The sequence below is a fragment of the Xiphophorus hellerii genome, chromosome 24 (genome assembly GCF_003331165.1).
Source record: "Xiphophorus hellerii strain 12219 chromosome 24, Xiphophorus_hellerii-4.1, whole genome shotgun sequence".
NCBI lineage: Eukaryota > Metazoa > Chordata > Actinopteri > Cyprinodontiformes > Poeciliidae > Xiphophorus > Xiphophorus hellerii.
This window is the reverse complement of record NC_045695.1, coordinates 4,082,099-4,220,114: the sequence shown is the minus strand read 5'-3', so window position 1 is coordinate 4,220,114 and position 138,016 is coordinate 4,082,099. Positions and strand designations below refer to the sequence as shown.

At 41.4% G+C, this 138,016-nt stretch overlaps 11 protein-coding genes and 2 long non-coding RNA genes across 28 annotated transcripts in view; 8 read left to right on the top strand and 5 right to left on the bottom strand.

Annotated features, from left to right (window-relative positions):
* Positions 1 to 7,491, top strand: part of LOC116716227 (SLAIN motif-containing protein 1-like) — a 10,617-nt gene extending 3,126 nt beyond the window's left edge. Inside the window, exons 3-9 of one of the 3 annotated variants that reach the window (XM_032557138.1) lie at positions 665 to 781; positions 1,295 to 1,417; positions 3,209 to 3,352; positions 4,025 to 4,396; positions 4,911 to 5,069; positions 5,146 to 5,416; positions 6,567 to 6,773. In XM_032557138.1, coding sequence (XP_032413029.1) covers positions 665 to 781; positions 1,295 to 1,417; positions 3,209 to 3,352; positions 4,025 to 4,396; positions 4,911 to 5,069; positions 5,146 to 5,416; positions 6,567 to 6,642 — 1,262 coding nt within the window. In that variant the 3' untranslated portion in view covers positions 6,643 to 6,773. Of the gene's footprint in view, positions 1 to 664; positions 782 to 1,294; positions 1,418 to 3,208; positions 3,353 to 4,024; positions 4,397 to 4,910; positions 5,417 to 6,566 lie in introns of all 3 variants that reach the window. The other 2 variants (XM_032557136.1, XM_032557137.1) reach the window with 2 other exon arrangements.
* A 1,242-nt stretch (positions 7,492 to 8,733) lies between these two features.
* fam171b (family with sequence similarity 171 member B) lies at positions 8,734 to 16,056 on the top strand. Of its 3 annotated transcripts, none has more exons than XM_032557135.1 (8): positions 8,734 to 9,218; positions 9,571 to 9,804; positions 10,374 to 10,466; positions 10,549 to 10,695; positions 10,768 to 10,938; positions 11,017 to 11,133; positions 11,395 to 11,518; positions 11,619 to 16,056. In XM_032557135.1, exons 1-8 carry the CDS (start codon positions 9,041 to 9,043, stop codon positions 12,913 to 12,915), a joined length of 2,361 nt encoding a protein of 786 aa, XP_032413026.1. In that variant the 5' UTR covers positions 8,734 to 9,040; the 3' UTR covers positions 12,916 to 16,056. The 3 variants fall into 3 exon arrangements, with proteins under 3 accessions (XP_032413026.1, XP_032413025.1, XP_032413024.1); XM_032557134.1 differs by having other exon boundaries at positions 8,735 to 9,218; positions 9,574 to 9,804; positions 11,616 to 16,056; XM_032557133.1 differs by having other exon boundaries at positions 8,738 to 9,218; positions 11,616 to 16,056.
* A 7-nt stretch (positions 16,057 to 16,063) lies between these two features.
* zswim2 (zinc finger, SWIM-type containing 2) lies at positions 16,064 to 31,095 on the bottom strand. 3 transcript variants are annotated; one of them, XM_032557139.1, is made up of 9 exons: positions 30,982 to 31,095; positions 19,652 to 19,808; positions 19,494 to 19,570; positions 18,867 to 18,907; positions 18,572 to 18,782; positions 18,226 to 18,477; positions 17,252 to 17,336; positions 16,883 to 17,179; positions 16,064 to 16,537 (listed from the first exon to the last, which is right to left on the bottom strand). In XM_032557139.1, the coding sequence occupies exons 2-9, from the start codon at positions 19,799 to 19,801 to the stop codon at positions 16,133 to 16,135; spliced, it is 1,518 nt and encodes a 505-aa protein (XP_032413030.1). In that variant the 5' UTR covers positions 19,802 to 19,808; positions 30,982 to 31,095; the 3' UTR covers positions 16,064 to 16,132. The 3 variants fall into 3 exon arrangements, with proteins under 3 accessions (XP_032413030.1, XP_032413031.1, XP_032413033.1); XM_032557140.1 differs by lacking the exon at positions 30,982 to 31,095 and adding an exon at positions 23,524 to 23,635; XM_032557142.1 differs by lacking the exon at positions 30,982 to 31,095 and adding an exon at positions 20,584 to 20,849.
* LOC116716233 (uncharacterized) lies at positions 18,420 to 20,230 on the top strand. Its single transcript, XR_004338417.1, has 2 exons — positions 18,420 to 18,528; positions 18,604 to 20,230. It is a non-coding gene; the product is annotated as an uncharacterized LOC116716233 (long non-coding RNA).
* Positions 23,659 to 36,249, top strand: LOC116716230 (calcitonin gene-related peptide type 1 receptor-like). 4 transcript variants are annotated; one of them, XM_032557146.1, is made up of 13 exons: positions 23,659 to 23,772; positions 26,181 to 26,246; positions 27,539 to 27,683; positions 27,833 to 27,949; positions 28,576 to 28,685; positions 28,767 to 28,861; positions 28,943 to 29,057; positions 29,151 to 29,304; positions 29,384 to 29,444; positions 29,518 to 29,584; positions 30,203 to 30,421; positions 30,527 to 30,568; positions 34,971 to 36,249. In XM_032557146.1, exons 2-13 carry the CDS (start codon positions 26,196 to 26,198, stop codon positions 35,175 to 35,177), a joined length of 1,383 nt encoding a protein of 460 aa, XP_032413037.1. In that variant the 5' UTR covers positions 23,659 to 23,772; positions 26,181 to 26,195; the 3' UTR covers positions 35,178 to 36,249. The 4 variants fall into 4 exon arrangements, with proteins under 4 accessions (XP_032413037.1, XP_032413036.1, XP_032413035.1 ...); XM_032557145.1 differs by having other exon boundaries at positions 26,181 to 26,249; XM_032557144.1 differs by having other exon boundaries at positions 28,943 to 29,304.
* LOC116716232 (uncharacterized) lies at positions 31,334 to 34,644 on the bottom strand. Its single transcript, XR_004338416.1, has 3 exons — positions 34,237 to 34,644; positions 32,075 to 32,123; positions 31,334 to 31,620 (listed from the first exon to the last, which is right to left on the bottom strand). It is a non-coding gene; the product is annotated as an uncharacterized LOC116716232 (long non-coding RNA).
* Positions 36,250 to 43,690: 7,441 nt separating the features above from the next.
* col5a2b (collagen, type V, alpha 2b) lies at positions 43,691 to 68,803 on the bottom strand. Of its 4 annotated transcripts, XM_032556974.1 has the most exons (58): positions 68,494 to 68,802; positions 61,911 to 62,123; positions 60,713 to 60,928; positions 59,252 to 59,461; positions 58,284 to 58,502; positions 57,652 to 57,876; positions 57,538 to 57,554; positions 57,418 to 57,450; positions 57,300 to 57,332; positions 56,511 to 56,564; positions 55,792 to 55,884; positions 55,632 to 55,703; positions 55,506 to 55,550; positions 55,352 to 55,405; positions 55,216 to 55,269; positions 55,077 to 55,130; positions 54,931 to 54,984; positions 54,801 to 54,854; positions 54,393 to 54,437; positions 54,207 to 54,260; positions 54,082 to 54,126; positions 53,850 to 53,903; positions 53,538 to 53,636; positions 53,396 to 53,440; positions 53,202 to 53,300; positions 53,075 to 53,128; positions 52,323 to 52,430; positions 52,194 to 52,247; positions 52,010 to 52,108; positions 51,315 to 51,368; positions 51,100 to 51,198; positions 50,978 to 51,031; positions 50,812 to 50,865; positions 50,683 to 50,736; positions 50,378 to 50,431; positions 50,242 to 50,286; positions 50,052 to 50,150; positions 49,578 to 49,685; positions 49,429 to 49,482; positions 49,295 to 49,348; positions 49,044 to 49,097; positions 48,905 to 48,958; positions 48,703 to 48,810; positions 48,563 to 48,616; positions 48,403 to 48,456; positions 48,164 to 48,325; positions 47,982 to 48,089; positions 47,763 to 47,870; positions 46,969 to 47,022; positions 46,772 to 46,879; positions 46,634 to 46,687; positions 46,414 to 46,521; positions 45,735 to 45,788; positions 45,546 to 45,653; positions 45,088 to 45,433; positions 44,804 to 44,994; positions 44,484 to 44,726; positions 43,691 to 44,394 (listed from the first exon to the last, which is right to left on the bottom strand). In XM_032556974.1, the coding sequence occupies exons 1-58, from the start codon at positions 68,585 to 68,587 to the stop codon at positions 44,248 to 44,250; spliced, it is 5,394 nt and encodes a 1,797-aa protein (XP_032412865.1). In that variant the 5' UTR covers positions 68,588 to 68,802; the 3' UTR covers positions 43,691 to 44,247. The 4 variants fall into 4 exon arrangements, with proteins under 4 accessions (XP_032412865.1, XP_032412866.1, XP_032412867.1 ...); XM_032556975.1 differs by lacking the exon at positions 54,082 to 54,126 and having other exon boundaries at positions 68,494 to 68,803; XM_032556976.1 differs by lacking the exons at positions 60,713 to 60,928; positions 61,911 to 62,123 and having other exon boundaries at positions 68,494 to 68,801.
* Positions 68,804 to 71,391: 2,588 nt separating this feature from the next.
* On the top strand, positions 71,392 to 76,157 carry pjvk (pejvakin). The gene is made up of 6 exons (XM_032556462.1): positions 71,392 to 72,140; positions 73,134 to 73,329; positions 73,637 to 73,778; positions 73,873 to 73,990; positions 74,795 to 74,938; positions 75,016 to 76,157. The coding sequence occupies exons 1-6, from the start codon at positions 71,930 to 71,932 to the stop codon at positions 75,315 to 75,317; spliced, it is 1,113 nt and encodes a 370-aa protein (XP_032412353.1). The 5' UTR covers positions 71,392 to 71,929; the 3' UTR covers positions 75,318 to 76,157.
* Positions 76,158 to 76,294: 137 nt separating this feature from the next.
* Positions 76,295 to 83,500, top strand: pwp2h (PWP2 small subunit processome component). The gene is made up of 20 exons (XM_032557092.1): positions 76,295 to 76,456; positions 76,756 to 76,868; positions 77,244 to 77,338; positions 78,165 to 78,264; positions 78,348 to 78,491; positions 78,567 to 78,702; positions 78,782 to 79,017; positions 79,372 to 79,515; positions 79,598 to 79,668; positions 79,743 to 79,879; positions 79,970 to 80,118; positions 80,201 to 80,348; positions 80,429 to 80,579; positions 81,456 to 81,636; positions 81,725 to 81,872; positions 81,950 to 82,058; positions 82,524 to 82,808; positions 82,885 to 83,035; positions 83,117 to 83,191; positions 83,270 to 83,500. Exons 1-20 carry the CDS (start codon positions 76,439 to 76,441, stop codon positions 83,421 to 83,423), a joined length of 2,745 nt encoding a protein of 914 aa, XP_032412983.1. The 5' UTR covers positions 76,295 to 76,438; the 3' UTR covers positions 83,424 to 83,500.
* Positions 83,501 to 84,055: 555 nt separating this feature from the next.
* On the top strand, positions 84,056 to 89,281 carry eed (embryonic ectoderm development). The gene is made up of 12 exons (XM_032557084.1): positions 84,056 to 84,207; positions 84,979 to 85,131; positions 85,224 to 85,316; positions 86,077 to 86,142; positions 86,332 to 86,457; positions 86,558 to 86,639; positions 87,524 to 87,615; positions 87,896 to 88,029; positions 88,106 to 88,211; positions 88,295 to 88,453; positions 88,553 to 88,626; positions 88,753 to 89,281. The coding sequence occupies exons 1-12, from the start codon at positions 84,088 to 84,090 to the stop codon at positions 88,877 to 88,879; spliced, it is 1,332 nt and encodes a 443-aa protein (XP_032412975.1). The 5' UTR covers positions 84,056 to 84,087; the 3' UTR covers positions 88,880 to 89,281.
* A 505-nt stretch (positions 89,282 to 89,786) lies between these two features.
* Positions 89,787 to 104,895, top strand: atp7b (ATPase copper transporting beta). The gene is made up of 20 exons (XM_032557083.1): positions 89,787 to 90,095; positions 95,703 to 96,468; positions 97,675 to 97,887; positions 97,959 to 98,284; positions 98,371 to 98,444; positions 98,856 to 99,039; positions 99,146 to 99,379; positions 100,257 to 100,348; positions 100,426 to 100,553; positions 100,623 to 100,777; positions 100,869 to 101,003; positions 101,083 to 101,277; positions 101,684 to 101,866; positions 101,946 to 102,126; positions 103,225 to 103,365; positions 103,435 to 103,577; positions 103,686 to 103,889; positions 103,964 to 104,081; positions 104,164 to 104,266; positions 104,529 to 104,895. The coding sequence occupies exons 1-20, from the start codon at positions 89,802 to 89,804 to the stop codon at positions 104,662 to 104,664; spliced, it is 4,005 nt and encodes a 1,334-aa protein (XP_032412974.1). The 5' UTR covers positions 89,787 to 89,801; the 3' UTR covers positions 104,665 to 104,895.
* Positions 104,896 to 111,282: 6,387 nt separating this feature from the next.
* On the bottom strand, positions 111,283 to 113,852 carry LOC116715777 (leucine-rich repeat-containing protein 3-like). Its single transcript, XM_032556409.1, has one exon. The coding sequence runs from the start codon at positions 113,679 to 113,681 to the stop codon at positions 112,893 to 112,895; it is 789 nt and encodes a 262-aa protein (XP_032412300.1). The 5' UTR covers positions 113,682 to 113,852; the 3' UTR covers positions 111,283 to 112,892.
* Positions 113,853 to 121,319: 7,467 nt separating this feature from the next.
* The window catches only part of LOC116715510 (poly(rC)-binding protein 3-like), a 20,960-nt gene continuing 4,263 nt past the window's right edge, over positions 121,320 to 138,016 (bottom strand). Inside the window, exons 2-13 of one of the 4 annotated variants that reach the window (XM_032555919.1) lie at positions 133,318 to 133,471; positions 133,201 to 133,224; positions 133,082 to 133,114; positions 132,878 to 132,994; positions 132,032 to 132,163; positions 131,673 to 131,801; positions 130,022 to 130,165; positions 128,591 to 128,632; positions 127,211 to 127,289; positions 126,644 to 126,702; positions 125,269 to 125,438; positions 121,320 to 125,175 (exon numbers count right to left, since the gene is read on the bottom strand). In XM_032555919.1, the coding sequence (XP_032411810.1) occupies positions 125,121 to 125,175; positions 125,269 to 125,438; positions 126,644 to 126,702; positions 127,211 to 127,289; positions 128,591 to 128,632; positions 130,022 to 130,165; positions 131,673 to 131,801; positions 132,032 to 132,163; positions 132,878 to 132,994; positions 133,082 to 133,114; positions 133,201 to 133,224; positions 133,318 to 133,392 (1,059 nt within the window). In that variant the 5' untranslated portion in view covers positions 133,393 to 133,471 and the 3' untranslated portion in view covers positions 121,320 to 125,120. Of the gene's footprint in view, positions 125,176 to 125,268; positions 125,439 to 126,643; positions 126,703 to 127,210; positions 127,290 to 128,590; positions 128,633 to 130,021; positions 130,166 to 131,672; positions 131,802 to 132,031; positions 132,164 to 132,877; positions 132,995 to 133,081; positions 133,115 to 133,200; positions 133,225 to 133,317; positions 133,472 to 138,016 lie in introns of those variants that run through there. The other 3 variants (XM_032555922.1, XM_032555920.1, XM_032555923.1) reach the window with 3 other exon arrangements.

The window sequence follows — 138,016 nt, the reverse complement described above, 5'->3', positions numbered from 1 at the left end:
GTGCCGTTAATCTGTCCACGCGTTGAACGGATCAGACCTCGGGTCACCTGACGCCGCGTCTGCTTACGTAACCCTCCGCCGACAGCAGGAGAAGGAAACGGGTTGGAGGAAGTCAAGCGGGAACCGTAAAGAACCGTCGATCTTGTACTAGTACAAGCGTCTCTGGTTTCTGCTGGTTTGGCTTGTAAACGGGCTGAAAAGACTCGGCGACGACACGTTCTCGGTGTGATCGTTTCGAATGCAAAGAGTTCACTAATGACAGATTCCTGGGAAATATGGTTTTTGATGACTACTGACTATTTTACCAAAAAAAAAGCCCAGTGTCAGTCTCCTCTGACCAAAGAAGGAACACCCTTCCTCTTTCCATTGTAGTGATGTTTTTTTTAAAAAATTTTTATGAATGTTTGCATGCTGGTTCACGTATAGACGTCGTCCCTGCGCGAGTGCGGGTTTCTCCAGAGGCAGCCAGCTCCGCTGAAAGCAGCTTTGTCCGTCCTCTGATGGGCGCTGAGCTGCTCAATAGAGCCGAGGGTGACAGACGCTGCTGGTGAGGTAACGGCAGCATGGTGGGGTGGGCGGGCGGGGAGAGACACAATAAGAGCCTGTTGTACTATGTTGAACAATGCAATCCACATCTTGATGTTTGTTTACCTTCCTCCCTCAGTCTCCAGGTGGCGTAGCTCCCTGTCGTCCCCTGGAACCCCACCGACCCGAGCCGCAGCGGCGTCTCCCCGCCCAGCCAAACCCTGCTCCACCCCACCGCCACCGACTGAAAGACACGGTAGCCAAACTGCTAGCTGCACCTCCACGAAATGAGCACTTCCTCTGGGATTTTATGTGATGGAACAACAGTTTGTCTTGTAGAACCTAGAAATTCCTTTAATAGAATCTGCCTGACAACAGGAAGTTGGCCACTACACACCGACACCGGGTCTGAAGGTTGTGACATCCATCGGAAAGGTTACGAGAAGCTTCTAGAACGAGTGTCAAACTCCAAGACCCACCATAGCTTCTTGTGTGGCTCTCAAGAATCCAGACGCCAAATTAAATCAATCAGTCGGTCCCCAAGATTTTAAAATCAATCAGCAGATTCCCACATTTTTTCCATAAACTGTCAACAACATTGGGTTTACCTGCCCAACGTTGGCAAAGTACAGATGGCAACATACTGCTTCTTCTACCAAAATACTTTGGTTCGTCACATAGAATTAATGTCGGTTACAGTCTGAGGTTGACATCCTTTGCAGTAGCAGCGTAATAAGCTCCTCTGTCATGTTTCTTTCCGTCCCTGCAGCCTCTCCTCTCCTCTCCTCCCCGCTGCACCCCGTCCTCCATCGCACCCTGAGCCCCTTGGGGAGGGAGCTGTCCCCTGTAGCTGAACGGACGCCCACCTTCCTCCCTCACCCTCCCAAACGAAGTAAGACTGCCCCCGACGGAACCGAAATGTGCAGGAAACCGGATCACACTCGGCTTTTTGCACCTTGCCAGACATAGAATGTTTGTTTGTTTTTATCGACACTGTGATTTATATGAACGCTGCCGGAGAGGAAGGAGAGGCGCATTAGTTATGGTGAAAGCCGGTGCTGGTGTCAGCAGAGTGGGCCCCACAGGGGTGTCAGGGTGCCGGCGCTTCCTACTGGGATAGCTCGGTTTTCGAGTCCTTCCCATATCGGCTCAACAGGGCCAAAAGGCCCTGACCCTGACGACTCTGATGGCTCAAATTAGCATCCCTTCTTCAATTGTAAATGTGGTCGTTGACCGTCAGGCCAGAAGGTAGGAGTGTGAATAGTCCATGTTGGGGGTGGGTTCGATCTATGATGGTATCTATGATACCTACAGGAGATCAGATCTCCTGTAGGTAATGCTCTTCAGTCTAGTTTTGAAGCATACATGAAGTGTTTTTGGAGAGATGTGACCTTTTGCAGCTGATCCATGATGTTGTGCTGCATTATCCAGGTCATTTTGCCAAATGTACATAGAGTTTGCAAAACATAGAATCTGTTTCAAAAAATATGCAAAGGTTTTTCTAAAAGAAATTAGCAATGTTTTTCTTTTAAATAAAGCTAAGAGGGTTTAAAATGACAGTTTAGAAATAAACTAACCAAATTAATTGTGTTGATCCACCTCAAAAAAATCATGCAAAAAGTGTAAGCAAAAGAAATCTGGGAGACTTTGCACATGCAAATTTGCATGCAGCCTTTTGTGCTGTGGAGGATAAATAGGTGACTGCTTCACCTATTTAGTTCACAAGAACTAATGGCATTTATTTCAGTCATAATCTTGCGGGGGGTGACCAAGGTTCCATCACTATGTGACAGCTGGTCAGCAAACCTGGCAAACATGATTGACATGGCAGCACTGAATGCACATGTGCTGTATCAGGCATGCATTGGGGTGCAGGAGAGACGGGCGGACTTCCTGGTTGAGCTTGCAAAAGAGTTCGGTAACTCTCATGTGAGTGAGAAGAAGGCACACAAGGAAAAACTGCTTCGGCAACAACCTTCCACACCCAGCTCAGGCAAAAGGGCGAAGTGTCAGGTCAACCATCGATGCAGGATGCGTGTCCTGAGGCTGAAACATCATCAGTGACCCCTCACACCCCCACCATGGACTGTTCTCCCTGCTGCCCTCTGGAAAGAGGTTCTGCAGCATCCGGTGCAGGCCCACCTGGTTCCGAAACAGCTTTTTCCTACTTGCCATCAGACTGCTGAACTCCTAGAGGCAGTTTTCCACCACTGCAACCAGCAGACCTGACCAGACCAGTTCGGTTCAGTCTGGTCGGTCATGGCCTCCATATTGGGTCTACAGCCGTATGGGCGATTGCAGCCCTGGGTGGATATTAACAAACCAGCAGCCATTGGAGCAGAATGAATTCTGCAGTCATGTGTTGTCAATGCTGGTCTCAATAATAATAGTACATCAAACCATCTAGAACCTCTAGAGTTCTGCCCTCTAGAATATTCCATCCTCTAGGTTTTAACAGACTTTGCCATCCTACCTCTCTTCAGGAGAATCGGGGGGGAGGGTTCTCGTCAGGTCTTTGTCCTCTTCAGGAGTTTTTCTCTCTCAAAGCTGTTTCTAAATGCAACTGTTTGAGAATTAAGGGTAAACCAAACTGTGCCGCGGCGCAGAGTTGGAGTCCAAGCTTCATATTTTCGTCTCGCAAAGTCACAGTCATTACGGGTCGACCTGTTGTGTTTGTGTGAAGGCCGCAGTCTTCGGCGCTCCACCCTGAGCCCCGAGTCGTCGGTGGACAGCGACCTGGGGACGTCGGAGGACGACTCCATCAGCCTCGGATACAAACTGCAAGATCTCACGGACGTCCAGGTCATGGCCCGGCTGCAAGAGGAAAGTAAGTATGAAAACAGTCAGGTGTTGGTTCAATCCAACAAGCATTGACCTGTGACCCCCATCAGGTGACAGGTCGGGCTCGTTTAATTTTTTTGTTTTTAAATGAAGCTATAGTGTACGGAGCACATATAAATTATAATATATGCCTTTAATAATGGATCATCATGTTTGCACATTTTGAATTGTCGAAGGTGAATATCAAAGTTTATTTCTGGTAAATAAACACATTTAGAAATGTCAGGTTTCTGGAAGAAATGTGTCAACAACTTGACACATTAAGTGAGCCCACACTGAGAGCTCAGACTTCCTGTCCAACATCAGCGTCTGACCTCAGAAATGAACTCTGGAAGGACAATGTTCTGATATGAAGTCTTCTGAACCCAGAAAGTCAAGTGACCCAAATCTTTCCCTAAACGTCAACAGTGTTTTGTTTTGGAGCCTTTAGCTTCACTTTGAAGAGAAAGTAGAAATGAGTTAAATGTTTGCTCATTTGTCCTGGTTCTGTCCTCCCCTCCTCTCCCGATCTAATAACATAACATCTAGATCTCAGAGCCCATCGCTACTTCAGCTTTATTAACCCCAGGAGGTGATAACTTTGTGTTTTCCGATTCCTTTTTAGTTTTTTTTCCCAGCCGTTTTCTTTGCGTGCTGCCCCTCATGTCGCCACCTGCAGGTCTACGGCAGGACTACGCCAGCACGTCGTCGTCCGCCCTGGCCGGCCGCCGCAGCCAGAGCTTCACCTTCCAGCTCAGCCAGCTCAGCGCCGGCCCCGACCTGGAGGAGGAAGACGAGGAGGACGACGAAGACTACGCCCTCCTGCCGCCGCCGCAGCCGCGCCTCACCCGCCTCTCGCACTCCCACACCTTCTGCAGCGTCCGCGACTGGCGAAGAAGCACCAGCTCCCTGTGCACCCCTCCTTCCACCCCCCCCACGCCGTCGCGCCCTTCCGCTGGCTCCGCCTACCTGGCGTCGCCGCCGGCGCTGCCACCACTGGGGCCGGGAGACCCGTATGGCATCGAGGCGCCGGGCTTCAACCCAGGATCAGGTGACCTCACTACTCCTACCCATCATCCTTCAGTCCTTTGATTTTGTCCCTCCAGTCTTCCTTGATTTTTCCTTATCTTCTTTGGTTTCCTCTTTTCTGTCTTCCAGCCTCTTCCTTTATTCAGTCAGTCTTTCCTTCCTCCCCTGTCTAACCCAGAATCAGTAAATTCATGCAGAACTTCAGTTTTTTTCCCTCATCTGTAGTAAAAGCAGGCCCTCTGTTTGGTATCTGATCCGTTTCCTGTTCCGTTCTGCCTCCTCGCCGTTCGGCTCAATAAAAGTCGTCTAAGCCTCTTGCGCGGCCCTCTAAGCCCTCGGCGCCGTGTGTCTCTGAAGGTTTGGTGGGATTAGCGTTGGGTGCCTCGTCTCCTCAGAGACACAGAAGATCAACAGATCCATGTTTTCTGTTTTCTGTCCCTCAACCATTTTGTGCTTCAGGCCACTTAGTAGTTTATTTATAGATGAAATCTGCTGCAGGTCACCTTTTAAAGGTTATTTCTGTTTGTCTTTATCAGATAAGCTGCGGAGGAGCATGCCTAACCTGGTCAGAGCTCCCAGCATGCCCAGTGTGCCCATTCCCACCTCTTCCAGTGCTGCTGCTGCTTCTTCTTCTTTGCTTCGTAACAGCCAGAGTTTTGATTCCTCCGGCAGCTTGGCTCGCCTCCAGTCCTCCAGTAAGACTCCAGTGCCGCCGATTCTCTGTCGTTCTGTGACAAACGGGTCAGTGTTCCGTTTCCTCCTCCGCCTCAGTCCCCTCTCCAGGCCAGCTTCAGAACCGGGTCCAGAGCCTCGGGAGCTTCTCCTCGCTGTCACGGCAACCACTGAAAGCCACCGCCTACGTCAGCCCGACGGTCAAGGGCCCGACGTCCGCCAGCCTCACGTCTCTGAACAGCAGCGGCATCCCTCTGCTCAGCAAACCAGCAGGCGGAGGCTCCGCCCGCGGCGGTCTGCCACGCCCCGCCTCCATCCTGGGCCCCACAAGCTCCAGCCCCCGCGGCAAGGTGGCTTTATCATCACGAAGGTAATGGAACCAGAACGTTGGTGTAGCTAAAAACATGGGCAAATGCACAGATATGACAGGCAATTTGAGCACAAAATGATAGAAAGTGAATATTATCACTCCGTCATAATAACAATAATAACAATCACTGATTATTGCCATCTCAAACGTACTCGACCTCCTGAATAGAATTTTTGCACAGACGAAAGCAGAGCAATGCTTCAAGAGACGCAGCTGAGAGCCAATTCCCCAGCCTACAGTTAAAGGGGCCACATTTTCATTGTAACTGAACCGAAACGCAATAAGCTGCCAAGCACAGGCAATTAGATGTTAAGGTTGTCAATGTCGAGCTGGCATAACTCGCCTACTTCCCACTTTTTCAATATTTTTTAAAAAAATTAAAACTTGTTCCTCACCTTTAAAATGTGAATTTCTTGGACTTAGTTATGTAGCTGTGATAGATGTGACAATTAATAGCAAAACATTGCGTCCCTTTTTCAGACTCTTTGTCATTTTGTCGACCAGCGGTTCTCCGGACTCAGTGCAAAGCAATATGGCGCCAGTGTGGCGTCCAGTCCAGTAATGTATATCGGTGCAACAGTTCACTGCTGTTTTTAAAATCCTGCTTTTTTCCCCTTTTGTTAGCAGCTAGTTGTGCTATCATGTTAGCTTGTTCAACAGGGACAGTTGAAGATTCAGTTTTAGGCTCCAAGGTTGCAGTTTTTTGTTTTTTTTCTTTAAAGTGATGGTGCTATAGCTAAAACGTATTTTGTAAGCTTCTGAAATGATACATCTTTTATGCTTCTTTGTAGCTTCCTTTTTCAGCTAGCTTTGCTGTAGTGCTAATGTTAACACCACAGTTAAAACATTAATTAGCATCTCTAGTTCTAAGAAATGCTAGTGGTTACTTTTCTAACTTTTGGAAACGGCTAGCTGTGCTCCAGCGCTTATGCTAGCTTGTACAGAACCATTAATGACACATGGATATTCAGTTTTATGTGATTTTAATTTCTTTTTTTTAAATTGCAGTCCTCCTCTAATATAGCGCAGGTTATTTTTATTATTTGTTTGCACTGCGATGACTAGAGTTCATAGGAATGCTAAGTTTCCCTGCTTGTCGAGAATCTTCACGCCCAGCTGGTTTAATATGATGGATATTTTTCCTCTTCAGTTTACTGACGCCTCCAAAGAGCTTGTCCACCTTCAGTGCCCTTCGCGACAGCGCCTGGAGAGACGGCTGCTACTGACGGCTGAGCACCCCGCAGGCCGGGGGCCGCGCCGTGGGCAGCGAGGCTTCGGACCTGAGATTCTGCGTCGGAACAGTCGGATTCTGTCTTCAATCGTATGCAGGATTTCTTCGGAGGACTCGGGTAACCTTTCTGGATCTGTGTGCGACGTACGCCGGTGAGTTTGGTGGTTTGGTGCCAAAAGCGAGCCGTTCTCCGCTGTGCAATAAGCCGCCGGCCGCTGGGTAACGCTGACGCTAACCAGCAAAGAGGGCTGCCAGTTTTTACTATATGAACCTCTCATACTGTTTTTATTAAAATATTTATTTTCAATAAAACCGATTTGACTAATCTGGTGTAGTTGCCAGTAATGCTGCTAAAGTGTAATAAATCCCTGTAGATTTGGGCACATTTGGTCTAATTTTTAGAGTATTATGTATTGGTGTAACACCTAACTGACTGCATATATCTGTTTGACTGATTGCAATTTTTAAAGTGTAAATCGCCCAAAATGAAAATATGGGGAATGTCTCACTGTGGTGTCACCAGACTTTATGCATATTCCCACTGATCTTGTTGCACTTTGCCAGAAATCTCACAAATGTATTTGTTTACTAATGTTTGCACTCTGAGACTCAATCTGGTGGATTTAGATAAAAAAACTAAAAAAACACACTGATCAAGATGTTTTTTTGTTCAAGATCTAACAATTGTACACTTTTTTTTTTTTTTTTTTTAAATGTAGCACTTCCAGTTTGTGTAACTTGGTCCTTAATCGACGTTTTAAAGGGCACATCTTTCACAATTTACACTGTTTTTTGTTACTGTGAATTTTACTAAAACTTAATAAACTCAATATATTTGGCAACAGTTCTGAATGTCTTTTTAAAAAATCACAAAATATGAAATTGTCAGTGGATTTGACAAATGAGAACTCATGATCAAGGTGTTGAAATGGTGTCAGATGCCACCTAGTGGTGGCTTTCTTACATCACTTCCATCCTGATCAGCTTTATGATGGAATAATCGGACAGGGTTTTGTTCCATCACTTTGAAATATTTTGTACATATAATGCTTACTGTTTCCCTTTAATAATCTTAAGATGCTTTTAAAGAAAATACATTCATGTCGCTGATTTGGACATTGAAGAATTTTCTAACTCCCTCAGTTGACGCACTTATTAGAACTTGTGCAAATAAGCTTTATTTATTTATTTATTTATTATTATTATTATTTTGTATTTATATGACCGGGTCCAGATCACAGCGAGTTGCATCAAACACTCTCGTGGGCGGAACACTGCCCCCGTGTGGACAGGAAGTCAAAATGCTCCTCATAAAGCTGTTGCAGAATGTTTATGAGAGATGAAAACCTGTAATATGGTGTTGGATATTTTTTGTTATTTTAGTTTAGAATTACAACTAAAAGTTCAAACAGGTTTATTTCTTTATTTTTGTCTTCAGCTATATTTGGTAAACAAAGGGTGAAGAATCCGGGTCGATTCTGTTGCATAAAACCCTTCAGAATAAGAGTCAAAGATCCATTGCTTGATTTAGCATTTCTAAATCATATAATGAATCAGTTGACAGAACAATTATTAGCCATTTACTTTATTGCAGTAATATTTCATTTTAAAGAGGAAACTTAACTATAAGAGGGAAAAACACATCAATGATGAGGTAAGAGCTTCTATCTTATCAAAGATCTTGTTTAGTCAAAGACGCCTCACTATAAATGTTTTTTTCACATAACTCTCCTCATGGAGATCCACTAAGTCTTACCACAGTATTTTCTGGTGATAATTGACACAAGTTAAAATCTGTCAGCCTTATGAAAAACATGCAGCTTATAGAATATAAAGTAGGCTGCTTCTGTTGCGTATGTTAGTCCTACGTGACTGTTTCCAGTGAATGATGTTTTGAAACATAACTGGGGAGTCAAATACGAGACTGAACAAAAAAACAAATCACAAAAAAATAACCGGAAAAAACAAAATAAAAGGAGACAAACGATAAGAACAATAATGATTAAATCAACTGTGGAGAAAAATAAAAACAGAAAAAGAATGAGGAGGGAAGGGGAAAAAAAGTAATATAGTTTTGGAAAATAAAATGTAATGTCATTGTTGCAGGTCTCCAAGTTAGAAAAATTACACATTGTATACGAAACATTTTGTACATGTAGGTTAGCTTTATTTCAGTCGGCTAGTGAGGCATCTGTTCATGTCAGACGATCTTCGAACACACGCCCAGCCTCAGCATCAGCGCATCTTTTTTTTTTTGTTTTTTTTTTTCACGCGCCTCTCCCCTCCACCCTCGGCCCCGCGTGACGCGCACAAACACAGCCGGACCTCCCGATCCTCGCGCTCTCCGCTCGCGCCTGCCTCGTTATGCCTTTGATCCCCGCCGGCCTGCCGCCATGTCCGCTGCCGATCGCTCCCTGCCGCCGCTGCTGATCCTCTTGCTGCCGTCTTCGCTGCTGATCTGCCTGGATGGACCGCTGAGAGCGGCGGCGGAGGGCGGAGGCCTGTCCTCACCCTCATCTCCGCTCGGGGACAATGGCGTCCCAGCCGCCGTGGGAGACACCTCAGCTACAGGTAAACATGAGCAGATGATGCCAGGGCAAACCCAGAGAAGCAGTGTTTTTGTCGGGAGACAGAATAACGCTCCACAGCAGTTCCCTCATTATTAACCCAGAGCTGCTGACCTGGAGCCTCGGTGTAAACGAGGCCCCGGTGGATTGGAGGTGAAGCTCCTGGATCTTGTGTGTGTCGGTGTAATTTTCCATCGTCTCAGTGAACGATGGAACACAGAGTACAGCTTTTAGACAACTTGGTGACTGAATATTTTTACCGTCAGATCTTGCCATACTCTCACCTCATCACTTTTTCATGGACCTTGCATCTCATCACACATGCAGCTCTGATCTCCTCCTTGCTTTCTCCCCAGAAGCCCAGTTTTCCCTGAAGGTTCTGGTGAGAGACCTGGTGACCCGCCGGCCCCTGGCCGGGGCCTCCGTGGACGTCTACCTGAACCACACCTCGAAGAGTTCAGCCCGGACGGGGGAGGACGGGGAGGTCCTGCTCCGGGTGCCCTACAATCCGGGTGTTTGTTTGACTCTGCTGGGCAGTAAGGAGGGGTATGTACCCACCCCCCTGCCCTGGAGCACCACCAAGAGACCAAGTGAGTTTCTCACAGAGACGGTACATTTAGGAGCACCTTCCATGTTATTTACAGTAAAGTCAGCAGAACCCTCAGCCTCCCTCACATCTGCATTATTCATGAGCATTACCGTGACAACACACAAGATGCGCTCCGCTTATTTTATTGACTCCATCGATGTGTCATCGGACCATCTTTGTTCTGCTCAGAAACAGGGAGGCCGGGGGCTCCTGATGGGACAAAGGGCCCCTCTCTATTGTTCGTCTATGGGTTTGGCAATGACACAGCAGGAAGGTGGCGGCCTAGATGGAGGATGGAGCAGGTGTTTTATGGTTCTTGTTTTTCAGAGACACCTCCCCTTTGTGCTTGTGATCCAAACTGGGGAGTCCTAGGAAGACAATGAGGACGCCATCTAGTGTCTAATGTACACAATTACATTTTTGTTTGTCATTTTTTTCCAGGCCTATCCAGCACCCTGCTAATGTAGTGTTTTTGTTCCTATTACATGTGCTGCGAGGTACATACGCCTTAAATGTAAAATTTTCTCTCAAACGTGTTGTTGATCATAAGCATTTTTGGTTTTATTACAGTTTTCTCCGCTGTGACGCTGCTGCTGCTCCCTCACAGTCAGGGAAACATCTGGCTGTTTGAAGACTCAGTACTCATCACCAGGAACTTACCTGGTAGGTTCACCTTCATCTCAGTGAGAAAATGTACATAAAAACACATATTCAAAAATATTTTTTACTCGTCATCTTTTCACAGACAGCTCATCGCAACCCAAGGCCAAGTTCCCCAAGAACCTCCTCACCGTCTCTGACAAAAGCAACATCTCTTCACTGATGGCGTACCTGACTGTGCCACAGCACAGCACAAAGGACTGCACCCCAGGGATCATCAGCAGTAAATCCGGTAAGTATTTAATTTTACTCTCCAAGTCTCGTCCGAACCTAGAGATTTGAAATTCTCAAGAAATCTTTCCAGTGCTCAGAAGCGTCGAGCTGAAGGCGGTAGCGGCCGTCAGCATTCAGTTGCACTCCGGCAGCGATGAGCTTGAGGTCCGAGGACCCATCCAAATCAGCCTGCCGCTGGAACACAACACTCACTTGAGATCCTCAAACACAGTACCAGCCTGGGCCTTCAACCTGAAAACAGGTAGGAGTAACACTCTTTGAGAATATCAGAATGCACGAGTGACATAAACTTGACTACGTGAACCGACGCTCTGTGAAGGTGCCTGGGAGAATCACGGTCTGGGAATAGTTAAAGCAGTTGGTGACGAACTGGTTTGGACATACACCGCATCCCATCTGGGCTACTGGATCGCTGCCCCCCACCCTTCGGCAAAAGGTACCTGAGCTGTGATCTCTACGTCACATAAAAACATGTTTTACACTCCTTCACCACCGTTTAATATTTTAGCCATTTTCTAGCCATTACTGATTTCTTGTCTCGTTAGACAGAAAGAGGTTTTGAATCTTTGCTCAGTTCCATTGATTGCTCATGAATCTGAATTTAAAAAATGTGATTAAATAAGGCGGTAAACACCTTTTCACACCTCTGTAAACACAGTATCTGATACCAGGACAAACCTGTCATTTCACTTGGTAGATTATTTGGGATACGTAAGTTCTATGGACTTCATCTCTTACCACACCTATCTTTTGGTGGGAATACTGGGAGGAACTCTTGCCATAGTGATTGGATTCCTGTCCTTGCTTCTCTGTCATTGTGGGTAAGTAAGAAAAACACTCAGTTCTAGTAGATACAAATAAAGGTTGCTCAGTGTCCAGATAACCAACCCGATTGAGTTTTGCCGTTTCCACATCCAGCAGTTCCCGTCGAGAAGCCACGAGGAGGAGAAGGGCCCGCTTTTCCAAACTCACTGTAGTAAAAAAAGACCAGACGACCTCCACCCACACGGAGGAGGGTTTGCTTCTCCGATCTGGCGACAACAGCCTTACCTCCTGCAGCGTTCGGTGCGAACCTTCATCTACACCCAGACACAAAGCCAACTACAACATCTACGTGGAGGATCCAGGGAGTCTGACCGCAGCTCCTCCTTACGACAATATCGCTTCAGATCGGATGAAGGGGACTCGGCCTCCGCTGCACTACATCAACAACCAGGACGTGGCTCGGATATGTGAGAAAGCAGAGCAAAATCGGGCCAATGTGAACTCTGACGACTTCTTTCGAGACAAACCGGTTCACATCTACAACCAGCCGGTGGCGATTATTCAAGCTCCAGAGCTGTTTGGCACTCAGGAGCAGCAGCTACCAGGCTGCAAGGCTGCCACTTTCCCCAGGAACGGAGCCGAGTACGACCCTCATTCTGAGCCTGCAAGCAAAGACGACTACACCCAGACACTACCCAAAGTCCACTCTCAAGGTGGGAGCAGTCCACGGCGGGGAAATCCGGATGAGCCTCATTCTCTGGAGACACCCCCACCAGGACAAGGTCCTACTGCTGGTGTCTGGGGGCGCTACAGTAACCTCCTGGAGTCCTCCGTATCTGTGCCAGGGACTCTCAACGAAGCGGCCGGTATGGAGGCCTTCAGCAGCGGCCACAGCGGCGAGCTCCAGGGGATTTCTGAGCGCACCTTACTGGAACTGACTCGCGGCAAGTTGTCATCGGCTCACCCCAGGGCTTGGTTCGTGTCTCTGGATGGAAAACCAGTCGCCCAGGTTCGCCATTCCATCATCGAGCTCCAGAGTCGCCACCGGCCACCGAGCAGCAACGACACCAGCCTGGATTCCGGCGTGGACATGAACGAGCCCCTGCAGAACACCCGCGACAGGCCGTCGACGAGGGGCTCCTCACTGCCGCATCACGGCAGAGGCGGCCGTTACGGCGAGGAGCAAGACCTGAGCAGCAGCGAGAGCGGCACCACGGCCACTTGTACGCCAGAGGACCCTTCCCTAAGGAACATTCTCGACGGGAGCAGCGGAGCTATTCCCAATATTCCCGAAGAGCGGGATGGGATGGATACATCCAGCGCTCAAGAGGACAGCGAGTCGAAAGGTACGCCGCCACCTCGACGACTTCGGAAGGCGAGAGAAAGAGGGAAGGCAGAGAAGAGAAGCACCAAGCACGTCCGGGAGGGAAGACCTTTGACCAAAAGAAGTTAGAGCTCGTGATTGGAATCACGTCCTCAAATTTGTGTTTACTTGGGCATCGTTGTCGTCGAGTCCCGCGATTGTACAACTTTGCCAAAGAAAGCATAAGCCGACTGAAGAAGCGCGGCACATCTACGATGTTTCACATGGAATCCTGACGCAGGTGTCGTTTAACCCTCTCGTTATGTTGCGGGTCAAATTGACGCATTTTAAAGGTTAAAAATCTAAAGAAAACTGTTAAAAGTAGTTGTTTTTTTTACCTGTTTGGAACTTCTTCTGCTTGACTTAATAAGCATAAAGAGCATACAAAATGAAGATGAGTTATTTTATGTAGTTTTAACCCCCCACACAGACTGACACAGAGCAGTCAAATGTAGGTTCCCAAAGGGTCCAAAGTGATACTATTTGTTTGTATGCTACTCTGAAACTAATTTCATCTGATACACAGACACAAATATTGCACACCCTTTCCTTTTTCTCTTTACCTCACTGTGAGAAAGCAGGAGCTGAGAAGCCTGTTCTGTTGTCATGAGCAAATTTGATCCATGTTGAGCGGACACAGAGGAGTGGGCAAACATACAAATATTCTCTTTAAGGGAAACCTTAAACATTGCCACACGATGTAGTCGTTTTCACATTTTCAGAATCCTTAAAGGTGAGGGGCTAACATACCGCCCTCCCCCTCAACATGTTGTGCTCATGAACAATTTGCACAAAAGTGTTGAAATGAGCACTTGAAAGGACCAGGAAGAAAGAAAGACCCTTTACTACTATGCTACCAAAGGAGGAGTAGACAACTTGGACAAGATTACTAGGTCACAGGAAGTGAAAAAGGAAAAAAAAACAAAAACATTTTCATGTATAACCATTGATTTTTCTTTGTAGGTTTTCCTAGTGGATATTAGAAAAACAAAGAAGTAAATATTATCTATCTATCATCAAATTTTGATTGAAATTGTTAGCAATAATCAGATGTAAAATTGTTTTGGGGAAAACATTTGAACATAACGGAAGGGTTAAAAGGTTTCTGCACCTCATTCTCTCATTTCTTGAAATCTGAAGATCACCAGCGAGATTCTTGAAGGCGTAACCATTCCCAGTGTTTGCATTACAGACGGTGCCTTTCTTACTGCCCGTAGTCACAAAATGTAATTTGTTTCCTTGTATTTATTGAAAATCTGAATCTGCAGGATGGACAGTTGCACCTATCCTCACCACAAATGCCTGCTTTAAATTTAACAAGCTTCCCTAATTCTCGGTATTCTCACTCGATTGTTGAACACACTGCCTCAAGAGGACTGCAACGACTAATATACACAAGCACAGAGCTGCCACATTACGTTCACACGTGATATACGATATTTTAGGTCTACAGTTGCTTTTCTTTGCATGAAAATGAATGTTTCCTCTAGCGAGTGAACACAGAGTATAGCTTTTAGACAACTCGGTGACTGAATGTTTTTACTGTCAGATCTTGCCATACAGGGCATACTGTAATTCCAACTCTGGGATTTTTACTCAACAGTTGGAGAGGAGCGAAAGAGCCAATATTAGTTTATTTCCAAGTTTAGAAATGTATTCAGGGGATCTACCTTAATGGGTCTATATGCTTTAACGTAAAACAGGTTTCACTTTCATCGCCCACCGATCCAGCCAGGATACTTTTAGGCCAGGATCTCGATACGTTTTTCACGTCTTTGTGCACGATTGGCCATCAAACGGAGGGTTGAAGTCGACTAAATGTTTTGATGCTTTTCAAGGGAGTTAGTCACACACCTTTGTTTGCGAGTCGTTGAAAGCGAAAGCCGACGTCTTTCCCGTCCGTCACTGCCGCGCAAATTCATGCAAACGCACATCTTTGCGGTAGTTGTTGCGATAAACTGGGGGAGTCGTAGGTTTGCTGAAAAGACCCAGTCTGATCTGACTTGTTAGCCAGGTGGTCAAAAACAGCAAAGGGAAAAGGCGTCAAGCCTCTACTTGGGGAAAACTGCTGGCTCTGAGGTTGGTACCAGAGTTTGAAAAAAAAAAGAAGGTGTCAGACGTGTAATTTATGGACTGGTAGCCACCGCTATTACGCCTTTGGTCAAAAATACTGAACAAAACTAAAGTTCCAGGAATCGCTGCAATAAGACTATACGCTTGTTCATCCTGTCATTTTCATGTACACTTATAGGGCAGGCCAAAAGTCTGGAAGTACAAAACAACATATTGATATACTTTGCGATAAGATAGCATAAAGAGACTTTTTAATTAGAATGTGTTTTGCTATATTTATCAGGTGTTTGGATCGAGCTGTGGTTTTCTCGAAAATAATTTTGGAAGAAAAGCATTAAACAGAGTTGTTTCCAAACTTTTGGCGTGTCTGTATATTCAGATAAATACATAAAGGACCAATAGCATCAATTTAAGATGGAATCCTTAAAAGAATTAAGATTCCAAACATGTAGCTACCGTAACACTGTCATCAGTCCTGGGAACAACTGGCCTCGGTCCATAAAGTGACGAAGCCTTTATGGACTTCGTCCATATGTTTTGAAATCGAACAGAATAATTCTCACCACAAACAAATATTTCTTGCAATTCAACTTCACCTTTATAGTCTTCCATTATAGCTCTACAGCTACTTACTTTTAATCACGATCGATGCTCGATTCCGTGTATTAAGTGTTGGCTTTTATACGTAGATACCATTTTCCGTGAGCAGTAGTTTAACGACGTTATCTTGTTTGTTTTGGTTTTTTTTGGTTTCTATTTGAAAGAAGGCGGAACGATCCACTCACGTTGTGTCGCCGTGACTTATTTTAAGGTCGTCTCAGTGGACGGAGCCTTCTAAGACACGTAGCTCAATCACGAATATCATCAGCTCGAAAACGCAACGTCTCCTTGCTTTTTCGGCGAGACGAGAAGGAGTTTTCAACACTTTGTGCAAATATTGTCATCGAGTACAACAAACCTGTCGTCGCTCTGGTTTTTGTAGCGATCCAGATGAATGTAATCTGTACTAAATATGCCGTACAGATCCATCCATCGTCACGCCCTTTGGTTTCTTCCGAACGGGCCACCGCTTGTGTTTTTACCTTTGTAGTGCTGTTAGTGTTGTTGTAGTTGCATCTTTTGAGAACTTGCTTAATAAACTTACTTCATACCAAAATACTCTAAATGATTTTGACTGATTTAATAATTAGATTAGAACACATCGAGTGAAAAGTGCAGACATCCTCGTCTGCTATTATTGTTTGTTTATGGAAAATCCGGTCATTCTCAGCTCCAAGCCGTCTCCCGTCGCGTCTCTAACGGTCTCCTCGTCCGCATCTTTCGGATGCACTTTGGCTTTCCTGGCGGCCATGCCGCCTCGGGTCTTTTTGAGGGTATTCGGCGCTAGACAACTAAAAGACGAGCCGTCCATCGGCACCTCCGAGTTAGGAGCTCCACACGCAGGAGAGGGTTTGGTATTTTGAGCGAGCAGCGCTATCCCAGGGACAAACAGGTCTTTCAGGCGGTCTTCCTGCTGCGGGACGGAGGCGACCTCGGGAGAGCTCTTCCTGTCCGTCGGTCTCTGACAGTAGATGACATATCCGTCTAGGGGACAGGAGCGTGACCTCAGGAGGATCTGGTCCACACAGTCCACGTGAAACTGAGGGAACAGACGACAAAAGAGTATTAGAACGTCTTAAACTTCTTCACGTTTTGACATATTACGACCCAAACGTCAGTTCAAGTCACCGGGATTCTCTGTTTGTATCGTGATTTGCCACAAAGATCATTCTTATGACGATGATAAATATTTCTACAAGTTTAGTTTGTAGAGTTGAAGCTTCTGAAATGGATATTAAAACATTACACCTTTACTGTAGCTTGTTTCTCATCTGACTTGTACTCAACCATAGATGGTGGAGTCTAGAAAGGGACGCCAGGGAAAACATATCCCAGTTTTAAAGTTTGAAAACACCGGCAGGGAAAGCAGGAAGAGCGCGCGTACCTTGTGTTGACAGGGAAGAGTTCGGAGCCTCTGACCCAGACCGAATCCCCGCAGGCAGATCCGACACTGCATCCCCTCATCCAGCAGCCGAGAGCCGCGCCTCACCACGGCCGCGGGGACACGCTTCAACACGACGTCCGCAGGAGGCTCCGCCGGAGCACTGAGGAGAAGACGGCAACACTTGGCAACCACGTGAGCACTGCAGGAACTAAATCCTTCCTGAACGCACCTTCCATCCTGTGGCTCTGGATCCAAGGAGGAGCCCGCAGACGCAGGAGTCCACTCTTCTTTTCTGGTCTGTTTCAAGCGGAAAAGGTGGTTTCGTTCAGAAGCCGTTTAGGTCGCAGCAGTGCGACTGGCTGAGGTTACCTTTCTCGTAGCAAGAGGATGCTGCGAGTGGCTGCCTTGCGTTGCGCAGGTCTCACAGAGATACAGAGAGCTGCAGAGGCAGCATCTGCAAAAGACACAATGAACTTTTTTGATCTGCTTTCTGTCATAAGATAAATGCTATTTTCTGTCAGAGCATCAAAACGAGAAAACCGGTCCGGTTTCCTTTTACTTTAAATTCCCTCAGTGGAATCAGAATTGATGCCGGTGCCAGTTCAGGATGGAGAAATTGAGAAGAACCAACCAGGACTCTGAACTCTAAATGAGGCTCACCAGAAGAGTCTGGCCTCTTCTCCTCCTGCTCTGGAGCTTGTTTTGGTGAGTAAAAGTTTGAGGCGGGGATCAGAAGACCAGGTACGTTTGGGGTTCCCTCTACATATTTCTGGTTTACCAGGTAGGTAGGTCGGTGAGACTTTCTGTTAACTAAGGATAGCAGAGGTTTTTTTCTTTTTTTCCTGATGACAGTCAGGCCCCGTTTAGTTTCTCTGATTTGCTTCAACCCAACTCTCTCCCTTTCTCTCCGACAGTTGGACTTTATTGGCAAAGCAACCGTCTTTCCCTGAGACTGTTGTTTTATTGTGGTTGTCGTGTTTCACAGGCGTTCACACTACTGACACACCAACCTGATTACATTTCCTGACGACGGTGAGCTCAGATCGGTCGCGACGGTAAAACACGTTCAGTCGGCACTAACATGGTTTGACTGCCGGTTACTAGCGCGAAGGCTCCATATTGAAACCCGATGCTGCGGCTAAGATGGAGTTTCCTCAGACGTGTGGTTCTTTGGTACCGGTGAGTCTGCGTTACCTCTGGTTCCAGTCGGCTTTTGTACCGTAACAAACACCACCATAGCAGCTAGGTGGTGTTTGCTTCCCCATCCTGTGCCGAGTAAATTGGATGAGTCTCTTCTAAGGTGGGCAGCCTGGCTGCAGGAGCGTCGCTTCGGTCCAACCCACCTGTAGCAGGTCCCGGTGACCGGGCCCACTCTGCAGCTGCAGCAGACCACTCCCAGGTGTCTCTCTGCTCGCTCCCTCTCAGCAGCCGTGAAGAGCCGGGCCACGTTCTTTGCCTGCTCCTGGAGCAGCTGCAGGGAGCTGAAGCACTCCCTGCACAGGGGGCACCGCAGCATCTCCCGGCCGTCCGACAGGCCCTGGTGGTCGGCCCACACCTTCATGCAGGAGATGTGGACGCTGTTACCGCAGCCGTACCTTACGGGGACAGACGGAGGGGCGTCAGTACGTCGCATCCCAGAAACCGAGGTAGACGTTCCGGTTGTCAGAAACCGCCGTGACCCAAACCCACCTGCAGTAACACACGGGCTGTTTTTTCTGCAGCAGCCCCTCCAGACAGATGGGACACACGTCCCGGTTCTGAATCTCTTTCCGGCAGATGACTCCGGTCTCTTGTCCTGGAAGGCTCTGATGGGGGGTCTCAGCAGCAGAGGCTATAGCCTGGTGTGAACCCTGGAGAACCTCCAGCAGCTGGCGCTCCGACAGCCCCGCCTGAAATGCATCTGAAGCGGAAAAACACGTCAACGGCCACCGGATGTCGACCCGTCATCAAAACTAGAAAAGGTATTCAAGGCAGCAACGCTTACACTGGTGCTCTCTGGGTAGCCGGAATTTCCTCAGTAAAAGCCTGGAATCACAGACATCTTTAAATCAATGTAAGAGTTAAAAATATTTGTATCTTTTTGTAAGCAAATATAATTTAGTTTTTAAGTAATTGCAGACCGCCAACTTCTGCTAACTAGTAGGTTTGCATGAAAATATCTCTTTACCTGGTGTGAACCAACAGAATATGAATAATTTCTGCGATTTCAGGAAAAGAAGAAAAATCAAAATATTGGTAGGACTTTACTTGGAAGTCCTACCAAAATAAAGTCCATGTTTTACGACAAGGATGTGTCTTAAAAATGACACATCAGGAACACGAAGGGAATCTTTATGAATGTTTATGATTGTTTTCATGAAGTTGCATTACATTACATTAAAAGTGTTAGTTTTTACCAAACGGCATTTCATGACAACAGTCATAAATGTTCAGGAAGACTGCATCATGTTAGTTACCTTCCTTTTGTTTACGAAAGTGTCATGTCAGTCTTAAGCACACCCCTTCACAGTAAAGTGTTACCAAAATATGAAATGCTAGTTTGAAAGTCGCTGGCTCAAAACCTGGACAACATTTGAATGAAATTGCGGCGCAAACTGTGTGACGGTGATACCAGCAGATGTGTTTGCACGGCTGCTGCTCCCTGGCGAACGTCGGACAGGTGCACGTATGCCGCTCGCCCAAGCACACCTGGACAACAAGAGGACACGATGGATCCTATGTGTCCCCGAAGTCTCTTGAGAGGACCCCGACTGTCCCGAGGCGACCGACCTTAAAGGTGGCCGTCTCTCCGTCCTCCCTGAGCAGGAAGGCGGTCGGGCCGAAGGACCGCAGAAGGAACACGGTGGAGCCGAGGGCTTGGTCCTGATGGGAGCTCACCGTGTCGCTGGGAACGTTCCTCCAGCCGGTTCGCCTGGACATCCTGACGCTGATGGATGTACACCAGAACATTATGGGAAACGGTTAGAACCAAACTGTTTACAAGGAGCGATAATGTGTTGCAACAGTTATGTATCATTATAGGATGGACTACAGAGACCAGTGTCACTCTTTATCATAGATGGACTAAAGAACCTATCTGTTTGGTTCTTTTGTTCAGATTTCTTTGATCTTTATGAAAAGTAAGAATTACAGAGAGACACATATATGTCAACCTGTAAAACTACCATCACTCCCCCCAAAAAAGAAAAGAAGAATACTTTTGAATTACAAATGTATTAATTTTATTGTAGGGACACATCTCATTCACTTCACCTGTTAATGCTGTAATATTTTTGTTTTATTAACTATTCCTGCAGATGATTGATATTTTTCTTGTAGCTTTCATTAAATGACCTACTTTGATCTCTATTTGGTTTTTCATTTGGTTATGAAAACTCTAAAACAGCGCCCCTCATGGTGGCAGCGCCTTACAGCAGCTCTGCCGGTTCTGATTCTTTTCTTTCCCTAGACTTTAGTTCATTTTCTATCTGAATCGTTTCTTTTTGGACCATTCCTCACTCTGAAAGCTACAAACTAAGAGCATGAATCATTCCAGCGGATAAGCGTCCAGAATCAGACAGTTGTGACGCATCGAAATGCCCGAAGCGACGTTGTTAATTTACACCCCGGTTCAAAGCAACAGATACAGCGAACCGTTTGGATATGAACTGCTTAAATGAATACAGAAAGAAAGTACTTCAATTTAAAGCGGATAACCTAACCTGTTTGGGCACGAACGTCTCAGAAAGTAAGCTGAGATGTCCTGTTTTGCGCCACAACGATGAGACTACAGAACTTTACAGTCGAACCGACTCGGAGATCCTGTAGGCATGGTAACGGTAGATTTGTGCGTTTGACCGGCAGAGGGCGACATTGTCCAGAAATGGAAGACGCCCTTCCAGTTTGATCCATTTTCTGCTGCTTGGAGATGAAACAGCAGTAAAAAAAAAAAAAACAACACAAACTTTCTCGTTATTTGAATATTTGAAAGAAAATTAAAAATATAAAAACAAAGCAGGTCATTCAGTTCAAATGAAATTCAAAATTGCTTTATTGACCCTCAAGGGAACTGAATTGATATTCTTTGCATGTACCATGCATGTTATTTATTTGTTCAATGATTGACTGAGGAAACGGCAATCTAGAAGAGCAGAGCTGCGATCCGGTTTGTGTGAATCGACTTATTTTATTTGGGCTCTCATCATAATTGAAACAAACCAAGCAAACAGAACAACAAAAGGTAAAGATGGACGGCGGAGATGGAGATGGTGAGCCTGCGGCGGGGGCAGAACTGGGCAAAGGTTTATTTTTCTTTCCAGTGCAAACAACCTGATGGTAACAGAACAAACAACTTTTAATTTGGGTGTTTCCTGATTGTTGAAATTGATAAATTGAAAAAAGAACAGATTCTCAAAGATGAATCACATTCCTATTCTACTTCACATCTAAACACAGGAACTGAAAGACAAATCAAATGACTTCTAAAGTCTCTGTAAACTAAAACTTATCATCCACTTTTTGATTGAAATAGAAAGGATTAATTGTGCCAATGGAAATGACTGAATCACATGAATTTATTGAGAGAGGTTTCAAAGTATTTCTAAATAAAGTACCAAGAAATTCTTTGCTTTTCACTGCTTTACAACTTTTCTTGCAAGTGAACTTCCTGATGTGTTTCACAAAAACATCTACCAAATGTGATTGGATTTCCATCCACTCAAATGAGTCATTAGGAAAAATGACTCATTTCTTCCTGCAGACATATAATACTATCACACTAATACTATCATCTTCCACTAAATCCAACCGCATGACTGCAGAGGCCGATGAATTCCAGACGGGTCGTCGGCACGTTCCAGCTTTGGGACGGACTGGGTCGGACACAAAACACCGCTTGGCCTGCTGGCTTTTAACAAAGCTGTATTGTTGTAAAGGTGCCAAAAGTAAATATGACCACCAGCCTGAAGTGTTCCTACGAAACAACATGGATCCCTGCTCACATCGATTGTGTCGTACTTTTACACCGATATCCAAATGTTGAACCTTTATACTACTATGGCACAGATACGTCTGGTTTGCAACTGCTTCAGGTTCTTAGTAGAGATGAAAATTATGTTCATTAATTTGCACTGTTACATTTGTCTTAATCGGTGAGCAGAAATGAACCTTTACTGCCTGAATTGATTTGAAAGTCCATTTATATCCATTAATTAGCACAAGCTAGTGCACCAAAAAGAGACATTTTCTCTGAAAACATGCTAATTTTACGATCAGCTGTAACGGCTGTTACAGTGGTTCTAATTCTCGGTATCTGTAAAATATGCTTTAAGGGGATATAAAAGCCACTCAAGCTGCTTAAATCCTGAAGGAACAGATTTTTACGTTTTGACCAACCTGCTGATGCATTTAACAAATACATTAGATTTTTTTTAATCCTGTTTATACAGTTGAACATTAAGTTCATCCGAGGAACGCTCACAATGGTCTCTGAGATCTTTTCGATGGCCAGAGCAACAAACAGCGTGACGGTGAGCTTAATGGCCGCGGTGAAAAACGTGCTGCTGGCAGTGATGGCGTTCCCCAGCAGAGTGTAGGCGGCGAGCGTCGCCAAAACCGTCATCTCGCTACTGGCGAAGGAGGAAACCGTGTTGAGTCCTCGCAGGTGGGAGCTCTTCAAAACCTGCCACGTTTCTTTCCTGGAAATATTGGACACAACGCCAGGAGTGAAGGCTCGAAAACTCAGCTGGTAGATATTACGAGTTAAAGCGAAATCGACTGAATCAATAACAGTCTGACAGGCTTTCATGAAGCCTGTAGTGATTCTACAGGCTTCGGGTTTCAGAACATCAGGATCAATTTCTGCACATTTCCAAATAAAATCGCTGCTTTAAAGCACTGATCCAAGCAGAGATTTAGTCTCCTTCCCCACAGCTTTCAAGAAAACCGAGCCTCCCGTCTAAAACAGATCAGATCAGGTCAGTAGAGAGAGCACTTTTAATGATATAAAACTTACTGACTTAGGACTTTATTATGAGGGAATGTTTTGGTTGGTTGTCATCATATTTGTAGTCTGACCAAACATCTACCAGAGATTTTATTTCCCCTCATTTGCTCAGGAGAAAGACTAATTCTAGTTCCCTGAAAAAAAGTCCACTTCTAATCTGATAAGTTATCACTTCAATAAGTTTTAATATCCTAAAAGAACAAAATATATTTCTTTTCAAGTTTTCTCAAACCATCAAACCTGGTTGAGATTCCTGATCATAAAAGGAAACTCAATTCTCAGGAGTAAAGTCAACACATCAACTCATTAACATGGAAGAGTGAAATACTAGCTCCACTTGAGTTCACTGAATTAAATGGTACCATTAACTAAACTTTTTTAAAACTACATGTTTAGGATCATATTACCTTGCTTCAAGCCTGCAGTTGCAAAACCTGCTACAAACATTTTCTCTATTTCAGTTCAATTAGAAAGCGTTGTAGTGTAGGTCATTCCTGCTTTTCCTATTTCGTTCAAGCTGAAGAAAATACAAAGTATAAAAATAAACACTTGAGGAAAATAGTTTTTACTTCCAAACTGCTGTCTTTATTTCCTGGGCCGTTTGTTTTGGGGTGAGAAATTACAACGTGTTGATTTGGAACATACAAATGCTACCCACCAAACCTGAACTGGAGGAGGTGGAGAGAATGAATGTTCTGCCTCCTAGGACGGCCCTCTGATGTCACACGCGGCTTCGGTAGGTTGTGAGGGGCTCGGCTCGGTTCAGTGAACCTCTGCTGCGCCGCGCACACGCTGGACCGCCGAGGCCGAGTAAAAAAACAATAATAATTACATTAAAAGGTATTTCTCTCCAAACTAAGGAATACTCTTTGCTCTGGCAAGACTTTTTCCTTTCTCTTCTGCCAAGGTAAGAAGATCCTTTAAACAAACAGCTAGTTCATTCTGTTTTCTAAGCTGAACTGATACATGTGAAAAGGAGGGAGATGAAAGTTTTACTGTTCCAGCTGTTTTCTGGTAACCCGTGCTTCTTTTTTTTTTTTGGTCACACTTAACAAGCAAAACATGAGTTATTGTTGAAGAGACCGGCTTCGACATTTCGCTGAGGGTCATTTTGTGTCTACAACAAAACTATTTCCGTGACATAAAGTAGAGTATGCAACAAGCAAAGTGGATTTGGAGGATGACTTTATGAGTTTCATGGAGTTGGATCTTCATATTCATTCATGAGGAATCAAGTGTTTCACATTGTTTTCCTGTTCAACAACTTGCACAGATTCCTGTTTGGTTAGGGCTTATCTATAACAACATCGTTGTAATGTCATTTGTTGTCCTTTCTTGTGGTTTTACATGTTATGAAAAATGAAGCCCTTTATGTTATGGAAACACGGTTGAAGCTCTAGAAAAAAAAAGAGATTTTTCAGAAGGTGGGATGCTTAGGTATTAAGAATTAGTCAGGTGATGAAATTAATCCATAGCTTGCATCCTGACACAAAATTCAATGTCTGAGGTCAAAACAGGGAAAATCCCATTTCATATACAGATGGATTCCACCTGCATGGACACACATTCCACCCTTTTTAAGTTGGATATCCTGATTTATTCCTCTCCATAATTTTTTGTCCCACGTTAAATTTTTTGGGGAAAAAATTAAACACAAAAACAAAACTGTTCTTTTCTCCCATTTTTTTTCTCATTCAATTTGCACCATTATGCCTCCTTTAACAACATAGAACATTATAAAACATGCTCATTTCTTTGAATATACAAACTTAATCTCAGATATTTCATCAGTTCTGAGCTCGTTAAGGAAAGCACCACTTAGTGCATAATTAGCTGCTGCTGGCTCACTCCGTGTTTACATCGACTCCTCTCTAATCTCTGTGTCTGCAGATTTGGGGCAAACAATAGGAACAGAACTTTCCTTCTGTCCAAGTATTTCAGTAAACGCTTTGTCGGTCGTTCTCAGACGAATCCTCCCGAAACTGATCTGCGCAAACTTACAACGTTCTTTGGCGATATCGCAGGGACGATGGAAGCAAAGAGAAAATGAAGCCACGCGGCTCCGCTCTCTGTGACCGGATGCCTGTGCAGAGACAAGCTCACGTTTTTGAATGAAGTGAGCAGAGCTCCGCTTGGGTTGCCAGGTTTAGGGGCTTGACTTTTCTTGGGGTTGCTAGGTAAAATAAATTGCCACGACTATTTAGTTTACTTTTTGAAGAGGGTGATTTTGCAGAGACCAGCAGAACGGCTGGCTGTTTAAAATGATTCCACAAGCAGGAGATACTCTTATCTCCATGCAAATTATTAATTTTGCATAATAGTGGACCTCTAACTAACTAACTACGCTCAGAAAAGTCAACCAATTCACAAAATATTCTTTTTAGCCCCAAAAAACTACTCATCAACTATATCTAATTCCCAGAAACATTTTCCACAGTATTCTACAAACAATACTAATACATTATTTCACACAACTGTGAGTAAAACTTAACTTATGGATGTGATAAAGGTGAGCAGTTCTCCACCAGGATTTCATGGAAAAATACCGTAGCCGTGGCCTTAAAGAAGGAATAGTCACATCAGCGGTGCATCCTTCTTTAATTACGTCTCACCCAGTGTTTAACACATGTAGACGAGTTTCCCTGAGCTACGCTACAGCGTGAAACCCTGCCGATATGAAATAATAAAACTATTTAATGAACCTGCGTGGCTGTCTGACGTCTGCTTTATGACGGCTTCCCAGACGGTTTTCTGTTTACGACGTCCGCCGTGGTCGACGGTGCTCCCCTTACGTTTTACACGCTCGGTGTTTTGACTAAACGTCCGGTTAAACTTGCTCAGCAGGCATAACGCTCCGCGCGGGAAGGAAGTGGAGGGGAACGGAGGAAGCAAAGGTTAAATCCGTGACCCCGACATCCAGAACAAAACAAAACAGTCCACAGCTCCTTTTACATATTTAAAGTAAACACGGCTCCGCTTGCTCCGTTTATGTGATTCCTGATGAAGATACATTTGATCTGTTGTGGTTTCCAGCAGCTGGACAATACAGACGTAGAAAATATACAACAACGTTGTTCGTGTTGGCACAAATGGAGCTTGTGCCGACACGTTGGATCGAGCCAGCAGCTGCTCAGGAAGAACTTTTATTTGCAAACTCCAGGGACAAACTATTTGCTAAAGTGTGGACATTTTTATCTGTTCCTCTAGATCCACTAAAAATAACCCCAAAAGAAGATAGGTGGTGGGGAAACCTAATTTCAGAATAGCTGTATCGGTTTGGAGTGATAAATCACTTTTCTTTTTCTCTTTCCTCAGAGGATCGGAGCGCAGATGGATCTGAGCCGCATCGTGTTGCTGCTGGCGCTCCTCTCCTTCGACGAGGTAGTCGCATTTTATCGTTTCCCAAGAAACGTCAAAAAGTGATCTGGTGAAAAAAAAATAAAATAAAATTCTACAACAATAAGAGAAAAATGAATCAGATTTTTGATTCTTTTTCTAAATAGTATGCATTATTTATCTAAAATCTTTTCATCTAAACAACTAAACGCTTCAATTACTTTAGTCAGATCCTGTTGAAACGGAAAATGTCCTGCAACCCGCATTTCTTTAAACGCAAAGACAACTGTTAAATGTTTCATGAGACCGTCGTGCTAAAACGGTGCCTGAGGTCAGAGGCTTCTGCATATTTGCTGTAACACAGACTGCTACGGGAAACATTTCCTGCCTGCCATCGCCATCTACATCGACTCTGAGAAAATTTTCTACTAATATTATGCAAGCTTAGAGGACAAACGCTGCGACAATCATGTCTGAACATCTCAACTTTTTTGTGAGACAATAGCGATAGAGGTACAGACTAGCTTCACGTCTCTACCTCGTATCACTAGTGTTTTAGATTCTTCTGAAATTTGCTTTGAATGTGAAAAACGGTAAATGCAAGACTCTTCACTTTACGTTTTTCTATTTCATTACAGCGGTACGGTGGACTCCTGTGGGTTAGGGACCACGGCCGCCAGCAATTCATCTGCTGAATATGACGATACTTGATTTAGCAGAATAGATCAAGATCTGCATCGATAACAGAAACTTTACTTGTTTTGGCCGCAACATTTTTGTACCCAAAATTAGGTTGTTAAGATTCCTAAACATAATCAATTATATCTATAAAAAGTCATTAAACAACATCAATTTAGGGCACTGGTTCCCAAAGATGTTCTGCCCCCCCTATGGATTACAATAAAATCCCCCCCCCAAAAAAAACAAAAATATTTCTACTGGTCTACATGTTTCAACCAGACAGCAACCTAAACACATATTTTGTTTTCTAACTCCACTGAAGTTTATTTCACACTTCAGGTTGCAACAAAACACACTACAAACCATCTTTACAGTGAAACACTTTTGTGTAACTTTTTATTTTTTTATTTTTTACCTTTTCTTTCATCCATAGAGCTTCTTACGCCCCCACTGGGGTCGGGGGTCTCACCTCACACTTTGGGAACCACTGATCTAGGGATGCACAAGTTCAGCCTCTGTTCTGAATGCATTTTATTAAAATTTTTTTTTTTAGGAGTCATAGGTTTTCAGAACTGCCGAGTTCAAAGTGAAAAGATTAGGTTGTGTGGCGTTATCCAGACATTTTGTTTTAACGTATCCGTTTCCTTTAATCGTAGCTGTCGGTCGAGGCGACGACCGACGACGACAGAGGCAACGGGACTCACGTGAGCCTCCAGTGGCTGAGCCAGCGGATCGCCGTGTCCCAGTTCCGGTGCTTCCAAAGGATTACGAGAGGATCTGATCGCAAAATTAACAGTAATGGTGAGGGATGGAAACGCTGCGCTTGGGAAGGCGTCGTGTTTAAAAAGCCTCTTCGTTAAGGGACGACTTTCTAAAGGAATGCACTCGTACATTATTGTGAAAAATTGACATTTTAAACTACGCTTTTTTTCCTTTTTTTTTTAAATCAGGCACTGCAATAAATCACTGCAATGCTACGTGGGATGGATGGCTGTGCTGGGGAGACACTGAACCTGGAGCGACAGAGCAAAACTGTCCAGACTACTTTGATGATTTTGACACACGAGGTGAATTTCTCTGGTCCTGTAGGAAACGCACATTTTCAGATTGAGAGAAAGTTATGAAAAATTAAGAATAATGCGAGACTAATCGATTAGTCAACACTGTTAATTTTTTCTTCTGCATGTGCGTCTTGATGCCCGCCTTGTTTTTGTGTTGTAAAATGTCAAAAGTTGCCAGGAAATTCAATCGTACGAAATTTAGCAGTCTGACATGTACAGTACTTGCCAATAACGACAAACACAACTATGCTCAAGAGTCTCAAAATAAAAATCCTAACTATTACTTTGTTACATCCTAATTAAGTATTCTACTATTGGCTTGGACTTATGCCAATAGTAAAAGCTACACATGATCCAGTATTTATACAGGAAACATTTCTTGAAGCTCCTGTATTTACAAAAAAGACTCCAAAAAATACAAAACAATTATACAATCTAACCCCTATTCATCTTCCAATCTTTCAATTACACATAATTATCAATTGGTATTTTACATTGTCCTGCAAACTTTACACATTTCTTAACTCGTAAACAAGACGGGCCGCTGGATGAGCGGGGCCAACCTTTCTGGGGTAAAACTTGTCGTACGCCGTCAACGAGTGAAAAAGTTGTGTAATATTTTTTTTGCGCAGCAATAGCGGTAAAGGTCTGCACAGAGACCGGCGAGTGGGCGCGACACCCGGAAAGCAACAGAACGTGGACGGACTACACCAGCTGCAAACCCGACAAAACAAACTGGACGGTAAGAAACGCACACGTAAGCACTCGCGCCCAGACAGTGAGCCGAGTGTGGCTACGTTAATGTGACCCCACGTTCTTTCAGCTTACGGCAATGATCCACTTCTACTTGATCTTGATCGGTCATGGACTGTCGCTCGTATCGCTCCTCGTTTCCTTAGGAATCTTCTTCTATTTCAAGTAAGTTGCCTTAAATCGGGAGTAAACTCATCATTCGCTCATGATAAAATGTCCCTAAATTCTCCTTTCTGGTTTCCTCAGAACTTTGAGCTGCGAGAGGATAACTCTTCACAAAAATCTTTTCCTTTCCTTTGTCTTAAACTCAGTGATTACTCTGACATGGTTCTGCATAAATAAGGATTCGCTGAGCAGCCAGGTCAGACGGATTTCTGCCTTGCGATCAAACGAAAACGCGGTTGTTCGTCGAGCGCGCGGCGGTAATGGAGTTTCTGGGTCTCTTTCTGAACAGGGCAGCTGCAAGATTCTCGCGTTCATTCACATGTACATCATGAGCTGCAACTACTTCTGGATGCTGTGCGAGGGCATTTATCTACACACTCTGATTGTGGTGGCGGTGTTCGCCGAGAAACAGCATCTCATGTGGTATTATCTTCTCGGATGGGGTTAGTAAAGAAGAGCTTTGCTTAAAAACAAAAACAAAGAAATAAAACTGCATGTTGCTAAAGTTCAAACGTTCCACAGGTTTCCCCCTTGTGCCGGCTGTTATATATTCAATAGCACGCACCTGCTACTACGACGACAAGTGAGTTTTCACGATTTGCGCCGATGCATAAAGTATTAGATGTTTTGTTAACGTCTGTACCGTGCGTTTGCAGATGCTGGGTCAGTTCGGCTACGTCCCTGCTGTACATTATCCACGCTCCCATCTGCGCGGCGTTAGTGGTGAGAGTTTTTATTGGATAAGCCAAAAGAAGAGGTTTTGTTTTTTCTTTTCCCTTAAAGCTGTTTTTTTTTTTTTTTAGCATTTTCCTTCTGATGTGTAAAAAGCTTTAAAGATGCAATATGTAACGTTTATAAAGCATATGTTTTTTGAGATATTTCTTAAAAGTGTCACTATGTCATGATGTAGCAAAACAAGCTACTCATAGAGCTCTGCCTGTATTCATACAACTACTGTAATAACTGCGGTAATGCAAAGAGCTCCAGTAACTTATTTCAACAGATATCTGTACAAACAAGAGTGGGCACTTGCATTATGATGCCTTTTTAAAGAATTTTTTATAAATCCCTCAAAACCACTATATTGGGATCAATCGCCCAGGCCCTTGTAGGTTCAAAAAAAAATTTTAACCATTACTAATAAGCACCTTCATTTAAAAAGTGCATTTTGTGTTTACTGGACTAATATTTAACTTATGTGTGACAAACATAACACAAGCAGGAAATCATAAAACACACCACTCTACTATTGTGATAGTCTAACGTGGCAGGTATTTAAGCTGAACTACGTCTCTATATTGATGTATTTCTAATGTCGTATCTGAATTTCCTTATTGACAGGTGAATTTCTTCTTCCTTCTCAACATCATTCGGGTCATCATCACCAAACTGCGCGTCACGCATCAGGCTGAATCCAGCCTGTACATGAGGGCGGTGAGGGCCACCCTCATCCTCATCCCCCTTCTGGGCATCCAGTACGTCCTGCTGGCGTACCAACCCCACAGCCACTGGATCTCGGAGATTTACTTATACATCATGAACATCCTTATGCATTACCAGGTCGGCGCCGACAGAACACGCTAGATTGTTTTACGTTTTGTTTTATAAAGTATGACTTGATATCATCTAGTATTATTTTATTCTCGTCTTTCTATTGACATTTAGGGTCTCTTGGTTTCTACGATATTCTGCTTCTTCAACGGGGAGGTGAGTAGTGACCTTAACTCCAAAACATACTCTCTATTTTATATTTTGGGGGGTTTTTCAGTTTAGGCGCTACAATTAATTCAGTTCTAATTAAATCCAACCAAATCCACTCTGTAACACTTTTAAAATCTTAAAGAGCCTACTTTTATTAGGCAGTTTTAAAGTCCGGCTGAAATAAGGAGTTTCGTAATCATTTCTGACGCTTTTGCCTACACTCCCAATTATTTCTATTGTATTCATTTCTCTAACTGCTGGTCTGTTTTTCTTCCTTTGAACTCTTTTGGGGACATTTTCTATTACAAGTCACTGTCAATTGAAAGTGTCTTTGTGACTGCATGCTGGCTCTCTCACACACAAACACACACACACAGCCCTAGCTCCGACATACCTCGTACATTTCGGCTGCCTCTTACCTTCTGCCTCAGTAGCTGATCTGGCCTCGTGTCTCTCTCCTTAGTCCTTCTCCCGCAATGAATCCTCCTCCATATCTAATTCTTCTCATTTCTCCCGTCGTCCACCTGCTAGCAATCGGAAACGCATCGGTAGGTGTGGCACGTTTTGCAGGCTTTTTAGTACTTGTTTTTTTCCTTGCGCTTTTGTGGTTTATCCATTTCCACTCGCTTCTCCTCAACTCTGGTCAGCTCAGCTGGCAAAAATTCTATGACAGGAAGAGACGGGCTGTGAGATCTTTTTGGATTAGCCCGATGTTAGAAGCAAACAATGGCCAGTCCAGGAAAATTTTTTAATGGCATGCTTTTTTTGGGGGGTTAAATCATGACCACCCCTGACCAGACGTCCATTAGAGGTGCAGCAGTGGCTTCGCGTGAGACTTTTCCATTCCAATAAATGGAAAAGTTTGCGTGGGGTTGAGATCAATCGGGTTTTTTTCTGGGAATGGCAAGATCATTTGCTGATGTCAAAATCGTGGCGCAGGGAAGCGTCGCCGTTTGAGGATTCTCGTCGCTTTGGTTGGTGGGGAGTGGACTCTGTGAAGCTGAGGATTCTGGATCACACACACACCCGTGACACCACTGACTAAAAGTTGGACAAGACTGAGAAAACAAAATGAAAATAAAATTACAAACCATAAACCTAAATATTTACTCATATTTATTTATTGACATTAAATAAACCCCCAAAGGGTGCATCTTTTGGGTGCACCCTGTTAACCCCCGTTCTAAACCAAGACAGAAAAACAGACATTCAACTTAGTATTTCTATTAATCCTTAAATTACCTTTCAGTATAGTCGACATCGACTTACTCATATTTGCCATAAAACCTTTGCAGCAATTTCACTGTATTATCAATCCAATTTTTGTAACTTGCACAATTATTATTATTTTTTTTTACCAAAAACAATATGATAAACATTAAATTTGGCCCAACACTCAATTAAAGTATGCATTTGAACAATTGAAATTATTCAGACAAATGCTAACATTCAACAACAATGTGCTAAACAAAATTAAAACCTAAGCAAAAGACATACAATACGCTCACCGACCTCAACGCGACACGATGGGGACAACGGTATGGTGGCTCTCAGTCAAAACCTGTGGGGTACAAGATAACATAACAAGGCATGTTGTTAGGCTTTAACCACAGTCATGTGACATTTAACAGTGGATAATGTAAACATATACTATATTTTAGAAACTAGAAAATTTCGGAAGAAATTTAGCCGGGGCCTGCCAAGGCGCGGCCGTGGGGTTCGGGCCCGGCGTCGTCACGCCACAAATCGGCGTTGACGCTAAAGAACGCCGCGACGTGATCAGTGGCACGCGGAGAACCGCAAGAACGTTAAGCGAGGCGGACGTGCACCATTCGGTACGATTTAAAATGTTGTCAAGGCTTTTATTTTGGAAGTTTTGTTAAACTTCATTTCAAAGGGCCAAACTAATCCCATGCGTAATAGTCCTTGGGTTAAAATAGTTATATAATGCTCAAAACACAAGTAGCTGATGTAAAAATATTCAAGGCTTTTATTTTGAAATTGTCAGTATGCTTCATTTTAAAGTTCCGAACTAATACCACGTGTAAGAGTGCTTCGGATGAAAAAGTCAAATAAAGCCAAAAAGAGCAATTACGTCATGTAAAAACTATTCAAGGCTTTTATTTTGAAATTTTCAGTATGCTTCATTTCAAAGGGCCAAACTAATACCACGTGTAACAGTGCTTTGGATGAAAAAGTCAAATAAAGCCAAAAAGAGCAATTACATGATGTAAAAATATTCAAGGCTTTTATTTTGAAATTTTCAGTATGCTTCATTTTAAAGTTCTGAACTAATACCACGTGTAAGAGTGCTTTGGATGAAAAAGTCAAATAAAGCCAAAAAGAGCAATTACGTCATGTAAAAATATTCAAGGCTTTTATTTTGAAATATTTGTTAAGCTTCATTTCAAAGGGCCAAACTAATACCATGTGTAACAGTGCTTTGGATGAAAAAGTCAAATAAAGTCAAAAAGAGCAATTACGTCATGTAAAAATATTCAAGGCTTTTATTTTGAAATATTTGTTAAGCTTCATTTCAAAGGGCCAAACTAATACCATGTGTAACAGTGCTTTGGATGAAAAAGTCAAATAAAGTCAAAAAGAGCAATTACGTCATGTAAAAATATTCAAGGCTTTTATTTTGAAAATTTTGTTAAGCTTCATTTCAAAGGGCCAAACTAATACCATGTGTAACAGTGCTTTGGATGAAAAGTCATATAGAACTACAGTGATGCGTATTTGTAGTACAAATCAGCAGCCAATAGCCTCTTGAGTTCCGTTGCTATGGTAAATAATGGTCTCAGCAGGGTGTGAGCTCTGAGCTCTCAAACACACAAGTGTGTAGTAAAACGTGTTTGCTCAAACACACAAGTGTGTTTGAGCAAACACGTTTTACTGAAAAAAAGCATTGGAAACAAATCCTTCTTGTTCGGGAACCGTAATACATATTCGAAAAGCGTTTTAAGCGTATGACAGTTCAATGTGTCTTCTGCGATAGTCCCGAGATTCATATCTGTACCTCACTCAGAGCATTTACAGTGATGAGAGAAAGAAATGTTGTGCCCAGATCTGAACCGAGATCGGCTCTCACTCTAATTTGAGCAAAAATGAGAAAGTTTGGGTCGCTTAGAGGCAAATTGTGGACAAACCGTAACTGGTACCGACGAGCCGTCTTCACTTTCGAAGAGATCACAGACGTATCTACAAAATGAAATTTGAATGGCATTTCTAGGTGAATTTGTGACGACACAGAAAATCCTCAAAAATAGGGTATTTCCAGGATTTTTCCCATTGACTTATAATGGGGTTTTTTTCGTAGTTTTTTGCGAATTATGTCGCCACGTTAAGCCCAAATCCCACCAAAAGTAATAGCTCCAATGGCGTGAATTTTCTGCACGTTTTGATACCTCATTTGTAGGTGTGCACCCAGCAGTATGAGCCGCATTAACGGTTACGGAAGAAAAATAAAGAAGAAGAAAGAAACACTCTCTCCGACAATAGTAATAGGTTCCTGCCATTGCTTTGCATGGCAGGCCCCAATGACCTTCAGCTGAAAGCAGAACGACATGAACTTTCAGGGAACCAATAGCAATTGAGAGCTAGCGAGGCTAGCTAGGGAGGTAGCTCCAACAGTGATCTTTAAAGTCGGCAAAAAACTCAACCTTCAAACTCACTTGAACCAGTGGCAGCTCGGAAGTCGGCTGATAAACAGCAAAACTGTCGACACGACGATTTGTTACAAGTTTATGTCCAGTACTTTTTCCGTCTTAAACTGCAAAGATTCTCACGCTAAACAGTTTAGCCGCTTCTTCTTCTTCTTGAGTTTCATTGGCGATTGGAAAAAACGGTAGGTTTGCACTACCGCCACCAAGCGGTAAGGATTGTAGATAGCATGACAAAAGAAAAAGAAAAAAAACAACTTGTAGTGTTTAAAAAAAACAAATATAGCCCGATGTCATCTGCTTTCTGAATAATAACAGTACTATCAGCAAACACCCAACGCCATTAACTTAGCAGATTTGTCCACAATCACTAATTCCAAAACCAAAATCGTTTCAATTTTGTTTAGTTTGCTCTATTGCTGGTTTGAGTGAGTTATACTAATAAATATAGGTAGCCAGTACAATCTGAAGAAGTAATAATTCGGCAGATGAAAGCAGAAATGATGACTTCTGTAAAAAGGATGTGACGGAAGAGGGATCTCTGCTTTGAAACAGAAAATATATTTTTACTGGTTAGAAATCTGGTGAACATAATGTGTCATACAGTAAAACTTTTTCCACGAAAACTTGCTTTGCTGTTTTTTTTAAAAAAAAAAAAACCATGTGTCACAATTTAAGTTTGCTTGTTTTGTGCCGAGTCAAACGAGAGGAACTGTGAACGGCGTGCGCTCTTTCCCCCCCTCCAGGTCCAGACTGTCCTCAGGAGACAGTGGAATCTTCTGCGGATGCAGTCTGCCGGCACGTTTGCCAACCCCGAGTTCTTCCGTTCGGCGTACTACGTGGCGTCGTCGCTCACCGAAGTCCACCGCTGCTACAGCATCGAGAGCCACACCGAGCACATGAACGGCAAGAGCTACTCTGACATATTCAGATCGGAAAGCCCTTACGTGTAAGAAACGAGGTTCGACTGAATCTTTTATGAACGGACATGCAAAAAAAACAACAACAACAAAACAAAAAAAGGTTAAGAGAGCAGTTTGGATTCTCTTCTTTACATATTTCACCAGACTTGACTTTGCAGTATCAACTCTTAGTGTTGCAAACATTGAGGCAAAACAGGACCAAGGAACAGTGATTGTTTTCACTCTACTGTATCCTATTTATGTGGGAGATTAGTGCAAAGTTGAGGTAAATGTCAAAACAAAACAAATGGCAACCGAGTGGATTTTCTCATGTCACTCTATGGCATTTCTACATGAATAATTGGACAAAGCTAAACTTAAGATGTTGCTGATTTTTTTTTTAAAAACGTTTCACTCCATCGGGCACTGTTTGCATTTCATGCATTTGATTTGGTTTAATTGTATTTTCATTCATGTATTCAATTCCAAATGCTGGAGAAACGACAGAAGCACACTGTATTGCAGTGTGTTTGTACAACGTCTGATTGAAACTGTTTCGAGGAAACTCTTTGAGGCACAATCTGTCACATAAACTGTTTTTCTGCTTTCAACCCGAGATGCTCGTAGTCTGTATTTTGGAGTCGAACGCTAAAGCTTATTGGTTTTGGTTCCGACTCCAAATCTCTCCAGAGTTTGCCGATTGTTCTACTGTGAGACCAATGACTACTGTTAGCAACGCAGTGAATTTCTCTTCATATATTACAAGAGAGTTTTGTATGGTTAAAATTCTCCAACGAAGCTTAGACCCTAAAACCTCGGTAACTGATAATTCACTGAATGTGCGCATAGTCGAAAATAAGCCCAGCTATAACAGGTGACGTAATGTTAGAATGTCCTTTACTCATGTTTTGACTCTTTCTCAATGTCTTCCTGTGAAAATACCTTTTTTTTTTGGTCACAAAACACTAAAATTGTTATATTTCCGTATTTAATCAAGCTCACCTTGTTTAGTCAGGTCATGTTGTTAAAGCAACCGTTTTTATCTAATAGTATTTAAACTACCAAGAGATTTTGTTCCTACTGAAGTAATAATACTGTAAATAAAGACTTGTTGATTTAAAAACATGTTGACTTTCTTTTTGCAGCTCCCCCACCCTCTCTTTCTCTTACCCCCATTTTCTTTCCTAAAGAACAAAAAAAGAACAAATCACTTTGTTGCCTTTCCCACATATCTAATTGAGGGAGGAATTTCCTCGTCTGACCTCAGAAAATATTTCTCGCTCTAATGAATATTGTTTCCAGACAAAGCAGGGCGGGTTACCGTCTGTTCCGTGTCCAGAAGGCATGCGAGTGCAAACGGGTACAATTAGGAAGTCCCGCAGGAAAAGTCCTCCATCTATACTTTTGTGCCATCGTTTGTCGAGTTCGATCCGTAGAGAGGCTGGTACAACTCTGGACCTTTCTCTTCCGAGACACGGCCTGATCGAAAGCACATGTGCAGCTGTAAGACTTTCTATATACATGCCTTTCAATTCCAGATAGGACTCTGGTTTCTGTGATTGTTGGAAACAACAATTATGAAACCGTCATGCTCTTTTTTTTGTTGTTGTTGTTTTGTTTTGTTTCCCCTTGCAGCTGCATGACAGATGGTTAAGTATCCCGTAAAATTTGACGGCAAATATTCCCCGTTTTATTGGGGGAGGAAGCAGAAAAGTGGCAATTCAAGAATTGGAAGGATCCGGGCTGTACTTTGCATTTTGCTGTTTATCAATCACAACCCTGTCTGATGATGGAAATCGGAGCTGTGGATGCATTGCAGGCTTCCTGTTTCTAAGAATACCATCACCATTGAACTCTTGATCCATCCATTCTTGTGTACTGGTAGCAGACGCTTCCTCAGCTCCGTGACTAAAGCTTGTTTACTGCCTTCACTTCCCTCACTTCCACCAGGGCCTGAATGGTTTCACTGGAGCTCTCGCTCCCCCGGCGGTTTTCCAGAAGCCCGGTTGGTAGAAATTCGGCGAATTTCTCAAGGACGTTTCCACAGGACGCGAGAGAATAAAGCCAGAGAAGAGAACTGCAGACGGAGCAAAAACGATGCCAAAATGAGCTCCGTTTGTAGCAGCTGCGCTACAGCTGATGGATTCATCGCAAACAATTGAGTTAGATTTAAAGTAAACTTCAGTTGTTATAAAAATGCTGCACATCTCAAATATGACTTCAAAGAAATTTGACTTTGTCATTTCACGCCTTGAAATTGGGCCTCTGTCTCTTTAAAAACTTGTGCTCTTTCTGAAGCTCCGCCTTCAGGAAGTCATCACAACTTGGCTCCTCTATAAACCTTTTAAGAAAGTTTTTTTTTTATACCAGCGTCACACAGAGAAGTAGCTCCGATACTGAGCTCAGCAGATGTTCCATGTGTTTGCTAATTGCTGCTGGCTAGTCTGAAGGAGCTGAGTGGGGGAATCGCACGGGGGGAGTGTTCAAATGCAGCTCGAAGACGCCACTGCGTCGTGCAAATGCCCAGACCACAGGAATGAAACATGAATGAAAGACTCGAGGAAGCGCTCCAGGTAAAAACATGATGTAAAGCTCGAAAAGGTCAATTTAAAAAATTTGGTGTGTGAATATTTCAGCATGGAACATCTTGACTTGGCAAAATCAGTCCACTCTGTCAGATTGCGAAGATGTTCACAGTTTTCTTCAAAGATTTGGGCTTCAATTTGGCTAAAACTGTAACCTTCTTCTGGTGGAGATCTTCTTTTATTGACTTTCTCCAAAGCCTCTTTCCCAGCTGAACAGAGACAGTAAGCAAACCAAAAACTCCCCAAGTCTGTCTCATTAAGGTATGAGATAACTTGTGGGTTTTCCCATTAGGGTGTAAGACAGTCATCCAGTTACATTTGCAAGTTGATTTCAGCTTTATTATTAAATATCCTCCTGGCTCTAATTTGCCCCACAAAACACTTTTATATAATATACTCAAAACTCTGACCGGCTCTATAAATTTCATATAAAACAAATGCCAAAAATCATAATTTGTTTGCTCTACACTTCTTTTCTGCTGATGTCAATTTCAATTCCAAGGTGAACCTCAGACAAAAAGTCATCCCCATCTGTACGGTTGGACTTTTCCGTTCTAAAGAAGGAAACTCCCACTTTCCGACTGGCCTTCGTTGGAAAAACGAACATCAGATACGCAAGATGCGATGGACCTTATCTTCCTTTGGTGGCTGAGATGGTATGCTAGGAATGCATGTTCTTCGACAGAAGCTACGTAATGTAACTTTTGTATTGCAAATGTCAGACTTGTGGAAAAACAGACAATTTAAGGATTTTCATTTTCAGGGAAGATGTGACCCAAGTCGGAGACAACTGTTTCCAGTAATTCCAGTTCATTAGAACCTTTATGGTAAATACAATATTTTACATATTTTATCCACACATCTGCCTCACAGCACACTCGGGGCTTCTTGTGTATGGGGATCTCTCACTCTTGAGAACAATGGAATGAGCTTGAGGGTTTGGAGGAGGCAGCAACTGTTCGGGCTTAGCAATGTGGCCTGGCCGCATGGATGGTGTAACCCGGCCAGGGTGGGTCTGAGAGAAAGTCTGCTACTCACTACACAGCCCTTTCAGACCACAAAGAAGTCATAATTTATGTGAGTGGCTGGTGATGTCAACGCTTGGTTGTCGACTGTGGCGGTGTCCGAAAGAGCGTTGTGATCCAACGTGGGAATATGTCACACGGAGGGGTCACATCCAAAGGGGTAGAAGGAAGGACTTTTAGATAAAACAATCACATACATGTTAAAATATGTTTACAGAAATTATGCAGACTTTCTAAGGACCATGCTTTCCTTTGAACATCTATTGCATTTTCACTCAGTTTTGGGCCAGGCTCTTAGCATTTTCAGAGGAGCCAAGCAAAAAACTATTACCGACTTGGATTTTTGACACTTTGACAGCCTATTAGAAAGACAATTTCTTAACATTTCTGTGGCAGAGTACAAAAGTTCCATCCATCCATCTTTCTTATGCTTATTCGGGGGCAGGTCGCAGGGTGATAGCCAAACTGGGGAGGTCCAGACTTCTTTCTCCCCAGCTACTTGGGTCAGCTCCTCTGGGGGAATCCCAAGGCATTCCCAGGCCAGCCAAAAAACATAGTCCCTCCAATGTGTTCTGGGTTTTCCTCTGGTTTTCCTGGTGGGAGTTGCCACCAGGAGGGAGGCGTCCAGGAAGCATAGTAACTAGATGTCCGAGCCAACTCAGCTGACTCCTCTCAACATGGAGAGTCGAGAGTCCTCTGAGTCCCTTTCAGATGACCGAAAGGACTCAGGGAAAGTCCAGACGTTGGAAAGTGGAAAAGCTGGAGAAATGAGCTTTTCTCCGTAGACTCTCTGGTCCAGACACCCTACGGAGAAAACTAATTTCGATTGCTTGTAGCCGCAATCTCGTTTCTTTGGTCATGACCCAAAGACCGTGACCATAGAGAAGGGTAGGAATGTAAATCAAGAGCTTTGCCTTTTGACCCAGCTCTCTTCTCACCAAGACAGACCGGTACAGCGCCCAGCTTCACTGCAGATGCTGCACCAATCCGCTTATCAAGCTCCAGCTCCATTTTTTCCCATTCGTGAACAAGATCCAGAGATAAGTAAAACATTACCTCTAGCCCTACCCAGAGAGTCTTTACCGACTCAAGACCAAGGTCGTAGATTTGGAGGCACTGATCCTCTTCCCGCCTCTTACTCCCTGGAGTACTCCCCAGAGGGTTCCCCAAGGAGTCCACGACGGACACAATCGAACGACTTCTTCGAGTCCAGAAAGGACATGTAGACTGGTTGAGCGAACTACCACGTAGTCTCCAGGACTCTGCTGAGGATATAGAGCTGGTCCACTGTTCCACAGCCAGGACGAAAACCACCCTGCTTTTCTTGAATCCAAGGTTTGACTATCCAACGGACTTTCAAACCCCTGGATTGACCTTACTGAGGACGCTTAAGAGTGTCCCACCCCAGTCTGCCGGTCCAGGGAAACTGCCCCTGATGTCCACACAACATTGCAGAGTTGTGTCAGCCATCACTATCCAGAGCCATAAGGAACTCCGGGCAAAACACGAGTGCAAAAGTTACTAAAGAATAATGAGCAACCTTCAGAAATTTTAATTTTAGCACCAACGGCGTGATTCTCATAGATTAACTCTCCTTATATTTACTGATCAACTGATAAAAGATTTCTTAGGTCTTTCTCATCAGATATTTTCTGTTTTTACTATGTAGACATATTGAGAAATCTCCACTGTTTAATGCTTGACTGAATTAAAGAGGACATTTATCTGAACTGACTACAGAACACTACTTATCTGAGTGTTACTTCAACCTTTTCACCCTCAACTCAACCTGTACTTTAAGGTGCTGTTGCTGACAACAAAACTGGTATATATCACTCATCAAAACCATTACAAGTTTTGATGAGTGGCTTATCAACTAGTGCAGACTGGTTGCTTTACAAGCTGTTTTATTAAGGCTTATTTGTCTCAAAAAGCAGAGGGATGTCCGCCTCACCCCTCTCTTGTTTGACATGTTTTCAGGAGGATTATTCCAAGAGTATGACGTTTGACAGACTCTTGGAATAATCCTCCTAAAACATCTTAAACAATGAGCTCTTGTTCCAATCTTAAAGAGCCCAGTTCCTTCTGAACAGGGTGGTGGGCCCGAGTCCACTTGTATGAAGCTTGCCATTGCTCTCGTCTTCTGCACGGTCCTGCCAACAGGAACTCCCTCGCTCCTCTCCGAGTTTCCTGCAATTGTTCTCCCCGCTGCCACTCGGCTCAGACTCCTCCCAGGATCTGGGAGAAGGTGGGATGTGAAGCGGCCCATTTCCCCTTTGATCAGCTTCTGCTTTAGCAGACGCAGGAGGAGTATGTGTGAAAGGGAGAGGGGCAAAATGGTGTACATGTGTTGAAAGGCTGGGAAATTGTTTTTCTTACGTCATCTCAATTGAAAAAAAAAAAGGAAGACACCCTATATCGACCTTTCTTGCCTTTACCTCATGCAAGAAAATCGTTCCTATGAACTGAGCAGAAAGAATACACCCTTACCTTTAGCTTGGTTATTTTTATGTAGCTGCCAGAGTTCAGTTCTAGTTTGCCAGAAACAAAGAAACGCAATGTAACAAGGTCTGGTGCTACAGAGGTTTGTTCATCCACTGGCATCAACATGGGATTCACGTTTAAGTTTTGCCCTTCTTCTTAGGTGCATCAGCGCCCCCGCCCCGTCTCATCCTTACAATGCATCCCCACCAACCTGCGACACTAAACTTACACCCTGGCATTTAATTGAACAAGAATTACAATGTAGGTCGTGGATGCCTTTAGGCTCGGAGAGAAGCCCTTGCAGGCCATGACGGCGCTCCGTCAGGACAGTCAGTGTATAGGATATACAGAAAAGAGAGTAATTTAGTACAATTTGGAAAAAGACTGTAATTCAACTAAATGTGGAGAAAGTGAAACACCGAATAAATTCCTGGAAGCACCGTCTTTTTGAGGCTACAGTGATTCTCATTTTTAAGTCATTTCATTGTGTTGCTATGAACAGTTTGGAGGATTTTTCTAGAGGTAGAAACACCTCAAAATAGCTCAGTCAGGGGGACACCTCAATGACCTTCGAGGAGAAGAAGAAGATGATCGAGACGAGCCGTTGCACTGTCCAATCCCGTCGTCTGGGCAAGCTCAAAGCAGGAGACAAACATAAACAGGAAAATTTGCAAGAATGAGCCGAGTTATGGATAAGAAATCTAAACACGCTTTATCCCATTATTGGAAGAGGAAACAACCTCTGATCACTGAATCTGATCCTCAGCGCTGCTTCTCATGCCAGCAACAGCAACGCAGAGTTTGATGTTTTTTTGTGGTAGCTCTTTGTGTTCTTAAAGTGTTTTCAGAGGGGCAGCTGTGAGGGGAGGTTGCTGGGGGCAGAGGAAGGAAAAGGTGTAGCTGGGAAATCTCATCGAGGCTCCTCGGGGAACGAGAGACACCCCAGTCAGGATCTGGGCGTTGCTGCTAAATCATATCACCGTCTCCTGGAGGGAGGCCCGTTCTCCTCTCAGAAACCAACACTTTTGAATAAACGCATCCAAGACGCAGGCCTTGAATGTAACGCTTGTCACTTTTTGCTGTGTCAAGCTGCAAGTTAACGCCACTTCTTTCCTTTCCAGGAGTCCCACAAGCAAGTTAAAGACCAGCACCTCCACGTGCTTATTTCTGGTAATAACAATAACAACATGTGTTAGCTGTGTTAGCTTAACTTGGCTAAAATGTGTTTACCTGCATGGAGAGACACACGTGGATGATTTCTGATGTGCATCTGAATTTGCTAATAGGAATGATCCCTTGTTTTGTTTTTGTTACTAAAAAACCATCAGTGTTTAATTTTCCAGCTTGTTAGCATGCTACCCATTACATTTAGCTTGCTAGGTGTCAACCATTTTAAAAGGCTGACAAGAAGCAGGTAGGTTGGCATGTCTACTGTGTTGTGGAAGGCAAAATCACCAAGGAAAACAAGACATTTTCAGGATAAAATAATCATATTTACTTTTTAGCCAGTTTTTATTTAAAACGCGTGCATTTCATTCTGAAAAACTGTGCTCCCTGAAACGCAAGTTAGCGTTGGTAAAGTAGCATAAAACAGAAAAGCATAGTGCCAAAAAAAACATACTTTAAAGTAAACATTCCTCTGAAGATACGCCGAACCAATTAGCTAAGTCGATTTTTGGTATAAAAAATTAAGTTAATTTTTTTCCCTTCTCTTTCCTTCTCAACAACGGTCATTTTGGGGATTTATATGAAGCCCTGCTATCTTTTTTCAGGTATTATTAACAATTCATTGAGTTATTAGAATAAAATTAGAGGGTGATTAAGGAAAATTTGTGCAAAATAGAGCAGAAGTGGATCCAAAACACACAATAAGTGGCTGTGGGTTCACAATTGAAAGTGCTAGGCCTAGTCAAAGTCCAGATTTTGATCCCATTGTGTGATGACTTGTTCCTTCAAGCGTCTCAAAGTTCAAAGTGTTAAGTATATCAACCTACATAGTCCAAAAGGTGCAACTCTAGCAAGTATTAGGGTTGTTTCTCAGGTTTCCCATTATATGTGGAAGCAGGAAACAGACCCACAGAATAACAGAACCGCCAATGTACAATGCACGTTTCCCCGATATGCCTCCCAAACGAGTGTGTCCTTCACACTGCAGATGTAAAACTCTCGAAACCAGCTGCATCCAGCTGGACATTTTTACCTGCTTAATGTTCCACGAACGAAAATAGAAACGGCAGCTAAAAATGGCCGCCTCGACAGATGTGCGCCAAGCTGCGGTGTGCGTGGAGCAGCGAGGGTGTCACATTTTTCAGTCAGCGCACGAGGGGAGTAAGGGTTGACCCAGAAACATGTGCGGCCTGAACTTTGACTCTTTTTCTTCCTGGAAGAACGCCTCTTTTCTGACTTTTTTTCTTTTCTTTTTGGTTTTCTCGCACACCCATCTGACACAGGGCAAGAAGACAGTGACCCATACCACCAGACTAGATGTTTATTTGTTATTTATTTGTTGCAGTTCAATAAAGTCATCATGTATCTTCAGAAATTGACTGCGTTCAACTGAGCTAATCGCCTTTTTCACCTTGAATATCAAGTGAAATCACTAATTTAAAAAAAATTACTTTGTCTCCCTCTAGTGTTGAAAGACTTTCATTTTGTTCACAGAAAAGTAATACTATTTTGCCATTTACAATCATGTGTTGCATTTACAGCTTTTTCAAATGACTGTTTTGCACAGAAATTAATAATTTAATTATTTATTCCATAAAAATTAAGAGCTACCGCTATCCTACATCGACTCTTCCTTTCTCCGAGCGTCTAGAAAAACTGTGGGCTTTTATTTTTAAAGCCCACTCCGCTAGTTTACAATTCATCTACAAGTCTTTGCGGTACAGGTTCCCTTCCACATACTGAAAACTGGAATAAATAGCACAAGTGTCCTTCCGTCACCAATAAGGAAAGGCAGCGATGAAACAGGTAGCTTCTATACCCTCTTTCTAAAAGAAACCGACGGCGTCCGTCTTTGTGATTTTATGAGAAGCACACCGGCCCGATGTCCAGACCGAACTCCTGATCAGCCTTTCCGACATCCATTGGGGCCAAGTCCACGATGGGGAGCCTGGTGGTTGTCTGAGTTCTGTACTCAATCACTGTCTTGCCCCACTCTCCGTTCGGTTTCTGAGGAAGAAGCGGGAAAGTGAGTGGACGTGTGTCTCTCTCTCTACGTCGAGTTTTATTCACATCTAGAGGAATTCTCTGTGGCTTACCGAGCAGCCGTCCTCGACGACGGCGTATCTGAGCCGGCTGTTGCCCTGCGCCCTCATTTCTTGTCCGTTGGCGCCTCTGAGGACGAGAGCTTTCTTAAAGTTGCCGGCCTGCTCGTCCTTAAAGGCCACGCTGTTCCTGCAGTGATACGTGACATTCTGGTGCGACTCCTTTGACAAAAGCTGCAGCAGCTTCATTTGGACTGCCACGGCGTTGGGCTGCTCCTCCTTGCTGCCGTAGAAGAACTGAAATGAGATGACAAACGTCACGGATTTCGAAGAGCTGAGAGATTTCCTCCGCAAAGCTTTTCATGTGTTCTTACTTTGGCTCCACTGTTCATATCAGCTCCAAACCAGGTGGGTTTGCTGGGGCTGGGGGTGGATTTCGTCCACCAGGCTTTGCGGGGAATGCTGGCCGGATTGGCAGGAATGCAGGTTTCACCAGTTTCCATGTTGCACAAAACTCTGATGGCGTCTTTTGTGCTTCCTTGATTCGGATCCAACCAGTATTCACCTGCAACGAATAAAATGAGACGAATCAGGACATGTGATGTGGTTTAAAAATGACTTAATGACTAAAACAAAAAACAAGCAGCGTGACCCTGACCGCTCCTTTTCTGAGGATAGCACTGCCTGATGTCCTGGCAGGTCTTGGCAGGGTTCATCTTGCTGCCGTCCGGACTGCGCAGGTTCTGCAAGTGTCCGTTGAGGGTCTTCAGCGTGGCTCGGACACCCGTTTCGGCACCCAAGATGTTATTGTTGGGCTTAGCTTCGTCCTTGTTGAACTCTGGCGGAGGTGGAGGATCAGCGGCGTCGTCGTACTCGCCGAGCTCTACTGCTTCCTGAACTTCGCCGTGAGCGTCGTAATCGACGGCATAGAGGTCCTCTGCAGCTGCTGTGGGAGGACCCGGGGGCCCCGGAGGACCAGCTGGCCCAGGTTCTCCAGGTGGACCCTGAAGAAAAACAAGATAGGTGTTTTCATGAGGCTGAACCTGAATAAAACAAGTTGGATCCAGATGAGAAAACAGCCTGAAGTTGTACTTTAGATGAAACACATTGAGTCACCTGAGCTCCGAGGTCTCCGATGGTTCCTCTGCCGCCTGGAGCCCCCATTGGTCCCGGCTGGCCAATATTTCCTTCCTTTCCTGGAGGACCCACCACTCCAGGAGGCCCCTAAATGGTTTCAAGACATGCTGAGGTTTTATGCCAAGTTGTCCCTGTAACATGGTCATGTTTTAGTCTCATTTTGTTTACCCTTTGTCCAGCTGGTCCAAAAATTCCTCGAGCTCCTGCATCTCCTGTGGCTCCCTGAGTTAGAGAAGAACCCATTTGGATTACACTCGCTGTTCAGCAAAGTTAAATTCTTTTCACAAATCGGCTACGGACAAGTTGGGAACCAGTTTGATATTATGAGACACTATTGTGAGTTTTGGGAGTATGTTTTTGATGCCTTACTGACACCTAGTGGACGTTTTTTCCCCTTCATTTTCAAGGAATTTCAATGACCATTGTGTTTCGTTTTGTTTCGTTTTGTTTGTCATTAAGAAAAGCGTACCAACAATTCTGTCCATGTGCCTTTTGCTGGTCATTTTCACCCAATTTATGCTTGATACTGGTTGACTTCCTGTCCACCTTTGGACTAGAAAGTAACGAGTCCTAATTCTGCATCCAAAGGTTTGACCTAATCTAAGTAGGGATTCTGTGTGTTTAAGCATCAAGCTGACTGGATTTCCCACCTGAACACTAAATTCATAATCCTCAAATGGTTTCACTGCCAGTGGTTTAGGTGCTGCCTCCACTCCCTTTGTTAGCCTTATTTTTCATACCTCCTGAACTCTGATTCAACAAAATGTTAACCTTCTTGTACATTTTAAACAGTACATTAAACTTATAAAACACAATATCATTCTGTAGCTTTGAAAACTGTTCTCACAGTTATTCCAGGGAGGCCCTGGAGCCCGGTAAAGCCTCTGTGACCCTTCTGACCCCTCTCGCCGGGTTCTCCGGCTCCTCCTTTCTCCCCCTGTGGTCCTTGAGGGCCCTTTGAGCCAACACACGACAACATTTCATCACGTCAGAAAAAAAAAGACACACAGGAGTTTTAAACAGCTGAAGTTTTTTCTTAAGCATTTAAAGTGAAAAACCTGTCTTACCACTTTTCCCCGTACACCAGGCTGTCCCTGTGGTCCTGGGGGCCCTCTAGCACCCTAGACTCGCCAAGAGACAATAAAAAGCAGTGAATCGATAATTTTAACACGCAACACTGGATCTAAGCTAGTTGTAAAGCTCACAGTTTCTCCTCTTTGTCCAGGACCGCCAATCGTTCCCACCGGTCCCTCGTTTCCTGGAGACCCCAGCACGCCGGGCAGGCCTTCTGGACCCGGGTTCCCCCTATCGCCCTAAAGACGCACAAACAAAACACGACTTTATACTTACGTCCGTATAACCAACGAAGACACGCGAGCAGAAATAATGTCTTTATTCTCACCCTTTCTCCTACTAGGCCGTCTTTACCGGGGGCCCCCTCGGCTCCAGCAATGCCCTGAATAACGACACGAAGAAACAGAAATATAGCGCATGTCAGCAGAAAACGGGAGAACTGGACCGCGAATCGGTCAGATTAAACTGCGAGTCATTTGCAAAAAAAAAAAAAAGTGTCATTAAGATACAGAAAAGCTGCAAAAAAGAAAATGTTTTAACTCGCAATAAGATTTATTACGTCTGAAGTTTTAATGTTTCTACAAATTCAGTATGAATGTTGACAAAAGTTGCTGCAATCTGAGGTGGAAAAAACCCACAAAACCATTGTTTCAAATTGTTACAGAATTTAGGCGAAACAAAATTCAAGATGTTTGAAAAAGGCAATAAATGCAACGCAATCAAAAATAACTATCGCATGCAATCAAATCAGTTTTCTGGGTGTCATGTTGCATGATCAATTTTGCTGGAAGCCACAGAAATGAAAGTAAAATGAAAAAAATATCCAAAAGTGTAATCTCTGTTTATTTTACATCATATATTTACTGTACCGCATTTGACTTATTGAGTGGAATGTTTTGGGGCAATGCAGACAAAACAAATTTATAGCCACTGGCGCAAAAATCAATCAGAACGCTACATTAAGTCATATGTGGAAACAAAAGGAATCCATTACTTTTTAAATCAGATTGTGTAAAAGTCCATGTCAGTTGTTGTTTTGTTTTTTTTACTTTTCATCTGCTTGAAATAAATAAATAAATAACTTCTAGAAAAAACTCTAGAGAAAAGAAAGACTGGACAAACCTCAGGACCGGGATCACCTCTTGGCCCCGTGGCTCCGGGTAAACCGACCCCGCCTGGAGGACCGTTGGTCCCCTGAGCACCGGTAGCTCCTGGTTTTCCAGGTGGACCCTGACAGACGAGTTACTCCAGTTAACAGTCAGAATCACGGAAATAACCACCTTGTTGTGGTGGCTGCTGGAGAAGGATGGATGTGAAGAAAGGTTCAGCAGGAGTACATACCGCAGGACCAGGCAGTCCGACCGAACCTCTCTCCCCTCGGACTCCGGGCAGACCCACCGCTCCTCTCTGTCCTGTCGTCCCAGCTGGTCCTGGAGGTCCGTCGGGGCCCTGGAGGAGAGGTGTGACGTTATCTGGTTGTCAGAAATGTGAGTCTGATAAGAAAGTGCTTCATTTCATCTTACCAGAGGACCGTCTTCTCCTGGTCCTCCCTTCTCTCCGGGGCTTCCTGCTGGTCCCGGCGGTCCGTTCTCTCCCTGACGTCCCGGAGCGCCGTTTTCTCCTCCGACCCCAGGAGGGCCCTTCTTTCCAGGAGCGCCTATGGGGCCGTCGGCTCCAGTCGCACCCTGAAACGCAAATTAGTTTTGGTTTTTGCAGTGATTATTGTAGAGTAAAAACCCCAATATCAGGGTATCTAACTCACAAGTGAACCTGGAGGTCCAACTTTTCCAGGCAGTCCAGGAAAACCGGGAGACCCCTGTGTGAAGAAGTCATTCCGATTACGATGTGCTTTTAGCATCTTAGCTGCAGAGTTAGACAAGCTAAAAGTTCTCAATAACTGGATCGTTGAGTGAAAAACTCACAGCTTGACCTTGTGTTCCCCGGCCTCCTTTCAGCCCCGCGACACCAACAGGCCCCTTAACAGATGAAATTCAAAGAGGATGTTTATCAAATTACTTAAGACAACTTCAGACATTAAAAATTTTAATTGGGAATTTTGTACCTGTTCACCTGGCTTCCCAGCCATGCCTTGAGGTCCAGAAGCTCCTGCTTCTCCTTTAGGTCCTGGTTCTCCTGTTTCACCTTTGACTCCTGGCTGGCCATCTTGACCCTAAAAAAAAGAAGCAAACCACAAAAACTTAGAAGTGCATCACATTTTCTTTTTTTATTCATTGGCGTGCGCCAGCATTTAACAGGATTCTTACAGACGGTCCAGGAAAACCAACTGCCCCAGTTGGACCGGGCTCTCCGCTGGAACCCTGTTATTCAGTGAAGCAAATATTAAATCGCAACCTTATCAAAACTGAAAACTAATGGCTAAGGTGTTGAAGAGTTTCCACTGACGGGGATTCCTCTGGTGCCACGGCGTCCCGTCGGTCCCGGTGGACCGGTTTCACCCTGAGGAAACAAAATGCAGCTTCTTAGATCATATCATTACACCAGGTCATCTTGCACCAAAGGAGAGAAAATGTTATTTTTGCCCATTTAAAAAGTTAAATTATGGTTGGTTTATGTAGTTGTTGTTTTTTTTTGCAGTTGCACCTGAATAATTTCATGTAAAAATAAAATTTAAAAAAATAGTGTTGTCAGCTTACCTTTTCTCCATTTGGCCCACCTGAACCAGCAATTCCAACTGGACCAGCAAGCCCCTTTAAAGAATTTGGATACAATTAAAGACGCATAACATATTTCTAATTAGATACCATTTAGCCACAGACTTTGGACCTACCCTGGCACCATCAGCTCCTGCCTTTCCTTCAGGTCCCTTCTCGCCAACAGAGCCCTGTCAGTGCAAATCAACGTAAAAGTCGTTTGTCATTTCCATTTTACAGGTCAGTTGCTTCTTCGCAGACGATACAGTCTTATTCTTTAACTTACAGGATCTCCTTTTGGTCCGGATGGTCCTGAAATACCTCTCTCCCCTGGCATCCCTTGAAGTCCTGCACCACCTGGCTCTCCAGCAGCCCCCTTCGGACCTGTGTTACCCTGAAGTATATAACACGCACCAATCAGGCATAACGTTGTGAGTAAGGCTGCACAATAACACTTCCACCAACGTCATGATACACAATATCGAGATGGTACAGATCTACTTGGAGCAGTTTCACATCGGGCATTGGTCTCCGTCTCTTTAAGAAGGTCCTATTGTTCCAGGCTCTCCACCTTTAGCACATCATTACAACAACGATGCTTTCTTGCCACAAAAACAAACTTACGGAACGGTTTGTTACAAGACGTTCTACCAGGCAGGTCAATCATTGTGCTTTGACTGATCAGTGTATGTCTGGGATTTTCACTGAAAGCAAAGACGAATGTTTTTGGGTTCAGTAAAAGTTTGAATCACAACGATACCTTGGGACCGTCTGATCCTGGTGCTCCTGGACCGCCTTTTGGTCCCTGAAGCCCGTTGGGACCAGTTTCTCCTCTTTCTCCGGGCGCTCCTCTTTCGCCCTACGTGGACGTGCGACAGGTCAGATAACAGAATATTCATGGATGCGACAGAATAACCGATTGAAGCAATTGGTAGAATCGGTGGACTCACTCTTGGACCCGTCTCTCCGACAGAGCCGGCTTCACCTGCAAGACCCTGTAGAAGAAAACAATACAAGAGTAAACACAACGGTTTTGGTCTTAGTTTAGATTAGCGTTAATGCTAATTTAGTGGTAGTTCCTTTTACCTCATCACCTGGCTTCCCTGCCTCTCCAGGTGGACCTGAGGGTCCAGGCAAACCCTAGGAAACATCGATCCCACTTTTATTTATCATTAAAAACAAGAACAGACAAGACGGAAAATTGCAACAGTCAATAGACCAAAAGTGATGCAAGACACTTTTGGTCAGAATCTTAATGCCTGGAATTAAACTACTAGCATAAGAAATTTACTTTGGATCATCACAGAGTAATAAAGTTAAACACCACAATACAAAGGACTAAGGACTAAGTTCTCTTTTTGCACTAAAAGCAATGCTTTTATGTCATTTACCTGGAAACCGGTCTGTCCTTGAGGTCCTTGCTCTCCTCTCGTTCCTGCAGGGCCCTAAAGAATAAAAATAGATTGGCTAAATCAAGAGAATCCTTAGTTTCAATCTAGAAAAAGGAGATGGAAGCTTACAGCTGGACCAGGTGGACCAGCAGCGCCGGTCTCTCCATCTTTTCCATTTGCTCCCTGGAACACAAAAGAGCACACTCTTCATTGAAGGATCCTTACATCTGTGAAGATTATGAAGCATAAAGTATGGCTTTTTGGCTACTTCAGTACTTCACTACTAGCTACATACCCTTTGACCCGCAGCGCCAGGACTTCCAGCTTCTCCAGCTTTTCCAGCATCGCCCTACAAACAAGTCAAATGTTTATCACCAGCTTTATGTGATACCTTCTTCTAAAGCCCATCTCACTTACTGCGAAGCCCTTTGGCCCCGGCAGACCCATGGTTCCAGCACCACCTCGGGTTCCAACAGAACCAGCCGGGCCAGGTTTGCCGTCCTCTCCGGCCAAACCCTAAAAACACGAGGGAAAACATAAAAACTTCGCATTGGGAGAACAATAAAGGCACAGTGGCGTCGCAACACTGTGACGTAGAGAGATCTTGAGGAGAGTTGGGAAATCGTGCTCACCATTGGACCCTGCCTTCCCTCTGCTCCTTGAGCACCAATCGGCCCCGAGAGACCCTGGGAAAACAAGGCGAATAAAATGTTGTGTAAAAACACAAGCTTTAGCGTATGTCTTGGGATTTTATGTGACGGAGCAACACAAACTGATGCAAAATTGGAAAAAATGCGTCATTTGTATGTAGCCCCCTTTCTTCTTATACGTCTCAGTAAAATCCAATCTGCCTACTGCAACTGTTCCACAGCAAACATGAAAAGGAGGGTGTGTAATGTAATCAAATTTGGCTTTAAAATGTAATAAAGCATAAACAAAAACCAGATTATGTAATAATCAGCGCAAAGTATAATAAAACCTCGAATGCAGGCTGAGGATGTTTGTAGAAGGAAACCCAAATGTTTTGACCCAAGTCATACCGGTTAAAAGACAATAATTACACAACCTTTTAAATTTAAAGTAAGTTTTTAAAAAAATGTTTTCTGGTATTTAACAAATAGAAATTATTTTAGTCACTCAAACTTAACTTCGTATCTTGAAACTATGTGGTTTTTTTATTCTGTGTATGTAAACTTCTGGTTTCACCTGTAGATGGTTCGATTTGCATCAAACACTTTTTGGTGTTTACATATTTTCCTCTGAAATTTGAATCAGAAGACAGAAGAAATGTTGGAAAATTTATCAGAGGTGTATGGAGTTGCCTTACCCGGGCTCCCGTTAATCCTGGCTCTCCATTGCGTCCTGGGTCTCCCAGAGTACCTTTGATGCCGAGCGATCCCGGCAGTCCCCTCTCACCCTGGGCTCCCTGTTTGAGCAAGAATCAAATTTTTAAAAGCCGAGCTATCTGCTATGATAAATGCAATTATTAACAAAACAAACGTATTTCATACCTTTTGTCCTGGTAAACCATCTGCACCGGGAAAACCTCGGTTTCCTGGTGGCCCCTAAAACAGAAAGTGCCGAGAGTTGCACTGTACGTCCTGTAAAGTTTTCATGGCTGATATCGTTAGCTGGCTCACCATCTCCCCCTGTGGTCCTGGAGACCCGATGGTTCCCGCATCCCCTCGGGTGCCACGCTTTCCATCCTCACCCAATGGACCGATTGGCCCTGGAACACCGTGGTCACCCTGCCACCGACGGGTTAGTCAATACATCAGTAAGTACAGAAGGAACGTTTTAAGATGAGGCTTCATTGACCCTTTTTGTCAAATTGCTTTGACGAAAAGTTGCTGTCATTTTATGATTCAGACAGCCGTGACATTGCGCCAGTTCAACATTGATCTGACATTTGAGAAAATTGACATTTTCGCCAACATTTGCTAATAGAGATGTGCTGAAAGAATAGCAAAAATATTGGCGCATTCTACAGATTTTTCATCGAACCACCTAAGATTTTTATGTACAACATCAGAAATGCATTAATAGACGCAAATAAACAAAAAAATCAATTCATTTTTTAGTAAGAAATTAAACATTTTATTGCCAAAGAACGCATTACTTTAGTGAATTTGACCCGGGTGAAGCTAAAACTGCCACTTGACGAGTTTTGGCTGCAACGTATTTGCAGACGAAGGTGTTTTTTTGTTTTTTTTTAACTTAAACGCAAAATATACATATTTTTCAAAGTTTTGCTTTTACTATTGTTCTGAATATGTTGTTTTTTTCAGCAAATGGCCATTTTGGAGTCTGTATACAGCAGTTATTTACTAAATTAGTTGTAGGGTCCAGTCACTCATGTGTCTAAGAGTTAAGGTGTTAGTTTCTTGCTTACCCTTTCTCCTTTATGCCCAGCTTCTCCTTTAAGTCCTGCTAGTCCAGCATCACCCTGTTAAAGCAAAGACCAAAATATTTGAAAGTTCGGGATCTGGCCTAAGTGAGAAATTCAATAAAGTTCGTACCAGTTGGCCTTTTGGTCCTGGTGCTCCTGTGGTGCCCTGAGGGCCAGGAGGACCAGCGGGGCCGACCAAACCAGGCGCCCCCTGTAAACCTGCTACACCCTGTAGAGAAGAAAGCAAAACATGCTCAATAAAAAAGGCATCAAAGGTTTGCTAAAAAGGTGGAACATCTGCTTTGCGTCGTTTCAAAGACTCACAGAGGAACCGCGGGCACCTGGGGCCCCATCTGGTCCTGCAGCACCCTGTATTAAACACCAAAATGAGTCTTTCAATAATAAACAAAAAACAAAAAAACAAACAGCACTCAATCTTACTAATCAGTATCAGATTTGGACTCGCCTGCTGTCCAATTGGTCCAGGTGGTCCAACACGTCCGCCGTCCCCCCTGGGTCCCTGCTGCCCTCGACTTCCTCTGACTCCTGTGGGTCCCGCTTCACCCTGACTCCCAGACAACAATCGGGTCATGAATATTTTAGGAAATTGTAAAGGATTCCTTCCTGACTTGCTGCCCTACCTGGCCTGGAAAAGTGATTGACTGTGGACACTTTTGAAAAATGAAGCTAAAAACACAGTAGAGGCATTGTGTCTTAACTTATACTGTTGGAGTTTGGTCTTAAAATGGGATCGATGTAAAAGTGTGAACAGTCTCACCTTCATTCCTGGACCTCCTGGGAATCCCGGCATACCGGGAATTCCAATCGGACCCTGTAGTTGGATTAGATTATTTTAACTTCGCATTTTGTGCCCTGGCCTGGCAAATTGATGCTAATCAGACAACAAAATCAATGAGAATATTTTTGTCTCCACTGGACCAATAGTATACAAGCACACAGTCAGAACAATTACTATTTACATACTATCATACTATCAATCTCGTTCTTACCAAAGCACCAGGTTTGCCAGGATGGCCATTTGAACCGCGTTTACCCTGACAGAAAAAATAGACCGTTAGCTTTCGCTCTTTGACATTTCAATACTTTTACGTCAAGTGATTGGTTTGCTTCATACCAAAGGACCAGTGGGTCCAATTCTGCCTCTTTCTCCTTGCAAACCAGGAGGACCCTGAAACAAAAGACGGATTTACTGGGACACTACTTTACACCCTCCGTTTCTTCTCTCCATCTTAATGAAAGTAAGACACAGGAACACTGGCATTATTGGTGCGGATTGAATTTGAACGCATTTATCGCTTACCGTGGGTCCTGCGGGGCCCATTTGACCAGCAGTACCAGATCCACCCTACGGTGAACAAAGATGCAGGTGTAAAATGTCTAGTTTGTAGAACTGATTATCAAATTTGTCCATAACTTTTTTATTTCTGTTTAATTCGTGAAGCATTGCAGGTGAACTTGTGCTTCTCTCTAATAATCAGTGGGTGGATAAATCTTAATAAACCTTAGGCACTAACCCAACCTTTTTCCAACCCCAGGTTGGTGGTCTTTTGCCTTTATTGTCTAAGGATACCTCAGAATTCCCTCATGTGAAATGCAGTTGTTGACTTAGGGGAAGGAAGTCTGTGGTCTTAAATAAACAATAGTTGATGTATGGATGGACTAATTTTTAGTTCTTTTTGGATCGTTCTGGATCAGGATCGTGTCATACCTTGGCTCCAACTGCCCCAGACTCGCCTTTTGGTCCTGCAAGACCAGCGTGTCCCTGTTGGGATTAAAGTTCTGCTTAGTTTTGTAACAGTTTCAAATCAACGGCAAACAAAAGGGAGAATTTTCTTTACTTTGGGGCCTTTTCGTCCTTGCAGACCTGGAAGTCCTGGGAATCCTCTTGCACCCTGAATTCAAAACAAACCATAACTCGTCAAAATCCTCCGCAAACTGTAAAATGCCAAGGATGCACTTATGTCATTATAGGTAATTCTATTACTGGTGATCCTGGAAATCCTGGTTCTCCGGTTGCGCCGGCAGGCCCAGCCTCTCCCTGCCCATAAAAAAAAAAAAAAAGTGAAACTTGGATGTTTTTAATCACGCGACTAAAAACGAGGATGTATGTATTTCTGACTCACGTCAGGTCCTGGTTTCCCTGGAGGTCCGTCAGGTCCTCGATGACCTGGCTCACCCTGTGGAATATTCACATTCAACATGCTGTTACATCCTACCATGGCCGCCACCATGTTTTATACGATAAAGAAGTCGTCCCACCATTGGTCCTGTGTCTCCGTGTTCTCCGGGAATTCCCTGACCGCCGGTTGCGCCCTAACGTAAGACATCAAAAGTTAAAAACATCTGAAATTTGCAGAAGTTTGCTAAAAACAAAATTCATTCTCATAATTTTGGGTAAGAGCATAAAACCTACTGGAGGCCCAGTTGGACCAGGAAGTCCTCGTGGTCCTGCTTCACCCTGCAACAGGGTAGTTTTATTCTCAGGTAATTAATTCACACATCTGACTTTACAGTTTGTTTGCAGACCTGAAACACTCACCCTCGATGCGGACACCATTGGAGCAAAACCTGACTTCTCACTAAAACCGGCCATCTGCGACACCAAGTTTCCCTTGAAGGAGAAACGAGTCAATAATTACCTCTAGAAAGAGTTTTTGTTTATGTTTTAAGCATTTTTCGGAAGATATGAGAGTTCTCACCCCGGGAGGAGAGGAATCCCCAGGGGGTCCAGGTTCTCCTGGATTTCCAGGGACACCAGGCTCACCGTCAAACCCCGGGGGTCCAGTGAATCCCTGCAAGTTTTGTTATTACATAGAGAGTAAATGTCATACTGAAGTTCAATTTGATCTCATTACATCACGGTTGTGAGTATTTACTTAACTGTCATTTCTTTTTGTTTGGTTTTGTTTGACGCTATTAGCATTAGCATTTTGCTAATGTAAAGAAATATCTGGTGCCTTTAATTAGCAATGCTTTATTAATCACTGTGTCAGAAAATTTTATTCAAATGTTTTAATACTTTTCATTCGTTTAAATAATTTACATATACGGTAGATGTAGGACATTAGCACTGCGCATGCCGCGGGCTACTTTTATACGTTTTCACGGTCATAGAGTTTGACGAACGCTTCAGATTAAAAATAATTCTGCTTCCAGTCAGAAAATATTTTGATAATGTCACAACACTAGATAAATGATTATATTTGACAGAAATAATGTGGTGACTTTACTTAATACCTCTGACCAGAGTTAGACAAATAATAAGTCATGACCTCATTATCATAAATACAGTTCAGGAGTAAAGAGTCTAGGTGTGGAGAAGACTGTAACACATAAAACGGAATAGAAATAATTGTGGTAAACTTCGGGTTTAAATTGTACATGGCGTCTCAAAAGAAAAACTTTTTTCGAAACTCACCCGTCTGCCTTTGAAGCCTCTTGGTCCTGTTCTTCCCTGCGGTCCTGGGGGGCCCTAAACAATGAGACTGGTTTAACTTACACATTTTTTTTCTCCACTTTATGGGGGTGAAAAAAAAAACACAAAATGAGGATATAAGAGACAAGTCATCTATTCCAAATTAGTAGAGCAATATTTTGTCTGGCTATTGCAATAGAAAAATCACATCTTTTTTCAGAAAGTTTTCATCTTATATCACTTCTAACTTTGTTTTCTTTTGTCCACCCTCCGTTTCTGGGTTCGAGAGTCTAAACGCCGAGCAGAAAACAGCCAGACAAGGATTTGAATGCAGGAACGTCTTGCTGCACAGCAAGAAGGCGCAATAAACCCACATCATATAGGAGTTTCATGTTATCATTTTAATTACTGTGATAAAAATTTGAATGGTATTCTGCTTTATTGAGATGCACATGTTTGTAGCTTTAAGTTCATTTTATTGGCTGGAGTGCTTATGAAAAGGTCACATATAATCATCACCTCAGCGTCTGCTTCTGTTGTGTTCGAAAGATTAGCCCCATAATTCACCTTAACATTAGAGGGCGCCAAAGCTGCCACGGCAACCAATATAAGTACTTGAAGGTTAAATATATCAAAAATTTACTATTTTTTTCTTAGATTCTGTGTTAATTATTATTAAATGAATAAATAAATATTGCTGAGTACTGGAGAGGAAAAAAAACAAACAAGTATGAACTTTTCTGAAGACCTTTTTCTGAATTGGGAAACCTTTGGCAAAAGCAAGTTACCCACCATTGGTCCCTGGTGTCCGGGGTTTCCCACAACCTGAAGAACAGGCAGATAATTACCTCTTGATGGGAAGCTTCAAAAATGATGCGCATAACATTTGTTATGAAAATTTCATACTTACATACGGTATGTCACCTGGTTCCCCTTTCTGTCCCTGCGAAGGATGCAAAATGGCTTGTTAGGTGTGCTGTGATTTTTTTCCTCTCGTAAATAAAAGTGTGTGAATAAAGCAGTAATTTACCTGGAAGCCCATAATTTCTTGAATTAAAAAAAAAGAAAGAAAAAGGAATTATCACACAGTTGATTACTACTGAGGCAATTTAATTGAGTCAGCTAATTGGAAAAGTGACCCCACCGATCCTCCTGCCGGCGCTGGCGAAGCTGTCGCACACGGGGCAGCATTCCCCCTCGGGCGTGGTGACCTTCTCGCAGTTCGCCAGCGGCTCGCACTGAATCTCGTCGCAGATGGAGACGCCGTTGTCGCAGACGCAGACGCGACAGGGTGCGGGTTTCCAGATGTCGTTGTGATGGTAGAGCTCCCCGTCGACTTTGCAGCTTTCTGATTTCTTCTCATCAGCGGCTGCAGCGCAGAGAAGAAACAAAGAAAAAGGGAAATGAAAACTGTCACTGCAATATTACCCACGGTCGATTCTTTAGTACATAGCAGTTTGAGAACGAGGGAATTCTTTTCCTGAACTTACAAGTTCTTTTACAGAGACGAAGTTGCACTTTCTGAAATTGACTGCACATTTCCAAGAGCTTTTTAGGAAGATCTGAGCACTGATGTTTCGTCAGTCACCCAAAGTCAAATCCAGGTCCGTGCCACAGATCAGAGCAGCAATTTTAAGAAAACCAGCATTTTCTTCAACGTCACAACTGTTATCTAGACTGGAGCATCATCAATCACAATTGATCACCATCCTCTTCGCAAGCCACCGTCTACTTGGTACAATCACTTTTGTGTTTGGTCAAATTCTGTCAAATTACCTGTCGTTGGGTCGGTGTTGGGTGAAAACGTTGAAGCCACACTTAGGCACACAGGACAGCATTCACCACTGGGGACCACTGTGTTCTGGCAATCGTCGAGGTTCTCACACACCACATCTTCACACACGACGGTTCCCATATCGCACACGCACAGCCGACATGGCTCTGGGTTCCACATGTCTGTATTGGCGTAGATCTTCCCATTTTCTGTGCAGGTGTCTTAATTAAAACACATAAAAATGCCAAAAAAAAATTGGTTATTGATCCAATTGTTTTAGCTACACTTGGTACCATCTACTTGAAAACAATTTAAACTAACACAAGCAGATTTTTTTCTGATGTTTTGGCAGCTACTGACTTGGATTGGTTTTCCAATTTAAATGTCGCTCACATCAAATACATGGTCAGCAAAAATAGCCACCAAGAAAATGCAAGAGTGCAGTGAGTTTGAATTTCAAATTCAGATTGCTTGCTGCCAAAAAATCTGCAAATAAACACAGAAAAACCATGCGTATTTTGCTGCTTTATTCAAAATCTATTTGTGCTAAAGACTCGCAAATGCAAATAAATAAATAAATCTTGAGTTGTACAGAATGACATTATAACAGAGAGGCAAAAATTTCCCTGAGGAATACACCTTATTCAGTAAGTAAGTTACTTGCTCAACCCGATGTGTGGACGTTGTTACAGCACACACATGTTGAGAAGTGAGCTTATCTCGTCGAAAGTTTATGTATTCCATCTGCAACCTGAAAAGAAGCACTGTCGGAGGGAAATTCAGACCGCAGCGCAAAGATTCGGAAAACAACAGTCCACAGTGGTGTGCACAAGGTGAAGCCTGAAGAGTTGATCTTCAGGCCACGACGGAGACCTAAAAGCACCACCAGCTGCGAAATACACAAACACTGCATCGCAGAAGTCGGCGTCAACAACCAGAAACAAATCTGCGGGTCACGCTTGCAGTTTACCGGTTTCTGCGTGGGGCCGCTGCTGTTTCGCAGCCGAGCACACAGGGCAGCACTCGCCCTCAGGGGTTTCTGTGGTCTGGCAATCCCCTACATCCTCACAAACCATGTCCTCACACAACACCGTCCCTTTATCACATAAACACACCCGACAGGGCTCTGGGCTCCATATCTGATCGTTGGGGTAGGTATTGCCGTCCACCGAGCAGGAATCTTTGTGAGGAAGAACAGCAACGGGCATCAGTATGGAAAGCTGTTCTCAGATGATAAAGACATAGCTTCATGCATTGCAGATTCAAGAGAAGCCCAGTTTCTTGGTTAGGTTTTGAATGCTATACAATTTGGGCAGGTCACATTGCCTGGAAAACAAATGTGGGGTTAGCTAGTTCAGGAAATGTATGATTTGGAAAGTTCACGATATATGGAAAACAATAAAAAAACAATTAGTGGACAAAATGGAAAGCATAAAAATTTTTCATGTTTAGCTTAGATTAATTGAAAAAAATTATTCGTAGGTTCAAGGGAACAGCTTACTTTAGGCAGACAACATAAGGGTTAGCTAAATACAAAAAAAATGTAAACACGGAGTTTATGCTACTTAGAAAACATCTTTGATTAGGTTTATGAAAAATACTGGCTGAAGCAATTCACATTAACTGGAAAACAATAGCCAAATGATGAGTACTTAGAAAAAAGTGCTTGGTGTTACTTTACTAAGCTTGCTCACCAAAGTGACAAAAAGAAATCTTGGTTATATGTTGGTATACGTATTTGTCTAGCTGATACTATCTGGAAAACAAAACTCAAGTTAGCACGAAAAATTAGCTAAATTTGGGTAAATGTATAACATAGCCATCTTATGCTAGCTAAAAAAAAAGTTGGATTTCTGTCAGTACCAAAAGTTTCATGCTAGCTTAAAAAGAAAAACACAAATTTGGGTGACTACTAAAAAACCCAAAAGTCTGTGGAAATAAAACTCAAGTTAGCAAGAAAAATTTGACAGATTTTGGGTAAATGTATAACTTAGCCATGTCATGCTAGTTAAAAAAATTTGGGATTTGTGTCACTACCAAAAATCTCATGCTATCTTAAAAAACACACACAAAAATATGTTGGATTTGGGTGACTACTAAAAAAACTTAACAGTCTGTGAAAGTTTAGGTATGTTAAACCAAACCAAATGTTCAGTCCTAAGTAAAAACTTGGTTTGTTAACCCTAAGGGAGGTTACATTCTAAAAAATGTCAGCAAGGATTTTATAGAACAATTTTGAAATGAGTGATACAATTTACAAAACAGTTTTATATGCAATTTTGTCTCCAGGAAATAAATGCGAAATTTAACACTCCTATTTCGGCTTTTGGTCACACACACAAAAAAAAGCCATTTTGACACATATTTACATAGATAGAATTATCCATCTTTTAATCGGATCACCCAAACATCAGTTCATAATATTTATTACCAGTTTTATCGTCCAAGAAAGGAGCGTTTGGTTTGTTGGCTGAGCACACGGGGCAACACTCGCCCTCGGGGACCTCGGTTGTCTCGCAGTCCCTTAGCTCTTCACACACCAATTCCTCACACACCACAACTCCCGAGTCGCACACGCAGACTCGACACGGCTCTGGGGCCCACATTTGATTGTCGTAGTAGGTGGTGCCATTTTCTGTGCAGGTCTCTTTATGGGAGAAAACACCAACCGAATGAGCACTGCGGACGATGCCCTTTCAGTGCGCACAATGCATCATTGAAGGGATTTTTGGGAATGCCTTGAGAATATTCAGTTTTAACATTCCATACTTTTGTCTATGACTTCCTCAACTTTTGTAACAATTTAGACATTTGATTCCTAATGGTTTTGCCATTAAGCTAATTATTCAACAACATAAAAAGTATTGTGTATGCTTCAAAAAGTCCTGAACAACTTGTAGCCGAATTCTGCTTGTAGGGAAATTCAATTTCCTTTTTGGCACTTGACCTAATTGAATGCATCAGATGGAGTTATTTGGACACTTCTCAAGCCAAAACATGAATAATTCAAAAGTCATCAGCACTTTTTCAATTGATAAAGAAGATTTTAAGCCACTCTGGTAACAAGTTTTATGAATGCATATGGAGAATTTATCTGAATCAGTCAGCTTAAATGACACCCATAACTCAACAAATCCCACTGGTATTAATCATTAGCTCAGTCTTAGCTTATTAGTGACATATTCAATCTGCAGATTAATTTTAAAACACTTTCAAAACAATTACACTTAAAAGAAAATTGATTTTTTTTTTAACGTTTATACTATGAATTAGAATGTTAAACATGGAATGTTGTAAATACATGCTAAAGCCACACGCTAACCCTCAAAAAACAAGCAAGAGTTAATTTGCTTTTTTAACAACATGATTGCTTCTCGGTGACATAATTCTTAAAACGCATTGCTTTCTGACTGACTCTTACAATCTGATTGCATTTTTGATTTCATTTAGAATATAGCGTTAGAAACAAATTTGGCTAGAACAAAATGAATGACTTTTTTAAAATTTACCGTATTCATACCGCCAAACTGGAGAGGAAGACCTCGTAATGATGCATGGTGGTAACCGAAAGGGACCTGAATGTGCCTGATGATTCCCAGTAGTGAAGGGTCAGAGTCGGGTCAGTTTACCTGCTTCAGAGTTTGCTGTGTGTGTCGGTGGCGAGGTGGAGCACGTGGGGCAACACTCGCCTTTCGGAAACACCACCGACTGGCAGCCTCTGAGCTCCTCACACACCTCGTCCTCACACACTACAAGGCCGCTGTCGCACACACAGGTTCGGCACAGCGCCGGCCTCCATATCTCATTGTCGGAGTAGACCGTTCCGTTTTCCTTACAGCCGTCTGAGTCAAGCACAGCAGCAGCCGACATGTTAACATGTTCCTCTGCGGAGGTCTGATCCGGTCATGATGATGATGAGGACGACATGTTGGAAACTATAAACGTTACAGTACAACCAGCTGGTTGTTCAATTTAATGAATTCAAGCAAACAATTGCAAGTATGAAGTTTAGGTAATAGTTTTTTTTTCATAGTTTTGGGTTGATATTTTGAGCACACGGGGCAACACTCCGTGTGCCCCGAAATGAAAGAAAAGGGGCTGCAGTTTTTCCGTTTGCCCACTAGGTTGCATCAACCGTCTTTTAGGAACAACTGCAGGACTGAACTGTATATAAAAGTATAACTGGAAATCTCATTCATGTTGCATGCTTAAAATAATGGGGAAAATCGAAAAACGTGACATAGTTTCAATTTTTCATATTATAACTCATAGCAGATTCACTTTTAAGATATAAACCAAAAACTGGTTTTCAGTTTTAGGATATTCTGCCGTATTGGTAAATTTGAAAGAAATTCATCTATAACGTTTTCATTTTTCATGAAAGATACCTGTACCCCTTGAAATATTTGACAGTTTGTCACATTACAACTACAAACATCAATGTTTTTTTTGTGTGTGTGACAAACTAAAACAAACTAATGCATGATTGTGAAATGGAGGGAAAAATGATGCACGGTTTTCAGACGTTTCACCAAATTCAATTTTAAAAGCGTGATGAGCAATTGTAGGACAATTTCTCCCACTATTGGGTCATTTCTCCACGTTTTCTCCGCCCTTCGTTTTGAATGGTGATGGTGAAAAAGAGAAGCATGATCCTGCCACTAGTCTTCAAATTGATATCTTCAAATCATTTTCTGATTAGATTGGGCATGGAACCCCAAAATATAAGTTTAAAGGGTATATATGCATTTTGAAACAACTTGCGTACTAGAATTTTAAAAGAAGACGTGAGCAGAACATAAATCAAAATGTCGTAATTTCGACATATGTGAGGCAAGTCGCTGCTTACCTGCAGAGGCCTTTAATCTAACCTGACTAGACTGCGGTTCAGCCAACAGCTTTCGGCTGGAAAGTCGTCTATAAATCTGTCTGTAGGCCACTGTGCAATTATCCCTTCAAAAGCGATCTCTGCCAACATTCGACATTTAACATGAAACATATATGCTTAGTAATTAGCATGGATTTCACCGTTAGAGTCCTCACTTCCAGCCAGTCACAGAAGGAACACAGACTTTCTTAGCTTTCTGCCGCTCGGTTCATCTCTATATTTACAACAAAACATATGCCAACACCTAGCATAGTTATGAATTACAGTTCTATTATTAAGCCAAATGTGTCTTAATATCTTCGTTCTAACACTACTTACATATGCTGAGTGATTTATAGTCGTCTCACATGTCAAAAATGCAGTTTTATTACGTTTTGCTAGCATGGTATGCCAACGGTTAACCCGGCCGTTTGAAGGACATCGTCTGGACCCCAAACATGGCGCAACTCAGACTTTTGCTGCAGGCACTTTAAGGGTGAGGTCTGATTGACAAATGAAAATACATAACGCTGCTCCTTTAATGGGGCCACAAACAATCAGCAACTTTGAATCAAAAGCAGATTTGGCCATACAAAAACTTTAGCTACATTCTGCAGCAAGGGTTTTTAAAAAAACATACGGAGCATATGCTGTTTATGTTTCAGGCCATAGATTAACATTTTTTCTAAGTTCAAATAGAAAACACGCCACTCCCAAAAAGTTAGGAAACTGTATGATTTTTGTTTTAATGAACATGGGAACCTCTTTTTTTATTATTATTTTTGTTGGATTTACGACGGTTTACATGTCCATTTGTAGCAACTCCAGCTTACAATAGAAACATCACATCAACATTATTTATATATATATTGATGTGTGTGGGTGATTTCAGTATGTTTTTGTTATATGATATAGTTTCAGTTAGTTATAGTTTTTCCCAATTAACTACCGTTTTTATTTAGTTCTCCTAATGAAAGTGTTTTCTCAATTTCAGTTTTAGTTATTTCCTTCGTTTTAGTTGGTATTTAATATTAAATAAGCTTAAACATTTTAAAGGATTTTGTCAGGGTTGGATAACTGAGACCCGCTTTTACGATGGGCAGGAATAAAATGCCGAGGTAGGGTTATACATGAAACATGATTTATCTAAAGTTGGACATCACAAAATATTTGGTTCACATGATGAATGGTGAATTCTTCAATTTAACATTTAGACTTCAAGAGGAACACACACTAGGTTTCTAAGCTAAAAATCTGGAGTCTATTTCAACATTTTTTTAATCATAAGTGCACATAAACTATTCTTTGTCCTGGATAACTAACCGCCTATTACCCATAATTGGCGGTTACAGGTAATTACATACATAAAAACAGCAGGATCAAAAAAATAACAATAAAAGCAGCCCACACTGCCCACGGAAGTACTTTACTTCATAAAATTGGAACAATATTTAGGTTAAATGTGGAAAACTTTAAGACTCTTCATGTCTTAGTATTTGTTAATTTTTCTTGGATCTTTCTCAAACACCTGGCTGGTGTAGCGAGGGAAGAAAAAAGGAGAAAAAAACTATACATAGGAATGTTGCACATAAAAAAAACAAGGGTTAAATCTCGCCACCTGCTGACCCTGTGGGCTTTATGAGTGCATTTAAATCCATTCATTTTTGTGACGTCGCTAAGCACTAATTATGTGGTGAGGCCTCTCCCTGAGAAAGACGACGGCATTCAGCAGCTGTAGTTATTTCAGGGGAAACCACTGAGCCTGTATTATATGTTGGGTTTGGGTTAAAACTTGTGGTTTGACTTTATTTGGGACAGCAATGAGATACCACACCCGAAGGAAACTCCTGCGTTGAAACCTGCTTCAGACCAAAGGAAAGAGTCACAGGTTGATGTGGAGTGTATTTTTGCAGGAGAGATTATATTTATAACAGTTATGCAGCCTTTTAGGTTTTTAACCTTTGTATTTCAAAAACTTTCCAACAACACAAGTAAGCCGTTTTTCATCTCCACATAATTATAGCTTCAGCTACAGCATAAGCTTGTACTATGCCCATAGTTTATATGTCTTTTTACACATCAGTACAACTGCCCGCCCCTTATGCTCAAACTTAGGTCACAAACATCAAACCACCGTGCAAAGGACTTAAAGAGGTACTTTGATATTTACAGATTAGATCAAGTCAAGTGCAACCTAGTGGGCAAAGATATTCCCTTTTTCTTTGCCATAATGGAGTAAATATTTATGGGGGAAAAAATATATATTTTTGACATTTTCTTCAGAAAGCTACAAAACAAAGCCGTATGTAAACACACCGCTGTACTGATACTTAGCAAACATATTTTCCTAAAGTATCACTCTTATCGCCGTTTTATATTCATTTAATAAATTCAAAGATCATCCTCTCATACGCTGTCCTAACTATCCCCGCCAACCTCCCACCAAAGATTTCTTTCATCTTTTTTCTGTTCCCCGATGCTTAAATCCCTTCAAAACTTTTCTTAATTGCTAACATATTTTACTGTAAATTTACCAATTTTTTATATATATATACAGGGGTTGGACAATGAAACTGAAACACCTTGTATATATACCCTGTATATATACAGGACAACCCCTGTATATATACAGTATATATATATAGTATGAAAAAAATCTAGATTTTGATAACTTTTTTGACATTGTGCAAGAAATTTAGGAAAGGCAAGGAAGTTTATTTGTTTGGTGCATTTTTAGCAACAGGGCAAATCCAAGTGCTTTAGACGATTAGAAGGAAAATAAAAGAGCAAACAAGCAAACCATTACACAGCAGAGGCAAAGTGAGCGAAGACGAGTTCAAAGGTAGCAGCACTGTGGTTCTTCCACGGTCTGTATTCATATGGATGTTGTTGAACACTTAGACAGGGGCACTTTCAGTACTGTGGTGTGCACAATGTTGGGGAGGTGTTTTTTTTGTGGCCCCCTAAATTATTTATACAAGCATTTCCTGGAGTTAATTTGGTACACTAGATATTGACGGGGTTTTTTTTTTTTTTTTGTGGGGTTTGTTTTAATCTCTTCATGATGTTTTTATGAAATGTTATTAACTATGTTTTTCATGGTTACTGACAGAGGAACCTGTAACCCTTTCTATAACTAGCTTAGCCTCGAACCTAAACTCAAAGCACTAGAGCGGAGCAAGCACTGTTAGCTTCCTCTGCTAACTCCAAAACATCACACAATCTTTAAGCAACTGGTTTAGATTTAATGTCAGGCTATATAAGAACCATATTAGTTTACAGCTGAACTCTAACAATGTAGGTGTAACGTGGACACCAAAAAGTTAACGCTAATGTTAGCTAAATACCATTTCTAAACATTCTGCTCTCTGTTTGGCTAAAGATTAACATACATAACTTTATGTAAAATTGACTTCTTTTTCCTCTTTTTTTATACAGGATGTTATAATGTTATTCCCTCAACTAAAACATACCTGGAGTATTGCTTGATTATTTCATTCTTGTTTGAGAAATTCTTTAATCTCTTGGGCGGAGCCAGCGCGGCCTTTGAGACGCAGTGCCTCCTGGGAGTTGCAGTTCTTGACCTCCCCCCTAGCATACCCCCAATCAGCTCCTTCAGACTTCCCAGCAGCAATTAGCAAGCACCTGGTGAAACTGCTGAGCTCACTGTAGGAGCTACTTCTCAGTGCAACGCTGGTAAAAATGTTGTTAAAGGGTTAATAGAGGAGCCGTGTTGTGAATGACTTCCGGGAGGCGGAGTTTCAGAAAGAGCAGGAGATTTTAAGGAGACAGAGGACCAATTTCAAGGTATTAGATTATCAAGTCAAAATTCTATTGATTATATATATATATAATTTTTTACAACAAATAAAGTTGACATAGTTGATTGTGTTATAAAATGGCACTATGTGACTGGAAAATACAATATTGCCCCTTGAAATTAATTAATTTGACGAATGAGATATGTTAATATAAATTAATCAGTGAAATTCAAATGTGTTTTTTATGTGGCGATTCTTCTATGCTGAGTATGTAAGCAAAGCTAAGTATGTGGCACGTCACTATGGCCCTTAATTGAAATGCAACATAAAAAATGCACCTATTTTATCAACTGAAGAATTATTAAACCTATATTTGTTCGGAAGTAGGAAACATTTCTCTTAAAACCCTGGAGAGAAAGTGTTAAAAGTATAAACCTTACTTAGAAATCCAAACCAAGTCAGTTTGCATTTTTATGCCAGAGCAGTAAATGGTTATAAAACTGTCATTTTATATATATCGAATTTTTTTTTGCCACGGTATTCGTTCAGTGACATTAAATGCTACTAAAAGCTAAAGCAGTACCACACAAGATTCTAACCTACAAAACATCTGGCGCACATGGTCAGAAATGTTTTTGTTTTTTTCTTTCTCTTCATCTTCTTCTTCGTTTTTACTTTTCCCTCGCAGCATGAACGCTTCACTGGAGGTGAAGCCGAATGGAAGCGGGAGAAGCATATTTCATATCCAGCATCTTCTCACATTGGGTGTGTCCTCGTCTGACTCTGGCCCAGAATCTGACCAAAATTAGTGGCCTGCATTTGTCCATCCCATCCTTGAAGCCACATCATTATAACTGTGGCCTCTCCAACCCTGTCATTCAGCCTCGACTCTGCACTGAAATAGACTGGCCAGCCCCGCTCCACTCTTTAGAGTTAGCTGGAGCATTGAGAGGGAAATTGCTGCTTTTATATATATATATATATATTTTATATATATATATATATATATATATATATATATATATATATATATATATATATATATATATATATATATATATATATATATATATATTTGGGGTGAAGTATATTAAATATAAAGTTATCTGAAGTTTGAACGATTATGTAACGTTCAAAAAAAACATTTAATTTTTATCGCTTCAGCGTCAAATCATAAGAAAAATTTACTTTCTTCTTTGAACAGGTGTTCTTCCACGATACAACAAATATCATTAATTGGCTTTTAATAGTGCCATGAAGTCAAACAAAAAAACAAAAAAAAAAACCAACCTTTTTAATTAAAAATAAGCCACGCTGTTGGCAACTTATCTGGAGGAATAAATTGCATTGCGTAAGAAGAAGTGGAAATCAAACATTTTCAGCAACAAAAAAAGCTCATGTTGTTGGAAACAAATTAGACCAAAATATCCACAAAGTAATCACGGGTAGAAAAAACAACAACATCTGAGTGAACATAAACATGACATTTTTGCATATATGTATGCAGAACACAACAAAAGTCCAACAAAAGAAGTTACATTTTCCATTCCTGAAATATTAGCGGTTTAGGCAGCCGTCACTCACCAGTCTTTGTTTCTTCTTGGCAGGCCACAGCAATCACCTGAGCTAAGGTGAGGGCCAAGCATACGGTAATCCTGATGCAAACTGAGGTGCCCATGTCTGCATATCAGACATGCAGAGTCCTCAAAAACAGTTGCTGCAAAGCAGATCAGAGAGTCCAGGGAAGCCCAGCCCCGAGCTACAACATCCAGGCTGGAACGAAAGAAAGAAAAAACAAAAAAAACAAAATTCAAATGTCCCAGAGCGCAACTGGCTCCTGGATGTGCGATTACAGCTCACTGCAACAAGCTCCTGCTTCTGCTCCCCCCCTCACCCAGACCTCCTCGCCACTCTCTCTCAACCTTCGACCCTCCCACTCGTATGCTTTCTCATCATTTCTACTTTTAGTCGAAGGCCACCCTCCTCTTCAGGCTCCGGCGAATGGCATGAAAGGTGGCACTGATTAAAGGCTGCATGAAATCGGCTCTAATTGAGAGGAGGAGGGGCGACGGGTGGCTTTGGAAAGGAGAATACCTCTAATCTGCATTCAAGGACCTTTAAAGGATATTGCTGCTTTTATGTGCAGAAGCCACCTTATGATTTGGCAATACATCATTCTAATAGAAATGTCCAAAACGGACCCAAATGCTCGCAGGTGTTGGACTTTGTGCTTGTTTCAGCTATTTTGGCTTCACTGCGTGACTGTAGGTTTTAGTTGCTTGCAGTGTCACTGGTTCAAATGGAGACGAACATTTAAAGGACATTACCAGATAACTGGGCTCATTAATATGTCAGTACTGTTCAATCACATCAGGTAGGTCTGTGATTAAAGTCTATATATGCCATTTTCTGCAGGTTTGGAGCTAGTTTATGTCCTTTATAGGAGTTATAAACTCTTTTTCTGTGGGTACTCTAGTTTCTGCTTTGGGAAGTACCTTTGGAAAAAACAGATTTTTGGGATATTCATTTTTATTCTTATCGTTCTCCCAGATTGAGTACATTAGACGGTCCACAGTATTTCTGGTTTCTCTGCTTTACTTTCCCTCTTTTGATTGTCATGATAATGTAGACTGGACCTCAAATACTGTGGGAACACCTTCCTGGATTCCTGTGGTTTTCTTTCCTATTCAAGTACCTTCAATAAGGCCTCCTGTTATTACTTCCTGTTTTCCTTCTGGTCTTTCTCCTTCTCTAGAGTAATTTTTGACTTCTCTATCAACTTCGTTCCACCCTACACCACGTTCCTTCCTTCCAGTTTCACTTTTTGTTTTAAAGTACCAGGAGAAAGCCAATAAGTTCCTTCTTTCCAGTATCAAAACATGTCAAGAATACCTGAGTAATGCCCACAATCTCTCTGGGTTCTCCAGGTTCACTGCCTTTCTCACCACTCTACGTTTCTGTGTGGCATACTCTGATATCTTCCCTATTTCTTCCCTGCGTTCAGAGAAGTCTGAGTTCTCTCACAATTTCCCTGGATACTTTGGTTTCTGCCTTCCTTCCGGTTTCCGCTCATATCTGTAGTACCTGGAGAAACTGGACTCTATCCCCACGTACTCTGATTTATCCTCCGTCTTCCTACTAAATACTGGTCCTGCCTAAGAGTACTGGGAGAAAGTCCAGAATTTCTCCAGACTCTATAGTTTCCTCCCGACCTACCAACCCGTTTCCTGTCTAGAACACCTGCAGAAACCCAATACTTACACCGAGTACTCTGGTTTCCCGACATATTTCACAAACACAAGGAACGGTTTTCTGATGAGTTGCGAAAGAGGCTATAGCTTTATTATTACCATGGAAACTTCTAATGAAAACCATAAAACAGAAGGCATCCGGTTCCTTTTTTTGATCCCATACAAAAGTTGCCGTTTGGTGTTTGGCGCCTAAATAGTTGACACTGCTGTTGTAATATGCCTATGAACTTGTAGGGATTCATCTTACTGACCTACATCTGTACACTCCATCTTGAGTGGTTTACAGTGTGTTTGCAGCATCCATCTGATGGGTTTTCCAGGTCAAAGCTCTGCCAAGTCTGTACATCAACCAGGCTGTCAGAGATGTTCCAGAGAAACGAAGCAAACCCAGGAGACGTCAACATCACGATTCCTTCGACTATCAATATTGTACTCTTTCTGGGGGGAGTTTGAGCTTCAAAAGAGTGGGGAAACTGCTTCAAGTGTAACATTTGTCTTAATAGTGGAGGTAAAAGTAGCTTGTTTCCTCTACAGAACAAGACAGGAAGTCTTTCAAGCGCTCCGAAGACAGGTTGATTTCTCATTACTGAAAAGGGGGAACCACCGCGGGACCGGAAAACAACATAAGACAAAAGCTCAACCCTTTGCACATCCGTGATGTTTAGATTTGCACTAAACGCAGCATGGAAACTTTCAAATCTGAGGTCATGAGGGCAAACTTCGGTACAACCCGTCTCCCTGATATCCCAGCTATTTTACAGCTTCATCCAATAACTGTACAAGCATCTTCGATGTACAGTATGTCATTTCCCATTTTCTGAAGTCAAAATTCGTCAAATTCTTCAAGCCTAAGCTAAGTTTAGCACAACAAAGCAATAGATAGTGAAGATTCAAACTGTAATTAGTTTTTATGTCTTAAAATATACTTTTTAACGAATTGCAAGATGTATTTTAACCAAAAGGAGAACATTTTGTATACATGGCAAGCTAATTCTGGCCTCAGTTCCTGTGGTAGGACAACGTGAAGACTTTAAACATACAGGGAGTTATTTCTGGACATGAGACTACATGGCAGCATAACCTCAAAAGCAAAGACTGGCCACTAACTGAGAGTTTCAAACAGTGAACTTCAGCTAAGCAACGGTGCCAACTACCCAGAACAAAAAAAAAAAAAAACACAGGATTTTAAGGAATCTTAAGAAAAGTTTGCATGGAGGAAAAGCGTGACGTTTGATGGAAGCGTTTTTCTAGTCTGGATAAGAGTGGAAAAAGAAAGTAAAGTATGGAAATACAATGAATGTAACCTTTCTTCCAAATATCCTGTTCAGTCCCCTCTTATTTATTTTAGTCAGATTATGTTTATTAGTAAACCCTTCTGCTTATTACTTCACTGGAATATTTCAAACACTCAAGTTGTGTTTGTGTCAAAGTCTATAGTTTGAGTTACATTTGATGCTGTATTCTGTTAAACCCTTACTAGAGAAATATGGTGCCTGTCTTAAATGGAAGCCTGTCTTAAAAAAATGTAAAATAAATCAAATAAAACTAATCTGTTTTCTGTAGCTGCAGAGCAAAAGGGATCCAGCAGGGTGATACGTACCTCCTCCCATATTATCTTACACATCACATGCATTAATTATAATTTCACGAGTCTGAAAGAACACACCCGGATTAGCCACCCGTAGTCAGAGAGTGTTGTGGACCAGCTGATAGAACGTACCAGTGCCATTGTTTTTTGTTTGTGTCTGAATGCTTTTGGGATATTTAAAATGTTTGCTGCGGCCACTAAAAACTTTGTGAAGCAGGTCGGGGACACAGGGAGGCTGATCCCCGTTCCGAGCCTAAGCGAGGCCGACCGCTACCAGCCCCTCAGCCTGGTCACCAGGAAGAGGAAGAGGCATTTCTGGAAGAAGAACAAGTACGCCTCGACGCCGTTCTCGCTGAAAGACATCCTTGTTGGGGAAAAAGAGATCACAGCAGGTGAAGTGCACCGTTTGGTCCAGTGTTGGGTTATTTTAAGGGTTGCCATGTGTTTAAAACACACATAATTAATATTGGTCAAATTTCTGTTTTCAAGTTCCTTTAAGACAGAAAAAAATCGAACCTTAATCAACCATGAAACTATTATAAATATTTTCCAAATGTACATTAGTTTGTGCCTTCTCTTTATGGGGACTTTCAATCTGTTAACTTATATATTGTGTTTTGTAAAACATATGGACATTTCTAAAACATATTGAAAACATATGAAGGCATGTTTGAAATGAAAACTGAAGAAAAAAATTTTTTTTTTCTGCAAACGACCACCTAAAAGCCAGCTTAATAGTCATTAGAGTGCATTTAACAAAGAGACCTTAAAGGGGCATTATTGTGTAAAATTTTATATTTTGAGCTTTACATCATGTCATAAGGCTATTCCCTCATCATAAACATACTTGGAGTGTTGCCTTGATTATTTCATGCTGAGAAATCCTTTAATTTTCCATGGCAACCATTCAAGCTGCGCAAAACACCTGATTAGCTCCTTCAAACTAGCCAGCAGCAATTAGCAACTGCAGTGGAACTGCGCGTCTGTTGAGCTCAATATACGAGTTACTCAGAGCAACGCTGCTAAAAAATATTATTAAAGGGTTAATAAGGCCTGAAGGTGAAGTTTCAGAAAGAGTTAGAGTTTTTAAAGAGACAGAGACCCAATTTCATGGAGATAAATATGAAAGTCAATTTTCTTTTAAGTCATATTTTATATGCGCAGCATTTTTATTACAACTGAAGGCAACTTAGTTACTTGATTGTGCTGTAAAATGGCACCATGTGGATGGAGAGAAAGCCTATAACCACATTCGTCAAATCTGGTTTATATGTTGGCTTTATTATTACAGTATGCGTTAATACACAAGATCGTTTGACATAACTCTGTTACTATAAATTCGCAATTTGATGCAATCCCAGTATGTTGTTTTTTGTTGTTTTCAGGAGTATCGTCTTATCAACTCTTAAACTACGAGGACAAATCTGACGTAGCTCTCAGCGGTCGCCTAGGTAACCACATAATTAACGACGTGGGGTTCAACGTCAGCGGGTCAGACTCGGTGGCCGTCAAAGCCTCTTTCGGCATTGTGACCAAACACGAACTGGAGGTCCCCACTTTACTCCGTGAACTCAACTCTAGGTACCTTAGAGAAAAACAAAAATATATTTCAAAACCTCTTTTCTCTTTATAATTTCTTCCTTATCTGCTTAAAGGAGATTTCATTTTCTGAATATGAAATTTTGGTTTGATGGGTTTTTTTCCTGATATTCATAGAAACTTCATGTCTGACCTTGTATCTCCTTTTGGTGACTGGAATTTGAGAAGAGGGTTTCCCTGTAAACATGAATTAATTATGCTATTTTACACTGGCTCTCACAAAGGGGGTTACATTTAGGAGTAGAACACTTGCCAGAAAAGTAGGTCTCACATGTTCCTTTCTTTCCAGGAAGGTTGACCTGGATCACTGCCTGGTTCGTCAGTCAAGGGAGAGTGGACGGACTGTTCTATGTGTGGTTGTAGAGAGCATCCGGACAACACGTCAGTGCTCTCTAACCGTCCACGCTGGCATGAGAGGGACTACCATGAGGGTAATCATTTTTAATATATGAAATTTCATTGAAACACTATATATTTCAATATTTTTTTTAAGCAGAGATAACTCGGCGTTCTATTCTTCTGCAGTTTCAGATTGACGACGGCAGAAACCCCAAAGGTCGAGATAAAGCCATCGTCATTCCGGCTCACACCACCATCGCCTTCAGTATCTGCGAGCTGTTCGTCCGTCTGGACGGTCGGCTTGGTAGGAGTACACCTTGTGTCATGTCTCCTCTCGAAACAAAAAAAATGCACCACATTAACACGACTTGTGAAATTTACCATTCATTTGAATTCTACTTTCAACATGAAAGAGACAATTAATTTATGATTAAAACTTGAAGGTGCTTGGGATTGGCAACTTCATGTTCTGCATGTTTTGTCTTGAATTAAAGGCATTTGATCAGGATTTTATTCAAAATATGAGTGGGGCTTCAACAGTGAAATAAAAATATTTAAGTATTTCTCACATTGACGATTAGAGTCCTTCATTTTCCCAACTGATATGTGTTTGTGGACCTCATAATGAATTTATTCAAGACAGATAGTTATTAACTGGGTCTGTTGTCTGTGGACAATCCCACTCAGGATCCATTTTCAATGGTCAGTTCCAATCAGGGCTTGTTCTTCAGCCCATTTTGCTATTGAATATGTAAAATCTGTTTGAATAAGAATTTTGTAAATTCTTTTGAAGGATATTAAGTGGCACAACACATATAAAATCCACCTATTTTACCAAATTTGTTGCATCAAACATCTTGGTGTTCGATGAGGCACCACCCTATTGGATAATTCCATCTTGGGACAATTTCAATTAAATATTCTACCCTTAAAGGGCTCATGAGCAAGTTTGAATATTGTGTAATATCCATAAGAAACGGTATGTATATGCACTAAATTATCTCCAAACTGGAAATGAGAGTTTGCTCTGGAAGTGCATTAGTGCAAGTCTTGAAAACTGTAGTGACAGTTAAATTAAAAAGTTAATTATTATCGCCTTCCTTTCCAGATATTTGTGTTGCTCCAGAGTCTCAGGGGGGCTTTGAGAAGGAACAAATCAGGGAGCAATTGGGCGGCTTCATTGGGCATTTCTCAATGGGACGCCTACGCCGTTTCCTGTCTGGAATTATCTATGGGAACCCCTTCCGAGCAGGTACGATTACATGGTTTATCCACATGAATTTTTGCAACACTTTCAATTTTTGTCTCACAATCAACTCCTGTTCGAAGACGACAGGACATTCGAAGAGCTCACCCAGTCCGACACCTACGTGGATGACATGGTGACTGACTACTACGAGAAAGCTGCCAGCATGACGGACGTATCTACGGCCTACCTGAGGGAAAGCTCTCACACACGGGTCAATCTTTTGAAACACAACATCCCAAAGGGACCATGCGCACTGTGCGGTATGGGAAGTCAACGGCGGGAAACGGTCTACGGGTGTCTGGAATGCTCCACTGGGGGCCAGAAGTATGTCCGACTGCATGTGGTGCCCTGTTTCGATCTCTGGCACAAAACCCTAAGGTGAAAAGGGAAAACTATTGAACTGTGACCAACATCTTTGACACATGTTGCCATTGCCTCAGAAAAAACCAACTATCCCCTTGTGACTTGGCCGATGTATCATTTTCAGTTTATCTTTGGCAATATCCCATTTCCACACGTGTGGCGCCCGTGTATTGTGGCTGCCACCAGATTAAATATTCAGCAAGTGGTGGTGTAAAGGCTAGCAAGGAAACAATGAGAGACCGATTGGGTTCAGTTCCAACTGTGACGTTGGTTTTAGGTTTTTGTTCTCTGTCTCACCAAGCTTTAACTTTATAGTTTATTATTTCACATATTCTTGTGAAATAATTGCAATGAATCTTTGATATGCTCAAGAATACTTTAAACTTAAGGTTTGGATGTTAACCAAACCCACATCAAGCTGTAAATCTGTTTTCTCTCCAAAAACATTGTTTTGCTGCTGTGAATTTTATGAATGTGAACTTGTGAAATTTACGCACTCACCTCTTGTGACGCTATAAGAGAACATCGTGGCGCTTGTTGGGAGCCTTGTGCTTTCTGTTGCTATATGTAATTGTGTTTGGTTTTTGTCCTGTTGGAAGGTAAAGGTTTGCCTTGGTTTCAAGTCTTTGCAGCTCCTAAAATCTTCCCATCAACTCCGACCAGCTTTACTGTCCCCGCTGAAGAAGAGCATCCCGATGCGGCCGCCGTTGTATTTCTAATGATTCTCTTTCATTAAATATTTGTTTTTGTATTGAGATGAAATTACACACTGGTTGACTGTTTTGATAATTTAGCTGACTTCTGAAGGGGGTTACTCTTATTTAGTCTCTATCAGAGCAAACGGATGTGAATACAAAAACCTGCCACCCTTTTTACAATTTTTTAAAATATAAAAATACATTAAAAACCATGTGTTATTTTCTGTTTAGTGTATTTGTCGCCGTGCCTCTCTGTCGACAGTGGAGGGCGCTGTTGGATTTTAGCTCCGTCCGAACCGGATGTGTCGTGTGTCAACAAAGAGGACCCACGTGTAGAGGAAGGAGAAGCATGTGTCGTGATATGTTAATAATAAAATTAAAGGGGGTGAATAATACATTTAAGTGAAGATAAATGCATGAGATTTGAGGATTATTCATTAAGATGAAGTTCGCCTACAGGGTAAGTACCTCGCGCTGGTCTGTGACGTCGTTTGAGATTTTTTAAGAACGTGGCAACAAAACCGCATTAAAACAAAGTCACATTTAAGACAATTTGTTCAAAATTTGTGCGTTTAATGTATGTTGGGTAGACTATATATATATATAATATTGTTTGGTCGATTTTATAAATAAAAACAAACTAAAACGTGTCTTGTTTTGAGAAAAGACTATATCTAGATACGTTGACAGGTTATGTTTTTCTACTGAAGTTGTACCAGACCGCTCGTCTCTGCACACTCTCACGTCTCCTCTCTGTAGTTTTCCAACTTGCTTGGAGCAGTCTATCGTCAGGGGAATTTAAGTTTCTCCAAAGACGGGAACGCTGTGATCAGTCCCGTTGGAAACAGAGTCTCAGTCTTCGACCTGAAAAAGTAAGTCTCGGAGGAATAATCCAACAGGGATGGGCGCAACAATTCACATTTCATACAATATGTACAGTATGTTGTAGTCTCCATATTTACCATCTGACCTCTGTGTGTTTTAAAATCCACTGTGAACGTTCATATTTATACTGGTCAAAACACACTGATGTTAATGCCGATTCCTTGAAAATGTCACTGAACTGACTGAAAATTTGACATTTGAACTGGGAAAACTGGAACTTTGGCTTTAAAACTATTAAGGAAGCTGTTATTATTAGCTCACAATTTTGACAATATATGCTGTTCATTTGGAACTAAAAAACCTGATGTATTTCTGTAAGATATTAATATGTATATGTCTTTTTAAAATGTTTTGTTTTTCAGTAATACATCCGAGACGTTACCAATTTCAACAACCAAAAATATAACATGTGTGGGTGTGTCTCCTGATGGCAGTTTGGCCGTAGTGGTCGATGAAGGTAAAGGCTTTTATTGGTCTTGATTTGTGTGATCGTTTTAGTAACAGAAGTACTTTTAACAAACAGAAGTAACCAGTGGAAACATTTCTGGTTTTTGGAGTTGGTGGAAAGTCATTTTTAAATGTTTTCACTTTGTGATATGAATCCAGTTGCAATTGGGGAAAGAAACAATCAAAAAGTAACGATGTAAGAAAATGTGGTCAGAATGTACTCCAGCTACAGAGGTAGCTCTGGATAACCTCTGTAGTCTAAATAGACTGTAGAATAGCCAGTCTATTTATAGTAGGATTATCAATTGAAGTCACGCTGCATCCACACCTATTGTACCGCGTATGTCACCAGCAGAAAGAAAGCAAGAATTCGTAATTAATGATTTTGTAGTTATTATTAAACTATTATTAAACAATAAAATTCCCTTTTTTTTAAATAAAAATGTACAGTTTTAGGTTAACCGTATTCTGGCGCCCTTGCTCACCAAGCACCCCATCTCTCTGGCATTTTTTTCCTCATCATTTATGTACTCACCTACATGTAACAACTTTGGTTAATTGAGATGTATCTCATTCACAAATATTTGGTAGCATAACTTTTCTCTTCACGCTGTGATGAGAGAAGTTATGCTAGCTGACAACATGCTAACTGATGTTAAAATGGGAGATCGTCCCATTCTACTGTTATAGCCTTTAGGAACCACCAGCTCCTTTGCATCTTTTTAGCTAAACGTTGAAAGAGTTGGGGGAAAAAAGATGGGCCGTACACCTTGCATTTTAACAACAATGGGTTCGCTTTCTGGATCTGCTGTAAGTTTTTGTTTGACGTCAAACAGACGGGGCTGCGCTGCTGGTCAGTCTCATCACACGAGCTGTCCTTCATCACTTCCACTTCCACAAGCCTGTCAGCAGCATCCGCTTCTCACCTGACGGCAGGTTAGGATCTTTTCACATCTAATCAGATGATTCTTTCCTAACCTTCACAGTATTTTAAAAGTTAATCTGCTCTGGCTTCTCAGAAAGTTTGTCGTGACAAAGGAGAACGTGGCGCTGCTCTACCACGCCCCTGGGAAGCAGCGAGAGTTTAACGCCTTTGTTTTGGACAAGAGCTACTACGGCCCGTATGACGAAACCACGTGCATCGACTGGACCGACGACTCCAAGTGAGTGCGAGAGTGTGGGAGAGAGAGAAAGATAACTTTGTGAACAGAAGTGATGGTTGGGACGTTTTCCTTCAGGTGCTTCGTGGTGGGAAGCAAAGACATGTCCACATGGGTGTTCGGAGCGGAGCGCTGGGCTAACCTCATCTACTACTCCCTGGGTGGACACAAGGACATCATCGTGGGTTGTTTCTTCGAGAAGGACAGCTTGGATGTACGTTTCCTTCCTTTTTTTAAAAAAGTTTGCCAACACAGATTTCTGGTAACACGTCCGCGATTTGTGTTTTGCTCAGCTTTACACGGTGAGCCAGGATGGGGCGCTGTGCGTCTGGGAGAGTGACACTCAGCTGGACGGCCTCGTTCTGAAAAAAAGCTCCGCCAACCCCGGACCCCGGAGACAAGAGGGGGACGAGGAGGAAGAGGACGAGGACAGGGTGGAGGGAGAGGAAGCGGAAGTGATTCGGGGGAAAACTGAACCCCCGAAAGACAAGAAAGAGGTCAAAAATGTTCGATACAAACACAGGAGCAAGTAAGTCCTCTTTTTTGTCAAATAGATATTTGGTTTCTGTTGTTGAAGACAGACCATGTTACACCATTAGAATGTAGAGATGCACCAATCTGATATTAATATCTATCGATACCAATATTGTTTGTCTGTATCGGTATCGGACGATGCTAAACCTCAGATATCGGTGTCAGTATCGGAAGTGAAAAAAGTGTATCGGTTCAGCCCCATCATTATGATTTACATTACATTTTATTCCATTAAAATGTGTGAACCGTGTATACTAAAACAGAAGGTATATCTAAATAGACCTGACGTAACAATTCCTTCAATTCCTTTTTCTTCAGAAACTGACCACTTTTCTTTTTGCATTTTCAGACACTTCTTCAACAAGGAGGGAGAGTTCAACAACCTGACCGCCGCTGCCTACCATAAACCCACCCACATCCTGGTGACGGGGTTTGCATCTGGGATATTTCACCTGCACGAACTCCCGGAGTTTAACCTGATACACTCGCTAAGGTGGTTACTGTGATTGTATGGCACCTTAATAGGAATAGGAAACACTTTGAGATTTTCTTGCTGATTTCTGTCCCTCTTGCAGCATTTCAGACCAAAGAATCGCCTCGGTGGCTGTAAACAGCTCCGGAGACTGGATTGCTTTCGGATGTTCTCGTCAGTTAAACTTCCTGTTTCTATGTAAGTAGTTTTTATGGCTGCGAAGGTGTAAAACATAACCATGGTTTCAGGGATGGGTCAGCTGCTGGTGTGGGAGTGGCAGAGCGAATCCTACGTCTTCAAGCAGCAGGGTCACTTCAACAACATGGCCTCGCTGGCTTACTCTCCAGACGGGCAGTACGTCGTGACAGGAGGGGATGATGGGAAAGTGAGTCCGGAGGAAGTCTAGAGTGCAAATTTGTCCGCTAAAAATCTCAGTCAAACTTGCTAATTGGACGTTCATGGGTTACTTCTTCAGGTTAAAGTGTGGAACACCAACAGCGGGCTCTGCTTCGTCACCTTCACCGAGCACACCAGCAGCGTCACCAACGTCACCTTCACCTCCAGCGGCTTCGTCATCGTCAGCGCTTCTCTGGACGGCACCGTCCGGGCGTACGACCTGCACAGGTGGGCTCCTCGCTCTGGGGCTCCGCTTGGGGGATGCAAACGAGAAAAAGGACTCGAGGACGGCGGGCTTTGTGTTTTACAGGTACCGAAACTTCAGGACGTTCACGTCTCCTCGGCCCGCGCAGTTCTCATCGCTGGCCGTAGATGTCAGTGGAGAGCTGGTGAGCGCAGGAGCTCAGGATTCCTTTGAGATCTTTCTCTGGTCCATGCAGACAGGCAGACTGCTGGAGGTAGGGACAAGTCTGTTTCACTTCTCTTGTAGTGTTTCCAGACTGGTTGAAGGTGAGATTCCCTGTCTTTGGATGACCAGGTCCTCGGAGGACACGAGGGTCCAGTTAGCTCCCTGTGTTTTAGTCCTGTTCAGTCCATCCTGGCCAGCGCGTCCTGGGACCGAACCATCCGCCTGTGGGACATGTTGGACAGCTGGCAGGTCAAAGAAACACTCCTCCTCACATCCGACGGTACGTTCACAGAAAATGGAGAAATCTGGGAAGGGCACCCGGTTGAAAACAATGAAAAAAATGTATTGGAGATAAATTAGAATGATAGAACATTTATAACCTTATTATAGAAGTAGAAAGTAGAAGGTTTTAAATAAAACATAGAGAATCATCAAATGTTGAGGGAAAAATGACGGAATATCATGTTACAGACAAAATGCTTGTTATTCTTCCCTTATGTTTTCCAAAAATGGAAAACATACTGGAATTACTCCCAACAGATTTAAGGAGTTTATTTTATAATCAATCACATTTCTATGTTACGTTCTAGAATTGCCGAACATCGAGGAAAAATTAGAAAATCACGCAATGTCAAGGAATTTGTGGGATAAGTCTGTGTTTAATTAAAAATTATAATATCCTGTTTTGAAATTGGTTTTGCAGTTTGAAAACGGAAATGATGTAATCACCCTGTTTTTAGGAGAAATTGTAGAATTATGTAGCATTAAGGAAACCAAAGGAGTCATTTTATTTGGCCAAATTACCATACATGCAGAAATTATGTTTGTGTAGAAGGAAATCTTGAGGGAAGAACATTTGAATATGTTTTAGATGGAATCTTCAGCTATTCAAAAACTGCTATGAGAGAAAAAAAGATGCAACTTTCAAGCTAAATGATTCTGCGATCACCCAAAGTTGAGGGGAAAAAAAATGGAATCAGGCGATTCTACAGATTGTAACCACATAAAATAGGGGTAAAGATGAAGTAGTCAGTTTTTTTTTTCTTTTCCTCTAAATTGTTTTTACTTTTCTGTCTTAAACCACATGCTGATGTGAATTGTTGATTTTCCTTAGGTGATGTAACCTGGCTGTGTTTTTGTGGCCTTTTCTCGTCAGGTCTGTGTGTGACGTATCGCCCTGACGGTCAGGAATTGGCCGTGGCCACTCTGAATGGAGAAATCTCTTTCTGGAACCCCCAAACCGCCGCGCAGACCGGATCCATAACCGGGCGCCACGATCTGGAGACGGGCCGCAAGGAGACGGATAAAATCACAGCCAAGCAGTCTGCCAAAGGAAAGTGAGTTAAAATGTCAAATAAAACTAGCTGCATGTCTGTTTATGTAGGGTTTGTTTGGGTGTTTTAACTCTGGTTGCTTGTGGTTCAGGTCTTTCACGGCGCTGTGTTACTCTGCCGACGGGGAATCTATTCTGGCAGGAGGCCACTCAAAGTTTGTCTGCATCTACAATGTCAAGGAGCAGATGCTCTTGAAGAAGTTTGAGATCTCCTGCAACCTGTCCTTTGATGCCATGGAGGTAAAACGAAGCATTCATTCACTGCTGCACAGAGCGGAGGCCTTATGCATGAATGCGACTGTTCGCTTCACCTCCAGGAGTTCCTGGACAGACGGAAGATGACGGAGTTCGGCAGCCTGGCTCTGGTGGACGAAGGTGCCGGAGACGGAGACGGGGTCGACATTAGCCTGCCCGGAGTCCGGAGAGGTACCGGTCCAGTCCAAACATTCAGGATTTTTGTATTTGTACACCTAGATGTTGTCTAGACTGTCTACTGAAAATGAATCTTTTTCAACTAGTATGCATTTCATCCATCCTCCCTCCCTGAAAACCTGAACCCTGTAACAAAGTACCTGAAAACCTGAGCTTTTGAACAACTCCTCCCTGAAAATCTGAATTCTGCAACAAACTCTGTGAAAACTTGAGGTTTGGAACAAATTCTGTGAGACCCAGAGCTCTGGAACAAATTCCATGAATACATGAACTCTGGAACGAACTGTCTGCTCCTATAAGTCAGGACTGAAAACATTTCTGCGGCTGCAACATAAAGGTGTATCAGGTCATTTTATCACACCTATGTGTTTTTAAATGACCCATTTTGATATCTTTCCGTTTCTGTTTACCCTGATTTTAACTTTTGAATGAGTGGGTGAATTTTGTGTGCTCTGAAAGGCGACATGAGTTCCCGTCACTTCAAGCCGGAGATTCGAGTCAGCTCTCTGCGGTTTTCTCCAACCGGACGCAGCTGGGCGGCCACCACCACCGAGGGCCTCCTGGTCTACTCCCTGGACGGATCCCTGGTCTTTGACCCGTACGACCTCGACCTGGACGTGACGCCGGCCAGCATTCGCAAGCAGCTCCGACTCCAGGATTGGGCGTCGGCCATCGTCCTGGCGTTCAGGCTCAACGAAAACGCGCTCAAGCAGGAAGTGCTGGAAGCGGTGCCGCACGAGCAGAGTAGGTGTGAAGCTGACGTTTGTCGGGTTCACGGCCTGGAGATGTTTTTGAATCGGATTGCGCGTTTGTGTTCCAGTCCCGGTGGTTTGTGGATCTCTACCCGACGTTTACGTGGAGAAGCTGCTGGGCTTTGTGGCTACCTGCTTGGAGAAATCGAGCCACCTGCAGTTCTACATGACCTGGGCCCAGAACATGCTCATGCTGCACGGCCAGAAACTTAAGAACAGGTAACAAGAGATTCCACGACTCATTCCACTCATTCTCACACTTTCCACCGGTGATAACGCTGGGATTTCAACGGTTTTCAGGTCTGCATCCATCCTCCCAACACTGCAGTCACTGCAGAAGAGCATCCAGAGACACTCTGACAGTCTGTCCAAGCTGTAAGTCTCCGGATTTTTCTCGTATTTCCGTTCCTACTGAAATCAAATCGAATTGTTCAAGGTATTTTCTCCTCACAGGTGCGACTTCAACATGTACAACATCCGCTACGCTGCAGCGCTCTCAAAGCAGAAGGGCAGAAAGAGGCCTATGAAGGAAGAAGAGGAGCCTGATGAAATGACGTCTGAGGAGATGAGCGAGGCTTCTTTAGAGGAGTCAGACATGATGCTGTAGTAATATTGACATTTCATGTTAAAAGATGATTTTTCTAACAAATAAATAAATAAAATAAAATAAATTGTCTGATTGTCTCTGTGGCTTTTGATCTTTTTTTTATCCAGTTGGATTAATTTTTAACCCAGGTTCTGATATTAATTCACAAAATGTATTTACTACTATGAAGGAGAATTATTGCCAAGCTAAGGAAATAAAAATGATAAAATTACAAGAATAAAGTAACAAAATTATGAGAATAAAGTCGTTTGAAAATAAAGTAGAAATGATACAAGAATAAAATCGTAGTATTACTAGCCATTTATTCTCGTAATATGACTTTATTCTCATAACTATTCTCGTATTATTACGACTTTATTCTCGTAATATTACAACAGTAATAGACTTTATTCTCCTAAAATGTTTTTCTTCTCATTACAACCTTATTCTCTTAGTATGACTTTACTGTTATTGTATTTTTTTTTCTTTTCTTATTGTGGCCTTAATGCTCCGTCGTAAACAACAGAATTCAAGCTGACTGTTTTTTTAATTTCTTAAACAATGTACGAGTCGGTGAAAAATTAAGCAAACCACGGGACTGTGTTTCCCACTCCTTGCCGACTGGTGGCGGCAGAGCCACCGACACTAAAACAGGTAGGAAACGAAGAAGAAGCGTGAAGCTGTAATGAGAGAAAACAAGAGCATGACTGAGTCCCCATCTCAAGCGGGAAAAGAAATGCCGGCGAAAAAACAGAAACTGAGCAGTGATGAGAACAGTAACCCTGACATGTCAGGAGACGAGAACGTAAGCGCTGAAATCATATATGTTCGTATATATGAATGTACTCAGTTATAAAGGTTGTTTTTGGCGGGTTGGCTCCGTACTAGCAGGCGACCGGAAAGCTAAAGATGTTAGCTTGGAGCATCTTTGTCCACTTGCAGCTGAACTGGTCGTGTTTTGCACAACACAGGCAGCTGAGCGTGCAGAGTCAGCTTCGTTAGAACATTAATAGGGTTCCCACACAGTCGGTAACAGTATAGGGTTTGATTTTAGTGTTTACAAGGACTGGATGCGTAGGGGGAAAAATGTAGCAGCTCCTTTCTGCGTGCTGTTACTCAGTCATGATGGAGTAATTCGCTCTTCAAGTTGGTGCATTTACAAAGTCTGCTCGGTGGTGCTTTGGTGTGTATTTCTTCTCTTTTGTGGTATTTTTTCCTTATTTCTTTTTTCTGTTTGCTCCCTTTTATCCTTCCTTATTTACTTCCATCCTTCTTTGATTTCTTTTCCTTCCCTCTGTTTCATCCCTCTTACAGCTGCCCTCTCCATCTCTTTTAATTTCATTTTTCCAATCCTTCATCTTCCCATCTTATTCCTGTTTGCTTCTATCTGTTCCTCCTTCTGTTTTTTCCAGGTTTTATGTAAAAAAAAAAAAAAGACTTCAATAGAAGTATCTGGCACACATTCATGGTAAACTTATGTATTTAATGGTGTACAAAAGAAAACAACTAAGAAATTTGATAACATGGATCTGGAGAAGCATATAAAATTAAACAGATAATGTCTCCCCCCCCCCAGGACGACGCGGTCAGCGTTGAAAGCGGGACCAACACGGAGCGTCCAGACACTCCCACTAACACAGCCAACGCTCCGGGCAGGAAGAGCTGGGGGAAGGGCAAGTGGAAGTCCAAGAAGTGTAGATATTCTTTCAAATGCGTCAACAGTCTGCGGGTGAGAAGCTCCACCGCATCTTAAGCTTGTTCGTAGTTTGTGTCGAACACGGCAGCGGGGCGTCACGTTGGTCCGTTTGCTTTTTCCCTCAGGAGGACCACGGCCAGCCGCTGTTTGGAGTCCAGTTTAACTGGCACAGTAAGGAGGGAGATCCTCTGGTGTTCGCCACAGTTGGCAGTAACAGGGTACGTCTTCACTTGGCAAGGAAAACAAACCGCTTTCCTCTGTTTTGTTGTGGGAAATGTTACGTCATCATCCATCCTCTCATCATGTATCCATCATCTAGTCGTGCTTCCGTCCATCATTCCGTCGTCATTAATTCATCCGTTCGTCCTAGTGACGGTGAGATGAAGCTTCGTGACGCACTGAAGCTTTAAATCCAGTTGCTCTACTGCGACACCAAGTGGACAATACATGTAAAACAGGCAGGAATGATTAGGATGTGATGTGTGAAGCTTTCAATTGAATAAAAGAATGCTGTTTGGGATAAATGACAAACATACATTCTGAATGCAGACATAATATTGCCTTAATCTGTCTTTATGGATCAAAAGGAAAAGTGGGAACTAATAGGACAGATGGCTGTAATGTGAATGGTGTTACTTTGTTACCATGATTGTTACAAAGTAAACCAAAAGATGTGTTCCACTATATGTAAATATCTGTTTTCAACTTTATCTGTGAATCCATCCATCACTGCACACATGTATGCATCGATCCAAATGTGCTCCCACTGATTCAAATTGGAGTCTTGATTTTTTTCAGAAATATTCATAAATTTCTATTGAACATCTGTATGAGTGCTTTTAAAAAAATGAGCTAAATGTCTCTGTCCAAACTTTAATCACATTCTTTTATGACAAAAACCTAAGATTTGCCTCCCTAAATCTCCTCTATGAGTTTATTTGCCCCTACTTGAACTATTTCTATCATTTCCTCCACCAGGTCACTCTGTATGAATGTCACTCTCAGGGGGAAATCAGACTTCTGCAGTCCTATGTTGATGCGGACGTATCCTTCGGACCAATGAATACTGACTTAAACATTTGTACGTTTGTTTCTAAACCTGTGGCGACCTCAGTGCGTCTTCTGCTTATTGGTGCCCCAAAAACAGTTTAATCAGCCCTGATCACATGCTGGAGAGCTGAAGAGAGCAGGTAGAAATGTCTTTGCTTTTCTTTGACGGGACAAAAAAAAAAGGCAGACGAGAACTTCTACACGTGCGCCTGGACCTACGACACAAACACGAGTCATCCCCTGTTGGCCGTGGCTGGGTCTCGCGGCATCATCCGGGTAATCAACCACATATCGATGCAGTGCATCAAGGTACGGTCTTTTTCTACGTCCTGTAATCCTGCTGAAATTGAGGAAGGGTGAAGCTTCATCACGTTGAGGTGAACTTTGTCACGTTTCTGTCCGTATCCAGCATTACGTAGGTCATGGGAACGCCATCAATGAGCTCAAGTTTCATCCAAGAGATCCAAATCTCCTCCTGTCTGTCAGTAAAGGTAAGCTAAGCCATTTGAGCTCTGGCTTGCTTCCAGAAAACTTTAAAAACGACCCAGATGAGTCGGAAGCATTTATATGTTGTTTGATAGCTTTTCATAAATGACATTTGCAGGTTAACACCGAGGGACAGCCGAGTTTTTATAAGCATGTGACTGTCAGGCGCTCCTGTAAATCTCATAAAGCAGCTGAGCTGACAGTAATTCATACAAACAGCAGTAAAGTTTAATTTTTAATCATCGTTGTAGTTTAGTTTTAAGGTAGAAAATGGAAGCAGTATGCTCCTACACGATGGCTCTTCTTTAACAATGTTAGTGTTTTGGATCATTTTGTGGTTATGAAGTGAAGCTTCGAGTTTTGCAAACTTGGTTCCCCATTTAGAGGAAACTATCTATCATGACTATTGCTCTGATCTACAGTACAGACCAAAAGTTTGGACACACCTTTTAATTCAATTAGTTTCCTTTATTTTCATGACTATTGACATTGTAGATTCACACTGAAGGCAACAAAACTATGAATAACACATGTGGAAATATGCACTAAACAAACAAGTGTAAAACAACTGAAAATACCCATTATATTCTAGTTTCTTCAAAGTAGCAACCTTTTGCTGTGATTACTGCTTTGCACACACTCTGCATTTTCTTGATGAGCTTCAAGAGGTAGTCACCTGAAATGGTTTTCACTTCAGAGGTCAACCTGCCCTGTCAGGTTAATAAGTGGGATTTCTTGCCTTATAAATAGTCATGAAAATAAAGAAAACCCATTGAATTAGAAAGGTGTGTCCAAACTTTTGGTCTGTACTGTATGTAGAAATTGAAAAAATAGCAAAAAGTATTTTTTCCCTTTTTAAGTAGATGGGTAATGTTGTCTTTTTCAATAGATCACGCCCTCCGTCTGTGGAACATACAGACGGACACATTAGTTGCCATATTTGGAGGCGTGGAGGGCCACCGAGACGAAGTCCTGAGTGCTGTAAGTAAACCAGCAATCACTAGAATGTTATTGTTACATCTAAAAAAAAAAAAATACATATGTCGTATGATGAAAAAACATGCTAAAACTAGCATGTTGGATATGCTAGTCCCACATAAACTTAGCATATTTTATGTAAGCTCGCTCACAAATGAATGATGGCATTTGTAAGCTATCTAACAAATGTCAGCTTAGGATTTGTAAGCTAGCGTTACAAATGCTAGCATTACAAATGCCATCATTCACACAATAATTCAAATAAATCTGCGTCCTCTGGTAGGATTTTGACCTGCTGGGTGAAAAGATCATGTCATGTGGGATGGATCACTCACTGAAGCTCTGGAGAATCAACTCGGAGCGGATGCAAAAAGCCATCCGTGGCTCGTATGAGTACAACCCCACAAAGACGAACCGGTAAAGCGTCAGCTTGATCAATTGTCGTTTCAAAATGTTAACCTATGAGATTTGTTGACACAGATCTTCTCTTCAGCCCTTTCGTGTCGCAGAAAATTCACTTTCCAGACTTTTCAACACGAGACATCCACAGAAACTACGTGGACTGTGTGAGGTGGCTTGGAGATTTGATTCTCTCTAAGGCAGGAGAGGTTTTATACAGAGGATAAAGGTTTTGGTTTTTATTAAAGGCCATAGGTGGTTGAGAATATTTTCCTCTCTGCAGTCTTGTGAAAACGCCATTGTGTGTTGGAAGCCGGGAAAGATGGAGGACGACATCGACCATATTAAGCCAAACGAATCCAACGTCACAATTCTGGGACGTTTCGATTACAGCCAGTGTGACATTTGGTACATGCGCTTCTCTATGGACTTTTGGCAGAAGGTCTCAACCTTTATTCTTAAGTTACCTTGTCATGTTTAGCAGAGTTTGAGGGTGATGGAGGAGAAAAGTAATGATGGCTGTTGTGACTGTGATCTCCAGATGCTTGCTTTGGGAAACCAGGTGGGAAAACTTTATGTTTGGGACCTGGAAGTGGAAGATCCACACAAAGCAAAGTAAGTGAGAGAGAATTTGAATTCTGATTGTAACCCCGTTACGTTCTAAACTTTAGTAATTGGTATAAATCAGAGGATTTTTATGACGTTTTAAGAGAAAGTTGATTGGCCTCGTTTCCACTTCAGGTGCACCACACTGACGCTTCCCAAATGCACCTCGGCTATCCGGCAAACCAGCTTCAGCCGCGACAGCAGCATCCTGATCGCCGTGTGCGACGACGCCTCCATCTGGCGCTGGGACCGTCAGCGCTGAGCCGTCATGGCAACACACAAAAACCCATCTGATGTTTCACAGAAACACTGCAAAAAAAAAAACTCCAAACAAAATATGTTCATTCCCAACAGGACGTTTTATTTTAATCAGTTAAGATTTGGGCTTATACAATTAAAAGAAAAAAGTTAATTTAATTTCCTTAGTGTGCCTTTATGTCATTGTTTGCATCCTCTTTTAGTGAAATAAAACACCAGCGTTTCAGGAGGATCTGCACCGACTATTCCACATAAACTCACTAAACCAGTGTCTCTGTGCTGTCATGTATCTATTTTAATGTGATTTAAAGCTGGTCGTCTTCAAACAAAGTTTTTTTTTTTGTTTTTAAATGTTTTGTCTTTGAAATCTCACTTGATTTCAGTCAGTAAAATGGTTTTAAATATCTGAAGTGTCAGGTTTTTTGGGGGGGGGGGGGGGGATGATTTATTAAGTTTAGAATATTAAAAGAAATATCAACACCTTTGTGTTCATAAAATGTTCAAATGGTTTACTTTTTAAAAATAATTTGAATTTGTTTTTTCATTAATATATCGAGTAAGGTAAAATTGGATAATAGATGTAATTTACTGTCTTTGAGTTGTTTTTTTTTTGCATAACCTTGGATATATTTAAAGTTTTCAGAAAGTTTATATTTTTCTGCAGTCATCCTCTATATTTGAGTTTGTGGAGCTTGTTTGCTAACGAGTAGCAACAGTTGACCACACTCCACCAATTTTTCCTTTATTATTTATAGAACATATTTTGTAAACCATGTCGCCTTAATCAGTTATTTTAATTGTTTTAATTTTTCTAATCTATGGAAACGCACACTAATGTACAGAAATGACGCTTTAGTTGAGTCCATTTGGATGCTTCTACTAGTTTCTACGTAAATAAATAAATGCGCAGAATATTACGAGGAAAAATGACGTACCAAAAGCGCGTGCTTCTCACCTCATTCCTCCGTAAAGCTCTCGCGCCCTCTCTCTCTCTCTCTGGACTTTTGCCCTCTTTACTTTCTCTGGAGAAGATTAGCCGAACACCAGCTCAGCCCAGCTCCGACATGTTTTCCCCTACGGGGTCGAAAAAGCAGTCCGGGTTCGGTTCCGGGGATGTCCGCGGTTCCGGGGAGCAGATTCGTATGGTTGAATGTGGCTGTAAGCCGGTGTGCTCCTGTGGCTCTACCTGCGACCCGACACGGTGTGCGGCGGAACTGAAGGTAGGCCTGAGGAACATTTGCACTAATTACTCTCGGAGAACTATTGGAGCAGTTCAGTGGTTTAGATATAAAGTTTTCTTCGGAATTAGTTTGTTTTATTTCTAAACAGATAGAACTTGGTGTATTTATCTCTGGAAAAGTGATTTAATTATAAACACCAAAATGTACCTCGTATTACACCATAAATAATGGATTTCAACAAAAATACAGGTAATAGTCCAGACACCCTACATCCTAATAGCTTGTTTTACCCTGTTTGAAATAACTTCATTGATATGTTTCTTGTAGCTATCACTGTTTGAGGAGTTTCCTGCATGTAGAACCTGTTTCAAGTCATCCTATATAACATCTTAGTCAGTCTTTGACTAGGCCCAGGACTTTCTATTTCTTTATTCTCAGTGAATCCTTGGTCGATCCACTGGTATGTTTCGGTCGATTCTACAACACTTCTACCTCTGGCATGAGGTTCTTTCGTTTTCTAAAAATGCTGGATTTGGTTTGTGCCACACGTTTCCTCTGTTCTGGGCTTCAAATTGTTCCCCTTATCTGGCCAAAGGACATGATCTTTGGCCAGATACCTGTCAAAAGTTTGGATGCAACTTCCTATTGAATTGGATGAGAACGTTTGTCCAAACTTTTGACTGCTAGTGTACATTCTCTGTGATGATAAATCACTGTTTGGAAAGTCTGTCGCACACAACGCTTTGATTTCTGTCCACGGTAAAATCCCAGATGTGACAACGAAGAAAGATTTCAGTTCAACAGCCTCTAGGTTACAGATTTCTCTGCTGGACTACACTCAAACATTCAACCACTGGCTAGCAGACCTTATCTGTTGGGTCCAATGGGTCACTCGGACATCACAAGACGTAACATAAATCCTCAAAAGTTCACTAGTTCTAGTTGGAGAGTAAAATAAGGTCATCCCTTTTCCCGTACAACTTCTCTCTGGAACCTGACCTGGTCTCTTCTAGGAAAACATAAAGGTGAAAGGTGCAAACTTAAATACATGAAACAAAAATCATTCCAGTTGAAGCTCATATTCTTTCTTAAGTTATTATTCATGAAAAATATTATTTGTCTAAATAAGACTTTCTCATCTGGGGTTGTGAAAAACCACATTGTTCTTTAAAACAAAACAAACAGATTAGCAACACTGGCCACCAAATATTTCTGTTCCCTTCAGAAGCTGTACCATAATAATAGCAGCTCTAATTTACTGTATGCAATGCATTCCTACCTACCATGTTTAAAGTACAGTACAATACGCAAATATTAGGTCACATGCTTTAAAAATGTCCTGCGTGACACACTTTCATGTCTGGCAGATGTAGCTCAAACTTTTTCATGGTGCTTAAATTACAATTTCAATGCTGTTGTCCAACAGAAACTTGATGGTATAAAAACCATTTCATTGTCTTGCCAAAATCTTGTCATGATCCTCTGGTGTTTGTGTTCAGATGGCTCCTTTCTTTTTGCGCCTTAGATGTTGCCGTTGTAGTTTATTCCACCATCAGTCCAATTACGCAAATTGGAATTTGGTAAAACTGCGACGGAAACATTTGTTACTACTGGCGGAAAAGACAAAGAAGACGACAGTAAGTAGTAGAAGGATGATGGCGCGGCGAATGTTTTTCGACATTCGCGGAATATCGGCAACATTTTGCAGACATTTCTTTCCTCTTTTTATTTTCATTTGTGTACTTATGATTGTTTTCTATTAGACAACTGTTCCCTTCTTTCAGGTTTATCTCTTTATGTAGTCTAGTGATCCTCCCTCCACTAGTTGTCTTCCACACGTTCACACCTGCCAACTTGCTTGTCAGCTGTTTTCATCCTTTGATTCCCTTCTGTCTGCTCTCTCTTCCAGCTGTCTAGGTTCCTCTGATTTGTTCTTCTGGTTCTCAGATCATCCTCAGTACATACGCTTGCCTCCCCATCACGTTGGTATTCTCCCCAGTCTTTGCTCCGGGTCCCGAGTCGTCATCTTTGCAAATCTTTCATTAAACGCCCTACTCTGCAAATTACCTCTGCATTAGAGTCCTCATTAAGCCACTAGTAGTGACAAATCTTATTTGATGCCGTTCATTTTTTGCTCTGGTGAGCTCAATTACTTCAAAAACAAACATAAAGCTATAATTAAGTTTGTCGTGCATTGGAGATGTTTACACTGACTTCTGTGGAGCCTATAGAAATATAAAAGGTTCTCAGATCATTTGTCTCCTCTGTTGTAATTTATTGTTGTACTTTGAACAGCAAACACGGCATTGTTTGCTTTATTTCACCTTTACTGAATCACATAATTGGTTCCCATCCATGTAGTATTTCTCCTTTTCTTTTCTCTTTTACAGAGCATAATAAATATAAAGACAAAGTTTTGTATCAGATTCGCATAAATTATGTAATGCTGATATTGTTAAATTCCTAAATTGCTACCTATGTGGTAAAATTCATTCAGATTGTGAGCTATTTTTTTGCATGTTATTTAGAAATGTTGCCAATTTTGGACAGCCTGCACCAAACTATTCATGGTAATTCAATGGAGTTGGCGTCTCACTAAGTATAATAAATATTTTTGATCAGCTCATTGTGTTGACGTACAGAAAGGAAGAATAAAAAAAATGTTTTGGTTTATGTCGGAAACAGTGACTAAAATCAATTATAAATATTACAAATGTGATATTAACTACAGTATTAAATATGATTTTAGTTATACTGTGGTGTAGGTTTGTTAGTGTGCCTGACTGAATGTGAATTTTATTTAGTGGATTTGACAAATTAGTTTTTGTTCTTTTTAATTTAAGGCTGCCATTACATGCTCACATATTGAAATGAAGACATAAATAAAAATATGACTCCATCTTTAAGCAAATTTGGAAATACTCACTTAAGTATATGCTTGTTGATTCTTGAGGCTGTACAGAAAGTAAAAGTGGTTGAGAAGCACTGCTTTAAATCACTGGTCCAGTTTCCCTGCCTTATCTGTTTGTGCTGCACACAACATGATCGATATTATGTTTGTGCAGCCATAAACCATCGGTGGTGTTTTCCTGGGGTGAAGGCTACAAATTCATTTATCTGCCTCTATGTCTGAAAAGGGAATTTATTGTCGCTTTGGATAACTGCTTTGGCTTAAAGGCAGTTAATGCCAAGTTTTTAGCTGAGCTTTTATTTATTGAACTGTAGTTGTCAGTAAATTGGTGTTGACTGGATTGCATCATTGTTTTATCCATATTCCACAGTGAGGATATATTTGAGTTATCAGCATGGACTTGGCTCTATACTTTAAACAATTGCTGTGAAAGTCTTGTTCAGATTTTGCATTGTGCTTAATAAAATGACGTGGTATACACTAAAAACCTTTGACCAGTGGTGATCCGGGAGCTTTTAATAAGGGTTGACTTTTCCCTTCGCAGTAATAAGGTGCCTTTAAGCGGAGTCACGCCATCAGGCTTATGAATCGTGCTGCTCACGAGGTTATTATCCACCCCCAAACTGGCTCTGCTGGGCTGGAGATGACAACCTCCAATTGTGCTGATAGCTGTATAATAAAGACATGTTCTGGACCTGATTTGATTTTTACATTTCGGGCCCAGATTGTACTTCAAAATAGAAATATAAAATGTTCTGTGGAAACAGAGAAACCATCGGGTTACAGCATAAAAATCTCTAAATTACAAGTGCAAGCCAGAATTTTCACATTTTTATTTTGAAAGAAATTAGTATTGTCATTCTTTCCAGTTCCATATTGTGCAGTACTTTGTATTGGTCCTCCATGTAAAATCTTAGCAAAATATATTGAAGTACATAAAATGAAGACCTCTGAGCAGGGTACCTATCTCTGCATTTTGTTGCTAATTTAGATGCAAACCAACAAGGATCCTGTTGAGAAGAGGTTGGTGTAAGCAGTGTTGTAGTCAAGACCACCTAGCCCGAGACCAAGACGAGACAAGACCAAGACTTTTAGGGTCCAAGACCAAGACTGAGGGAAGTCGAGACCGAGTCAAGACCAAGACCAGCGCCCCACGCTACATGACACAATAAAATGTGAAATATGATCAAAATTGCTAATCAAATTGATCTGAAAGACTCACATTCCCATAAAAACACCTAGATATTAAATACTTAGAGCTGAAATAAATGTAACCAAAATTAAAAGCAGAACAAACTCTTTGTTCTGCTTATGTAAAAAGATAACGCCCTGGGCATTTTGCCCATATCATTCATGCCAGGAATCACCACTGTCTGCACCATTAAACATAGCAATTGAGGCAATGCCCTGACGGTAAACAATTCTCAATTATGAACACTGACAAAAGAGCAATAAGCAAGAAGTAACCAAGCACTAGGCGCTGCATGAAGCCAGGCAGCACAATGTTGTAATGTCTGCCATCATGGCAGACATTACAGCTGCCACTGTGAACGAAAACATTCAAAGAGCAATGGGCTTTCGTTCTTGTGTTTTATTTATTTGCTAATTAAATAAATATCAATGTATATAATTAAATAAAAATAATGATAGCTCCTACATTGTACGCAGAGCATTACAAGAACAAAGAACGGCTCTCAGTGGGGCTCCAGTCTTTTCTTCTTAGTAAAGAGAAGTTCAGAAGACTCGGATCGTTCGTGAATGTCACATCACTATATTGCAGACTTTTGAACACAGTGTTGTCCCATACAGGCGACACGTTAGTCAACACCTCCGCAAAATAATTCAGCGCAGTGAGTGACTTTTTTTTCATCACAGATGCTTATGTGTCTCTGTACAGCTAGCTTTGCTAGCATTACCTTTCTTTGAGCTTCTTTTCTAAGTGACGAAAAAAGTTAGACGTCTGTGAAAGCGAAGTGCTGCTGAATTAGCTGTCGCCATCGGATTTCTTATGATTTATACAGCTCATAAATCTATTGCTGATGATTAGACAGACATCAAAGAAAACCACTGCGCATGTCTTGGAGCGCCGCGTGCGAGTGAAAGGTGGGAAAGGGGAGTAACAGAAACACGTAATTCGTAAGTCACGTTGTTGTTTGGATTTTAATCGGCGCGTTTTGCATCCAGTGAAAACAAACATGTTAACAAATAAACTGCTGTAAGTTTAGTGATATTTCCACAGTTGCGGTCTTGAAATAAAATCCCCGAGTCCTCAGCGCCCGAGACCAAATGCGGTAGAGTCCGAGACGAGACCAAGACCAGAAAAAAAAATGGTCTCGAGATAAAGACCCGTCTCGAGTACTAAAACACGGTGTGAGAGCCTGGGAAGCAGACATTTCAGTGACGGCCCCAGTTGCAACGTCATATAGTTGAAGGATTCAGGAAACAAAAGAACAAAAGTAAATCCAGACAGCTGGGCTACTTTCTGGAGATGGACCAGAAATAAAACAGAAAAAACCTTTATGTCTAGCTTCTTGCCTTTTTGTTCTTCTTGTTCACATAGAGCTGTGAAATCTCAGAAACACTGGAAGCTTAAAACAGCAAAGAACATGTGTCTGTATTTTACACGTTTGATTCAAAGATTATCTTGAGTTTCCTTTCTTTTTCTTGCTTCTACTTGTGTCAAACGTTTAGTGATAAATAAGTGAAGATTAATGCATTTGCTCTCACCCTTTCAGAGGAATGGCCCTGACGTCAACCCAACAGCCTTTGACAACTTGGCTTACGAGTACGGAAGCCAGAGTGAACTCGACACATCGGCCAAACCGATCTCCAGAATCAGTTTCAAACTTCTGGGTCTCGCCGCTGAACAACAAGCTGTGGAAACCACTCTCGGCCATCTTAACGGAGTCTTTGCCATCATCTGGTCTGTATCAGATAGTTTACTCCAGGTGGACTACAATACCTCCATCACCACAACCAAAGAGATCGCACGGCAACTGCAGACCTTGGGATGTACAGTTGAAGCGGCCATACGGATTAAAGTGGGCGGGATGCGATGCCAGTCCTGCGTCCAGGCCATCGAGGGACAGTTTGGAGGACTACCAGGGGTCTCACACATCCAGGTGTCTCTTCAGGATAGAACAGCTCTAATCGTATATCAACCTGTCCTTGTTACACAGCAGGAACTAAGAGATAAAATCAAAGATATGGGATTTGATGCCACTTTGTTACCTGAGGATTCATCCGACGGCGATCTAAGCTACTGGCAGAGAGACTTAATCGATGCACCCATTCAGACTGTAACTGTCTGGATTGGTGGGATGACGTGCAGATCATGTGTGCAGTCCATAGAGGGCAGGATCTGTCAGATGATCGGAGTGAAATCCATAATGGTGTCGTTAAAGGAAGGGAAGGCAACAATACGCTTGGACCCCAGTCTGACTGATCCAGAGCATGTTAGGGCAGCTGTAGAGGAAATGGGCTTTGACGCTTCACTTGAAGGTAAGACGTTTTACCTTTCATTGACAGAATTTCACCACCACAATGTAAGTTTGTAGGTCTTAGTCAAAGTCAAAAGGCAGAATCTGATGGTTGCGCTTTCGAGGGATGTTGTGTTGGTTCTGTTTCAGTAGAAATGCCTTTCCAATCAATTATCAATTGTCCTGAGGAACAACGGATTAACCTAATGGTGTTAGGGATAAACTCCAGATTTTGAGGGGATGGAAAGGGATCATACCTAAGGAAGAGGACGATTTGAAAAAGAGAGATACCTCATCATGATCATCTCTTTACGATGATTGTGTGTGATATTTGTTTTCTGTTTCTGTGATGTCCTCAAGTTTGGTCTGGGCTCTGTTTGGTAAATTTAAAAGTATCAGTAAATAGAAAAACCCAAAACACTGAGGTCTTCTTTCAATTTAGATTTGGTAAGAACTAGAAATACATTGTAGGTTTGATATTTGCCAGTCAACTGAAGTATATAATTTGGAGTAAAACAACCTGAATGTGTCATTAATCACCATAACCTCCCCACTGTCTACTTCATGTTATGATTTGCTTAGTCGGTATGTGCATAAAATTTGTTCTTATTTGTAATCAGACAACCTTCAACTTGGTAAATGAAAAACAGATTAAATTTGGTTTATAAGCTCAAGCCTTCTTTGTTCAGAGCAGATGATGGTGATTGAATGTACTGCCTGCTCACGCATCACAGATTGTCTTTTAAATGCTGCCACCAAAATAATTTCTTCAAGCGTAATCTCTGCCACCGTGGGACACAAAACCTGCCAAGAATCTGTGATATAATCTTTAAAAAAAAGATCTTATATAGGTTGTTAATTTGATAAAAGTATTAGGCTTGCAGAGTGAACAGTTGAATAAATACCACATCTAAATAAAAATGTGTCACCTTCCAGAATTAACCATCCAGTTCAGCATTTTGCCAGGCCTGAATACTTGCAGAAATACTATGAAAGGCTTAAATTTCTTAAGGCTTGAGAACACTTTCGTTCAATCCCTACTATTCAATTAGGAAGCCTCATAATTTGCTTATGTTGTGCTGCTCAGATTCTTGGTTGTCTTTTTTTTTTTTTTACTACTTTGTGCTGTCAGAGTTGAGTTTCCCAGTTCAAATTTTCAGGTATTACTGGTTTGAACATATTTAGTATAGACTTCACACTTCCTGAGACTGCTTCATTTTTCTTTCAGAGCCTCTTCAGAATCAGGAAAAACGAGACCTTGCAAACCTGCGCTCAACCAGCAGGCTGGGAATGAGCAACGGTGCTGAATCTCAGGTGACCCCTTCGACCTGCCACATCAGCTCCCCTGAAACGAAAGCAGAGAAATGCTTCATTCATGTGACGGGAATGACCTGCGCCTCCTGCGTGGCTAACATTGAGAAACACATCCTCAAACACAAGGGTAAGTTGGAGCAATCCTGCTTCTAAAATGGTGTTTCCGTCATCAGTGATAGACTTCACTTTATGTTGCAGGAATCATTGCAATCCTGGTGTCTCTGATGGCCGGAAAGGCGGAGGTGAAGTATGATCCAAATCTCATTGATCCATCCGGAGTGACTCAGCTCATAGAAGATTTAGGCTTTGGTGCTAAGCTATTGGAAGACAATGCAGCGGCACACGGGAAGCTGGATCTGCAGATAACGGGAATGACGTGCGCATCGTGCGTGCACAAAATCGAGTCCAAACTCATCACAACCAAAGGCATCCACTCAGCCTCAGTGGCGCTGGCCACCCAAAGAGCTCACGTCAAGTTTGACCCAGAAATCCTCGGAGCTCGTGATATTGTCAGGATAATTCAGGTGTTCATAATCTAAGGTCTTGTTTTGTGTTTTTGATTGGTTTGAAATGTAACTTATTGACTGGAACTTCTTGTTTGCAATCACAGAGCCTTGGATTTGAGGCCAGTCTGGAGAAAGCTGGGTTCAAAAACAACCTTGACCACTCAGAGGAAATCCGACAGTGAGTATTCTGACTAAAAACTTGTTGAAAAAAAATTGTTAGTTCAAATGGGTAATTATTTTGAAAATTATCTTGAGATTTCTTGAATCTCAAGATAATTTATTCATAACCAGAATTTATGATAAAATGTCATATTAAAGAGTGAAAACCCTATTTCAATTCAATCTAATAAATATGTTATTGATCCCAGAGGGAAATTAAATGTCGTAACTGACATTTAATTCAAGATTCTTTAAAGCACCTGTGAGGTTTGTGTTGAAAGTTCGGCCATTCGTCCCTGGTTTAGGCCTTGTAGGAACTTTTTAATCCAATTCTCTAACCCTTCATTCACTGAAAATGTACACTTTTACATCAAAAAACTGAAATACGCATTATAAAGTAGTTTTATATTTTTCTGCTGTTTTCCCCTAGATGGAAGAACTCCTTCCTGCTCAGCCTGGTCTTTGGCCTGCCAGTCATGGGCCTCATGATCTACATGATGATAATGGACATCCAACACAAACAGCACGGAGGCTCCATGCCTGAGGAACAGAATGTGCTGCCGGGTCTTTCCCTCCTCAACCTGGCCTTTTTCCTGCTCTGTACACCCGTGCAGGTACAAGGAAAACAACAGATCTGGATTTAAGGTTTCTCTTTACATATTTGGCAGCCGATTGTTCCCTTTTAAATCTGCTACGAGGTTCTGGGGTTTCTTTCCTCAGATTTTCGGAGGACGATACTTCTACGTCCAGGCATATCGCTCACTAAAACACCGCACGGCCAACATGGACGTGCTGATCGTGTTGGCCACCTCCATCGCCTACATCTACTCTTGTGTGGTCCTCGTTGTGGCCATAGCAGAGCAAGCCGCCCAGAGTCCCGCCACCTTTTTCGACACTCCGCCCATGCTCTTTGTGTTTATTGCTCTCGGACGATGGCTGGAGCACATTGTAAAGGTTAAAACCCTATTTTGGGTTTTGCTATCACTGTTGTGTTATGAGCTCAAGGTGCTAGAAAACATTCTGAGCATTTTCCCTACTGTTTTTTTTTCTCTTTACACTTAAACTATGTGTGAATGCAATTACTAATGTGATTGTCTTTTCATAGAACGTGCTGGTTTTTCTTTAGAAGATAGTCATTCACAAAACAAATGTGGCCTTTTTTTGTGTCTATTTCTTGATTGTCTTTCCCATAAAAAGTGCCTCATTGTTTCTGTGTTTACCTGTGTGTCTTCCTAGACAGACCAGTGGACAAAGCCATTGCTGCCATTAACTTTTTATGTTCTGCTTGGGGTATTTTTTCTAAGCTACCCTGTCCTAGTACTGCTACGCTAATTCCTTCTGCTTGCCTTTCCTCTTTGGTTATTCATACCGAGTTTGGTTCTGCTGGGACTACATCACGTACATCAATTGGACACTGCTTTGTCTTGTTCATATTTGCTACCCCTAGTCTTTTTTGGACTTTAAAACAACATTTTGTTGTTCAGTCTCTGGTTGATTGTAAAACACAATTCATATCAACCTAGTTTGTTTTTGCCACCTATTTATATTCCAAATGATTACAAATTTAACTCATTGGCTGAGGACGCCCATCCCTCCTCTATTTATAGACTGTTAATGCTAATCTGTAGTATTGTAGTGAAGCTATCAAAAATGTTTGGGAAATATGTATACAGATACAGAATAGACGATGTTCACCAAAAATTACAAATCTGAAATTGAGGAACGCAGACTTTGGTCTGGTGCCCCAATGGGTCAAATCAATTTATATGCCTTAATTTAGTTTAACAATGATGCCTTCCTCATTGAGCGGATGTTCATTCTACGTTTTCAGAGCAAAACGTCAGAAGCTTTGGCCAAACTAATGTCACTCCAGGCCACCGACGCCACAGTGGTCACGTTAGGACCCGATCGCCGTGTTGTCAGGTGAAGCCCTCGATATGAAACTCTGCACAGCAATAACCCAGCTGCATAACCTGCAATGACGCATTTGTACTTTGCAGCGAGGAGCAGATAGAGGTGGAGCTGGTCCAGCGGGACGACATCGTCAAAGTCGTCCCTGGAGGAAAGTTTCCCATTGATGGAAAAGTGATTGAGGGAAGTTCTATGGCGGACGAGTCCTTAATTACAGGTACGGGAGAACAGTTGTGTGTGCAGGTGTTGTTGCTTCGTTAACACATCGTCATTTCCTCTTTACCAGGTGAGCCGATGCCTGTCAGTAAGAAGGTGGGCAGCTTGGTGATTGCGGGCTCCATTAACGCTCACGGTGCTCTCCTGGTGGAAGCCACGCATGTCGGCGCTGAAACCACTCTGTCTCAGATAGTTAAACTCGTTGAAGAGGCACAAACATCAAAGGTATTACAGTACATTTGAGTTTACCGTGCGACGAAAGCTTTTTATACACTTGCTGCTTTTTGCGGGTGTTGTCAATTGTTTTTTTGTGCAGGCCCCGATTCAACAGTTTGCGGACAAAATCAGCGGCTACTTTGTGCCCTTCATTATTTTCGCGTCCCTGCTAACGCTGGTGGCTTGGATTTCTGTAGGTTTTGTCAACTTTGACGTAGTGAAGGAGCACTTTCCGGTACGTGGGATTTTGGATAGTTTCACTTGCCAATACACAAGCAGATTCCACAAATCTCTGTCTTTCGACCTCTGTGCAGGGCTACAACCAGAACATCTCCAAAGCGGAAGTTATCGTCCGCTTCGCCTTCCAGGCGTCCATCACGGTTTTGTCCATCGCCTGCCCCTGCTCTCTGGGGTTGGCAACCCCGACAGCTGTAATGGTGGGAACAGGAGTCGGGGCTCAAAACGGAATCCTCATCAAAGGAGGGGCGCCACTGGAGATGGCGCACAAGGTAATGAACTAACACACGGAAATCTGTGGTGCCAGGATTTGAAGGAAAACAAAAAGTTAGAAAATCTGTAGCAGGTGGTATCAAAGCCATGGTTTATGCATGGTGTTATATTGAATTTGTCAGAATCTGGACTGTTTTGGGTTGTTAGGGGTTTTGATTTACTGATTCTGGTTGTTATTATTATTCTGTGTTCCTTAGTCTCTCAATTACATTGGTTAACTTCTTTATCACTAGATCATTTCTCTCATAGATATTCACAAGTAAAACTACTGTTTCCCCCCCATCTCATCGTCACTGCTTCATTTATGTTTCATTTCAGGAACACATTTTTTGTCTACTTTTTAAATGCTTTTTCTGCTTAAAAAGTATAGTGTCCTTGAGTTTTCTCCTCCCTGATTGACTACAGATCGATGTAGTGATGTTCGATAAGACCGGTACGATAACAAATGGCGTACCAAAGGTGACTCGCGTGCTGGTGTTATGGGAAATGGCCCGCATGCCCCTGAGAAAGATCCTGGCGCTGGTCGGCACAGCAGAGGTCTGCAGCGAGCATCCATTGGGCGCTGCAGTTGCAAAATACTGCAAAGATGTAAGAGGTTTTGCACATGCGCGCCACCCGGCAGCCTGCGTTGCTTCGCGTCCGAATAAAACGTGCGTGCACTCAACAGGAGCTGGGCTCGGTCGCTCTGGGACACTGCCAGGACTTCCAGGCGGTTCCCGGCTGCGGGATCAGCTGCCGAGTGTCCAACGTGGAACATCTGCTGCAGCGGAGCGACGAGGTTTTTTTCCTGCCGGGAGTAACCACAGAAGAAAGTCGGCTTTTGTCTGCCGACGAGCCCACCCCCACAGGTCAGTCCACCTCATTCTGAGGCACAGAATAAGTTCAGTTCCACCTCATTTTTGCACCATATTTCCACTTATCCTTTATTAAATTACAGAATCAAACTAAAATGTTTTTGTTAGTTCCATACCGGCCACTTTTTGAAACATAAACATAGAGATTGAATCAAATATTGTCAGAAAATTTGAACCTTCTTTAAAATAACTAAGATTTGAACTGATTTGTCTTTTTCCCTTCATTTAAATGTTTTAGTAGATGTACCAAACTGGTTTTCCTGTTCCATTACACTTGTAGTAGTCAGGAAGGTTATGATCAACTTTAAACCAATTAATTGGCTTTGTGTTGAAATACCATGTCCGTTTTTCTTCAAGCATGATGGAAATGGACATTTAGCCATTGAGGCTAAATGTCTTTACATTGGATCTGCTGAGGCCTGCTTGGTCTAGACTCTAGACTGATTATCTTCTGCTTTATGAAGGGTTTGTTGTAGATGCTCTTAAATTATGGACTTGCGATTAATTGTCAATTAATTATCAAGGAGAAAATGACAAATATTTGCCATTTCTTTCAAATGTGACCCATGTCCAACTTTTTCAAGGCAGTCTTCAGGGTCAAATTCCAATCTTTTTTACCCTCCCGCCCAAAAAATCTGACCTGTGCCACGTCCATATGTAGAACTAAATCGGACACGCATCCGATTGTTTTCAAAGCGAAGTTTGAGTGGTCATGTCTCATTTCATCCGACTTTTTATGTCATTAATGCATCATAATTCTGCACCAGAAGAAGCCAGACGAGGTAAATCTGGACATAAACAATGGCTGAGAATTCTAATTATGAATTTTAGCAGCCTATATAAACTTCTGTACAACTCTGACATTTTTTTTATTTTTATCTCTTGTGAGTAATCCTTCTGTGTGTAGAATGATGGACTTCAAATTTGCCTTATAACCCTTCCCAAATTCATAAACAGCGAAAACTGCTTCTCAAATGTCACCACTGTTGTCTTTCCACCTTGGTGTTTCATCAGCACACATCTGAATATCTTCATATTATCTTAATTTTGTTTTTAAAATATGCAAATACATTTCCTTCTGTGTGCTTCTAGCTGAGGGGGCATCGTACTCTGTCCTGATCGGGAACAGAGAGTGGATGAGGAGAAATGGCCACCACATCAAAGCGGACGTTGACGCCGCCATGTCAAGCCACGAAACCAAAGGGCAGACCGCCATATTGGTGGCTATAGATGGTGAGGTACGGACTAAGGGGCTTCGTCATGTCTTTTTCACCACACTGACTTTGTCTGTGCTTTCCGCAGGCGTTCTGTGCGCCATGTTAGCCATCGCAGACACCGTGAAAGCAGAATCAGCATTAGCGGTGCACACCCTGAGCAGCATTGGCATCGAGGTGGCCATGATAACCGGCGATAACAGGCGAACGGCCAAAGCCATAGCAGCACAGGTGAAGCTCTTCTACAGACACCAGCGGACAACTAAATTGTGTACCAGGGTTGTAATAGATTTGGGTTTTTGATTACAGTTAAGTTTTTTTTTTTACACGCGACTGCAGGTGGGGATCAGGAAAGTGTTTGCAGAGGTGCTGCCATCGCATAAGGTGGCCAAAGTTCAGGAGCTGCAGAACCGAGGGCGTCGAGTGGCCATGGTGGGGGACGGCGTCAACGACTCGCCCGCCTTGGCCTGCGCTGATGTCGGCATCGCCATCGGCACCGGCACAGACGTAGCCATCGAAGCGGCCGACATCGTCCTGATCAGGGTGGGTGGCCGGCGGTGTGGATTCACATTGGTGGGTTGGAGGGGTCTCAACCTGAGGGTTTGTCCACCCTGCAGAACGACCTGCTGGACGTGGTGGCCAGCATCGAGCTCTCCAAGAAGACAGTGCGCAGGATCAGGATAAACTTTGTTTTCGCTCTGATCTACAACCTGCTCGGGATTCCAGTGGCCGCAGGTGAGGGCTGAAACTGTCTGTCAGAATTCGTGTTCTGGATTAAGTAGAAGTGCAGCGAACTTATCCGACGGTGTGTGTGTAGGTGTGTTTATGCCCGTTGGCCTTGTCCTGCAGCCTTGGATGGGATCAGCTGCCATGGCCGCCTCTTCTCTGTCAGTGGTCCTGTCCTCTCTGCTCCTGAGGATGTGAGTCATAACTACCTGTTTTTATAGTTTTTGTCCTAATTTTGCTACATTTCCTAGCAAAATTATAATCTAGGTAATTTATCGGTATCGGAGGAAAGAGGGCTGAAGTGACTGATTCGCAAAACATTTTGAAATCTACATAATTTTTCCTTCAAATCAAAAAATGATGCGCTGCTTTGTGCATCATTTTGTTTACTCTCATTTAAAAAATATATTGTTTTCTCTTCAGTATATTGTGCAATAACAGCCAGTATTTTTGCAGGTATAGAAAGACATCGTTTGAGCTGTACGAGTCCCGTGCCAGAGGCCATATGGGCAGCCTTCGATCATCTCAGATTATCACACATCTGGGGCTGGACGGGCAGCGCCGCAGCCCGGCGCTCTCCCAGACTTTTTGAGCACAGCCGGGCCAATCACGTTGCCCAGGAGCATCAGAGCTACTCTCTACTGGATCACCGGACGGCAGATAATTCTAACATTTAAAACAACAATTAATTAAATAAGGGAAATAAGTTCTTAGTTCTTATGTTTACAAGTATACCAATGTACTTCGTTTTGATATTTGACTGTATTTATGTATATACTTTTTTCCTGCTCGTAAAATCAAAATTAAATATTATTCCAAGTGGTTTTTCTTGGATTTTTTTTTTTTTAAGCAAATAGCAGCCATGTGATTGAACACAGATAACACTAATTTTTGAAAACCACAACTTAACGAGTTACAAAAGGAGAAAAACTTATTTCTTTATCCGATTTTGTACAGACAAAACACCATGGGTCAACCTATAAAGAAACGTCCTTTTAATGTTTTTTTTTGGCCTTTTAGACAAGTGAAGAAGAAGAGCAGTGGAGAATGCCAAGGATTTTTTTCCTCCTCCCACTTTTATTTAAAGACCTGCCAGGAATAATTAAAGGAGCGCATTAATCAAAATGTCTGGCTCGTGGTTTCTATAGTTATCCTAGAAGAATGAGCTTATTCACTGTGAGTAGACTGCAGGCTTATTAATATGACTCTTGTCTTGTACTCGGACCTCATAATGGGCTTCTTTTTTCACAGCAGCTTGACATGTGTTAGCAGGAAGAGCAGAGGAACACTTCAAGCACAGTCATTAATAACGTTCCTGATTACACATGGTATGGCAAGCCCAAAGAGCAATAATTAGCTCAGCAGAAGTTTGGAGTCTAGAAAAATACTTCATATTAATCTAATGAGATCTTCTGTTTTGCACCTTTTATTGGGTAATAAACAATCACGTTAACATAATATCTCAAAGCTGCTACATTAAAAAAATTAAGTCATATTTTTGTACGATTTGACGTCCTGTGGAGACAAATTTGTGACTAATCAAATTCTAGTTTTATCTAGTAGATGGCGCTGAACTATGGAGAAATCCATCTCCAAAGTGTATTATAGAATTATATTGTATACACTTAGTGAATGAAAGCTGCTGTAAATCTCACCTTTTTTTTACACTTGCACATAAAGAATGTTGCTGGCAAAATCTTGCTTTAAGGACACTTTATTGATAATCAAACATATAAGTCCTTCTGTATCAGGCTTTCATAGATGGGCGGATGACAAAAATGTGAAAACATATGTGAGTTGGAATACAACACGGTGACAAAAGCCTTTTTTAAAAGCTTTATTTATATTGTATGATTATCCACAGGATGAGAAACAAAATTCGCATTTTTATTTACAGAGGCTCAAAAAGAACTGGTATGGACCAAACACATGGCCCTGGGGAGCTCCAAGTTGGTAAAATGATCTCTACACAATTTCAGGTTTGTCTGAAACGAAGGTCAAATCCCCCAAAATTTGCTATACAAAAAATAACAAATCTCTACAGATATACCCAATTCATTTGAAATTTAAAATTGACATTATTGTGATTATATACAAAATAGACCAGCAAATATTGCAGTAAGCATATAGAGGTAGAACAATTTCACACAGATTTTGAGTTAAAGGGGCACACGATTTGGAAGCTATTGAAGAAAACATTTAATATTAAAATTATTTAAAATATTGAATATGACTTAAAATCTTAATAGAGGATAGTGTGCCTCGTGTAATAGCATGAGTTATAACTTTTTTTGTATCAGTTGGTCACAAGGCAAGGCATTTATTTACAGGAGTGTTTGGTTGGAAATTGACGGTTCCTTTGTGAACCTCCGAGCAGCTGGCCGAAATTAGCGTTCATAAATCGGATCGACCTTAAACTAAACGCTCCTTACTCCGCGGAGCGCGAAAATCCAATATCCAACTTGAAAAACCACTTCGATGCGGTCGGTAACACAATGAAAACGCTGGACTAAAGTTTGTTTTGGACTGTGGCCTCAAAAGATGGCGCCGAGCGACTGCGCGAGACGTCAACGTCACACGCAGTTACGTCAGTTCCAAAGCTCTATTGCGAGGAAACGCAAACGCTACCATGACCCCTAGAGGGCTCCGTAGGAGAGAACCCAGACTATGCGGGGGTCATAACTTTTTTTCGAACGGCAGTAGACCAGAGTCATATCAGTCTCCTCTCATTAGGGACATAAATATGAATTCCATGGCCACACTAGAGCAACATAGAGCTGGCAACTTTTTCACAAAAAAATAACTCGCCATTAGTAACGTCGAATGAGGACGACGAAACGAGTAAGTCAAACTTTCACTTGACTTGTTCAGTCAAGTCAAATTTTCACTTGACTTGACTTATTCAGTCAAGTCAATGAGTTGTGTGGTGCTGTGGCATATTACATAACGTTGCATAATTTAAATAGTTATGACGCGATGCCCCATAACTGTCTTCTAGTCGGAAGAAAGCTACGTCACCAAGCAGCCACGAGCTCGCGACTCCAGAGTGGAAGTGGAAGGTAAGATTAGTCATTCAGTCAATATTATTAGGATTAATATAATGGAGCGCATGGTATAGAACTGCTTTTTATGAAAAGTGGCCTGATTCAGCTCATTGCAAATGAACTGTGTCAAATTCAAGGCCCCGCGGGCCAAATCTGGCCCACCATTGCACTCTAGTGGGCCTCATAAACGGAGGCCTTAAGTGACTGTAAGAAAGTTCAACACTTTTTATTAATTTTTTTTATTTGATATTTAATATTTTAATAGTTACTCTTATTTCATGTTCATATCAGAAAGCTCAGAACAAAAATATACCTTCTGGTATTGTTGAAAAGGATGTATTGTGAAGAATATTGTTCATGTTGAAATGTCTACATTGTGAAGCAACTCTTGCCTTTACTGAATTGGAAATATTTTAGAAAAAAATACACTAAATTTCAACACTTTGCAGAACAGTGAACGGATCATTGTAGACTTAACATGCATGATTATAATTGTAACGTAATGGAACAGTTTTATGCGTAAGGTTACGTTGGAGTAGAACGGGAAGTGACACTTGAGAGATTTTAGATCCGACAACACGCTGTCCTGCACCCTGAATATGTTGGTATATGTTCAACATTAAAGACGTTTAAACGCAAAAGCGGTGACATCCTTGGCTCCGCGTAACACTACAATAATCACATGATTTTAATAACAATAGGTTGCTATCTAAAGTGGGCGAGCACGTTGCAAAAGTAGAGGTTGGAGTTGAAGGAAATCTCTGTATAAACATTTTGCTGCAGATGTCTCATTCCTGAAACAGTGATCCATAAAAAGACACCTCCGTGCCTCAGACGTGACCTCTGAAGGTGAAATTTGACTCTGACTGTGTGTAAATTGCAAAAGCTAGATGATTTAAATAAACTTGAGCTTCTTCTCTGGTGACCTTGGTGTGTGTTCTGCCGTGTCAGAGCAGCAATTTGTGTCAGCCATTTGAAATATGACATTGCTTTATAATAAATAACTTAAAGACAATTTTAAGAGACATGTGATAAGGTGCTTATGATCATACACCACTTTAATGTAATTACACAAAATATTCTTGTTTGACAAAATGTATCGCAACAGAGTTCTCATTGTACCTTCACTCTGAAGAGGGGTTCATTGACTGCATGTGTTACAATGTAGTTAGATACAACTACAATACTTGATTCCACTCTGGTTTCAGTGAAGAGTTCTGCTATGAGCTATTCCTAGATAGATTCACCTTGAAGATGATGACGAGAGAAACTGAAACTACGAAGCATAAACCTCCATCACCTGGCATTTCCTATTTAGCCGAAGGTCACTGTACGCACATGGAGACAAAGGGCGACTGGAGGAGCTTTAGGTATTCTGCAAACATTCTCAAACGGCCGAGAGAGAGTAAAGAAATTCTGCTCTTGCTTGGCAGAACGTGGCGAAGTGTACATAAAGCACACTGGCTAAATAGAAAAATGTTGTGGTTCACATTATTACACCAGACAAAGCAGCTTTTCTTGCCATCTGGATATAGTGAAACTCTTCCTTTACATTAATAAGTATAGTTAGTAAAACTGCAATTCTGGTCGTCAGAGTATTGTGAACTGGAGATGCACCGATCCGATATTAATGTCTGCGTCGGAACTACTATTGAATAAAATTCTAGGTCGAGTATCAGCGACAGGGCAGCCGAGCCGTAGAGATGTGGTTCTAGAAGTAAAAAAAATAACTGTTATTATCTCAGTAGCTTCCAACATTTAGTTTCAATTACAAGTCGACCATTTTAACATTGCGAAGCGTGTTGCAATGGAAACTAATGACGAGCAGCTCCGCTTTCACGGCCAATTATTCACTTGATTATGATGTCGACTGCAGTCTTCGGGACTTTTAAGTAATACAGGCTTTAATTATTATCGTGGGACAGCTCAAAGGTTTACTCTAGAAACCACTAGGTCAGAAATGTATTGATATTATACAACATGTGAGCCTCTGGCAGGCATATATAACATTCAGGCGACCAGGGAGATGGCATTAATGGATAAATCATGTAATTACAGAATTGTATAAATGAGATACTAAGTCTACCATCCTTGTAATGCCCTTCTCATTAGATTTATGGACTTACACTACTGGTGGAAGAGAGCTATTTTAAGACTATGGGACAGATACTAATATTCATCCACATCTGTACTACTGAAGACGTATGACTTCCACATTTGGAAATCTCCAGTGAAATCTGGAGGAATAAATATCTGGAAGAATCTGTTGAGGCTGCAGATAAGGATCAAGATAGAAGATAAAAATGTACAGCTATGAAGCATTCATCGAATAAAAATGCTGAATATCTGTGACTTGAAAAGAATGCCTAGAAATGCTCTTTTCTGATTTCATAATTGCGTCATCCGGAGGCAAAAAGCCTCCGGATTACGTGGAAATAACAAGATCTTTGAGTGTTTTGTTAGAATATATGCTTATTTTACTATCTTGAGGTAAGAAAACCCCTGAGCGTGATTTATTTTGAAAACAGCTTAATTATCCTAAAATAACATGATCGCAAGCTTATGTCTTGGTAACAGTAGCTGCAGTTTCATTGGCCATGTAATTGCACAATTGGACATTTCGAAAATCAATTCACTCTTGTATGTGATAAAAGGTTTTGGCGCTTAGATGAGGTAGTTTTTGTTCATATCGAAATTGGTTTATTTCGCAGAATTGCAATGGAAACATTTTTTTCCCCGCATCACACAAGTCCTGTGATCAACAACCACATGTTGCCTCTGACGCAAACCAAGTTGGAGACAACACGAAGTAGTTAGTGGATGTTTTTTAGTGACTTAGCGTGTGAACAAACTCATTTATTTACTGGAACCGCCACAACTGCAAAATTGTGTTTGTCAGACATTAGCGGAACATGGACAAAGTTTTGCGAACATTTGATAAAACCATAATTTCAAAATCGCACGATTATTACATTTGGTTTCAATTTCCTTTTCTAAAACTCAATAATCAACAGAAACCATTAGACACTTGAACAGAATGGTTCTGTTTGGATATCCACTTGGTCCAGATATAGTCTAGCAAGAGATGGATTGTAAATAGTTGGTCTCCGTGACAACTGTTTGGTAACTTTACCACTGCATTTGTGGTGCAAACACCTCCTGGCCTGTTCAACTTGTGCCAACTCGTTTTAGTATTTATACACCCACAACTGGTTTGCCTCATCACAGCATTCCTTCTGAGCTCCAACGCTCTTTTTATTAATGAGGAAAAATTAGCATTTTTCTCGACTTTTAAGTAAAGGAATTAAAATCCATTGTTGGAACTAATGCCATCTTTGAAAGCACTTGGAGAAATGTATTCCTTGAGATATGCAACACACACATTTCCTGTCCCAGTTTGTGAAAGAGCCCTTGCTAATTAGATTGGAACACACACTCCTTTGCTAACCCGCTCAGGGTTTTGGTTGCTGCCCCTGAAACAGATGAGCCTTCGTCCATCCAGATCTCACCTGACGTTGACACAAAGTCTCAACTCCTGCATTTGCGACTTCACGGCTCGGCCGGGCTCCGTGTCGGCTTTGTGGTGAATAAGGTCTCGCCCTACATTCTTCAACAAATGCAGCTGAATGTATTACTGTGGTGGGCTCCACACGCTGCTGACCTGTTACTCACTTTGCCACCTGTTAGAAGAGAAGTCACAAAAATGCTGCTTTCATTTTATCGCAGAAGACCTTTTTATGCAAATTTTTGATAACACAGGGTGCAGGTCTGACTGATTTGTGCTGTGTGAGAGTCTTTCTGAATTTGCCACGTTCATTTGAAATTGAGGCTGAAACAATTCATCTGATAAATCGTGATTAATCATTTATTGTAGTAGTTAACAAATTTAGTAATCTATTAATAGTAAACTGGAGTATAGACTCTACAAAGAAAATTTTCTGCATAAATAATAAACTATCAGTAATTGAGCCATTTTGCAAGATAAAAAACACCCTCTTCTATAAATATGTTCTACCTAGAAATCCTCAAGTAGTTTTAGCTTCACCTGGTTGAAATTCTGGAAAACAAAAACGTTTTTTTTTTTTTTTACATTTGTGAAAACTCCCACTATGTTGTGACAGTGTAATATGAGACAGCTAATCTGTGAAAAGATTGATCTTCTTCACCTTCTTCCAGTACTACTACTACCACCGCTCCCGACCAAAAACAACCAATCAGAGCCAGGGGGAGGGTCTTAGCACTGTCAATCAACCTTGTGTATGTGCTGCTAAATGTGCTAATGGTGGAGAAACAACTTATTGTCAAGCCAAGTCTTTGCATGGAACCCAACTATTATATCAACTCCATAGAGAAGAGCGAGTAAATATTCTTTCAGAATTATTAGTAAAGCTTGTTGATGGGCTCAAAAGGCATAAGCTTATGGTGCCAGTTGGTAACAGATATTAACAGGAGGTACATGGACATATTTGTACAATTGTATCCATAATTTTGACCCTGTGTGAATTAGCAAAAGACCACAAATTTAAACTTGTGAACCAGATTATTATCTCCAACCAAAGAAACAACGACCAAGTTTTAGTAAGAGTATTTTATCTTTTTTATTTCCAAAAGTGACTAAAGTTTCTCCCGTCTAAAGCGAAACATTAGGCATTCGACTATAAAGTGTAACTTCAACTTCAACTTCAATTGACATGTCATTCAGTTTGCAAACTCTTATACTTAATATACTCTTAGTATTTATGCGTGGGTGAACACAGAATACAGTGAGTTCATTCCCATGTTTGCCAAACAGCTAATTCTGTATTTTTCCTGCCTTTGTATTTAAAGTTCAGGATGGTAACTGCACTTATGTCTTTTTTATTCCTTCCCAGATTTCTTCTATAGGATATTTTAATATCAACGATACCCGAGCAGCTTCAAAAAGCAGTTTTGAAATAATGTCTTCATTTAATAAAAAGAAGCTCTCCAAACCAACTATTTTAAAAGACCAGCTGCGCTCTACTTCAATACTTGTTTTTGCTACATTTTGTTGGTAACTATTTTGACCCATTTGTTTTTTAATTCAGCTACATTGGAGATCTTATGGACAATAACTTTCACTGCAGCTCACTGACCCTTTCTAGGCTGATAGATGTGAATGACTTTGTTTCTAATTTGTTTTCATATTTCTCTATCTTGGGGTCATTTGTTGCTTTATGTGGACTTTTAGCCTACTTCATGAACACTACTTTTTGTTTTTATTCATATTGTCTCTTTCTAATATTCAAACTTGAAATGCGCAACAAATAAACAAGAAAGGTAAAAATGAGCTTTTTCACAGCCCTGTACATAATAGAGATGCACCGATCCCAAATTAATATTTGTATCGGTTCTGATATTAAAAGAAATTCTAGATTGGGTATCAGTGACAATGTACCCGATCAATAAAGGCAGATCAATTCAGTCTAATTCTTGTCTTTGCGACTACAGGCTTTATTATTTATTTTATATTATAGTTAGAATTCCTAATTGCACTCTCTGAACCGTTTGAAAGACAGCAGCTCATTTTTACACATTAGATCAAGGTAGCCAACCTTTTTGTCAGTTTTCGTTTCTTTATTCATCGGCTGTTTGCTGCTAATTGCACTCACAGGACAAATTAAAGTAATTTTGTTTTTACATGTTTGACCAACCTTGTGAAGCTATTAGTGTAGTGGATTGGTGCATCCCAAGTACATAATTCTACAGAAATGCATTTTTATGTGCGCTCCCTATGATTTACTCCGTCTCTCCAACTCTAAAACACACTGCTGGCCGTGTCGTAGTCCTTGCTGATGTGGGACGTACTGGGCAAGGACTTTAGGTACTCGATGTGCCTCCTGGCATCCTCCTGGTTGTGTTTGATATAATAGACAATGTAAGCTGTTACCATGAAGAACCAGCAGAACATTGCTACGAACATGGCCACATCCGTTGTTTTGTGGTGGAAATTGCAAAAGTTGATGCCTGAGTCCAAAACCTGGATCACTGGCTGTCCCACGTACTCCTCCTGCACGGATGTGTGGCAGCTGACCTCGTTGACCGTCTCCGGATCCAGCCTCAGTTCCCTTAAAACCTCCTGGAGGGAGCACTCGCAGTGCCAGGGGTTGTTGGAGAGGCGGATCCGGGCGTGCAGCTTGGCGAAGGTTCCCCTTGGGAGACCGCTGAGCTGGTTGTTCGAAAGATCCAAGGTCCGCAGACTGTCCAAAACTCCCAGGAAGGAGTCGTCGTCCACGCTTTCGAGCAAGTTGTGCGATAAATCCAGCTCCCTGAGGCGCTGCAGGTCTGCGAAGGCCTCCTTCGGGATGTGCCTGATCCGGTTTGACGACAGCAAGAGAACAACAGTGTCCCTCGGCAGGTTGGCCGGGATGTTCTCCAGATTGCGCGAGGTGCATTGTACCACCATGCCAGTCCTGTCTGAGCAGTGGCAGATCTTCGGGCAACTCTTCGCTGCAACAAAAGAAAGTAGCAGCAAAGTTCCTGCAAAGAAATAAGAACGTCGGCTAGGATGTTGTATGGAGCTTCTGCGCCTATGAGAAACCCCCATTAGCTGTAGAGTCAAAGATCCAAAAAGTCCTTTCAAGATTCACCTGGACATTCCTTCTTTGCATACTCTTTAAATGAGAAGTAAAGGAGCAACGATTGCCCCTGGGAAGAGAGAGGGAATCGTTTTGACAAGTTGATCCATGGTTGTGACTTCAGGGTTGGTCTCCACCAACTGGAAGAAACCTGAAAATGAAAGAGACACAAAGGGTAACAATGAATGTGTAATTAATTTTCCATGTCGAGCAAAAAAATTCTAACCATATTGTTTTTCTCCAATGGGTGGGAGAGGACAGTAAAGTTCAGCATTATCATAATAATACCATGCTCTTTGGAAATTATATCCCATTAAATAAGGCGTGGGCTCATCAATATGCAGCTGATGAACTTTGAAAACAGTGATTTGAGTTGGAGTACAAAGCTGTGGGTAATCTGTGAGATTAACCGGAACGTTTGTGGCCAACGAAGGTGAAGGAGCAAAAAAAAATTACTACATGACACACGCCTCGTTTGTGTGTGTAGAGAACGGATTTGACGGAGATGATGGATGTCAAATGAAATGATTTCACGGCAGGAATGACAAGAATATAAATGAGGTAAATGACCGGTAACCAGGCAAAACATCCAGGACTTCACGAAAGTATTAACATCCCTTCAGCCAGTTGCTGTTTGCGGAATGGTTTATATGGGCAATTGCCCAGGGCATCCCGGAGGAGGGTGAAAATATCTGTGTTGCTCCTTAAACAGATTTTCTGTAGCTTTTACGTGTGTAGACAAATGGAATGTTGTGCCCCCTGCTGGCCACTGAGAATATGGAGACATTTTAAAGATTGTCCTGAGTCTTTTCCTGAATCTTAAATGCATGTTTGAGAAATTCTTTAATCTCCCTTGGCAACCGTTCAGCTGTACAAAACACTTAGTTGGACCTAGCTCCGGCTTCAAGGACAAAGTTTTTCCTTGCTACAGAGCACCTTCCCCTCGCAACTCAGCTGCTCAGCTCCTTCAGACTAGCCAGCAACAATTAGCAAACATCTGGTGGAACCGAACACTTGTTGAGTTTATTACATGAGCTACATCTCAGTAAAACGCTGGTAAAACGCTAAACGGTTTATAAAGGAGCCATGTTGTGATGACTTCCAGAAGGTGGAGTTTCAGAAAAAGCAGGAGTTTCTTAAAGAGACAGAGCCCCAATTTCAAGATGTTAAATTACAAATCAAATTTATTTTAAGTCATATTTGATATACAGTACAGACCAAAAGTTTGGACACACCTTTTAATTCAATGAGTTTCCTTTATTTTCATGACTATTGACATTGTAGATTCACACTGAAGGCATCAAAACTATGAATAACACATGTGGAAATATGCACTAAACAAAAAAGTGTAAAACAACTGAAAATAGCCCTTATATTCTAGTTTCTTCAAAGTAGCAACCTTTTGCTGTGATTACTGCTTTGCACACACTCTGCATTTTCTTGATGAGCTTCAAGAGGTAGTCACCTGAAATGGTTTTCACTTCATAGGTCAACCTGCCCTGTCAGGTTAATAAGTGGGATTTCTTGCCTTATAAATAGTCATGAAAATAAAGAAAACCCATTGAATTAGAAGGTGTGTCCAAACTTTTGGTCTGTACTGTATATGCAGCACTATGTGGCTGGAAAATGCATAATACTTCCCCCTTAATACTCAATTAGAAAGAAAATTCTACATATTTTAACTTTTTTTTTCCACAAATGAAACTTTTAAGCCCGGAATGCTTTTTTCTATTCGCCACATTTACTCTGATACCCATGAATAAAATCAAGTGCAACAAACTGTTACTAAAGTATTCTAACTCGTTAACAGATTTATGAGGTAATGTGGAGGAACGCCCTCTGGTCACCGTGGAGACATCATCATCACAGTGAAATGTGCTTGTGGCAGCGTCATAACCTGAAGATGCTCTTCTTCAGCAGAAACAAGTAAGCTGGGAAGAGTTGATAGAATGATGGATAAACACTGTAAAACAAAAAAAATGAATAAAGGCCACAAAAGTCAAGAGCAGCCAGCAGTATGACAATCATAAACATTCATGGAGAATTGAATAAAAGCAAAATACTTGAAAGGATGTGAGCACTTTTGCAAACCTCTTCTAAATGCGTCAGAGATCATTTAGTAAAATGTGTTTTTATGTGTAAAAGTTGAAAAATGAAGCAACACAAAAAGGCCTTTTATGAAATTTCACCTTTTCAGAATCAAAGAAGGCTTTGTCTTTACTTTTGTAGTAAAAATATGAACATGATTATTTGTTCCAGAGTAAAATTAGTTTTTAAACAAGACACTATTGCGAAACATAGCAAAAATGCTGCTAAAGTAGATTAAAACGACTAATGTAAATGAGGCTGGCTGCGTTAAATCCAGAATATAAATGTGCTTAAAATGTAGCCGCTGTAAAGTGATCAGGAGCCTACCTGGCAGCTCCGGATCGGCGTGCGTTCCCCAGCGGACGGGCAGCCTCCTCTCTGAGCTTGGTGCCGATCGCTGTCCTCCGCAGGAGCTGCAGCCTCTCCAGGAGGCAGCATCCAGCTGTTTGACCTCCTGTCGGGCGGCAGCTTTGCAGCAGCGGTGCGTCTCTGGGAGGGTGTATAATAGAAGCGCGTGTGTGTAGGTGTGCGGGAGGCGGGTGGATGTGTGTGTTGGAGCGCAGATGGGTCTCAAATCTGCCTTCCTGCAGGTTGAAACCCCGCAACTGTGAGTCTTTTGACTTTGACAGGAAAACATTTCTGACAACATCCTCATATCAGGATGAACATTTAAGCTGCGGTATCAAACTTTTATAATTTAATTTTTTTATACATATTTATTTAAACTGTTCCTATGTATTGACAGTATGATATGAGACAGATAATCTGTGAAAAGATTGATCTCCTCCACCTCCCAGTGCTACTATTGCTGTCAGTAGAAAAGAACCGCTCTTGACCAAAAACAACCAATCAGAGCCAGGGGAGGGGCTTAGCGCTGTCAATCATGCTTGACTCAACTTTAAAAATCTCAGACAGATTCAGATTATCTTTATTGTCATTAAACTTTGCATCAGAGATGCACTGAAGAAGAAAATGGCTATGCGTAATAGCTCACAAACAGTACGTGTGATCTATTCCGTGCGTGCAAAACAATCAAAACAGTTTGACGCTCCAAACTCTGAAAATATGTGTAGAGAGGGAAAGCGATTAGTTGATGGCAGCATTATCTCATCTTAAATCCCACGACCAAACAGAATGCTACACCAGGTGCCGCTTCTTTGGAGAGAAAAATAACAGAAAAAACAAAAAGCTAACAGTTGATATAACAAGTTATGCAAATTGGAGAGTAGAAGAAGAAAGACAGAAAAAGTGGTCAGTTTTTCCTCAAGGAGCTTAACTACAGAGATAACTAACCTAGTCTATTAGCCACTACCACTATGTAAAAGTCTTATAATATCCTCAATAAATTTACCCGTTAGTTTATCTAAATTACAATTTAAGAATTTATAAAGAAAGAAGGGATCGACAGACTTGAAAATATGTCATGTCTTTTCAGCTACACTATCGGACTCAAAGTCAGCGCCTGCTTGATCTGCTGAAAGACACCTAAACCTTTATCCTGGGGCTTCTTTGCCTGTTTTGCTGCGCTTGCACTTTTGACTCAATGCCACCTTTCCTCTCCATTTGTAAGTTTATCTCATGCACGCTGACGGATTATGTAGTGCAAAAACAACAGAACAATAAGCACTTTGCGAGATTGAACGACAGAACGCGTCCCGTACGCACCCCGTTAGAGTAAATCTATAGCTGACCTGTTCTCCTCAGTCTTCGACTGATTGTTCTTCCTCTGTCACTCTCCACAAACTTCAATTACAGCCGTTGACGTTTATGAATACTACGCTACCAACCACCTTTGAAGGGATTCCTACATATTGAAAACAGCCAGTGCTTCTCGAAGCATTAGCATGATTAAGCCTTGTTAGTTTTCTGAAAGACATTGAAGAATGAGACTGGAACTTGTTGGCGTTCCAGTAGCTGTTTCTTTTTGCCACTGGTTGCCCTGGTTTGATCATGGATCAGTTTAACTCCTCCTGTCAGACTCCTGGCTCACTTCCAGCATCTCATCTCAAATAAATTCATACACCACCACCACCCTGCCAGATCACAAAAATATGGAGCTGAGCCAGTCCAATCCAGTGTTTTTCAGCAGAGTAATCTCTGTAATACTAGGTAATGTATGAGATGTGTTTGCGGTGTGAGCAATGAATCATGACAGATCGCATCATTTCCCCTGGACAAAGAGGCTGTCTTCGTTCTATCCTCTCTATTGACTTTCTGCAGTCACTTTGTGAAAGCAGCTCCCCTCCAACCAATGTTGACCTCTTAAGGGGTCTATTAAAGCACAGCCACTGCAGAGCTCGACTGACATTGGGTTTTTGCTCACTCTGCTTTGGCCCGAGAGGGAGGACACCAAACGTTTCATCGCTGTGACCCCCCCCCACATTCCCCTAACATCCAAAAGGACTTAATGACTGAAGAAGCCACTGGATATACTGCACCATAAAGTAGAATTTGTAACCATTGAATTTTTTTAACTAAAGGTTTTGCTATTGTGTCCTATGAAAGCACTAATTTTTAGGAATTTTTAGACTAAACGATGATAACCAGTAATATCCCTGGAAATAAAAAGTACTACTCAGCGAAAATGTAAGGCTGTGACATAAATACTCTAAAAAAGACCAAAAACAGCCGACTCTTTAAAACAAGATATACAATTTTGAAATTATTTAGCCAACATTTGCAAAAATATTTAATCGGAAACCATATCTCAGACGAACATCTGTTTAAATAAGGTGCATTACTTATCGTTGCAAAAACCCCCAAAACAAAACAACAAGGTCAGTGGGAGGCAGCATTACACTAAGCCAGCCTATAGCCTGGCAGAAATTATTAGTAGAAGAAGAAGCAGCTTCTGTCAATCTAAGCATGAATGTATTTGGCAATCGCATAATTAATTCTAGAAGGCGCACATCAGAAAAGTAGCGCGGCTCGACATGTGGTCATGTGAGACTAAAATGAAAAGTTTTCATTTTACATTCGTGTGCGTAAGCGAAACACCTGAAGAAAAAAAAAAAGGAGTTAACCTCATAGTGAAAAGTGGTGGTGGCAGAATGATGCTGTGGGGATGTTTGGAGAGAATGGAAACGTAGTGGGTGGTGCTCTCTACAGAAGGGTGAGACATAAAGCTTTTTATCCGACATAAAAACAACTCTTATTTGGGATTTTAAGAAAAGATACCATCCGCATGGTTAAAAAATGGTAGTGGCAGCGTTATACTGCGGGGATGTTTGTGAGTCTGCAAACAAGGAGGAACGTGTGTTGTGAATTGATGCTATTGGGCAATTATTGCTGTATCAGGCATGCAGTTACCTAAAATAGAAGTAGCTTGTTATCGTTATCACAATACTACCACTAAATATCACGATACGGTGGACCCTCGCCCGTTTGCGGATTCATCGTTTCAGATTCATCTTTGGGACGTAACTCCGAATTATTAGAAGAAAATTTGCATATTTACATTTTCTTTCTAGAGCACATTTAAAATATTTCAAAGACAACGCAGCTTAGGAAGCTGGAATACCTACATACCTTCTGCAGTAGTGCTAAGGCTGTTTCCACTGTGGGCATTATTGCATATTAATGTACAGTTTTTAGAGTGGGTCTCGATAATTTGCGAGTTTCAGCTATTCATGAGCTGTTGTGGTCCCTAATTGCGTGATTACTGGGAGTCCTCTGCGTAATAAACCAACATTAACATTAATACTGAATGTTCCAAAGTTCATAGAGTGCCGATACTTTTATAAAACAGTAAATTTCTCGCTCTGTTTGCTTTAAAACCTTCAAAACAACCTTTATATCTTTGCTTTCTTTATTGCTTTGACATCATCTGCCTGACGAAGGAGGTTGTCACTAAGTAGCTTCTGGCACTGATGAGTGAAAGCGTGGAGCCGCTCTAACTCCTACTCAGAGCCAACGCCAGGCCAACTTTCAAGGCAAACGTAGCAAAGCGTTTGCCTTTGGATGGCTGGAAGAAACACAGGTGATTCATACTACTGTTGTTGAGAATCGGTCAGTAAGGATACACCATAGTGTCTGAGCTGAGTTCAAATAATGAATAGTTACTTTGTGAATTGAGGTTCTTGACATTTCTGCCAAAAGGAGAGAATACAACATCACTGTTATCTCCTGCATTTACCAGATAATTTAGATTTTCACTTAAATGTGCTTTATACCTGTAGTTGTATGTTGGTTTAAATTAAAAAAAAGACAAAGAGACAGAGTAAAAGGCAATGTACTTCAACTTACATGTGCGTCATCATTTATGACTTTTATTTTCTGCTAAACAGCCCACACCACTTGTCATTCTGAATAAACCGTCATTTTGTTTTTGTGGAACAAAATACCCTTTCTGTGTCTTGATGAGAAAAATGTACTTTCAGGTCATTTGGAAAGGGTTTTATTTCCTTATGCGTTTTAAAAAATATCTTCTTTTCTAAATGTTTGTCTTGTTTGTGCTAGTTCATATAAACATCTAAGTATTTTTTGTGTTTTTCCGTAATAGTGTTCTGTATTTTCAGTTGCTGGGTTAGCACAATAGACCTTAGCTACAACTCATTTATTTGTGTGAGATAAATGTAATTTCTATGTAGTTTTTTTCATAATTTTACTTTAGCTTTAATTGATGCTCCTTCTCCTCAACAAAGACTTACTGTTTTCTCAGTGTGAGCCATTGTGAAGAACATTTTCTTCTCTCCAAAAACCTTTCTTGACCCCGCCAGATTCTTTTCCCCTCTCCTCTCCCGCAGCGTTTTCAGTCTCCTTCACACCATTTGCTCCCCTCTTGACATCAGTTTGCAGGGAAAATGAGAAACACTGGCCTCAATTTGCGACACATCACTACCTGTGCACCGGCAGGTTAAATTCCCAAACCTTTGACCCGAATGTCTAATAAAGAAAAAGTTGGTTTTGTCTTTTCTCCGAGGAGAAAGTGTGGGCAAAATCATTAAGGGACCAAACGGCAGAAAGGACTTTCTGCAACTCATTTAAATAAAATGAAATTTAAAAAAAATCAACTGGATTATTCTGTACAGGGTATGGTCAGTATTCTTTGAATATTATTGCCCTTTTTGAATAGACATTAAGAGAAAACGATTACACAGAACTTTCGTTCTTCCAATGTTTCCGTATAATTTTAATCCAAAGAAATGCAAAAAAAGATTTTCTCTCGCATGATTTCTGATTAATTTGGATACATTGTGAGACATTAGTACAGTTTAACATTGCTAAATAATTGTTACAATGTACTAACATAAGTGAAATTATGCTAATTAACAAAGATTTCAGTATAATAATAATCCGACTACAGGTGAGATTTTTCTCCCTTGAGGCCAAATTATGTTTATTTGATTCAAGTTGAAGTTGATTCAAATAAGCAATAACAACTCAGTTGTTGTATGTGCCATTAGCATGAATAGGTTTGTGATGAATTTTTACTTGTTGAGATACAAAGATTTGTACTAACATGTTAGCTTAATTAGCATTTCCAGTGAATCCCCGTTGCCCCCAGAGAAAATCGAGTCTCAGAAGGAAAAAATTGAAACTTTATTTGATTTTTAGTCTTACTAACACTTTAAAATTAAAACCTATGTAATTACTCACAACTAATATAGATCTGCACATAGCAAATAAATCAATTGAAAATAGTTACAAAGTTCCATCACCACCCCGCCCCTCCAGCTCCAAACTGCAATACACATGAACAAAACTAACAAAAAGAATCTGATGAATCTTTTTCTTCCAGCCGTTACTGCCACTCTAAACGTTGATAAAATAAAAGCATTTTCAACAGGCTACACAGCTCTTCTGTATCTACCAAGCAAATAAAGAAATAACCGATTAAATAATTGCACATTGCACCCTATTATTGCATTAGTTGCAGTTTGTTTCAAAGTTGTGGCATACTCAGGCATATACACAAATGTAAATACAATTTTCAAACACTGAGTAACACATGAATACTGATGTTATTGAACTCGCACTGCCATTACTTAGCCTTACAACTTAATAGCTATGCTTTGCAATCAGTTCCAAAATATACAACAAAACCATTTGTTTAATGCACAGTCAGCTGTGATAGAAACAGCTAATCAGTACTGATTGTTAAAGCGAACATTTCGATCGTACACATGCACTGAAAACCGTTGTAAAAAAAAGCCACATCAACCTCCAGGGTATTCTCTGTTTACGCGTAACGCAGAAAGAATTCTCTGTCTGGTATTAGCAAACTGTCCTAAAAACATAATTTCTTTCTTTTTTACTTTGATTAGACAAACATTCCCACTTAAATACAAGAAATTACGAGAAAAATTAAAAGAAACACAAATCCATTCAAGGCTACCACGACTACTTGATTATACATTAAAAAATAAAGAGTTATTGCAGAATATTCATTGACTGTGTATCTTTTAGTAGATTTAAACAGCATTTGGTCCATGTACATAGTCTCATTTTGTTATCAAAGCACTGAATATTGAGAGGAAAAGTGAGTTTGGAAAATAATGTTTCAAGCTGGACATTACTTTTAGCTGTCTGTCAACTTAGTATAACTACTGCCAATGATGACAAGTAAGCCAGCTAACCAAGAGTGGCGTATTGCTGTCAAGCATTTATGTTATTTTCAAAAGGTATCAGTATTCAATCTGATGCTTTAGTATTCACTAGAATATTAAACTTGTAAAACACAAACGCCACACTTGGGCTTAAATGTAGACCTTTCTGGGTTTTAATCAAGCTAACATAGCTTAGCCAAAGCCAGTGCTAAGTATTATGCTAGCTGGCCATTAGAGGAAAATTTTTCAAGGAGTGAAATTACTTTAGAAACATTAATGCTTAATGTGATGGTAAAAGAAAACTTTTAAAACATGCATTTTACAAGTTACAAGTTTTACAATTTAGACTTTCCTGGCTTTAGCTTAGTCACAGCTAGAGCAAACTATTAAGCTAGCCAGCCGACAGAGACATTTTTCTAGCAAGTGTTGATGTTATTTTGGAAAGCTATAAATATAAATTTTTACATACAATTCACAAATATAACTATCAGAACTTTTAATGAATTTTAATTTAGAATTTTTCTAAATAAAAGTGCAACAAACTTTGAGCTAACTACTAATTTTAACTTCTATGGTAGCCAATAAGCACTAATATTGTTTAAGAATGTGGATGACTTTTAATATGCTGTTTAATTAGTTAAAAATATTCGCAAAAATGTAACAACTTATAAAAATTCAAAAATGCCCTATGCTAGATTTATTCCACTCCTACTATCCCTAACAGCCATTCACAATCCTAAAGGAAATTATTCATATTCAAGGTGATGCTTGATTAGTTTAAAATAAAAAGTGTTCACAGAAATTCAATATCTTATAAAACATTGAATTACAGTTTCTTGCTTTCAGACTTGGTGTTGGGTAGCCTAACATTAGTTATCCTAAAAAAAATTTTGATGTAGATTAATAAATTTCAGGTCATTTAGATAGTCATTTTCTATTTCCGGTGTAATACTAATTTAGCTGAGAGCTAGCAGTAGTTGATGTAGCAGTAACAGTGTTCCCAAAAAGTCAGATTTTTCCTTTTGTAGTAAATTTATGACTAGAAATAAAAAAATATTGGCGGGTGTAGGAATAAATCTACCGCAAATGCAAAGCGTTTGTGAAAGATTAGAGTTAATGTGCTTCAACAACAACATTCAAGAATTGTTCAATGCTGAACTGAACTTAGCAGAAGCTCTAAAAGAAGATCACGCAAGTTGTTTAGCATCTGTAGAGCATCCTGAACAAGTAGCATATTCAATGGATAGTTGAATTACTTAAGTTGACCGAATATCATCCACACCTCCTTCTCATATTAGGTACAATACAGCCAAAACAAACTTAGCTTAGCAAACAAAAAAATATGTGCATCACAACACTACAGATAAATACATCCTGGCTTAATGAAAAACCAGCAAAGCAGAAATTGTCATCCAACTTGTCCTTTACAAAAACAATTAAGTTGCTGACGTGGTTGTGACAATGAAAAGACATTCAAAACTAAAGCGTCAAATCAACTGCGTGACAATGACAAAACATGACAAGATGAACAATCATGAAAAAGAGACTGAGTGGTCACGTCCGCCCAGGCCCTGCGGGTTCCCCCCAATGAACCCCTGAACATTCCTTGGCCCCAAAAGTACCATGTGTCCACCCATTTAAGCCTCTTCGAAGTTGGCCGAAAAACCCTAAACGTTTGGACAGCACCTGACTTTGAAGTCCAACTAATCCTCCCACACCAGAGGCAGTCCAGAGTAAAGTGTTGAGTAGTCTATTGCATGAGCGCCGCGTAGTCGACTAATATGACAAGTCACAATAGTCCTTGTACAAAAAAAAATACATAATAAGTTAGTAAACAATCATTAAAATTTTTCGTCAGTGTCTGACGTCACTGATTTTCACTAATTCTCATCCATGCATCTACAGTATATAGCTACGATTAATCGGAGGCGATGTTGGAAAGTCTTTCTGTCTGGGCGGGGAGTAGGACTGGACGTGAACGGTCGAAAATGCTGCAAAGGTTTATGGAAAAGAAACAGGGTCACAAAGATATGACAGCAACATCTCATGAAGCACAAACACGGAGCAGGTTTTCTTTTTCTACTCAAATACGCAACGACACAATACTGAACACATGCAGTATAATTAATATTGTAAATAGAGGAAATTAACATGAGAAGGGAGGCTGGAGGAGTGATACCATTGGCTTCAAAGGGTCATGTGATGCAGCAAAGAGTCTTGGGCAGAGATTCGACAAGGAACAATCCAATTTTTTATTTATTTATTTTTTACTTTTGAAACTATGTAATTAAACTTGAGTCATTTGGCTACATCCCACCACACACTCTGCCGATAGCATCACTGAGCAGCTGTTTAGTAATATACAGATACCTACGTTCTACAAAAATCTTCAGTCGTTTGCTAATACTTTTTAAATGTTCTATGACGCAGCAATGAAAGATATTTATAAAAGCAATAGACGAAAAGAGAACCAAGAAAAATGAACACAGATTGTTCTAATAAACATTCAACATGCTTTAACAGTTCTCTAAAAAAAACTAATCAACAGTTTCTTGTATGCCTTTTTTTTTTTTTTTTTTTTTAAATCTTTGATTTAATTTGGCTTTCTGAAATATAAGCGGCCACCAAAACCTCTCTGATCTAGGGTAAACCAGAGCAGTGAGGCGGTCAGGGATTTCGGAGAGCCAGAGCCAGAGTCCGAGGGGCTTCATCAGGGTTGTCTGCGGTAGTCGGTCAATGGAAAGGGCCAAACGGAGGAGCCAGTCAGGGATCTCAGGATGTGGTCATGGATGATGGGTCATTCCACATGGCAGCCACGTCTCTGAACCTACAAGTTGATACATGTTAGATTTTTGTTGTTTTTGTCCCCCTTCAAAAATAAAACAATAAAGTAGAATCTTCTAATACTGAACTCTCTGACCTTGCATTAATGAGATACTGAGCCAGGCTGATGTTGGCGGGGGTCCCTGTGATGGTGATCTGGCGCTCCGATGACCCTTCCATGGCATTAGCAATTTTGATCTGCGCCCCAGACATCTGACGGATCTCGTTGATTTTGGTTCCCTGGCGTCCGATTATGCAGCCTATTAGCTGGGAAGAAAATGGGGCAGGAATTAGGATGGCTAGAGCTTTGTAAGCCCTGACACCTTCTACACGAGTACAACAATTGGCTTCTGTAACAATACTATCTTTTAAAACAGAAGTGTCCAAACATTTTGTCATTGGGACATAATTTTCTGTATGAAAGTGCTCAAGAAACAAACAAATAATATATATATACTGTATATATATATATATATATATAATTTTTTTTTTTTACAAAAAATACTTTTTTAAGCACCTAATATCTTAAAGTTGACAGATTTTGTTTTCTCTGAAATGCGTAATATTAAAATGTTTTTTTTTTCTTGCATGTTTGCCTTACAAAAAGGCTTCTAATGTTCAAATTCCTGCCGTCGTGTAAAACCACTCCCGGGCCACACTTTGGACACCTGTATTTTAAAACCCCCAATTGACGAAACAATCAGAAACCCTCATTTTATATCTCTTATAATCGGGAAAAAATTACACTAGCTGCGTTTCCATTATAAATGTTTATGCAAAATGTTTGTGATATTCTGCTAATGTTGAAAAAAAACAACACAATTTCGTAATGGCAGTGTTTCCATTACATAAGAAGTGCAATTAAAATCATAGGTGAATAAGGTTGTTCATGTGATAAGTCATGAAAACTTATGCTGTCAATGGATGAAAACATGAGATATATTCATGTTTCAGCCATGGCACTACCGCTCATCCTTAGGCATCAGAAGAGGCGTCGGTGTGTTAATAAGGTGTTGGAGTGACAACTTTCTTACTATTGGAAGCGGCTACGTGTATTCTGGGTGTTTTGGGGAAATTGTAGTGTCCAATTTTACAGAACAGCTATGAATTCACCGGTTGTGAATGACAAACTCAACCTTTGATGAAATGTGTGATGCTGTTACATCTCTGGTGGAGCTAGCTGTTCATTGATCAAGGAGACTAGTGTCTACAATTAAGGGCATTTCTGCTGTATGCAAACCGGCATGATGTGACAAATTTGTCTCTATTGCAGTTTTGCTAAATACACCAATTTCGATACAAATGGAAAACCACTTCATGATATCGCGAAAATGATTCATCGGAAAACGAGTCATCTGGCGTGTTTCTTCTAAGTGAATTTATTTTCATAACTCCGATTTTATGGTCAATGGAAACACAGCTATTGAAATGGACTGATGCAAATTTGCACACTAACATAAATCTATACTCACATCATTGGGAATGGTGAGTTCATGAGTACTGGCCTGGTTACTGGCATCCAGACCTGCTGCTGAACACAGGAAGCAGACAAAGAAAAGGAGGAAAGCAAAAGGACAGAAAACAGTTTGGCATGTTGAGGGAACAAGTCGTGAACTCTCTTTACAGACTACTAGCAGTAACTGAATCACACAAGCGTGGCTCAGGCCTAAGCAAAGCCCACATACGTCATTGCCCGAGGACCTTGAGTACAGTTAACTCAAAACAAAAATCTATTTTAGTTTGTATTATTCCAAAAGAATTACTAAGGGAAAACCAGACATCAAAAGAAACCTCAACATCAACAAGAGCAGACCACCAGCAGGCCATGTCAATTGCAGTGCACCACAAAGACCAATAGGAAAAAAACGACAAGAAGAACAAGAATGAAGAATAAAGAGATAGGACAGATCCAGCCAAAGAAGAGAGAGTGAGAGTGAGAGAGAGAAAAAAAAAGGAGGAAGAGAGAGTGTTTTTCCCTACAGGTAAAAACGAGAGAAGGATTTTCGGTAAAGAGGGTCATTGTGTAGGTGGGTACGTACCGGGGAAGGCAGGGGTGGTCTGTCCGAGGGGGGTAAAGGGGGTTTGCTGCATAGCCAACTGGTGGAGCTTGCTCAACTGCTGAGGGGGGGAGGAGGAGGACAGCAGAGCTATGAGGTCATCATTAAAAACCCACTCCGGCTCGCACACAAACACACACAGACAGACATAGAGAGTTATATAGAGGTCTGCTGGAAATGGCACAAAAGTAAAGAAAGGAGCTGAGGAGAAGTAGAGAGGCAAAGAACAAAAATCAAAAGAGAAGGAGAGCAAAAAAAATTGGAGAGAAGGAGCATTGGACTTGGCCTGATTGGAGTGTCCTCGGTTGTGTGAGTTGGTAGGACATTTAGTTGTTTTCTCCAGAATAGTACCACACAAGTTAACAACCTGTTGCAGGAGCTCTGTTGTATTCCTAGCAATGTATTCTTTTTAAAGCTTTTCTTATTTGTTTTCAATTTGGAAACATTTTTCATTCTGTGTTTGGGTGCTGTGCAGCTTCAAATACGTTTCCTTTTTGACGCACAGCATCCAAAACAAAGGGGTAGGATCAAGGTTTCAATAACTCAAACAAAGGGAGATAAAATTATATATGTGTCAAGGGTGCATACACATTCTGTGCAAGACCTGCTTTAGGCAAAGCGTAGTGTTTCTCTGCTATTTGTGTCAGCCCATTGTTGAAGGAGACGGTTACAGCAGTGTTTCTCACTTCCGATGTGTTCAAGATAGCATAATATAGATTCTATGGAAAATGAGGTTAATGGAAGTGTGGATAAAATAACGGCGTATTAGAGCCATTGTAGGTAGGTGTAGAAAGGAGTACATTTCTACCAAGAAAATCAGACATTTTTAGATTAATCTTAGAAACGTTTTATTTGAAAAGAAATTTTGAATTTTTTGAGTTTGAAAAGTCCAAAATGTATTGAAAAAACAAACAAAAATATAATAGCTCTTTGAACATATTTATATGCTGAAAGATGTAACTATATTTAGTTTCACTTTGGAATATTTATAATATTGTAGGTGGCATGTATGCAGTTATTATTGTTTAGTAACAGGTTGTATAATCCTTGATAGAAGTGTCTACATTTTTCTAAATAAACAGAAATAGATGTTTATACATATAATCAGGACTGCTTTTGATTTTGATGCTGATTACTTAACATTCTCATAACCATGGGTAAATTATCAAAGTTTCCCTTCAGGCCAAGCCTCATGAGATTTGAAGCAAAAGAGAAGGCAGGTAGCCAAGGAGCTATAAAGTCAGAAGAGAGGAAATGCACATCCATAAGAAAAGTATTAATATTATTAATTAATATTAATAAGGTAGATAGAAAGATTGACGGAGAGTGCAGTGTTAGCTGCCTCGTGTGGTTAGCACTCACATCTGGATGAGGGATGGCGTACTGTCCTTGAATGGTGTAAGCCTGTGAACACGAAGAAAAGAGCCGGTCGTTATCACTTTACTTTGACTGACCAGACACAAAAACACATTGAATTGCAAAGAGTACAAACGAACCGAAAAGCTGAAATCGATTTATATTGGTATCCGCATGACGTAAAGTCATGCACTCTAGACTCAAATCAGTCCTGCTTCTATACATCAGTCAGATCCAGTTGAACTCAACTCAATAAGGAACGACTCAGACAGCAGGGTGGTGACTGGGAGAGTGTGGAGAAAACCAGAGAAGGAACCCTGACAGGAGCGGGGTGATTGGTCCTGCTGGTTGTGTTGCGCTTTTAAGGCCGCAGAGGTCAGAAGTGAGCTAAATTAGATTTTAAACTGTAAAGGACTCAACCGCACATACCGAAAAACTGATTTTAGAGAAAAAACGGTTCAATCTTGACCTGAAAATTGATTTATTTATGTCATCAATAAATCATCAATTATTGATGATTTATCAATAGGCTTATTTACGTGATTTCTTGACTGAGATGTGACAGTTACTTGGCCAGAATGTGACTTGTGAAAGTAAACTTATCTCTCCAAGAAGTGATTTCTTTATTTTTTAGAGAATCAAATCAGAGTTGAGAAAATTAAAGTTACAGACTTCGAAGATGTAATAACTATTTGGCTTTTCTTTGACTGGTTATTTACATGAGGAACATTGGACATTCTAAGTCAGGGTTACTGAAACCTACATTCAGTCGGGTATTATATTGAATACAGTTTTAAGTCAAACTGTCTTTGCCTCGTCTTTATTGTTCCTCATCAGATTCAAAGATAATTTTTATTTAATTTTTGATTGGCCACTAGATTTTAGGGTATTTTGCCCTATCTGTACACTGCAAGGGCAGACACAACCCAAAAATACCTGATCTTTTGAAAATCGTTGAAGATCCTGTCCTGATCACACCATGTTTAACAGTAAAGTTTGGTATGACATGCAACTCATTCTACTAGTCCAATGTTATGTTTTCTTTTCTGTTGATGCTTTATTTTCAAAGTTTCTTGTCAAATCTTAACATTTATTAGTACAAAAGCACAGTGGGGCAGGTGGTAGCATGCCTACCATCGGGTTTAGTTCTCTGAGGGAAATCCTGAAAACGGTTGCAAAAAATGTTTCATAAATCCATTAATCATCCCCACTAACCAAACCCAATCCGAACCCACTGTCTTCTTTTTAATCGGAAAGAAATAAGAAGTGTTGTCATTTGCTGGTGATATTTATCTCAGTTCTGATTCAAGCGGCTCAGGCTGGTGGGTGACAGTAAACAGCGGTGGTGGTTTCATGCTAGTCGGGGGTGGGGGGCTCAGGGAAACGGGGGAGTGAGGGTCTGGAGGAAGAGTGAGTAAAACCTGGTGCGACACTAACAGGCAGTGGCTGGTGCTGCAGTAAGAGGCTGAGGTTGGCTGTGGACGCCCCCAGTGGGTCTGCTCTTACCTGGCCACCTGAAAAAATGACAGGGGTGGAGGCAGGCTTTGGGCGGTAGGGGATGGTGGCACCTTTCGGTGGGGACTGAGGAGAGCAAAGGAGGAGAGAGTGGGGGGACGGGAGGTAGGAAGGGAGGAGATGTGGAGAAAGTGTTAGAGCAGAAGAGAAGAGAGACAGAAGTTGCATAAAGTGAGACCAGAAGGGGACGGTGCCGTTGGGGGAAGACAACCTGTGACACACCAAAGTGCTCTTCACTGTGTGTTCATGCTGACATAAAATGTCCAAACTGTGGTTCAGTGCACAACTAGACCTGGATTTACCTGGAAAAACCACTTTCAACTGGATAATGACGACTCAACATACTTGCACTTTAAATATATTTCTCGGTCCGTATTCTGGAGACTTACAGTCATGTCACAAAAGTCCTAGCATCCATGGCTGGTGCCATCATGAAGGCCCAATGGAGAACTGGCTGTGCAGATAGTTAAAATTAATGGTGCAAGAAGAAGATCCGACATAGAACTCTGACATGTGAGAACAGTGATGAAGAATAAATAGGACTGGGTAGAATGTTCTGTTTTGGTTCAGAGTGCCTAAATGCATACTGAGAAGGAAAAATACAAAGGTTCTCTCTTGTCAAATCCGTCACCTGAGAAAGTTGCTATGACTGTCCTAAAAGTTGCTAAATGATATAAGAATATCAACATTTGGAATACAGTCTACATCAGTAATCTAAGTTGACCAAAAAGGGACATTAGAGATGCATTTATCTGATATCCATATCTGTATCGGTTGTGATTTAGAAAAAAATTCTAGACCAGTGACAACTTGCCCGATCCATAAGGGCAGATCTATTCAGTCTAATTCTACGCATTGTGCTCTGAGCAACGTCATGCTTTATTATTGATTTTAAGTTATATTTAGAAGTCCTAATTACACTTTATTAACCACGTGGAAGAAGGTTTGTTGCTCTTTACATGTTGGAAAAGGTAGTCAAATTATTGTTATTGTCAGTTTTTTTATTATTTATTTGACATTGGTTGTTGTGACTGAACAACAGTCATAAAGTTGTTTTTACATATTTGACCAAGCTTGTGGCAATATTGGTGTATTTAAGTGTGCTGTACTGGTGCACAATTACCAAATGAATTTGTAATTCAGTACATTTATGTCTGTGTTTAAAAAAAGTAACATTTTAAGTCAGCACTGTATCTGTATCTGGTCGGAATCGGCCGATACTAAACCTCAGATATCGATATCGGTATCGAAAGTGAAAAAAGTTGAATCGGTGCAACTCTTAGAAATACAGAGATTTATTTTAATGCACTAATTTAATTTAGATATAGAAACTAATTTATTTTATACATAGAAATGTTACAGTAACATTTCATTAGCGGTCTGGAGGAGAACAGCCTTCATTCCTATTTGCTCTGGCCACTCTCATTGGCCAGTAGGGAGTTCTACAGACATTTAACTTTTTGATGCTACAGATTTCTAGCCGAAAAGCCAATGTCATGCTTTTTTCCATGTTGGGTTTTGTGAGTGAAGACTTTAAGTGTGTGTGTCCCTCCCCTTCCCTTCCCCACTATACCTCCAGCATCACTACACATATCTGTTTGACACACTGGATGATGGCTTCCGGCGCCCCGGAGATGGTCACCGCTCTCTCTGTGGAGTTGGGCAGCATGTCGCCTGCCACCTGGACCTGAGCTCCCGTCGACTGGTGCAAACATAAAACCAGAACGTGACCTTTTAGTCGTCTTTAAATATATTCACAGGGAGAGAGTTATGGCAGAAGAGGTTTCACAATCACGCTTTTGGGATTATGCAGAGGAAAGAGGTTAAAAGGGAATTATTTGATTTCCATTAATCCTGGATTTGGAGAACATATATGGAAATCTTTTCATTATTGCATATGGATATGATGTAGGTAACAAAAGTTCTGCTTGCCTCTCTCATTTCTTTGATTTTGGAACCGCCTTTGCCGATCAGGGAGCCGCACTGGCTGGCAGGAACGACGAGCCTCAGGGTTACTGGAGGCTTACTGGTGGCCGGACTGTTACTCATGGAGTTGATTATGTCCTGAACGGGAAGCGAGGACACGCCATGTTTTATTAAAACATTCTTCTCTTTTTCACATATAATGCATATTTGGCAATATAAGACATAAACTTTAAACTTTTGCAACTTTTACAAATTGAAATCACAGGTGTATTTGATTGTGCATTCATGTAGTTTATGGAAACGCAGCTGGTGCCCATTTGGAAGGCCAACATATGCCGAAGTTTTAACTTCCTGGCTTAAATATTCCCAAATGATGTAATTACCTGATAATTCCATCTACTGCTACCCAAATCTGACTAATTAACTGGTTCAAAGTAACAGTTCAGTTCAGAAATCTCCTCTTGTTTGCCTTTGTGTGCAGAAACTATTTCCTGCAAAGATTAAGCGATCTGTTGGCAGGTCGGTCCATCTGCAGCATAAACAGTCTTGGACGGCGATTGAACAGCCAAATGAAAACACGGTACTGGCCCACTTTCAGAGGGTGCTGCAAGGTGAGATCAGCACATTTCTGTCCTACATAAGGCAACCAAGCCTACTTTGCATTCTGGGTGGCAATAAGCCAGCAAAGGCGCTCAGAAAAAGATCAAGCTTTTTTTTTTTGATAGCTTTACATGCATATTTACAGTAACATAAAGCATAATCGGTGCATCCTATTGCAAATCAGACTTTGTGTCGCTGGTCAATAATTATGGCCATAATAGATCTAATTACGAATCCAACTGAAAGCTTCACCTCCTCAAACTTGTAGGCAATCATGGCGAATGCCTTGAAAATGGCGTCTGTCGGCCCGGTGATGGTCACTATCCGCTCTGGACAGTTCCCTTCTGAGATGTTGATGCGGGCGCCACTCTGTAGGAAAAAGGAAAGCTGAAAATGTGCAGTGCCATCTTAATAATATACCAATAGACTGATGGAAGCGATGAGAAAAGGTCTTACGTCTTCGCGCATTTTCTTCACAGTCTCTCCTTTCTGAGAAGCAGATTAAACAGCAGTTAGATGTTTGCAGTGAGACAACATCCCACTTGGAAAGCTCTAGTTGTGCTTGTGATAAATACCTTTCCTATGATGCTTCCCACCTCCTGCAGGAGAAGAAGGACAAGCAGGTTTAATCCCAACTAGCTGCTAAAGGTCTACCTTGAAGACAGAGAATTTGCAGGAATGGCCGTTCGTACCTTTCCATGCATCAGCAGCCTGATGGTGAGGGTCACGTTTAGGCCACCTTCTGACTGAACCTTGATGGGCTCCATGTCGGGGAAGTTGGAAGTGAAAGGAAGGGGTGTGGTCTCGTGAGAGAGGAGGTGGTGGAGTCGGTTGACCGGTCAGCTGCTGGGCGGGGACAAAGGAAAGAGAGATCTAAGGTGGTTGAAGACTGTGTCATTTTGCCAAACACTGGAATAAAAATTTGTACCAACTGGGGAGCTTTTCTTTGGATTACCAGGAGCACCAGTATAGATTTGTCAAATAATAACAGACAAAGGTAAATACAGAAAGCAGCTTTCAATTGATGATCTCCCTTTTTAAGGAAAAGAAGCTATTCAAACCAACCCACTGTGGCAGGCAGAGTAGTTGTCCCCTAAACCCAATAACTGGTTGTGCCATTCTTGGTGGCGGAAACTGACATCAAGTGTTTGCATATTTGGTAATAAATCTTTTACGTCACTGTGGACCTAAAATATCCAACACGACCTGAGTCCATTCACATTGTGTTCGAGCCCAATCCAAACCGAATAATTAACTCTAATTAGGGATCCGAGCCCATCATTTTAAACTGCTACCAATTTAACCATGCCACAGTTCTAAGAGGGGGTCCAGTGGCTTCAGGAACTGCTGGTCTGACGGCTCTTCCCCATCAATTTACCCATTGTCTGACTGTGACATCTGCTTTCTCTTACTGAACTTCATTCTAAGACTGCGAGAGGTCCAGACCTCCAACTGCTAACTCTGCTCGGTTAGTAGTGTCGCCCAAGGCTATAATTTTGATCTGACCTGGTCTGAATTTCAGGTCGGGCTTCGGCTATAGATCTAAACATCTCTGTGGAGGGATGTTGGGCCACTCTTCTTTGGAATATTGTTTTGATCCAGCATCCTGAAAACCGTGTCAATCGGATTTAAATCCAGAATTTGACTGGGCCACTCCAAAACTTGTATTTAGTTTTTTGAGCCATTCGGAGATGGACTGGCCAGTGTGCTTTGGCTCCCAGTCCCAATGCTCGAACTTACGCTCTTGAACTGATGACCAGACATTCTGCTTGAGGATTTTTTCTCTGGACAGCAGATGAGGTGTGATCAATTAGGTCAACACCAATCTTAGCAAAGGCAGTGAGGCCTGCATGGCTATGGATATTGTTATGAGTTCTTTTGTGATCTCCTGGATGTTGTCAATGTGCGATTGGAGTTATTTTGGTTGAACACAATCCTATGATTTCTATGTTTGTGGATAATGGATTTCTAAAGCTTCACAAATGGCTTTGTAATCCTTCCCCAACCGATGTAAATGACTTTGCTTCCTCATCCGTTGTTTAATTTCTTTACATCAGGGCATGATGTAAAGAAATCAAACCCTCCATGTCGTCAGGTTTTTTTGGTTATAAGGTGGGTGTGGCTAGTGACGCTGAAACAACAAAAAAAAATGTTTAAGAATGGGGGCTACCCCTTTTCCAGCTTAGTTGTGATACATTCATTTTGCTTTTGCTCAAATAATCTTTTTCTGATTTTGACATTTGATTGATGACCAAAAAGCAAACCCCCCCTTTTTTTTTTACTGCACTGGTTTAATTTGCGTTTTGGCTTAATCAAATGTAAGACAACATCATCAACTCAAGGTGTGAGGCTTGAATTTTACACTTGCTACTGTTACATTACTTTTTCCCCCCTTGCCTAGGAATGTGTGCAGCTGTTTGTTATAAGTCTTATTCAAGATGATTACAAACAATATAGTGTAACAATGAAAATCATATTTTTATCAAATCTGGATTATCTCTAATTCTGTCTGGCATCTGATGTCATGACTCAAACTTTAATATTCACAATTATCAGAGCAAACACTAGAGGGCGCCTCAGCCCACAACCTGACTCTAAACAGAATGGATGTGAATGTTCACATGAGGTCTGTTGGGTTTTTAATCTGCAGACGGATTCTCTGACAGAATTCCCAAACACCGCAGCACGGCTCGGCTTTTGTTTAATCAGGATGACGTTCCTCCAAACATTAGGAGAGAGAGTCATGGGTAAGCCAAAGGCTTCAAATCCCGAAGTTTGTTTTTTTTTTTTTTTTTTTTTTACTAAACACAAAAACTAACAAACAAAAAATAAAATGATGATTTGTGTTAAAACACAAATTTGCCATCTGCTGCTTTATTAGATCCTCGGTTTCAGAGCGAGCGGAAAAGCTCCTGCAGCGGCTGACCTTGACCGAACAGACAAAGTCGCTGTCAATCCCAGGCTCTGTTGCCATGTGGAAACTGAAATAAATCCATTTCTCCCTCGTGTGTGGCTAAGAACTCTTCCATGACGACGCGTGAAGCTGGGAGCTGATAAAAACACACTCGCGTCATAAAAAATATTTACGTTTTTATCATTCAGACACAACAGGATTTACTGTTCATTTCAGTGTCATCCAGAAGAAACGGAGTGAAAAGAGTGAGCCTCTTTATGCCTTTTTTAGAACGTTGTAATCTCTCAGAGGAACTTATTTTTATATATTTTTGAATAATGACAAACGTTTATTACTTCTATGTTTATTTCCTATCTTTGACAGTTCTGCACTTTTCTATGGAGTGTGATGAGTGCCAAAGTCCAATAAATAAATAACTTGAGAAATAATTATGTAAATCTGTAATTAATTGTTTTACATGTCATAAATCACAGAAATCATTTATTAAATATAGAATTGTATGTATGTGCCGCCATAAAACATATTGATTTTATTCTAAGAACTACATATAATCATTTCATGATTTGAATAAAAGATTGTATGTTCCTGTGCTGAAGCACATCATGAATTAATTTAAACTGTCAACTTCACCCATGGGTGGGCGAGATTAGGGCAGCTACTATAGAGATATTGACGCCTGATTGGCTGCTTCAAACGGGAAGTCTTCCAAGTTTCCTATCAATATCTTCCCTGGAAAGCGCAGGAATAGCTTTGATAACATAATTAAATAGGTGTGTTTTATTTACCACAAAATCTGGGTGAGCAACTCCAGCCTCCAGATCTCTTAATTTTTTGTGAGATATCTCTAACAAGTTCACGAGAGAGCGCTAGCTGTGTTAGCTAGCGGGCGGGGCTAATGTTGATGCTGTCTGAAGTTTATGACAGCTTCCTCCAGGCTGAACGACGCCAATTATGGGACAAACTCCTGTCATCATCTCCCCCAAACCTAATTAAAAAAATGTCTGACTTATTTAAATCATTATTTTATAAGTTGTTTATTTTAATTTGGCATTCATTGCTCTCTACTTTTTGACCATTGTCACATATGTCTTTGTAGACACCTTTTCTACTTTGAAAATTTCATGTGTTTTCACTCTATTCCTTCCATCTCCATTTTAAGATGAATTTAAATAGATGTATTTTCTCATTGTATATTTTTTTGGTACCAGTTACCTATCAAGCACCTTTAATGTTTTATGTTAGACGTCTTTTCTATGTCTTTCCGTCTTTTTCTTTTCAGACCCACTGTGACATAATTAGGTGTCTTTGTGTTTGTTTGTCTTCACAGTGTGTAAAATATCTTTTCCCTTTTGAAATACTGCAGACATACAAGTAGACACCTTTTCTTCATTGGTTTTTATGTTTCGGCTAAATTAAGACTTCACTTGTTCTTATAAAGATGTTTATTCTGAACTATACAAATATTGCTTTTCTTTGTACTTTTCTGTGACCTTTACACATCAGTCATCTAAAAAAAGTCTGATTAATTTATCAGCCATAAATACACACTTTGGACATCTCTGTGTGCATTTATTGACAACATTTGGATGTCACTGGAGGTCATCGTGTAGATTTCTTTCTGCCACAAAATGTCATCACTGTTTACGTCGACACACACCTACAGATGAGCTTATTGTCCATCTGTCTTATACATATTTTTACTTTTTATGTTTCATTCACTTTATGTTGTCAGCGGCACATTTTCCTGTAGATTTTCCACAACGGAAAAATACTGTTTCACCTTTTACTTTTCGGGCCACTATCACAAGATTTCTTCATTCGGTCGTCTTTTCAACCACATTTAGGGATTGTAAAGAAAAAATAAATAAAACATATTTATTTTAAACCACAATTAGACTTTATGGACATCATTTTAATTATAAAGAAAATGACTATTTACACATCACCAGATGTCTTTTGACTATATTTGCACACCAATAGAAAGTGTTTGAAAAACTAAAACACAAAGATGCGACTGAAATTCATAAATGAACAGGCGGGCTTCCTATCATTTTCAAACATATATTACACAAAGGAAAAGAAAAATCTCTTGTCTGATAAATGAAAGAAGGAACAGAATTTGTTTTAGATTCAGTGCAGACAAAGTTTAACGTATATAACACGGTAAAATTTGGTTTTCATACGGGCTTCTATCTTACTAGCATCAACAACGTGAAAAGTGTGAAAATATTTCAGATGTTAAACTTCGACAGATCCAAACAAGCCTCTGATTTTGGTTTTCATATTAGCCTAATATGATCTCACCAGCATCAGTTCAGATTCCTCCATAACACACAGTGCTGATAGATTCCCTGTAATCCCTGACATGTATCGAAATGAATATATACTGTATATATATATATATATATTTTTTTTTTGCAGCGCTCATCTGACTGTAAATGTATCCCAATCTGCGCCGGATGCCAGTTTTAGAGGTT

What these genes read in the sequence shown, in the direction of transcription:
- pjvk (XM_032556462.1), top strand. Translation starts at nt 71,930, where the DNA reads ATGTTTGCTGCGGCCACTAAAAACTTTGTGAAGCAGGTCGGGGACACA. An exon ending in CTCCGTGAACTCAACTCTAG is followed by an intron (nt 73,330 to 73,636) that starts GTACCTTAGAGA and finishes CTTTCTTTCCAG; the next exon opens with GAAGGTTGACCTGGATCACT. An exon ending in TGGGAACCCCTTCCGAGCAG is followed by an intron (nt 74,939 to 75,015) that starts GTACGATTACAT and finishes TCCTGTTCGAAG; the next exon opens with ACGACAGGACATTCGAAGAG.
- pwp2h (XM_032557092.1), top strand. An exon ending in TCAGTCTTCGACCTGAAAAA is followed by an intron (nt 76,869 to 77,243) that starts GTAAGTCTCGGA and finishes TTTGTTTTTCAG; the next exon opens with TAATACATCCGAGACGTTAC. An exon ending in TCTGACAGTCTGTCCAAGCT is followed by an intron (nt 83,192 to 83,269) that starts GTAAGTCTCCGG and finishes TTCTCCTCACAG; the next exon opens with GTGCGACTTCAACATGTACA.
- LOC116715777 (XM_032556409.1), bottom strand. Translation starts at nt 113,681, where the DNA reads ATGGGGGTTTCTCATAGGCGCAGAAGCTCCATACAACATCCTAGCCGA.
- fam171b (XM_032557133.1), top strand. Translation starts at nt 9,041, where the DNA reads ATGTCCGCTGCCGATCGCTCCCTGCCGCCGCTGCTGATCCTCTTGCTG. An exon ending in GGCCTTCAACCTGAAAACAG is followed by an intron (nt 10,939 to 11,016) that starts GTAGGAGTAACA and finishes CGCTCTGTGAAG; the next exon opens with GTGCCTGGGAGAATCACGGT. An exon ending in TTGCTTCTCTGTCATTGTGG is followed by an intron (nt 11,519 to 11,615) that starts GTAAGTAAGAAA and finishes TTCCACATCCAG; the next exon opens with CAGTTCCCGTCGAGAAGCCA.
- eed (XM_032557084.1), top strand. Translation starts at nt 84,088, where the DNA reads ATGAGAGAAAACAAGAGCATGACTGAGTCCCCATCTCAAGCGGGAAAA. An exon ending in CCTCCTGTCTGTCAGTAAAG is followed by an intron (nt 86,640 to 87,523) that starts GTAAGCTAAGCC and finishes CTTTTTCAATAG; the next exon opens with ATCACGCCCTCCGTCTGTGG. An exon ending in GAAGATCCACACAAAGCAAA is followed by an intron (nt 88,627 to 88,752) that starts GTAAGTGAGAGA and finishes TTTCCACTTCAG; the next exon opens with GTGCACCACACTGACGCTTC.
- col5a2b (XM_032556974.1), bottom strand. Translation starts at nt 68,587, where the DNA reads ATGGGCACCTCAGTTTGCATCAGGATTACCGTATGCTTGGCCCTCACC. An exon ending in CCGGACCAAAAGGAGATCCT is followed by an intron (nt 49,483 to 49,577) that starts GTAAGTTAAAGA and finishes TTGCACTGACAG; the next exon opens with GGCTCTGTTGGCGAGAAGGG. An exon ending in CTATCCTCAGAAAAGGAGCG is followed by an intron (nt 44,995 to 45,087) that starts GTCAGGGTCACG and finishes TATTCGTTGCAG; the next exon opens with GTGAATACTGGTTGGATCCG.
- LOC116716230 (XM_032557143.1), top strand. Translation starts at nt 26,196, where the DNA reads ATGGATCTGAGCCGCATCGTGTTGCTGCTGGCGCTCCTCTCCTTCGAC. An exon ending in TGATGATTTTGACACACGAG is followed by an intron (nt 27,950 to 28,575) that starts GTGAATTTCTCT and finishes TTTTTTGCGCAG; the next exon opens with CAATAGCGGTAAAGGTCTGC. An exon ending in TCTGCTTCTTCAACGGGGAG is followed by an intron (nt 30,569 to 34,970) that starts GTGAGTAGTGAC and finishes CCCCCCCTCCAG; the next exon opens with GTCCAGACTGTCCTCAGGAG.
- zswim2 (XM_032557139.1), bottom strand. Translation starts at nt 19,801, where the DNA reads ATGTCCAGGCGAACCGGCTGGAGGAACGTTCCCAGCGACACGGTGAGC. An exon ending in GAGAGACGGCCACCTTTAAG is followed by an intron (nt 19,571 to 19,651) that starts GTCGGTCGCCTC and finishes CTTGTTGTCCAG; the next exon opens with GTGTGCTTGGGCGAGCGGCA. An exon ending in ATCCTCTTGCTACGAGAAAG is followed by an intron (nt 17,180 to 17,251) that starts GTAACCTCAGCC and finishes CGCTTGAAACAG; the next exon opens with ACCAGAAAAGAAGAGTGGAC.
- atp7b (XM_032557083.1), top strand. Translation starts at nt 89,802, where the DNA reads ATGACGTACCAAAAGCGCGTGCTTCTCACCTCATTCCTCCGTAAAGCT. An exon ending in CTTTGACGCTTCACTTGAAG is followed by an intron (nt 96,469 to 97,674) that starts GTAAGACGTTTT and finishes TTTTTCTTTCAG; the next exon opens with AGCCTCTTCAGAATCAGGAA. An exon ending in TAGTGAAGGAGCACTTTCCG is followed by an intron (nt 101,004 to 101,082) that starts GTACGTGGGATT and finishes ACCTCTGTGCAG; the next exon opens with GGCTACAACCAGAACATCTC.